Below are 144,179 nucleotides of genomic sequence, written 5' to 3' on the forward strand. Positions count from 1 at the left end.
ATTAGTATTGTTTTCTATTGTTTTCTATTTTTCTGAATATTGAGTTTGTTTCTATGCTTTCTCTTTTCATGGTTGCAAGAAGGCTCCATAGCTCCAGGCAGCATGTCTGTATTCAAAGTATAAAGGAGAAAGGGCTAGCTACAGCTAAATATGTCCCTTTTATCTGAAAACCAAAGTTTTCTGGGAAGCTTTCCAATTGGCTTTTCCTTAAGTCTCAATAACCAAGCTGGTCATGTGGCCAGGCCCATCTGTGAGGGAGCCCTGGAAGTGGCATCTGCCTTCCTGGTCTCTGCGAAAGAAGAGTGGAGGGAGGGTTTGCCATACCAAGAAGTCAATTACTTTCCATTTGAAAACCATAGCCCATAGTAATTCTTTGATTCACTCTGTGATTTCATTCTTAGTGGCAGCATTTCTTAAGGTTTGGCCCATAAACCACCTATATAGAAATCACCTTCTGTGATTTTGATCTTCTATGGGCCCTGAGCATTCCTGGACATTCTGGCTGGTTATGCCACAAATACAAAGCTCTGATCATTCTTTACTGGGGCATTTCTCAGGGTTGTGTTTACAGCAAGCAACTTTGAGGGATGAGGCAATGCCTTCTTCTGAATCAAAGAGCAGGTTGGTTCCTCTCTTGTGACAGAAGCCAGTGCACGTGTAGGCGTCCATCTGGGTCCTTCTGCATCACCCCTGTGGGACTTGGTGGGCAAGAGGAATTGACACCAAAATGATGCTCATGCTGTTTGCTGTGCAGTGTCTCTGACCCAGGCATCTCACGCCTCCTGCCAGCATCCATGAAGTAGTAACAGGTTAATGTACTAGTTTGTAAGTAGGGTAAAATCCCAGCCTGAAAGGGTAAACTCTACCACAGGTAAAGTTAATAAGGAAACTTGACTATCTCTGGCTGGGCTCTGGGGGGTTGGGGATGGGAAGCCCCTTGAAAAGTCAAAAACTTGGCCCTACATGGGTTTAGGGGCTGAATTTATGGTCTCTATGTAATAAAATTCTCAGGTCTAGTAATTGATTCCCATGCAGCTCATGGAACAAAACAAAACAATATTCGAGTCCTATTTCCACTACCCAGAATCCCCATGGGGTAAGATAATTGAACCTTCCTAAAGATGAAAGCATAGTTAAAAACACTAGGAAACAATCCATCATAAACAAGAGCCAGCAAATACAACAAACAGGATTAGAGCTCCCCAAACTTGAAATAATAGAACTACATGCTGAAAGGAAATATAAAATTAGTATAACTAAAGGCATAAAAGAAGGAATAAAAAGATACGAAACAGGACTCTGAGTAAAGAGTAGGCAGATTTGAAAAAGAACTAAATGGAGTTTGTAGATGGGAAAACAGTCCTTGAGGAAGAAAAAACTCAATGGACAGGTTAAACAGCAGATTAGACATGGCTGAAAAGAGAAGTTAGTAAAGTGAAAGATAGATCTGATGAAATTACCTAGAATGTAGCACACACACACACACAAAAAGAGTAGAAAAATATAAAAGGAAGGTAAAAAGACATGAAGGATAGAATGGAAATGTTTAATATGCATCTAACTGAACTTCTACAGGGAAAGAACAAATATGGAGAAGAAACAATATTTAAAGAGATTTTAGAAAAATTTCTGGAACACTTGAAAGACATGTAGCAGGGTCTTCCAGTTGTTCTTCAGTATCTTTTCTCCTGGCATCTAAAAGTTATGGTCCTCAAAGTGAGGTCCCAGAGCAGGCAGCATCAGCATCACCTGAGAACTTGTTAAAAATGCAAATTCTGGGCTTCCCTGGTGGTGCAGTGGTTGAGAATCCACCTGCCAATGCAGGGGACACGGGTTCGATCCCTGGCCCAGGAAGATCCCACATGCCGCGGAGCAACTAAGCCTGTGCACCACAACTACTGAGCCTGTGCTCTAGAGCCCGTGAGCCACAACTACTGAGCCCACATGCTGCAACTACTGAAGCCCGTGCACCTAGAGCCCATGCTGTGCAACAAGAGAAGCCACCACAGTGAGAAGCCCACACACTGCAACAAAGGGTAGCCCCTGCTCGCTGCAACTAGAGAAAGCCTGTGTGCAGCAACGAAGATCCAATGCAGCCAAAAATAAGTAAATTAAATAAATAAATTTATATTAAATAAATGCAAATTCTCCCCACCATCCAAGACATACTGAGTCAGAAACTCAGAGGTTTCTGAGCTCAGAAGAATTTGAGCCTCAGAAGGTGGTCAGCAATCTGTGTTTTAAGAAGCTCCCCAGTGATTCTGATGAATGCTACAGTTTGACAACCACTGTTCCATCATAATAGAATCCTGATTTTTAGTTGGACACGTCTACCTTGTATCTAGGTATGGCCATGTAACTAAGTTCTGTTCAATGGAATGGATATAGAAGGAAGTTCATGTAGCAGCTTATGAGAACCTTCCTTAAAGATACAGAATGCATGTGCCCTTCTCCCTTTCTTTTCACCGTCCTGTGTATTGCTGCTTAGCGTGGAGATACTACCATCTTGTATCATGAAGGTGAGGGTGTGAATGGCAGAGCAACAGGATAGTACCTTGACTTTTACACAAGAGAGAAATAAATTTTCGTATTGTTTAAGGTTACTTTTTGGGAGGTTTTCTGTTACAGCTAAATCTAATTCTAAATGATATAGGTATTCAGATTGAAATATACTGAGTTCCAAACAAGATAAACAAAAAATCCATATCTTGACATATTGTTACAAAACTGCAAAGTAACCAAGGAGAGGAGACAGATTATCTACAAAGGAACAGAAACTAAGCTAAGAGCAACAGCAACAAAAGAGACCAGAAGACCAAAAAATAAACAACAACTCTAAGTTTTGAGTTTGACCTGAAAATAACTGATACTCACAGATAACGAGCAATTCTCTTACAATCTTTATTATTTTATTTTATTTTATTTTATTTTTTGGTTGCGTTGGGTCTTTGTTGCTGCACACAGGCTTTCCCTAGTTGCGGTGAGCAGGGTCTACCGTTTGTTGCGGTGCACGGCCTTCTCATTGCAGTGGCTTCTCTTGTTGCGGAGCATGGCCTCTACAAGCATGGGCTTCAGTAGTTGCAGCACGCAGGCTCAGTAGTTGCGGCACACAGGACCTAGGGCGCGTGGGCTTCAGTAGTTGTGGTGTGTGGGCTCAGTAGTTGTGGTGCACAGACTTAGTTGCTCCATGGCATGTGGGATCTTCCCAGACCAGGGATCGAAACTGTGTCCCCTGCATTGGCAGGTGGATTCTTAACGACTGCGCCACCAGGGAAGTCCTACAATCTCTATGAAAAATGAAGAGGTATGAGAACAACTTAGACAACTAGGGGTCAGAAAACTATAGTCAATGGGCCAAATCTGTCCCACTGTTAAATAAAGTTTCATTAGAATTCAGCCATGTCCATTTATTTATGTGTTGTCTATGGCTGCTTTCATGATACGATGGCAAAGGTGAGTAGTTACAAGGGGACAAGACCAGATGACCTGCAAAACCTAAAATGTTTACTATCTGGCCCTTTACAGCAAAAAGTTTACCAATCCCTGACTTAGACAAATTATACGTCTCAGTGAGTGTGGATTCCCAGTTTCCCTTCTATTCCTCTTAGGGGATGCTCAGATGGCAGTAGCAATGGTCAACAGGCCCGAGGAGCTTCAATTTAAAGCTCCCAGTTTTAAATTCTACTCCTGCCAGAGCAGCCATATCAGCGCTTGGAAACAACTTAGGTTACGATAGCACATAGGGAAATAATTTTGCCACTCTGCAAGCCAGGTCACTTGGGTCCTGATTCTGGGTCCAGGTTCATGGTCCTGAAATTCTTAGTGTGTCCAAATCATGCAATCTCTCCTTGCCTGTGCTTTTACTTTTAACTTTTTTTTTTTTTTAACCCTCCCAGCACTTCTACGTATAACTTTTAAGTTTTGTCCAGCTAGGGGCTTTCCCGTAGCAGGCCTAGCCATGCTCCCCTCCCCCCATCCCATGGACCAATGGTAATTGACAAAGCAGAACATAAAAAGCTGAAACCAAAGTGCCTGAGAACCAGGGGAAAGGGGAAAAACTAATAAGAAGCAAGATGATTTACACCAAAGAACTTCAGAAAGAGGACTAGAGGCACCAGAAGAGGGGAAGGATAGAGCTGAAAATACAAATGTTGGTCAAAAGTGTATATGAGGAGCAGTTAGACACACAGATCTCCTCCCCAACTGCTCAAAGCAACCTGATGACTCCTTTCCACCAGGACTGTAAACAGGAGGTTAACTCTGGGGAAGCAGAGCCAGAGATGTTCTGGACTCAGGGTGAGGCAAAGAAAAAGCTAGAGTGAGGTGCTGTCTGAAAACAGAGAGAGTAACAGCAAGTCAACACATCAAATAGTGAGACTCTTAGCTCTTCTTTTTTCCCACATGACTCTCAGAATGCCAGCAGTTTATTTATACTCCTGGATAGTCAACTGGAAGATTCTTTAGGCGGGAGAAACTGACCTGCCCAAGAGAAAAAACAAAACAAAACAAATTTTAAAAACTCCCCAGGGACTTCCCTGGTGGCGAAGTGGTTAAGAATCCGCCTGCCAGTGCAGGGGACATGGGTTCATGCCCTGGTCTGGGAAGATCCCACATGCCACAGAGCAACCAAGCCCATGCACCACAGCTGCTGAGCCTGTGCTCTAGAGCCTGCAAGCCACAACTACTGAGCCCACATGCCACAACTACTGAAGCCCACGTGCCTGGAGTCCATGCTCTGCAACAAGAGAAGCCACCACAGTGAGAAGCCCGCACACTGCAATAAAGAGTGGCCCCCACTTGCCGCACCTAGAAAAAGCCCATGTACAGCAATGAAGACCCAAAGCAGCCAAAAATAAATAGATAAATATTTTTTTAAAAATAAAAATAATTGATATTTGTACCATCTTTCTTTTTTCTGATTTTACTAGTAATACACACTTGTCTTTAGAATTGCATATAATTTAGAAATGTGTAAAGTAGAAGGTAAGTTTCCCAGTAGTCCCAACATCCCCAAAGACAACTGTTGTTAACCATATCTTGATATGTTTACAAAACTTTTTCTATTTAAGTATAACAGGTACTGGTTTGGTTGCTGTAACAAAGACCAAAATAACAGGGCTTTAAACAAAACCAATGGTTATCTCTCAGTGATGTTATAGTCTAGAAGCAGTTTAGAGCTAACATTGTTGTTCCCCAGGGCTGGGAACCCAAGTGCCTTTGCTACCATCATTCTGTCATTCTCAACACATAGTTTTCATCTAATGGTCTAAGATAGCTGCCCTTGATCTAGTTACCACATCCATATTCCAGCCAGTGAGAAGAGGAAAAAGGCCATTCTCCTTTACATTTAAGGGCATGATCCCAAAGTTGCCTATATTTCTTCTGCTAACATCTGTTGGATGGAACACAGTCACATGACCATACCTAGTTGCAAGGGAGAATGGGAAATGTAGTCTTTAGCTGACTTTTGCTGGGCAGTGAAGCACCCAGCTAAAGCTCAGTATTTCTTTTAATAAAGGAAGGAGGGAAGAATGAATATTGGGAGACAATCAGCAATCTCTGCTACAGAATATATAAAAATATTTATTTAAAAACATTTTAATTTCCAGAAACAAGGAATCTATACATACTTAGTGTCTCTGTCTTAATTATGAATGGAGTCAGGATCACCAGAGGTTTGAGGAAAGCCTCTAGATGAAGACCAAAATGAACAAACTGAAAAATAAACTCAGACAAAACAGAGACAGACAATACAAGGAGTAGAAGAAAATGTAAAAACAGAAAAAATAACCTATAAACACCCATGAAATGAGTACAGGATGCTATTTTTTTTCATTTCAGAAATCAGGAAAGAGCATTCAGAAATTAAAAATACACTAACAGAAATAAAAGTTTAACAGAAGGGTTGAAAGACAAAGTTGAGCAAATTTATCAGGAAATAGAACAACAACAACGAAAGACAGAAATAGAAAATAGAGAAAAGATGAGAAAATTAGAAGAGCAATCTAGGAGATCCATTAACGGACCAACAGAATTTCCAGAAAGAAAGAACATAAAGAAAATTATCAAAAAGATAAGACAATTTCCCAGAACTAAAGGGCATGAGTGTCCAGGTTCCACACACATACCTAATGCCAGTGCAATGAACAACAAACAACAAAATCCTCACACCAAGGCACGGCATCATAAAATATCAGAACACGAAGGCTTCGGAGAATGGGGGGCGGGGGGAATGAAAATAAATAAACAATAACAGCCCTCAAAAAAAAAAAACCGAAACAAACAGGTCATCTACAAAGGAAAGGGAAACAGAATGTGAGTGGCCTTCCCAATAGCAACACTGGACATGAGAAAACAGTGAAGCAACGCATTCAAAGAACTAAATGAAAAGGATTTCCGATGAAGACTATTCTTAGCCAAAGTATCAATTAAGTCTGAGGGAAAAATAAAAACATCTGCATACACACAAATTCTCAAGGATTTTATCTTTTATGTATTCTTTCTTTCTCAGGAAACTATTGGAGAATGTCCTCCACTAACATAAAGCAGTACACGGAGCAAGAGGACAACTTGGGACGCAAGAGGCAGAGGTCAGAAGACAGGAGATGAAGGGAGCCCTCAGGATGATGGTGAGGTCAGCCAGCAGATAGCAGTGCAGCAGGCCTGGAGAGCAACCAGTCCAGGATGGAGCAGGAAGGCAAAGTGCTCTAGGAGAGAAGTTCCCCCCAAAACCGATCATTCATGGGTTCAGTAATGTCTTTCACAGTTCTGGGAACTGTTTAGAAAGAAGACCAGAGGCACCAGAAGAGGGGAGGGACAGGGCTGAAAATCCAAATACTATAAATCAGAGTTTGGGAAAGCATTTCTAATGAGTTGAGAGAAATCTAAGCAAATAAAAAACAAAGGCACTACTCAGAAAAGTTGTATAAAAATGGAACTATAGTACACTGTGTAAACACTTAATATTGACTTACCAAGAATTATCATATAACTACATTGAAAGAATGGGAGCAGGGAAAATCATATTTTTGTTGGGGGGCACAAAAGAGCCAAAGAATCCTTTCCCATAATAGAAAATGAATAGTCAACATCTAAAACTGAAAAATAATCACAAAACAGCAGGAAAAACTTATTACAGGGGGATTGGGCATTACTTCTTTTTAAAATTGTATGCCTTGTAAAACAATTGTTAAAAAAAATCCACATGGGGCTTCCCTGGTGGCGCAGTGGTTGAGAGTCCGCCTGCCGATGCAGGGGACATGGGTTCGTGTCCTGGTCCAGGAAGATCCCACATGCCGCGGAGCGGCTAGGCCCGTGAGCCATGGCCGCTGAGCCTGCGCGTCCGGAGCCTGTGCTCCGCAACGGGAGAGGCTGCAACAGTGAGAGGCCCGCCTACTGCAAAAAAAAAAAGAAAAAAGAAAAAAAAGAAAAATCCACATGTATTTATTTGATTAAAAAATTAAATAGAAAAAGATTAGATTAACCATAATAAGAATAGAAGTAGGATGACAATCTTCCAAATTAGATAACGGAAACATGGAAATAAAGAACAGTCATTCAGTGCAATAGAATTCGATATGATAGATCCTTGCATTGGTCAATTGGTGGATGAAAATGGAGGATTTAGCTCAACACCCATTCCAGTGTCCTCCTGTGCCTACCTATATCTCAGAAGCTGAAAGGCTACATTTCCTAGATGTTATTGCAGCTAGAATTCTGGATGCAGTTTTGGCACTTCCAAGCCAATTTTCTCTCTTATTGGATTTGTAAGGTGGCAGTGAAGCTGAGACTGTGTATGTGCTGTTTCTATTGGTGAGGACTGTCGGACTTTTCTACAGTGGCTTCTTCTCATATGGTTCAGGAGGTGGCAAGTGTAGTGACAGCTCTCCAATTCAGTAGGTGGCTTCCAGATTTTAGAAGAGGCAGTGGCTATTTTGGTGGCCTGGTTCTGCAGCATGTCTCTCAAGGTCATTTCTGAACCTTTCAACCTGGAGTCTGCTTCCTCAGCCCTCCAAACAAGTCCTTAAGCCATTTTATACCCTATACCCTTTTATACTTAAACTATCTAGAATGAATTCTGTTCTCTGAAACTGAACCCAGTGTAACAGGAAAGCAGAAAATAAAATATAAAGAAAAAGGATGGTAGATGGCACAAAATAAAACAGAAAAAATAAATCCAATTATGCTTAATAAAACAAGCTAACCTCTAGCTAATAGAGATATGTTCTCATATTAAATTTTCTTAAAAAAATCTGAGACATATGAAAACTACAATGAAATACTACACAGTAATTAAAACAAATGAATCAATGCAAATGAATTTCAAAAACAATAGTAAATGAAAAAGGTTGCAAAAGGTTATTCAGCATGATGTTGTTTTTGTAAATTTTAAAGCCAAATTTGGTATTTCATATGCAGTTGGTGGAGCCGTACATCGTATGTAGTAAAAGTGTAAAAACATGCATGTGAGTGGTACGTACCAACTTGAGCCCAGTGACAATCTCTAGGGAGGAAGGAGAAAGAATAATGGTCGGGTTTTACTTCTGTCTAATTTTCTATTTCTTTAATAAATACCAAGTAACTTAAGCAAAATATTTTGATACATTTAATCTTGATAGTGGAGGGAGTAGGTGTCGCTAACATCATTTTCTGCACTCTTCTGCGTGTCCCTAATAGTTCCTAATTTACAAAACGCAGACACACTCTCAGAGCCGTCCAGGACATCTTTACACACAGCCACATCTATACGGAGAGGAGCTCCTGGGCTGCAGGAGAGGGAGAAAACCGTTGAGGCTGAGAAGCTAGTTACAAACGGGGAGTCGACGTCTGACTGGAGCTGGAGTCTGCAGAGGCCACGGATGCTCAGAAAGAGCCTGGAAAAAGGGCCGGGGCCGAGGAGCGAGGAGGGTGCCCACGCTCAAGTTCGGGCAAGTCGGGAGATGGTTTTAGAAACTGAGATCCAGATTTAGTAACTTTTTTCTTGGGTGGGCCTGAGCGGACTGTCAACGACACAAATCGAGGGAGGAAGCGGGCTGCGAGGCGGAGGACGGAGGGCAGACCATAGGCCCCAGAGTGTGGGAACTGAGGGAGAGGATTGCTCAAGCGTAGGTCGCCCCGTTTTCACCCCCTGAAGGAAATCAGCATAACTGGAGGAAAGCCGGGAGAGAAGGATGTTAAAACTGTTCTAACGTTGTAACGTAAATCCAAAGGCCAGGACGTCCCTACGAGGGAGCGTTTTGGAAAAATGGTACCCTAGCTGCTCCCTCACGTCGGATGCGTTTTGCTCTGCTGACGGGGTTTCCTCAGTGTCTGCGTGGCGGGTCGCGAGCCCGGCTCGGGACACCGGGGAAAGCCCTCCGGTGGCGGGCGCCGAGCCGGGTCGGGGCCGGGCGGCGGGCGGGCCGCGCCGAGGGCGGGGCCGGGCGCGCGGGGGCGGACCTCGGCGCGCTCCCGGGCGCTCGCTGGCTGTGGGGCCGCGGCGGCTCCACTGCCGGGTCGCGCCGGAGGACGGGCTTCGGGCGGCGGCCGGGGCGGCCTGCGGACGGACGGGTGGGCCGAGGCGCAGGGCCCGCGCCCGCCGTCTCCCCCTCCTGCCTGCGCCGGGCCCGCGCCATGGCCGCCTCGCCGGGCTCGGGCAGCGCCAACCCGCGGAAGTTCAGTGAGAAGATCGCGCTGCACACGCAGCGGCAGGCCGAGGAGACGCGGGCCTTCGAGCAGCTCATGACCGACCTCACCCTGTCGCGGGTGAGGGCCCGGGCCGGCGCGGGCGGGCGGCCACAGCCGCGGGCGGGCCCCGCGCGGCGGGTGTGAGGTCGCGGGGCCGAGGCGATGGCGGGGCCGGGCGGGGTCGCGCCCGCGGAGTGGAACCCGGGAGCGGGGCCGGCGCGGCCGCGGCCTCGGCGCTTGCCTGCCTTCCGACACCCGCTGGAGGTTTGCTCTCGCCGCGGAGGTGGGAGGGTCGCGGGGCAGTGTGTACGGGGAGATGGGAAGGGGCCGAGCCCGGGAAGGCGGGCCGCCGAGTGAGGGCGGCCTAAGGGGGAGGGTGACCGGGAGCGCGGGGAGGAAATCACAAACAGCTCGGAGGCGGGCGGTGCGGCTTCTCACTGCTCCGAACATCCACCGCCCGCGAGTCCTCCCGGACTGCTCGGCGTGGAGGGCCCGAGGCACCCACCCGCTCCTTCGGGAGAGCTCCGCGCACCAGTGAATCCAGGATCGGCCCCGGGCTGGTTTGGGGTCTGTCTGGGTATCGAGATGTGATTCCATGTCGAGTGTGGGACTTCGCTACTCTTCCTCCATGGAGGTGCTGTATCGCTCCGGTTTACTGACTTCAGCCCCGATGGTTCATGAGAACTGGGAAGGTGTACAGCGTTGCTGGTGACGGAGGAGGGTCCAGGAGGAATAAGGCGCCAGCCTGGACAAACACTCGGCGAGGTTAGGTAACTGTCGAGGGAGGCAGTGGAGGATGGAGAGCCAACAGGAGTGTCCGCGCAGAACTGCAGAGAACGAGGGTCAGCGTGAGCGGGGCAGGCAGGCCTTGAGGATCCTGAATGCTGACCTTGAAGGACCATCAGGAGCATGGGGGAGGATGTACAGAAGCGGGGGCGGGGTGTGGGCAGCCTGAAGGAGAATTGAGAGCCGAGTCGCAAACTAGTGGTCCCTGGCTCGCTGAGCTGCAGACGCGATATTTTTTGGCCATTGGTGCTTGGGAAAACTGGAATCTGTCGCCAGAATTGGGAGATTTTTCATAGAAATCAAAGTTGGAGATTTTAATGTACAGTCAAAATTTCGTTCTTTATCTCTACTTTAAATATATATATTTATATACATTTAAAATTGGGAGACCCGATAACACTCATCCTGATTTCCCATGTGACAGCTAGCTGGCTGGAGCTGGGTGATGGCTGCCCCCTCAAATGGAGCATGTATTCTCTGGTTGGCCACAGTTCACCCCACAGCCTGTCATGTCCCCCACTCCTGAGGCTAGGTGTCACTTGCCATTTATCATATTTTTGATGGTGTTTTCTTTTAGCGAGGTTAAGGAGAAAGTGAAATATCTCTTGTACTTACATTTCTATCATGATGAGAAGAAATATATATAGATAGTGCTAAACCCTGTAGCTCAGATTCTCTTGAGTTTAGCAAGCCTGATCAGCTCTGCCCCATATGATAACTCAATTCAGCCACCACTTTTCTCTATTCTAATTGCTATAAAATTATGATGTCATTTTGTCCTTCACCTTGTACAGGGCATTATTTACATGTTAATTCTGCCTGTGTTCTTTTCTACTCTCTACCAATTGCAAGTAAAATAATAAATACTGCTTGGCTCCACTGTGTTCATACACACAAAGGCAAACGATAACACTGAATTTGCCTAGTAATCTTTGCTTATTTAAAATTTTAAGGGTAACTTTCATAATGAAATTATAAAACTGAAACCCTTCTTGTAGAGAACTCGTAGATCCCCAAGCATATGTTCCAAGGGTCCAAAGATCTCAGATGGAGAAGAATCTATCCAGTTCATTATTGATAATCAGATAGCAGACATACTGATTTTCCATTACTAGCCCATGGTGGGCATGCTTATAAATGGAACAGATATCGCTAATCAATCTAGGTACTCTTTCCTTTCTGAGTCTGTTGGGCTTCTACTTTTTCTCCATATAATCAGAGTCAGTCCTTCAGAGTTGGAGTTAAATCCTATTTGTTTAGTTGGTGGGATAGATTAGATTATAGAGAATTTTTCACTCTAGCTTTAGGGGTGCAGCCTTACCTGGAAGCAATGGAAAATTTTTGAGAAGAGAATGCTAGGAGGATCAGTTCAATGGTGGTACCTGGGATTATAAGGAGAGGGAAAAAAGTGGAGGCAGATATGCCTGGAAAGAGGCTGTTCCTTTGTTCATTCATTAATTTGTTGGTACTTGAGTCCCCAGTGGGGGTGTAGGGGTGGGGGGAGGTGAAGACGTGGTACCTTGCTTCAAAGATCTTATTAATTTGTTTAGCAAATACTTTTTGAGTCTCTGGTGTGTGCTGGGGCTTCGGATGGACACTGGGGATATAGTAGTGTCTTGTCATAGATTTTAGGGTTTAATGGGGAAGACATTCATTTGACAAGTCAGGACACATTTTGATGAATAGTACGAAAGGGGAACAGTTGGGAATGTATGATAGGGAGTCCTCACCTCTTCTAGTGGCGTAAAGGGTTAGTAGGAGTGGGGAAGGCATGTGAGGGTATATGCTCGTGTGTTGAGGGAGGGGAGAGTGTTTTAGGCACAGGGGACAGAGGTTCAGCAAGGGGATGAGGAGGGTAATTTGAGATGAGGCATTCATGGGGATTTGGGACTTGATCCTAAGGACAATGGAAAGTCATTGAAGGGGTTGAACCAGGGGAGATCTGCATTTTGAAAGAATGCCTCTAGCTCCAGAATATAGGATAGATCGGAGGAGGAGGTAGCAGGGAAATGCTTTGGAGTCTAGGAGATGTGATGGTGGCATTGGCAAGGGTGGTAGCAACAGGGAGGCAGAGAGGTGAACAGATTGATACTTAGGAAGTAGAAAGGACCAGACTTGGTGAATGGATGAGGGAGGTGAGGGAGAGGGAGGACTCAAGGATGATCCCCAGCTTTCGGACTTGAGCCATTTCAGGGTATCCTCCGCTAAGAGAGGGAGCGCTGGCAGGAGCAAGGCGGGAGCTGACTCAGTGTCAGGAGATGCTGAGTTTGAGGTGCCTGTGAAGCATTTAAGTAGAGATGGGCCAGCAGATAGTTGTATATATGGTCCTGGAGCTCAGGAGAGAAGTCTAGGCTAGTGGGAATCTTTGGTGTATAGCAGCAGGAGTAGATTCTGCTGCTTAGGAAGAATTTCTAGAAAAAATCTTAGAAATTGGTGGCCTAATTTGGCCCTCTGATTTTTTTTTTTCTTCAATTAGGGCCAACAGTGAATATTGTGATTTTACGTTAAAATCTGTACTCTGGCTTCTTTTGAAAAAAGAGATCATCTAACAACACTTACCCTACATTTCCGCATGGCAGCAATTGCCTGGAGTTGAATAGCTGCTGCCCCCCTTAGACAGGGCACGGTGTGTCCTTCAGTTTGCCACAGTCCCCGTCACTCCCTGTGGTTTCCTCACAGTGATTCTGGGCTGCTTCGCTTACTTATCTTCCATACTTGGCACCTGTAGGCTTTTGAGTTTGTAACCCCTGCTATACATAGAGTGAAACATGGAAAGGGCCTAGGAGAAGCCCAAGGAGCTCCACCATTTAAAGGGGAGGTAGAGGAGGAGGAGCCAGCAAAGAAGACTGAAGAGCAACCAGAGAGGTAGGAGGAGAGCCAGGAGGATTATGGTTAAGAGGAGGGGATGTGGACCAGCCGAACCCTGTGCTGCTGACTTGGTCTGATGTGATAAGGACTCGTTCTTTGGTCCAGTCATGTGGAGGTCATTGGTAACCTTGGTGGGAGCCACCGCGTCCACAGTGTGCTGGGTGGAAGGGAGGTTGTGAGGCACTGAGGCCTTGAATGGAGGAAGTGGGACAGGGTTGGGAACTTGTTCAAGAAGTTTGGCTTTGAAGGACCACTGGTAGTGTGGAGAAACCACACAATCAATAGCACATCAACCTGGAGTGTTAATTTTGCTGGGAGATTTGGGAAAAACTATTACTTTTATATTAAAACAAACAATAGATATGTTATGGCATAGTGAGGCCTCAGAGAGGAATAGAGGAGACTAGAAAGATTAGATTTGGGCTGAATATGGAGCATTATCTCTTTGCCAGCCACTGTGCTGATCACTTTACGTTCATTATCTCATGTAGTTCTCACAGTAACCCTGTGGACTGTGTATCTGGAGCGATCCTCATTTTGCAGGAGAGCAAACAGACTTGAGACATAAGGTTGCATGGCTGGTAAGAGGCAGAGCTGGGGTTTGATTATGGTTGTCACACTTAATGTCTATATGCTGAACTGCTTTTTCTCCCCCATTAGGATATCTAATTGTACCAGTGGCGTTTGTTGAAAATAGTTTTCTTTCTCCATTGAATTGCTCTGACACTTTTGTCAAAAATCAACTGGCCATGTATACATCCGTCTATTTTTGGACTCTCTCCTGTTCTATTGATCTGTTCATCTCTCTTTTGAACAACAGCACATTGCCTGGATTGCGATAGCTTTATAGTCAGTCTTGAAACAAGGTAACTTAAGTCTTCCACCTTTACTGTTCTTAAAAATTGCTTTGGCTACTCTAGGTCATTCGCACATCTACAGATTTTAGAATTATCAATTTCTGTGAAAAGGCCTGCTGGGATTGTGTTGACTACTACAACACTTTTTCAAAAAGGAATTAGTGAGACTTAGATCTCATTTCATATAGGCATTGGAGAAAATTCCACTAAAAGTGTGTGACTATAGGCTAAAAGTTGCTAACTCAAGGTACTGGGTGAGGCAGGTCAGGAAAATGAGTGGAGGGGCGCGGAATGAGATGGTAAATGGTAGCTGATCTTGGGCCATAGTGGTGGAGTAAACAGGGTACAGTGAGGACATGGGCAAACTGGAGAACCCAAGCCCTGTCTAAGGGGGCAGGCATTTCTCAGCCCCACGCACTGTTGCCATGAAGAATATGGGTTCAGTGTCATTAGATCTTTCAATCAAGACAAGATGGAAATCCAGATGTTTGTGGCTTCTTGCAATTTAAAAATTTAAAACATTGAGTGGGTCAGTAGCATGTGGGTCAGACAGAACTCTGTAGGCTAACCATGTCCTGTCGCCTGCCAGTCCATGACCTCTGCCTCAGGCTAATCAGGCTTTTGTCCTCATTTTCCTCATCAGTAAGCATGACGGTACTGAAGACAGTCTCTAAGTTTCTTTCTAGCTCAATGGCTCTAAATTTCAAAAGAGAAAAGTGTCAGAATTACTCAAGGGTTTAGGAGGTAGTTGAGGTTATCAACAATAATGATAATATTTTGAGCAGTTGTCCAGACCTGTACACTTTACACACCACTGTCATGTCTGTTCTCTGTTTTAATCCTTCCACCGTCTTTGTGAAGTAGGCCGCAGAATAATCTGTGCAACCACATGGGAGCTCCGGTTTACAATGTCAGGTCTTCCTGTTCCAAATCCAGTGCTCTTTTTACTGTAGCACAGCCGTCTCTGAAGACTCTGGAAATGGGCAGTTTGGTAGGGACAGCAGATATGGACGACCGCTAAGAGAGCCTCAAGCTCGGTTGAAGGCAAATCTCTAGCTAGATTTAGAACTTAGCTTGGTTGAAGTGTCAAGGCTTTTGGGTAAGAGTTGAAGCCTTTGTGAGAACTCCCTGCAGGTAGGAACTTTGGCACATATTCATCTTAGTAAGCTAGCGTCTGGCACAGTACCTGACACACAGTTAAAACGTTTTTATGTAAGTGACTAAGTGGATGGATTGATGCAAGAAGGAATCAAAGGCTTTAGATCAAGGGGGCTGAGAATTTTGTCAAGAGACTTTCAAGGATAGAGAGTCAAATGCTTCTGGTTGAGAATGTCAAGATCAAAAGCTGAGACTTTATAACTTAGCTGATAGATGGGAAAAGCTCATCATGGCTTCCTTCTCATATTTGGCTCTCAGATCTGGGTTTTGATTAATAGAGTTTTACTGTGCAGTATGTTTGAGAAATCAAGTACAGTGGGTATAAGGAAGTTAAGGCTGCCAAAGGGTTTTATATGCCTTTAAAACTTCCAAACAGATACAAGTCCTTATCTTTGGAGATGCATATTGAAATATGGAATGCTAGGATGCCTGGATTTCTTTCAGTGGAGTGCAGTGGGTGATGGAGGAGGTAAAGATGAATCAAGATTGGATGTAAGTTGATCATTGTTGGAGCTGGAAGATGAAGAGATGGGGTTTCATTTTACTTGTCTCTATTTTGTACGTATTTGAAATTTTTCATAATAAATGTAAAAACAAAAAATCAGAGCGCTTCTTAGGTGCAGCGATGCTTTTGGTCAACCAAACTTCACTTTTCTCTGAGCTTGTGAATAGTATGATCATTGAGGGAGAAATGGAACAAAGGAAAGGTACATGGGAGAAATAAGAATGTGGGTTTTGAGTTAGCCATAGTTAGCCTCCTCTAGCTGTGTGACCTTGGGCAGGTGTCTGAACTTCCCTGAGTCTGGGTCTCCACGTTCGTAAAAGCAGGATCATGTGGTCTCCCTTGGTGATTGCTGAGAGGGTTAGGGATAAAGTGGGCAGAGCGTCTGAGGACAGCATCTGGCTCATCTTAGGGGCTCATATCTGGTAGTTTTTATTATTATTAGACAAAGACAGAGAGTAATGAAAGGGTAAAAACCTGCCTCGGAGTTCCTATCTACCCTTTCTTCCCTACATGAATTACAAGTGCGAAGGGTTACCTAACCACAGAGGTAATTTATTATTTTAGAAGCAGAACTCTTAAAGACCAAATTGGACCACTCTGGGGTTTACAAGAACTGTAACCAGTTTACTGCCTTTTGAAAAATGAAGCAAGGAAGAGCTTACAGAAGAAAAGCATATTAAAACAGTGGGATACCGTTTTATACCTGTTCAGTTGACCTCCTTCTTTTCCCCAATTAATGATAATATCCAGTGTTAGTGAGTTTTTGGTCAAACTGTTTTCTCATATATACATTGGTATACCCTCTGGGAAAACATTTTGGCAGTGTGTATGGAGAGCCATCAAAAGGCCCAAACCCAGAGACTTAGTAATCACTCTTTGCAGTGTGTTCTAAGGAAATAATTCAGAAGAAGAAATGTCATATAGCCATTAAAAATGCTTATGTAATATCATAGAAAAGAGTTATGATGTAAGCATGCAAGATTGTACCTATGTTGTGATCACCACTGTGCAGCTATTACTCATATATGTAAAAGGCGACTGGAAAAGAGCATGGAGAAGGGAAGATAGTCAATGTGTTAGAGTCATGGACAGTGGCTTAGTTTATTTTAAGAAATTCTTTTGTTGCTGCGCCTCCACATACATACACTCAAAGACCGTGCAAGAGTACCTCACTGTCATGGCTGAGACATTTAGCACAGGGGTAAATTCTTTCCAAAAATAGACTAATCAAAACCCAGAAAGCACTGGAAACCTGAAGGTTTTAAGTAGAGAAGAAACTGAAGCCAAGACTTTCACTCTTGAACCATTTCGCTACACAACACCATACTTTGATGCTTCTTTCAGATCTTTGCTGTCATCTCTCAACAACTTTGAAATGTCTTTGTTCCCAGGTTCAATTTCAGAAGCTTCAGCAACTGCGCCTTACACAGTACCATGGAGGATCCTTACCCAATGTGAGCCAGCTGCGGAGCAGTGCCTCCGAGTTTCAGGTACCTGAGATACTTACTTTCTTTGAGCTGAGTGGAGTGTAAAAAGAGAAGCAAAGGGCTTCCCTGGTGGCGCAGTGGTTGAGAATCTGCCTGCCAATGCAGGGGACACGGGTTCGAGCCCGGTCTGGGAAGATCCCACATGCCGCGGAGCAACTGGGCCCGTGAGCCACAGCTACTGAGCCTGCGCGTCTGGAGCCTGTGCTCCGCAACAAGAGAGGCCGCAATAGTGAGAGGCCCGCGCACCGCGATGAAGAATGGCCCCCGCTTGCCACAACTGGAGAAAGCCCTCACACAGAAACGAAGACCCAACACAGCCATAAATAAATAAATAAATATTAAAAAAAAAAAAAAAAAAAAAAAAAAAAAAAAAAAAAAAAAAAAGAGAAGCAAAAAGTTTTCTTGAAAAGATTAGATCTTGGCTTCCCTGGTGGCACAGTGGTCGGGAGTCCGCCTGCCAGTGCAGGGGACATGGGTTCGAGCCCTGGTCCGGGAGGATCCCACATGCCACGGAGCAGCTGAGTCCATGCGCCACAGCTGCTGAGCCTGCGCTGTGGAGCCCACGAGCCACAACTACTGAAGCCCGCATGCTTAGAGCCTGTGCTCTGCGGCAAGAGAGGCCAGCACCATGAGGGGCCCAGTGCACTGCAGCAAAGAGGAGTCCCCACTCGCCACAGCTAGAGAAAAGCCTGCGTGTAGCAACGAAGACCCAACGCAGCCAAAAGTAAAAGAAAAAAAAAGATTAGATCTTGAAGATAAACTGGGCTTAGATACAGTTCAGTGTTCTTCTGGGAAGTCCATTGTTATTCTTTTTCCTGGTTACTGCAGCATACGAGTGTTATTTCACAAATGGTCTAAGGCAGCACTGTCCATTGGAAATATAATGTGCGTCACATATGTCATTTAAACACTTCTAGTAGCCACATTAAAGAAAAAGAAACCAGTATAATTAATTTTAATATTATTTAAATGATTTAAATAATTATTTGACCCAATCTATCCAAAATATTATTGTTTAAACATAGAATCAATATTAAAACACATTAATGAGATATTTCACATTCTTTTTTTTCTTTTTTTTAAATTAAGTCTTTGAAATCTGGTGTGTATTTTGCACTTAAAGCACATCTTAATTTGTACCAGCCATGTTTCACTACCTTCATGTGGCTAGTTTCTACCATGCTGGACAGGACAAATCTACAGCATAGATAAGTGGTCTATACTGCACTTATTTTTAAATTAAAAAAAAATTTTTTTTTGGCTGTGTTGGGTCTTCGTTGCTGCGCATGGGCTTTCTCTAGCTGCGGTGAGCAGGGGCTACTCTTTGTCAAGGTGCGTGGTCTTCTCATTGCAGCAGCTTCTCTTGTTGTGGAGCACAGGCTCTAGATGCATGGGCTTCAGTAGTTGCAGTATGTGGGCTCAGTAGTTGTGGTGTGTGGGCTCAGTAGTTGTGGCTTGCAGGCTCTAGAGCACAGGGTCAGTAGTTGTGGCGCACGGGCTTAGTTGCTCCGTGGCATGTGGGATCTTCCCAGACCAGGGATCGAACCCCTGTCCCCTACATTGGCAGGCGGATTCTTAACCATTGCACCACCAGGGAAGTCCCTATATTGCATTTAGATTAGTGCAGTGTCATAGGGTGCTTTAATCATTCATATTAGTGAAGAGCCTTGTTCAAAACAATGTGGAATTGGTGATTTAGACAGTGGTATATGGTACTGTTTTTAAGATCTGAATTAGATTTAGATATCCTAGTCTTTGAATAATTAGGAGGCTGACATTCTAATTATACAATTTAAGGTTCAGTGTTAAATTTCTTTGTTGTGAAATCTGGTTCACTTGTTTGATGATGTCCCGTAAAGCAGAAATATTATTTAAATGGATACTTCCATTTGGGAGTGCTAATAGGAACTCTTAAATGTAATGTGATTAGAAAAAGTACTATATGAACATATTTGTACCTTAGTACACTGGAATCTTCTCTTTAATGAGTTTGGAATCTCACTATAATACTGCCTATATTAGAAATCTACCTCTATAGATCAAACTATCTTACATGTTGGCCATTGGGTCATTAAGTATCCAAATAAAGTAGATTTCTGCTTTATGCTGGATTTCATGCTTCAGAAGATAGAACTTTGTCAAGATATGCTGTGTTTGAAATCCCGATTTTGTGGTACTTTCCTGTCAACTTTAGAGGAATATAGAATGTACTGTAGTGTCCTTTTCCTTGTGTATTGGGGGATGGGATGAAGTGACAGACCCAGGGCTTCCCGGGATTCTTTCTCTGAGTAATTTTTAAACTTTGAAACAATCACAAACTTACAGAAAAGTTGGATGTACAGTAAAAAATAACTGTATTTTTACCCTTGAGAATAAGTTGCTGACCTAATGCCCTATCAACCCAAAATACTTCACCGTGTATTTCCTACAAGCAAGGCTGTTGTTCTACATAACCTGAATAGAACCATCAAAATCAGGAAATTAACAGTGATGCATTATTACCATTTGATCCTGAGACCCCATTCAGGTTTCACCAGATATCCCATTAGTGTCCTGTACAGCAAAAGGATCCAGTTCAGAGCGCATACATTGTCTTTAGTCTCCTTCAGTCTAGAACAATTTTTCAATCTTTTATTTTTGACATTAAAGAAATTATTTTTGACTTTTGTGACCTTGCCACTTTTGAAGATCACAGGCCAGTTCTTTTTTAGAATATCTCTCTGTTGGGGTGTGTCTGATGTTTCTTCATGATTGGATTCAGATTACGCATCTTTGGCAGGAATAGCCAAAGGTGGTTCTGTTATCGTATCCCATTAAGTGGGTGATTTTTCATTTTCATGATGTTCACTTCTATCACGTAGTTAAGGTGGTGTCTGTCAGTCTTCTCCACTCTGAAGTTACTCTTCTCCTTTGTAATTAATAAGTATTTTGTGAGGAGATACTTTATCCTGATTCTCATCAAACTTTCAATTTATACATTTATTTATTTATTTCTATATTTGTGGTTTTGTGATTTCTTATTTTTTTCCATGGTTTATAATCTATAACTATTATTGTTATTTTGATCCTCACATTATCCCTGATTAGGCCAATAGGAGCTCCTTGCCAGGATTCTTGTCAAACAGAAAAAAAGGGAATCCCAGAAGCATAAATTTTTTTTAAGCAAACATTTTTGAAGTGTAATTTATATGCAATACAATTGACCTTCTTTAGATTTACAGGTTATGTTGTATAATTACCACCACAATCAAGATACAGAACAGTTTCATCATCCCCCAGAAGTTCCCTTAATATCCCTTTGTAATCTATTCCCATCCCCTACCTCCAGCCTCTGGAACCACTGATATGTAGTTTTGCCTTTTCCAATGTATCCTATAAACAGAATCAGAAGTAGAGTTCTTCTTTCACTTAGCAATTGCATTTGAGACTCATCCATGTTGTGGCATGTATGAGTTTCCTAGAGCTGCCATAACAAAGTACCACAAACTGGGTGGCTTACATTTTGAACAGCAGAAATTTATTCTCTCACAGTTCTGAGGCTGGAATTGTGAAATCAAGGTGTCCGTAGGGCCATGCTCTCTGGGGACTCTAGGGAAGAATCCTTCCTCGTCTCTTCCTAGCTTCTCTTGGTTGCCTCCAGTCCTTGGTGTCCCTTGGCTTGTAGCTCCATCATTCTGCTCTCTGCCTCCATTCCATATGACCTTCTTCCCTGTTTGTCTGTGTCCAAATCTCCCCCTTCCTTCTCTTATAAAGACCCCAGTCATTGGATTTAGGGCCCATCCTAATCCAGTATGACCTCATCTTAACTTGTTTACATCTGCAAAGATTCTCTTACCAAATAAAGTCACATTCATGGGTACTTGGGGTTAGGACTTGAACAAATCTTTTTTGGGGAACATGATTCAGCCCACTACGTTGCAGTTATCAGTAGCTGCCTCTTTTTATTGCTGAGTAGTATTCCATTGTATGGAGGTACTGTAATTGGTTTATCCATTCATCACTTGATGAGCATTTGGATTGTTTCCACCTTTTGACAATTGTGAGTAAAGATATTCACATTCAGTTTTTGTGTAAACACCTAGTAGTGGAACTGCTGGATCAAATGTAAGTGTATATTTAACTTTGTAAGAGACTGCCAAACTGTTTTACAAAGTGGCTATACCATTTCACATTCCAGCAATGTTCCAGTGACTCTGCATTCTCTCCAGCCCTTGGTATTTCATTTCTTTTTTTTAAAATTGTGGTTAAAAAAAACACAACATAAAATTTATCATCTTAACCATTTTTTTGACTTTTTATTTTATTTTATTTTTTTCACACACACACACACACACACACTGTATTTTATTTTTATAAGAGATAAATAAACTGACACCAAGCATTGTAAATGGATGACCACAACAAAAACAACAATGATTGCAATTACCAAACACGAAACACACTCATACTATGTCATAATATTGACATTCAGTCCAGTAATCCTCCACTGTAACGCGCCTTTATTTTGCAGTGAAAATTGATTTGTATATTTTTTGCCTCTGAGTCCTTGTGGGATTATTATTTTTTTTATTCAAACAGAAAGTCACAAATATTATAATCATCCTCATCAGTTCACTCAGTCCCATGTAATTAATTTTCTTTTTCATCTTGAACTTTTGTTAGCACTTTTATGAATTCATCAGTTTTCCATTAGAGTTCTGAAAATGCTTATTCATTCAGTTCAGCAATATAGTTAGTTACCAGAAACCTGTACTTGTCAGAGTCTTTTCCATGAATTCCTTGAAGATGAAACCCTTTTATAGAAACATTTTTGTGAAAGCTTCAGAGTACACCCAGAACTGTCTGTAAATGACAAAAGACTTAAAAATGACCACGGTTAAAAATTTGGTGAAAGTTCATAATAATGCAATTGACAAGGAAATTTAGTTATTTCTGAGATGTACATTTTAAAGTAATAACTAGAATTATGACTTATAACATTATACCAGAATATATAAGATTTTTAGAAATTTCATGTAATGTCTGAAACATTTACATTAACATATTTCCATATAAATAACCCAAAGAAAGTTTAGCATTAGTTGTTTTTTTTGTTTGTTTTTTAAGACTGCAGGTTCTTTTTAGTCATCAATTTTATACACATCAGTGTATACATGTCAATCCCAATCGCCCAATTCAGCACACCACCATCCCCACCCCACCGCGGTTTTCCCCCCTTGGTGTGCATACGTTTGTTCTCTACATCTGTGTCTCAACTTCTGCCCTGCAAACCGGTTCATCTGTACCATTTTTCTAGGTTCCACATACATGCGTTAATATACGATATTTGTTTTTCTCTTTCTGACTTACTTACTCCGTATGACAGTCTCTAGATCCATCCACATCTCAACAAATGACTCAATTTCGTTCCTTTTTATGGCTGAGTGATATTCCATTGTATAAATGTACCACATCTTCTTTATTCATTCATCTGTCGATGGGCATTTAGGTTGCTTCCATGACCTGGCTATTTTAAATAGTACTGCAATGAACATTGGGGTGCATGTTTCTTTCTGAATTATGGTTTTCTCTGGGTATATGCCCAGTAGTGGGATTGCTGGATCATATGGTAATTCTATTTTTAGTTTTTTAAGGAACCTCCATACTGTTCTCCATAGTAGCTGTATCAATTTACATTCCCACCAACAGTGCAAGAGGGTTCCCTTTTCTCCACACCCTCTCCAGCATTTGTTGTTTGTAGATTTTCTGATGATGCCCATTCTAACTGGTGTGAGGTGATACCTCATTGTAGTTTTGATTTGAATTTCTCTAATAATTAGTGATGTTGAGTGTCTTTTCATGTGTTTGTTGGCAATCTGTATATCTTCTTTGGAGAAATGTCTATTTAGGTCTTCTGCCCATTTTTGGATTGGGTTGTTTGTTTCTTTAATATTGAGCTACATGAGCTGTTTATATATTTTGGAGATTAATCCATTGTCCGTTGATTCGTTTGTGAATATTTTCTCCCATTCTGAGGGTTGTCTTTTCGTCTTATTTATGGTTTCCTTTGCTTTGCAAAAGATTTTAAGTTTCATTAGGTCCCATTTGTTTATTTTTGTTTTTATTTCCCTTACTCTAGGAGGTGGATCAAAAAAGATCGTGCTGTGATTTATGTCAAAGAGTGTTCTTCCTATGTTTTCCTCTAAGAGTTTTAGAGTGTCTGGTCTTACATTTAGGTCTCTAATCCATTTTGAGTTTATTTTTGTGTATGGTGTTAGGGAGTGTTCTAATTTCATTCTTTTACATGTAGCTGTCCAGTTTTCCCAGCACCACTTATTGAAAGGACTGTCTTTTCTCCATTGTATATCTTTGCCTCCTTTGTCATAGATTAGTTGACCATAGGTGTGTGGGTTTATCTCTGGGCTTTCTATCTTGTTCCATTGATCTATGTTTCTGTTTTTGTGCCAGTACCATATTGTCTTGATTACTGTAGCTTTGTAGTATAGTCTGAAGTCAGGGAGTCTGATTCCTCCTGCTCCGTTTTTTTCCCTCAAGACTGCTTTGGCTATTTGGGGTCTTTTGGGTGTCCATACAAATTTTAAGATGATTTGTTCTAGTTCTGTAAAAAATGCCATTGGTAATTTGATAGGGATTGCATTGAATCTGTAGATTGCTTTGGGTAGTATAGTCATTTTCACAATATTGAGTCTTCCAATCCAAGAACATGGTATATCTCTCTATCTGTTGGTATCATCTTTAATTTCTTTCATCAGTGTCTTATAGTTTTCTGCATACAGGTCTTTTGTTTCCCTAGGTAGGTTTATTCCTAGGTATTTTATTCTTTTTGTTGCAGTGGTAAATGGGAGTGTTTCCATAATTTCTCTTCAGATTTTTCATTATTAGTGTATAGGAATGCAAGAGATTTCTGTGCATTAATTTTGTATCCTGCAACTTTACCAAATTCATTGATTAGCTCTAGTAGTTTTCTGGTGGCATTTTTAGGATTCTCTATGTATAGTATCATGTCATCTGCAAACAGTGACAGTTTGACTTCTTCTTTTCCAATTTGTATTCCTTTTATTTCTTTTTCTTCTTTGATTGCTGTGACTAGGACTTCCAAAACTATGTTGAATAATAGTGGTGAGAGTGGACATCCTTGTGTCGTTCCTGATCTTAGAGGAAATGCTTTCAGTTTTTCACCATTGAGAATGATGTTTGCTGTGGGTTTGTCGTATATGGCCTTTATTAGGTTGAGGTAGTTTCCCTCTATGCCCACTTTCTGGAGAGTTTTTATCATAAATGGGTGTTGAATTTTGTCAAAAGCTTTTTCTGCATCTATTGAGATGATCATATGGTTTTTATTCTTCAATTTGTTAATATGGTGTATCACATTGATTGATTTGCATATATTGAAGAATCCTTGCATCCCTGGGGTAAATCCCACTTGATCATGGTGTATGATCCTTTTAATGTTTTGCTGGATTGTGTTTGCTAGTATTTTGTTGAGGATTTTTGCATCTATATTCATCAGTGATATTGGTCTGTAATTTTCTTTTTTTGTAGTATCTTTGTGTAGTTTTGGTATCAGGGTGATGGTGGCCTCATAGAATGAGTTTGGGAGTGTTCCTTCCTCTGCAATTTTTGGGAAGAGTTTGAGAAGGATGGATGTTAGCTCTTCTCTAAATGTTTGATAGAATTCACCTGTGAAGCCATCCGGTCCTGTGCTTTTGTTTGTTGGAAGATTTTTAATCACAGTTTCAATTTCATTACTTGTGATTGGTCTGTCCATATTTTCTGTTTCTTCCTGGTTCAGTCTTGGAAGGTTATACCTTTCTAAGAATTTGTCCATTTCTTCCAGGTTGTCCATTTTATTGGCATAGAGTTACTTGTGGTAGCCTCTTAGGATGCTTTGTATTTCTGTGGTATCTGTTGTAACTTCTCCTTTTTCATTTCTAATTTTATTGATTTTAGTCCTCTCCCTCTTTTTCTTGATGGGTCTGGCTAATGGTTTATCAATTTTGTTTATTTTCTCAAAGAACCAGCTTTTAGTTTTATTGATCTTTGCTATTGTTTTCTTTGTTTCTATTTCATTTCTTTCTGCTCTGATCTTTATGATTTCTTTCCTTCTGCTAACTTTGGGTTTTGTTTCTTCTTCTTTCTCTAGTTCCTTTAGGTGTAAGGTTAGATTGTTTACTTGAGATTTTTCTTGTTTCTTGAGGTAGGCTTGTAAACCTCCCTCTTAGAACTGATTTTGCTGCATCCCATAGGTTTTGTTTTTATTTTATTTTATTTTATTTATTTATTTTTTTTTTTGTGGTACACGGGCCTCTCACTGTTGTGGCCTCTCCCATTGCGGGGCACAGGCTCTGGACACGCAGGCTCAGCGGCCATGGCTCACGGGCCTAGCCACTCCGCGGCATGTGGGATCTTGCTGGACCGGGGCACGAACCTGTGTCCCCTGCATTGGCAGGCGAACTCTCAACCACTGCCCCATCAGGGAAGCCCAGAAGGCAGGTTCTTTACCACTGGACCACCAGGGAAGTCCCCTCCATAGATTTTTAGGCTCAGCTTTTTGACTTCTACGAAAAGTCGTGTTGGGATTTTAAGTGGGATTTCACTGAATCTGTAATCAGGTTGGGGAGAACTGATGTTTTAATACTGAGTTTTCTAATCCATGAACACGGAACAGAAGCAGAGATTTTTGATTCAAGTTAAGTTGCTTATAATTAGTTATTTAAACACAGTCCACTTCCTTTTATGTTTATAGATCATTTTGGAGTTTACAGAATGTTTTCACAACTCTTATTCTACTTGATCCTTAATACATTAGTTGGTAAGCATAGCACTATATTAATATTGGTTAAAGACCAATTTTCTATCCTAATGGAGGATCTAAAAGTACATTCTTTTCACCTAACCCATTGGGCCCTTATTCAGAGAACACAAACTTACCAGGTGAGTAAACCAAAGTAAGCTTTTCAGGCTAACTTCTGATAATCCTTAGCAACGGACAGGTCATTGGTCAGGGGTGGCTAAGGTTACAGCCCTCCTATTTCTAGGCAGGGCCTGGCGTGTGTACACTGAAGGCAGAGAGAGGAAGTGGGCATTATCTTCTTCTCTGAGGGCTAGGGCTGTCTATTCTGGTTAGGGGAGGGCCTGCCGTTCTCCAGTGCGTTGCAGCCTGCGTAACAGCAAGGGCGCCTGTTGGCTGTGCAGCCTGATTGTCAGGCAGCTACAGAGAGAGGGACACAGGGCATCTCTTTGTATAGTGCTATCTGGGTACAGTTGTAACCTTTCACATCCTTCACATAACCTCCCTAGTTCTTTCAAATTATATCACTAAAAACTAATCATACTTTTTTACATTTCTGACTACTACATTTTTTAAAAGTTGGGTCATCTTGTTTATAACTGAGAGTTTATAATTTAGGGAGCAATCTGGCGGCCAAAGGGAGAAAGCCCTATTGCAAGCAGAAGGGCTTGGCCAGATGCAAAATGGTGATTTTTCTGAGACCCACCACCAATACAAGTGGGTATAGTGAGGCCCAGAGTTTGCATAGCAAGTATTGTTGGAGAAGCAGAACTTAAAAATCGAGTCTTTGACTCCTAGTTCAATTTTAGTGGCTTTCCTTTGCTGAATTTCCTTTAAAAGTTTTATAAGATTCTTTAAAAAATGACTGGCAGGGAATTCCCTGATGGTCCAGTGGTTAGGACTCCACGCTTTCACTGCCGAGGGTGCGGGTTCTATCTCTGGTCAGGGAACTAAGATCCCGCAAGCTGCACAGTGCAGCCAAAAAAAAAAAAAAGATTGGCAAGGTACATTGGTTAAATTCAAACAAATGGAAAACAGAAGTAGCAGTATTAACCTCAAAATACTGCTGCTAATAATAGCCAACATTTGTTGAGTATGAGCTATGTGTCAGACACTGCATTAAGCTTGCTACATAGATTATTTAATTTTCACAAAAACCCATTGGGTATATGTATTTGGTAATTGTCATAGCATTATTTGAGTTGTATGTAATATAATAACATAGCAACAAATTGCAAAAAGCAAAAACTAGTAAAATTAGGAGAATTTGACAGCACAGTTGTAGATTTTTAATTCACTATAACAGTTGAGTCAGTACCCAAAATATAGAGTGATATCATTAGCAAATGAGGATTACTATATACAAAATGTCTTTTTGATAAAAGTCCCTTTTATTTTCTACTCAATATAAAATATGTAAAATCAGATATTATATCATTTCTTCAGCCTTCTGCCAGTGAAGCCCTGGTCCTTGAAATACTTTTTTATAATTTTTGTTGAAATATAGTTGATTTACAATGTTATGTTACTTTCAGGTATACAGCAAAGTGATTCATTTACCCATATATAAATAAATAAATATATATATATTCTGTTTTTACATTCTCTTCCCTTATAGGTTATTATAAGATATTGAGTATAGTTCCCTGTGCTCAAAAATTTATTCCTATAATTTTTTTCTCTAAAAAGGTAAGATAACCTTTTTTACATATTCATAGACAAATTTTAAAAACAACATTTTTTTTCCTGATTGTAAAAGTGATGCTTATTATAGAAAACAGGCAACATTCCTGTTCACATTTTGGCTGTTTTCTTTCAGTAGTTTTGTTGTGACTGTAAATATTTTTAAGAAAATCAACATCATACTGCATGTATAGTTTTGTATCTTTTTGATGTCATGAACACTTTATGTTTAAATGGTCTTCAAAAACATTATTTCTAGTGATTTATGATATTCTATCACATGGATGCACCACAATTTATTGAACTGCTCCCTTATTGTTGGACATTTGGGTTGTTTTCACTATTCATAGGATATGTGTGTGTGTGTGTGTGTGTGTGTGTGTGTGTTGTATGTATAAATCGATCATATACTAGGCCAAAGAATTTCTCAGTGAGTTAAAAAAATGTTCCACTGTGATAATCCCAAACTCCTCCAATTTCTGTAGTCGAAGTGCATCTCTCAGAGCTCCTCCAGGCCCTTGTCCTCCTCACTGTGGGCTATGGGGCCTGACAAGGGGGAAAGGGCAGCAGAAGCAGGTTTGGATGAAGGGTGGAGATCTGTGCACCCACCACACAGCACAGGGAGCACTCTGAACTTCGAGGAACTGAATTCCAAGGTGGTGAGAAGCTTATGTAGTGAAACAAGAGAGGCTGATTCTCACTGAATATCCTCGCAGATTGTGCAGGGCAGAAAGATGAGATGACAGGGATCTGTCCATCTTGTACTTCTTTTTTTCTGAAGGAAGAGCTGAGGTTCCTGGATGCTACCTTGTCAGCTTGGAGTTAAATGACCGGCGGGCCTGCAGCCCATCCTCCTCCTGAGCCTCCTCAGGCAAACCATGGAATTCTCTAAACCTCATCTGTGAATCATGATAATGACAGTCACTTGATGGGGTTGTTATGAGCATCTAGTGAATGCAGGATAAAATGCAGAAGAGCTTTGGAAACTGTCAAGTGTGAAACAACCATCAGTTATTAACACAAATAGTGCTCAGGAACAATTTGGAAGTCGGAAGTTTGTATTTATCACTTTCTACCTCTATTTTTCCTCTGCTCTTCTCATTCTCCCAACCCCACCGAAACCTGTGCTGTCCAGTATGGTAGTCACGAGCCAGATTTACATCTTTAATTAAGATGAAATAAAATTAGAGATTCAGTTTCTCACTCACACTAGCCACACTTCAGGTCTCAGTAGGCGCCATGTGGTAGGTGGCTGCTCCTGCGGTTGGCCCTCTTTATGCTGTGCCTGAGTCCCCATTTCAGCCCTGGGTTAAGGCTTCACCTGGCCCTAAAAACCCAGTGCTTTCAGATGATCTTCCCCTCCTTCCTTTCCTTCATCAGTCAGTGAGATTTTTGTGTCTTGGCTAAAGTGCTTGTTTGGATTACAAGAACAGTTTTCTGGGGGAATTCCCTGGCAGTCCAGTGGATAGGACTCGATGCTTTCACTGCTGAGGGCCCGGGTTCAATCCTTGGTCTGGGAACTAAGATCCTACGAGCCACGCAGTGCGGCCAAAAAAAAAAAAAAAGAAAGAAAAGTATTCTGATTAAATTTCATATAAAAAATTTAAGGATGGACCTAGAGATTATCATATTAAGTGAAGTAAGTCAGACGGAGAAAGAAAAATACCATATGATATCACTTACATGTAGAATCGAAACTATGATACAAATGAACCTATTTACAAAACAGAAACAGACTCACAGACTTAGAAAACAAACTTATGGTTACCAAAGGGGAGAGGGAGTGAGGAGAGATAAATTAGGAGTTTGGGATTAGCAGATACAAACTACTATATATAAAATACATAGGGACTTCCCTGGTGGCGCAGTGGTTAAGAATCCGCCTGCCAGTGTAGGGGACATGGGTTTGAGCCCTGGTCTGGGAAGATCCCACATGCCTCGGAGCAACTAAGCCCGTGTACCACAACTACTGAGCCTGTGCCCTAGAGCTTGTGAGCCACAACTACTGAGCCAACGTGCCACAACTAAGGAAGCCCGTGTGCCTGGAGCCCATGCTCCACAACAAGAGAAGCTGCTGCAACTAGAGAAAGCCCATGTGCAGCAACAAAGACCCAATGCAGCCAAAAATAAAAAGATAAATAAATAAATTTATTTTAAAAATAATAAATAAAATAAAATAGATAAACAACAAGGTCCTACTGTATAGCACAGGGAACTATATTCAGTATCCTGTAATAACCATAATGGAAAAGAATATGAAAAATATATATATGTGCACATATGTATAACTGAATCACTTTGCTGTATACCAGAAACTAACACAACATTGTAAATCACTATATTTCAATAAAAATAAAAAATTTTAGCTTCCACTTCACTACTCTGAAGCACATTTATCAATATTTCAAAAGAGGATGCTTGCAAAATCACATGTCTCCAGTTGGCAGAATTCCACACAATAAATCATGGAAGTTAATCTGAAAGGCTGTGAGGAAGGGCTTATCCTTAAATAACTGGATGCACACACACCACACACACACACACAAACACACGTGTGTGTGCACACGCAGGTGGACATCTGAAACAGCATACTGACCCTGGGAGGGCTTTGTGTTCTCCTGTTCCTTACTTCATCTAAGAGAGGATTAACTACTCTTCTTTTTCACTTCTCATTAATTGATAGATAATCAATAAATAAATTCAAAAATTTCTTGAGCACCTACTGTGGTGGCAGAAACATATTTCTGTATGAAGCAGAAGAAAGATGGAAATGAGTAAGTTGGCCCCTCCACAGAAGAAGATTGTGGTCCAGTTAGTCCTTGTTGAACACCCCTCAGCTGTGGTCCTGAAGTCTGGGCAGACTGCATTTGGCCACTGCCCCCATGGAAGTAGGGCTGCTCTGCCTTAAGCCAAGAGTGATCATCATGAAGAAAAAGAAATAAAAGGAATACAAATTGGAAAAGAAGAAGTCAAACTGTCACTTTTTGCAGATGACATGATACTATACATAGAGAATCCTAAAAATGCCACCAGAAAACTACTAGAGCTAATCAGTGAATTTGGTAAAGTTGCAGGATACAAAATTAATGCACAGAAATCTCTTGCATTCCTATGCACTAACAATGAAAGATCAGAAAGAGAAATTAAGGAAACACTCCCATTCACCACTGCAACAAAAAGAATAAAATACCTAGGAATAAACCTACCTAAGGAGGTAAAAGACCTGTACTCAGAAAACTATGAGACACTGATGAAAGAAATTAAAGATGATACAAACAGTTGGAGCAATATACCATGTTCTTGGATTGGAAGACTCAATATTGTGAAAATGACTATACTACCCAAAGCAATCTACAGATTCAGTGCAATCACTATCAAATTACCAGTGGCATTTTTTTACAGAACTAGAACAAAAATTCTTAAAGTTTGTATGGAGACACAAAAGACCCCAAATAACCAAAGCAGTATTGAGGGTAAAAAACAGAGCTGGAGGAATCAGACTCCCTGACTTCAGACTATACTACAAAGCTACAGTAATCAAGACAATATGGTACTGGCATGAAAACACAGATATAGATCAGTGGAATAGGATAGAAAATCCAGAGATAAACCCATGCACCTATGGTCAACTAATCTATGACAAAGGAGGCAAGGACATACAATGGAGAAAAGACAGTCTCTTCAATAAGTGGTGCTGGGAAAACTGGACAGCTACATGTAAAAGAATGAAATTAGAACACTCCCTAACACCATACACAAAAATAAACTCAAAATGGATTAGAGACCTAAATGTAAGACCAGACACTCTAAAACTCTTAGAGGAAAACATAGGAAGAACACTCTTTGACATAAATCACAGCAAGATCTTTTTTGACTCACCTCCTAGAGTAAGGGAAATTAAAACAAAAATAAACAAATGGGACCTAATGAAACTTAAAAGCTTTTGCAAAGCAAAGGAAACTACAATCAAGATGAAAAGACAACCCTCAGAATGGGGGAAAATATTTGCAAATGAATCAATGGACAAAGGATTAATCTCCAAAATATATAAACAGCTCATACAGTTCAATATTAAAAAAACAAGCAACCCAATCCCAAAATGGGCAGAAGACCTAAATAGACGTTTCTCCAAAGAAGACATACAGATGGCCAAGAAGCACATGTAAAGCTGCTCAACATCACTAATTATTGGAGAAATGCAAATCAAAACTACAATGAGGTATCACCTCACACCAGTTAGAATGGGCATCATCAGAAAATCTACAAACAACAAATGCTGGAGAGGGTGTGGAGGGAAGGGAACCCTCTTGCACTGTTGGTGGGAATGTAAACTGATACAGTCACTATGGAGAACAGTATGGAGGTTCCTTAAAAAAACTAAAAATAGAATTACCATATGATCCAGCAATCCCACTACTGAGCGTATACCCAGAGAAAACCATAATTCAGAAAGACACATGCACCCCAATGTTCATTGCAGCACTATTTACAATAACCAGGTCATGGAAGCAACCTAAATGCCCATCGACAGATGAACGGATAAAGAATATGTGGTACATATACACAATGGAATATTACTCAGCCATAAAAATAGAATGAAATTGGGTCATTTGTTGAGATGTGGATGGATCTAGAGACTGTCATACAGAGTGAAGTAAGTCAGAAAGAGAAAAACAAATATCGTATATTAACGCATATATGTGGAACCTAGAAAAATGGTACAGATGAACCAGTTTGCAGGGGAGAAATGGACACACAGATGTAGAGAACAGACATATGGACACCAAGGAGGGAAAGTGGGGTGGTGGTGGTGATGGGGTGAATTGGGAGATTGGAATTGATCTATACACACTAATATGTATAAAATAGATAACTAATAAGAACCTGCTGTATAAAAAATAAATAAAATTCAAAAATTCCAAAAAAAAAAAGAAAAAAAGAGTGATCCTGGAATCTCAGAGACCATCCCAAAATGGTTATGGCTTGGGTCACAGATGAAAGAGTCTCTGCAGAGACCTCAGAACAGCCTCTTGTGCCATCTATTGGTCTTCAGAAATTCCGTCTATCTCTACCATCAGCTCCTTCCCAGCTCCTCATATTTCCTGACCATCTCTCCTCTAGTTCTCTCTCCTGGAATTTTGGCAGTGACTTGCAAGGTGAACTTGCCCTAAGCCTCTGCTTCCTCTGGGTACCACGCAGGAGGAGGCTGTAGTGTGATGAGGAGTATGGCTTGGGTGTCCGGCTGACCTAGGCTTGAGTCCTGGCTCTATCACTCTTTTGATCTGTGATCCTGGGCTTTCCCTCAACCTCTCTAAGCGTTTTTTTGTTTGTTTTTTTGGTATATAAAATAGGGATAATAATAATTATCCATAAGATAAACTGAGATAATGGGAGGCATGGAAGCACTGACCAAGGGATTTGGGAGCTGGAGTGAGTTAAGAGAACTAGGGTGTAAAGATAACTGACTCCTTCCCAAGCCACTAACTAAATTCTGTTTATGTATGCTCCTTCATCAGAGTTTGTGGCTTTTGTGGCATAGTCATCTGCTCAAAACTTAAAAGTGAGAGGGAATTTTGTTCCCAAGGTCATAAATCTTAGCCAGCCCTGCTCTTTGATACAGCATGGTCTCTGTCAGCTCCAAAACAATACCCTTTTATCCAAATACTATTAGGTAAAATGAGATAGGGAAGTGACCTTGGGCTTCTGCGTGAGATGTGGAAGACCACATTTACTAGTTATTTTAGCGTACGTTATTTCCAGGAAAGATTTTCACTGATTACTAATATCTATTTTATGTTATGTCTTAGTTTCTTTTTCAGCGAATGTTATTTTTCTGAATTTGTCCCTAAACTCTATTTAGGAGTCTGTACCTCCCAAACTATGTGCACTTTACAACTGTGGTTTTTTTGTTTTTTTGTTTTTTACTATCTATCTCTGTGCTTGATTTGCTCCCTGGTTTACCTTTGGTTTTGACTTCCAATGAGATGTTCTTCTCTTCTGCCTAAGGAAACAGTGAGAAGCACAGAAGGTTAGGGGCTTACTTAATAGTTTTGGAATGTGCATCTGTCCCAAAATAGGAACTGTGACCAAGAATATGGTTGTCGTATTTTTAATACAGATTTGAGTAGTCCTTTTTTTCCCCCTTTTTATCTAACCATACGTGTTGAATAGAAAACTTAAGAATGAAAGAGTAGACAACTCATGAATCTCTAGTCATCCAGAATAAAGGCCTTTGATATTATATAAGGGGCAAGGGAACATTGGCTCCACACACTGAATTAGGAACATCTGCATCCATGAGAACTTGAACAAGAGACCTGGAATATTGCCACTTTCATTCTGCCTTTCACGTGCTCCTAAGTGTTCATGTAATGGAGGGTCAGAAATAGCGTGGATACTCCAAATAGTGCTTTAAAGACTGAACTGTATTACATCAATTTAAATTTTTTATGCCAGAAAAGTAGGAAAAGATGGGAATTTCTCCTGAAAAGTCCATCTATTGGATAAAATCAGAGGTCTGTTGGAAAAGAAATACCACGAGGACTGAAGTGCCAATGGACATTTTGCTTTAGAGTAAAAGCTTTAGCGCAACACAGAGGCTGCATGGTATGATGGCCAAAAGGTAGGACTCTGATTTCAAATCCAGCCTCTGCCACTTTCCAACCTGGTGACCTGCGACAAGTCACTGAACATCTCAGCCTCAGTTTCCTCACCTGTAAAGTGAGGATGGCAGTAATGCTGATATCAGAGTTTTGTCGTGAGGAATAAGTGAGTTAATATAGATAACACTCTTAGAGCAGTGTCTGGCACAAGGTGAGCACGTTGCACGTCTTTCCTCTTGTTAGTGGTTTTGTTCCTACCCCACCCCCATCAGGCCGCTACCACCACTCTAATTACTTCTACCAACTCGTCTATGGCTACCTCTACGGCCATACTACCTCTCGGGTTTTGGCATAGGCTTGGGTTGAGTTCTAGCTCTGACTATTTAAGTCTAAAAGTCTCCGTGTCTGCATTTGTAAAATAGCAGTGTTAAGAGTGTGCTTCCCAGGGTCCTGGTGAAGGTGACACCAGGATAGTGCGTGTGGGGCACTGTGCCCGTGCCTGGAGCCATCGGTGCTTGTTAATGTCTTATCGTTACTGCGGTGTCTCGCAGCAAAGGTGTCACCCACAGAGCACTGGGCTCCGTGGTGAGTTGTGTCAAAAGCAATTTGTTCTTATTAATAAGCTGTCAGGGGCTTCCCTGGTGGCGCAGTGGTTGAGAGTCCACCTGCCGATGCAGGGGACACGGGTTCGTGCCCCGGTCCGGGAAGATCCCACATGCCGCGGAGGGGCTGGGCCCGTGAGCCATGGCCACTGAGCCTGCGCGTCCGGAGCCTGTGCTCCGCAACGGGAGAGGCCACGGCAGTGAGAGGCCCGCGTAACACACACACACACAAAAAAAGGTAATTGGAACTAAGTCAAGGTTGTCCCCACATAGCATTGCTGTTGGCTTCTGTATTGAGAAGTGGGCAAGCGCTTGGAGGGTGGGAACACCCCGGGTATACCTGCTGGAACACGGGTCCTGCATTTGAAAGTTGAGTGCTTTGTGTGAGGCAGAAAGCAAGCGTGAGAACCGCTGGCCCCGGGGGTGCTGGCCTTTCTGCCATAGAGGGTACTGTTCACTGTCTTCCATGTTCATGGCAAACCTCTGTTCCTGTGCTTGTCAGACCAAAGCGCCACCCTCCCCAAACCCAACCATTTTTATCCTGTCCAAGCATATGTAGGTACCAAAGAAATACTTGTTTTTACTCTTAAAATCACTTTCCTTATACATTAAACAGCTACTGTGACTTGCCCTGACTTTACCCATTAATAAATATCTACTGAGTGCCTGTTAAGGGAAAGCTATTATTGGGCTTATGAAGATAACTCAGAGAATGTCCGTTTAAGAAGCTTATAATCAAGTTTTAGAGACAGGTTGTGTACACAGAACTGTAGCAGAAAAACATTGGTTCTAGTGTTCTTTTTCTTTTTTAGCTTCCATTTTTAAACTTTTACATTCAGGAAAAGTAATACATTGTTTATAGCTTGGTCCTTAATTCTTTGTCGTTCAGTGTAAAAGTAATACATACTCATTGTGTAAAATTTAGAAAATATATAAAAATGATAAAGGAACAGAAAACATTATCTATATTTCATCAACTAGAAATAACCATTTGAATGTTTTTAGTTATTTTTCATCTTTTATGTGGGTGAAATCATTATCTGTATTTATATCCTTTAAAAAACTTTAGCCATAATATAATCATTATTTCCCTAAGTTAAGATACTTTATAAGTATAATTTTAATAGTTTAATAATATTTCTTCACGTATGACTTATAATTCATAACCACTCTCACTATATGTTGGATATTTTGGTTGATTCTGATTTTTCTTTATTATACATAATATAGTAATAAACATCTTGGTGTGTGAGTCATCTGTATTTCTGAAACATAGATTCCCATAGGTAGAATTATTCAAAGAGTAGAAATATTTGTAATGTTATTAATACATGTGGCTTTGTTGCTTTTTGGCAAAGATATTTAACCTAACAAAAATTTTGACTCTGATTTGAATATTTATTGCCTTAGCCTGAATGTTTATTACCTTAGGTCCTTAGCCTTTGCAGATCTAACATCCCAAGTATTGACTATTCAAGAATGACTCCAAAGGAGGGGGGGGAATATACATATATATGTGTGTGTGTGTGTGTGTGTGTGTGTGTGTGTGTGTATCTGAATCACTTTGCTGTACACCAGAAACTAGCACAACATTGTAAATCAGCTATACTTTGGTTAAAAAAAAAAAAACTAAAAAAAAAAAGAATGACTCCAAAGTTCATGACATAAGTAGTTTGCATATTTACTGAAGCACAAAATTTAATCACAGGGGCCTTGAGGCTGGTGTACACAGTTGAGTCCCTTGACTAGTGAGTGACCAAGGCTGCCTAGCACATTTCACTGGGGCTTCATGGTTCTTTCTGCAATACCTCTCATATATTGCTTTAAAAATTAATTTTTTTAAACATAGAGAACTTCTGTGAACACTGAAAAAGCCATTAATTTATAGTATACAAACATGCATAGAAAATCTGTGACTGTCAGAGAAATGTGACTCAAGAAAAAACAAGTTTGTACAGATATTTTCATATTAGAAAATTGAAGATTTACTATCTAATTGTTTGATAGCTTGTATTAACCTGTCACTTCTAGAAAATAAATACAATTTCATTTTTAGTGCCAACTGAAGAAATTATTGTCTTTATAATAAGTCATGTGATGGTTATATATATTTTTATAATAAAATATGAAAATAAGTACATTAATGAAGTCATCAGACAATGAGCTGCAACAGATAGTTCCCCACTTGCATTAATTTTTTTTTTTTTTTTTTTCGGTACGCGGGCCTCTCACTGCTGTGGCCCCTCCCGTTGCGGAGCACAGGCTCCGGACGCGCAGGCTCAGCGGCCATGGCTCACGGCCCAGCCGGTCCGCAGCATGTGGGATCTTCCCGGACCGGGGCATGAACCCGTGTCCCCTGCATCGGCAGGCGGACTCTCAACTACTGCGCCACCAGGGAAGCACCCCACTTGCATTAATTTTAAAAGAAGCTCTTTGTATTTTGGTGGGAATGTCTTACTCTAGCTTGGAAGGAAAGTGTGTGGAAAACAGTTTAATCAGTGTCTAGGAAGGAGTCAGAGAACACACGAGACATTGCTTAGACCACTCACAAGTTAGTCTCTGCTTCATCTTGTACTTCTAAGTGGAACCACCCACCCTGCCAGCCCCCAGCATCACAGTCTAGAGCAGCCTCCCCGCCTACCCACTTTGTTTGAACTATTCCCCTTGAGGTTGCTTTTTCTTCTTTCGGTGACAGGGAGGTAGTGGTAGCTATAGTTGCTTCCTATCTGGCCCCCCAAATGTTTCTTGCTTTTATTTCACAGTCCCTTGGCAAACTGTCACCCCCAACTTTTCCGATCCTAGGACCTGCCTTTTCTTCCCTCCCCCAATAGGGTCTCAGACATATGCGAAATGGGGCCCCCTCTTTGTTGGGACTCATGTTTCTGCACCTTTCATATAGTGATCTGGCCTTGTGGCCCTGCACAGTATGTTAAAGGACTGGAATCAGTCTGTAACGTGCCGACATCTCCCTAATGATACAGCTGTGGACAGAGATGGAGTCACATCTGTCTGGTTTCTGGCTTCTGGTGTAGCCTTCTTCCCCAGGCTCTGGGGGCCACGTGACCTCTGGCTAGCCAGCCTCTTGCTGTCTCTAAGACCCAGCCGGAGCTGAGCAGAGGGACTGAGGCTGCCTCACACTCTGTAATTTGGCTTCAAGTCACCATTGTTGGCCTTGTGCCTCGGTTCTGATAACTGGACTCTTGTCTGGTTCCTGAGTGCCAGAATCCCATGGTAACCTGCCTTGTATCCCTGTGCCTTGTTTTTATCAGCCTCTCTCCCAGGGACTGAAGTCCTGCCCTGAAACAGTGACCGATGCACTTTCCTGGTGTCAGCCACCCATTCTGCCTTTCTGGTTGGATTCCAGAGCGCCCTAGATTTCTCATTGTTCTACAGTGCCTACAGTCAGGAAGCCTCTGTTCTGGACACTTATCTCAGCAAATGGCAACTGTGTTCTTCCAGTCACTCAGGCCAAAACCTTGGACTCATCCTTAGCTCCTCCCGTTCTCTCACATCCCACATCTGAACTGTCAGCAAATTCTTGGTTCTACATTAAAAATATAGCCAGACTCTGACTGCCCTGGTCTGAACCAGTGTCTTCTCTGCCCTGCATTCTTACAAAGAGCCTCCTGACTGGTGTGCTGGCTTCTGCCTGATCCCCTTTCAGTTATTCTCAACACTGCCATCTGAGTGATCCTTTAAAAAGATGAGCCAGACTATATCACTTGTCTTTTCAGAACCCTCCCGTGGCTTCCCATCTCACAGTGTAAAACCAAAGTGCAAAGTGCAGTCACTGCCCCATAAGGCCCATTACCTCTCTGCTCTTACCTGCTGCACATCTGTCCAGCACCCTTTCTCGTTTGCTCTGCTCTGGCCTTTTTCTCTGCTCCTTGGACCCTCCCTAGCATCTCGCTGCCAGGAATGCTCTCCCCCCAGAAATCTGAATGGCTTACTTCCTCACTTCTCTTAGCTCTTTATTCAAATATCTCCCTTCAGTGAGGCCTTCCCTCTTTAAAATCATAACCCCTCACCCTCTTTCCTGTTTTATTTTTTTCTCCTTCTCATTATCCAACATACTGTATATTTCTATTTATTTATCTTATTTGTATTCTGTTTCCTCCATTGGAATGTAAGCTCCATGAGGTCAAGGGCACTTTGGTTCACTGCTGTAATTCTAAAGTCTGGAACAGTGCCTGGCCACGGTATGAATTCATTAAATATTTACTGAATGAATGAATCAGGTAGTTGAATATTTGCCGTGTGTAAGCGCTGTTCCAAGCATTTAATAATCAGTATCTCATTGAATTCTCACAATAACCTTATGTGATGGTACTTTTGTGAATCCCATTTTGCTGATGAGAGAAGTGAGTCTAATTAGAGAGGTTAAGTGACTTGACCAAGAGGATGTGAGCACACACAAATAATTGGATAGGGCAGCATGTTAGAACAAACACAGACTTTTTTTACTAGACAAATCTGCATTCAAGTCCCAGCTCTGCCAATTATTGGTTGAGTTAAAACCTCTTCAAGCTTTTTTTCTCAGTTATAAGAAATGGACAATGATTCTACTTCTCAGGTAGAAGGACTGCATGAGATCATGGGTATATTATTTTCAAACATATTTTCTTGATTGCTGGTAAGGTTGACACTTTTTTCATATATTTATTGGCCATTCAGATGTCTTCTGGGAATTTCCTGTTTATAACCTTTGCCCAGTTTTCCTTCTTTTCCCCTTATCAAGTTGCAGGAGTTCTTTGAATATTAGATATACACATTGTCCTATGTGTTACAAATAATTTTGCTCACACTGTCATTTGTCTTTTGATAATGTTTTTGGAATACTCTTTTATTCATATATAGGAATATGTCAGAGATATTGCAGGTTCAGTTCCAGACCACTGCAATAAAGCAAATATTAATAAAGCACTCACACAAATTGTTTGGTTTCCCAGTGCGTATACAAGTTATGTTTACACTATATTGTAGCCTATTAAGTATAATAGCGTTATGTCTAAAAAAACAATGTACATGCCTTCATTAAAAATACTTTATTGCTAAAATATGCTAACCATCATCTGAGCCTTCAGCAAGTGGTGATCTTTTTTCTGGTGGAGGGTCTCTGTATTGATGGCTGCTGACTGATCAGGGTGGTGGCTGCTGAAGGCTGGGAGGCTGTGACAACTTCTAAGAGAAGACAGCAGTGAAGTTTGCTGCATCAGTTGACTATTCCTTTCCCGAATGATTTCTCTGTAGCAGGCAATGCTGTTTGATAGCGTTTTACCCACAGCAGAACTTTCAGAATTGGAGTCCATCCTCTCAAACTCTGCTGCTGTTTTATTAACTAAGTTTATGTAATATTCCAGATCCTTCATTGTCATTTCAATAATCTTCACAGCATCTTCACCAGGAGTAGATTCCACCTCAAGAAACCCCTTTTTTGCTCATCCATAAGAAGCAACTTATGTTAAAGTTTTATCATGAGGTTGCAGCAATTCAGTTACATCTTCAAGCTCCACTTCTAATTCTGGTTCTCGTGCTATTTCCACCATATCTGCAGTTACTTCCTCCACTGAAGTCTTGAATCTCTCAAAGGCATCCATGAGGGTTGGAATCAACTTCTTTTAACATTGATATTTTGACCTCTTCCCATGAATCGTAAATATTCTTAATGGCATCTAGAATAGTGAATCCTTTCCAAAAGGTTTTCAATTGACTTTTGTCCAGATCCATTAGAGGAATCACTGTCTATGGCAGCTATAGCCTTATGAAGTGTATTTCTTTCTTTTGGCCGCACCATGTGCACCACGCGAGATCTTAGTTCCCCAACCAGGGATTGAACCTGTGCCCCCTGCAGTGGAAGCATGGAGTCTTAACCACGGGACCACCAGGGAAGTCCCTGAAGTGTATTTCTTTTTTTTGTCCCTGAAGTGTATTTCTTTTTTTTTTTTTTTTTTTTTTTTTTTTTTGCGGTATGTGGGCCTCTCACTGTTGTGGCCTCTCCCGCTGCGGAGCATAGGCTCCGGACCCGCAGGCCCAACGGCCATGGCTCATGGGTCCAGCCGCTCCGCGGCACATGGAATCTTCCCGGACCGGGGCACAAACCCGTGTCCCCTGCATCGGCATGCGGACTCTCATCCACTGTGCCACCAGGGAAGCCCTGAAGTGTATTTTTTAAATAATAAGACTTGAAAGTTGAAATTCCTCCTTAATCTATGGGGTGCAGAATGGATGTTGTGTTAGCAGGTTCATACCTGCAAACATAACGTTAATCTCATTGTACATCTCCATCAGAGCTCTTGGGTGACCATTTACCTTGTCAGTGAGCAGTAATATTTTGAATGGAATCTTTTATTTTTTTTTTTCTGAGTAGTAGGTCTCAACAGTGGGCTTAAAATATTCAGCAAACATGTTGCCAACAGATGTGATGTCATCCAGGCTTTGTTGTTCCATTTATAGACCACAGGCAGAGTAAATTTAGCATAATTCTTAAGGGCCCTAGGATTTCGAAAATGGTAAATGGGCATTGGCTTCAACTTCAAGTCACCAGCAGCGTTAGCCCCTAACAAGAAAGTCAGCCTGTCCTTTGAAGCTTTGAAGCCAGGCATTGATTTCTCTCTAGCTATGAAAGACCTAGATGGCATCGTCTTCCAATAGAAGGCTGTTCCATCTACACTGAAGATCTGTTGTTTGGTGTAGCCACCTTCATTAATTATCTTAGCTTGATCTGGATAAGTTGCTGCAGCTTCTCCATCAACACTTGCTGGCTGCTTCACCTTGCACTTTTATGTTATGGAGGTGGCTTCTTTCCTTAAACCTCATGAACTAACCTCGGCTGGCTTCAAAAGTTTCTTCTGCAGCTTCCTTACCTCTCTCAGCCTTCATAGAATTGAAGAGAGTTAGGGCCTTGCTCTGGTTTAGGCTTTGGCCTAAGGGAATGTTGGGAATGGTTTGATATTCTGTCTAGACCACTGAAATTTTCTCCATATCACATAAGGCTATTTCGTTTTTTATCATCCATGTGTTCACAGAAGTCGCACCTTGAATTTCCTTCAAGAACTTTTCTTTTGCAGTCACAACTTGGCTAACTGGTACAAGAAACCAAGCTTTTTGCCTTTTCCGGCCTTCAACATGCCTTCCTCACTAAGCTTAAGCATTTCTAGCTCTTGATTTAAAGTGAGAGACATGAGACTCTTCCTTTCACTTGAACACTTAGAGGCCATTGTAGGGTTATTAATTGGCCTAATTTCAATGTTGCTGTGTATCAGGGAATGGGGAGGCTGAGGAGAGGGAGCGAGATGGGGGAACGGCTGGTCAGTGGAACAGCCAGAACACGCACAACGTTTACTGCTTCAGCTTACTGTCTTATATGTGCACGGTCCATGGTACCCCAAAACAATTGCAATAGTGACGTCAAAGATCACTGATCACAGATCACTGCAACCAATATAATCATAATGAAAAAGTTTGAAATTGCGAGAATTACCAAAATGTAACACACAGACACAAGCGAGCAAACGCTGTTGGAAAAATGGCACCAGTAGACTTGCTCAATGCAGGGTTGCCACAAACCTTCAATTTGTAAAAAATGCAGTATCCACGAAGCACAATAAAAGCACGGTGTACCTGTAGTTAGCGGTCAAGTGTTAGTGATTGATCAAGCTAACGAGAATACAGATTTATTCATTCAACAAGTGCTGACTGAGTGCTAGGACTTTGTGGGATTCAGTTAGGACGGCTCTAAATCCTGCCTTTCAATTTGTGTCACTGATGGTGGCTCTCAGCTCTGGTTTTAGCAGGTTCTTGAAAGAGAATGTGTTTTCTCAGAGTCAAGTAGACCCAAACATTTCCCAGACTTTGGCCACAGAATCAGAAATTTCAAGAGTCTTGAAATTTGTGGGTGTGGCTCCAAATGATCAGTTCTACACTGTCTTCTCCGTGGGCAGAGTCTTCTTTCCCCCTGCAACTCCGCGGCTTGAATAGAGCAGATAACGAGGACTTCAGACTTGCCCTGTGGGGTGAGCTCAGGGCAGCGTCAGAAACTAGATGCATAGTTCATATGGTCGAAACCTGGGAGGCTCTTCTGAAATCGTGTGACGTAGTATCAGGCCGCCAGCTCTGCAGGTCCTCGAAGGTCAGCATGGTGCAGCAGTGGGGACTGAGGGCAGCAGCCACATACCACCCACCCCAGCTGCAGGTCTAGGTACGTCTGAATAGTAAATGTCCCGTGAATGAGTCACCAATGCTCCTGGTTTCACCCTCCAGTCCAGGTTTAGTTTGTGGAGACGTCTCACACAAGAACTGTCTTGTGAGCCTCTTGAGGGTTAAACAAATGGGTCTCTCAGAAACCTTTAATAATACAAAAGTCCTTTTTTTGAAAAAAAGCATCTTCAGTAAATCTCTTCCATAAATCTCTACAACCTGCCATCCAGTGCATCAAAATAAACACAATTTTCACGCTCTGTCTTGGTATCTCAGCGTGCGGTCAAGAGTGCAGTCCTTGGAGTCAGTCTGGGAATCTGACTACCAGTTTCCCCACTAACTGTCACTGGGACTTTAGACAAGATCCCTAACCTCTCTGTGCCTCAGTTCACTAGTCTGAGATGTGGCTACTAAGTAGTACCTAAGGGACTTCCCTGGTAGCTCAGTGGTTCAGACTCCGCGCTCCCAGTGCAGGGGCCCAGGTTCGATCCCTGGTCAGGGAACTAGATCCCACGTGCATGCTGCAACTAAGGAGCTGGTAAGCCACAACTAAGGAGCACGGCTGCCGCAACTAAGGAGCCAGCCTGCTGCAACCAAGACCTGGCACAACCAAATAAATAAAATAAATATTAAAAAATAACAATAAAATAAAAAAATAGTACCTACTATAACGTCGTTTTGAGGATTAAATTAGTTAGTACACGTGTGTCTTTAGAACAATGCCCAACACATAGTTATTGCTCAAGAAATGTTGCAAAGTTCTTGGTACAAACTCTCCTGTTGAGTGAAATACTAGAAGCTAGGCATACCAGCCTTCTAATTTAACTTCAATAAATTGTTGGTATCATTTTTCCCTCTTTCATTGCAAGTACCCTTTCTAGGGCTAGAGAACTAAGAATTTTTGCTGTTTATACAAAGCTGCTTAAATTCTGGACAGGCTAGTTACGTCTTACTCGTTCTTCACTGACTAGATGAAAACACTTTTGTGGAAAGTCTTCATTGGCTTCTCGTGGGGTCAGCTAGGCTATGTGTTGATCCCCTGACCCAGTGCAGCTTCTAGGAAAGGTAGAGGGAGTATCCACGTAAAGAAGACAGACCTGGGTGGTGTCAGAGCCAGCACCAGGACAGAGCCCAGGTCTCTGGATTTCCTTGCATTTTGATTTCATGTTAAGTTCATACTGTATTAATATGAAATAATCCTCTTACCTTTGTCCTTGTTCCAGCCTCTGACTGCTGAATCATAAAAGAGAGTGAGAAGAGGCACTACATTTAGAGCAGTGATTGTCTCTAACTAAACTTAAATTCTCACACTTTTTGGCAGTAGAAACAACCAAAGTTTTGTTCTGATTTCCTGCAAAGTTTCACAATAGTCAGGAGTCAGAATTGGTCCCTATGTTATGAAACAGCCAGTTTTTATACTTTAGACTTTAAAAATGAAGCTTTAGTTGTTTATGATTACTTTGGATGTTTTCCGGGAGTCAGGATAACATCTGTAGAAGATTCTACACAGGCCTTGATGTCAGGTACCAAGGTGGTTTTCCCATTCAAAGGCAATAGTCTGTGCTTCAAGGAACTCCCTGGGTATAGAAATTGGCTGCCTCAGCAACAGCTAGCTAACTAACAGATTAGCCCTCTTCCGTCTTTACCCCCAGCCTCTTGGGGACGTGACCTCAGAAAGCTCTCCTCTATCCATGTTCTCCTGTAACCTTGGCAGAGACAGTCACCGTGGTAACTACCTTCTTTTATGCTAGTTTGCCTGAGTACAAGGGAAAACACTTCCCCACAGGCTTTAATTAGATAGAACTTTAGCGGTGGTGAGGAGAAGAGTACAGTTACTGAGTACCTGACTATGCTTTGTGAACCCCGTATCATTTAATCCTCTCATTAGCCCTCTGAGATAAGCATTATTATCCCCATCTTACTGACATTTAAACAGTAACCGTACCCAAGGTCACCAAAGTGTTAAGTGTTGGAGTCCGGACTCAAACCCAGGTTTATCTGTCTCAGGCTTTTGCTTTTATTTTGCAAATTAAACAAGTATGAACACACTAAATCAATCCATTTTCAGTTAGGAAAGTGTTTTTCTGTGTGTTTTTTTGCGGTACGCGGGCCTCTCACTGTTGTGGCCTCTCCCGTTGCGGAGCACAGGCTCCAGACGCACAGGCTCAGCGGCCGTGGCTCATGGGCCCAGCCGCTCCGCGGCACGTTGGATCTTCCCAGACTGGGGCACGAACCTGCGTCTGCTGCATCGGCAGGCGGACCCTCAACCACTGCGCCACCAGGGAAGCCCAGGAAAGTGTTTTATTCTTTCTTTTTCTCATCTGGGTAGATGCCTTTTTCTAGTCCCCAGGGGCCAACAGATGCCCATTTCAATGTGACTTTTGCTTGGTTCCTTCTCTTAGGTTATATCTGTTTGTTCACTTGTCAGCCACCTGAGAAGTCTTTTGGCTAGTTTAATCCTACTTTCCACCCTTCCCTTGACTATCTAGGAAATCTCTCATTGGGGTAGTCTTAAGTCTCCCCTGAACTGAGATTTTCATACTGGAACTTGGTCAGGAAAAGCTAGAACTGGGACGCTAGAGCCACAAAGAAAAAGGCGGCTCAGATAACAAAAAAAAAAACACAAGACCAAAGGCAAGCAGGGTCCGAAAGATCAGGGAGCTAGTGAGGAAGGGGGCAGGGGTGGTCAATAAAAGCAGATATGGCCACACAGGTCGTAACTCTTCCCCAGCTGCCGTGGCTGCCACATCTGCCAGGATGCCTGTGACCTAAAGAGCTCAGGGACTTGCTGTTGCATTAGAGGCTGTGTTTATCTCTTCTCAGTATCTCTCACCCACCATCTTGTAGTTCATGAAATTGCTCGACATGCTTTCTACCAGTCTGTGCCTGTTGGTCTCTAAGTAGTTTTCAGGGTTAATTTAGAATTAATTAATTTAGAACTATCACTTGAAAGGTTTGAAGCAGCTTATAAATTAAAATGTAACTCAAGGGGGCTTCCCTGGTGGCGCAGTGGTTGAGAGTCCGCCTGCCGATGCAGGGGACACAGGTTCATGCCCCGGTCCGGGAAGATCCCACATGCCGCGGAGCGGCTGGGCCCGTGAGCCATGGCCACTGAGCCTGCGCGTCCGGAGCCTGTGCCCCGCAATGGGAGAGGCCACAACGGTGAGAGGCCTGCGTACTGAAAAAAAAAAAAAAAATGTAACTCAAAATAAAGCAGAGAGAAGGACATTAAAAGGGAAACATTTATGGGAAGCAAAGCATAGCCTTGACTGGGCTTCTGCCAATAAAGGACGTCTCTAATTTGGAACAGAGATCTTTCCATATTGACTGCTTGCCCTGGCAGATGAAGCAGAATAGAACCAGAACAGACCGTGTAGCTCTTTTGATGCAACACTCTTATGTTATAGGTCAGAAACTTGAAAGCAAGAAAAAGTAGATGATTAGCTTAATGTTTCTCATCTAGTAGGTAGCTGATACCAGAATCAAATTCTTCTTACTTCGTCTAGAGTTTTTTAGCCACTCCATACCATTTGACCAGCACATTTACCCTTTATTTCTGAGTGCAGTGGAAAAGGACATTTACTTCTTACTTCTTCCCTCCTTCCCTCCCTGCCTTCCTTCCTTCCTTCCTTCCAAACAAGATTACTACTGTTAGTATTTTAGTGCTACCACTTCTACCACTGCCTCTCCTGGTGAAAATGTACCGAATTTGTACCAGGCATCAGGCACTATTGCTAAGTACTTTGCATACATTGTTTACTCTTCCCAATAACCCCGAAGGTAGGTTCTGTTACTGTCTCTATTTAAGCGGGGGACAGAGGAGGTTAAGAAGGATTACGAAGCTTCCCTAGATCTCACAGCCATAAACGGTAGCACCGGATTTCAAGTCCTGGCTGTTTGATTGTGGAGTTTGTGCTTGTAGCTACTAGCGATCCTTCCGGCAGTTTTTTTATTCTTTTGTTGAATTACTGAAACAGAACTGTTTTCTCTAAATGCAGAAGTTGAAACCTGTTGAGGAAATTCAACCAGAGTATTTTTTGAAGAAAAAAGAAACCATTTCCTGATTTCTTCATTTGTTAACCCTGTGACATCATTAGGGCTGGTACTAGCCGCCCTCTTGCCTTCACACACCAGAATGGAGTGAGATAGTTCTTTAGGAACTTCTGAGGCTGTTTGGAGGGCCAGAAGCTCGACCCGCCTCTTTGATTCTCTCTGCCCTACATCCGGCCCTTGAAGCCTTACCATCCCAGCCACTGAGGAAAGGCACATGGCAAAGGCCCCATGTCTAGTCCCTGCAGTAACTGTAGACAGTCTTCTCTTGATTCCGATCTGCTTTACTACAGACCCTGTCCTGCCCATTATCAAAACTTTGGCTCTGAAACCCTGACTTTTAAGCTACCTCTGACCCTTTGGACTTGTTTGTATTTGCCATGGATAGAAAAATCAGGAAATAGGAAATTCACCTAGCAAAGAGATCTTTGGGAGTGTGTTTGTCACTATAAGCAATGATACATAGATTAAAACAGTAATGAGATACCATGGGCAGGAGTGGTTTGGCATATGGACTCAGGCTTTAGACAGCTTCGGTTCAAAGCCTGCTTCCACCCTTGCTGAGCTTTGCACTCAAGAACATAAGCTTTCTAAGCCTCAGTTTCCTCATCCATAAGATGGGGATAACATTAGTACCATCTCAAAAGGTTGTTGTAAAATTAAATGAGATGATGTATATGAAGCATATAGCACTGTGCCTGGGACATTGTAAATGCCAATAAAGGTTAATTATTATCAAAGTAATAATTTAGCCTTTTTGTTCATTAAATTAGGAAAAAATTTGAGTTAATACTCAATGTTGGTGAGGGGTAATGAAATTTGTTCTTGTATATGTTATTACAGACATTGTAAATCGGTATACATCATTTTTTTAAAAATTTTATTTATTTCTGGCTGTGTTGGGTCTTCGTTGATGCGCGTGGGCTTTCTCTACTTGTGGTGAGCAGGGGCTACTCTTCGTTGCGGTGTGCAGGCTTCTCATTGCGGTGGCTTCTCTTGTTGCAGAGCACAGGGTCTAGGCGCGCAGGCTTCAGTAGTTGTGGCGCACGGGCTTAGTTGCTCCGTGGCATGTGGGATCTTCCCAGACCAGGGATCGAACCCTTGTCCCCTGCATTAGCAGGCAGATTCTTAATCACTGCACCACCAGGGAAGTCCCAGTATATATCTTTTTGAAAGCAGTTTAAGAATATGCATGAAGTGTTAACATATTCATATTCTTTCATGAATTCTACTTTTGGGACTCTAGCCTAAGAAAGTAATCCAAGGTGTGAAAAGAAAACTTTAGGTCTGATAATGCTGCAGTATTATTTGTCATAGTGAATAACTGACTTGAATAAAATATGATACATCTGCTCAGTATTAAAATTATGAGTTAAAGACTCTGCAGCTACATGGAAAAATACTTGTATTACTATATTAAAGGAACAATTTAAAAGGAGGTACAAAATTGTATGCACTGATGGTTGGAGGAGTATGTGAAGTTTCTACACAGCTGCTAGGACATAACTGGTTTTTCCCTAGGGACTTTTTGACACTCCCACTGAGACATTAGTTTTTCTTGTTTTTGTTTTTCTAATGTGGCAAAAAAAAAAAAAAAAAAAGTCAAGTAATGACCAAAACATAGAACAGAATCTCGTGTCTGAGTCTTCTCCCTGTTGCCAACCTCTAATCTCAGGCTGAGGGTAAACGATGGAGGATAGTGAAGGTTGAGGCAGGGCTCAGAGATGCTCTGAGAAGTCACTTGTGTCTTACATGGGCTTCTTCTCAGATTCTCAAACTTCTCTTTATAGACCTGGGGAGGGAGGTGGGGAGAGGGGTGTGTGGGCTTTAGTGTGATTTCTTATTCTTGACCTCACCACTGTCAGGGACATCCTCAGTGAAGTTCTTAACAGTTTCTTCAGCCACGCATACATTATATTGATGTTTTAACACTTGTTTATAGTGATTATTTGGGAGAAGGAGTACTAAATTTTAGAAGTTAACCAAGTAGGCTGTAAATAAATCATTGCTTTTTTTTAACTTTTATTTTTAATTTAATTTAATTAATTTATTTATTATATTTTTGGCTGCTCAGCAGCAGCAGCAGCATGTGGGATCCCAGTTCCCCGACCAGGGATCGAACCCACGCCCCCTGCACTGGAAGGGCAGAGTCTCAACCACTGGACTGCCAGAGAAATCCCAAATCACTGCTTTTTAAAAACTTAAAATAGTAATCCATCCTCATACAAGTTCAAACAATCCAGTAATTAATGGGGTAAAAAGTAAAAGTCCTGGCGAATGAGAGGTAGGTTAGTGATTAGAAGGAGTCTGGGTATCTGTGGTCTCTTGTGCACATTACTTGATTATAAAAGCAGCAATCTTTACTTTGGCTGTTAAAAGTCTCATGTTCCCACAGGATGTAGCAAAACGTTCCCTGACCAAAATGTCTCTGTCAGGAGGGTCTTGTCAAAATGTCCAGCTTGGGAATACAGCTATGAAAAAACATGCACAGGGAACAAAAACACTGAGTGGAAGCAGTGCTTGTGTTTGGGTGGTAGGATTATAATTCTACCTCCCCTCTTCTGTGTTCCTAATTTGTCTATAAAGTGGTTATAGTTCTTTTGTAATGAAAGTCCAACTTGACAGATATGTATCAAACACTATCTATGTGCCAGACATTGTGCTTGATGCCAGAGATAGGGCAGTGACCCAGACAGGCATGGTCACTGCTTGGAGAAACTTCAGTCCAGTGGGAAATTGCAAATGATTTTACAAGTCATTGTGAGACCATGTGATAAACCCAGGGCAGAGGGGTTTAGAGAGCGTCTGGAACACATCTGAGGGGTGCCTACCCCAGACTGGGGGTAGGGGGAGCTCCAGGGAAGATTTCCTGGAGGAAGAGATGTCTGAGCTGGGACTTGAGGGCCATGTGACTGAAGGTTGGAGTGGGGAGTGTTCCAAGCAAAAGAAACAGCATCTGGCAAAGCTTGGAGGCGAGAGAAAACGTGTCCTGTTTGAGGAACTGGAGGTTGGTGAGACTGGAGCATAGATTGCGTGTGAAGTGGGGGTGGCGAGAGGTGAGACTGGAGGGTAAAACAGGGACCAGATTGTGAAGGATTTTACTTTCTTTTTAAGGGATTTAGATTTTGTCCTAAGGGCAATGTAAAGATACTGGGGAAATATTTCTTTATTTGCTTGTCTGCTTGCTCACTTATTTATTCTTCCAAATTAATTTTTATGTAAAAGTAATACATGTTTGTTACAAAAACTCAAATAAAATAGAAGTATATAAAATGAAAAGTAAAAGTCTCCCTTTCTCTCCTTGACACTCTCCCCCAGTCTAATCCCCAGAGGTACTTATTGCCAAGGGTTCCTTTTGCACCCTTCCAGGAGTTTTCTGTGTATATGCAAGCATGTATTGTGTGTGTATGTGTGTATATATATATATATATATATATATATATACTTTCTCTTTACACAAATGGAACCATGCCATAATAAATAACTTCCACCTTGAAGGCAAAACTTGAATGTCTTGGACATCATATCCGTACATAATGATATGTATTATTTTCAATGGCTGCATGGTATACTTTCACATAGCTATCCCATCATTTACTTAACCAGTCTCTTATTGAGGTCTAGACACCTAGACTGTCTAGTTTTTCACTATTACAAAGCAAACTGCAGTGAACGTTCTTGTTATATGTATCTTTGGGTATTTATGTAAGGGTAATACCTGTAGGATATGTTCCTAGAAGTAAAATAGCTGGGTAAGAGGATGTGTACATTTACAATTAAGGTAGATATTACCGAAATAGTCTCTATAGAGGTAGTTACACTTTCTGCTCCCACCAGCATTTTGAGAGTGTCTGTTTCTTCATATTGTCTGTACCACAGAATATACCTACTTTAAAAAATTGTGGTAAAAAATAAAAAAAAAACCATAGCATAAAATTTACCATCTTTACCATTTTTAACCATAAGTTCAGTAATGTCAAGTATATTTGCACTGTTGTGCAATCAGTAGCCAGAACTGTTTCATCTTGCAAAATAGAAACACTATTCTCATTAAATAACAACTCCCCCATTTTCCTCTCCTCCCAGCCCCTAGTAACCACCATTCTACTTTCTCTCTGTGTGACTTTGACCACTCGAGGTCAAATTAGTGAAATCTTACAGTATTTGTCTTTTTGTGACTGGCTTATTTTATTTAGCATAATGTCCTCCAGGTTCATCCATGTTGTATCATGTGACAAGATCACCTCCTTTTTACAGGCTGAATAGTATTCCATTGTGTGTATATACCACATTTTGTTTACCCATTCATGCAGGGAAGGACACTTGGGTTGCTTCCCCATCTTGGCTATTGTGAATAATGCTGCTGGAAACGTAGGTGTGCAAATATCTCTTTGAAATCCTACTTTCAGTTCTTTCCAAAATACTCTTAGAAGTGGGATTGCTGGATCTTTTGGCAATTCTGTTTTATATTTTGGGGAACAGCCATATGGTTTTCCATACTGTCTATACCATTTTATATTCCCACCAACAGTGTACAGAGTTCTAATTTCTCCATATCCTCTCCAACACTTGTTACATTCTGTGGATTTCATAGTAGCCATCCTAATGTGTGTGAGATGATATCTCATTGTAGTTGATTTGCATTTCTCTAATGAAAAGTGATGTTAAGCATCTTTTCATGTACTTACTGGCCACTTGTATATTATCTTTGGAGAAACATCTATTCAAATTATATCCATCTTTCTAATCTTGGCTAATCTATTGGGTAAGAAATAGCATCTCATTGTTTCAATTGACATTTCTTTAATTATGAGTGAAATTTATTCATTCATTCAACAAATAAAAGAGCAGCCCCTACTTGTCTGGCACTGTTCTAAGGTGCTAAGGACAATAACACAAAAGGCAGGTTGAGCATCTCTATGTTTCTTTGACGGTTTGTATATCCTGTTCTGTAGACTATGTTTTTAAGTCTTTTGCCTGTTTTTCTGTTGAGTACTCTATCCTTTCATTGGTTTTTAAGACTTCTTTATTATGTATTAAGGAAATTGGCTTTTTGTGTATTGGGTTTCTGTTACTGTGTGACAAATTACCATGAGCTTCTGGCTCAAAACCACACGCATTTTATCATCTGGCAGTTTCTGTGGCTGAGAAGTCTGGTACGGGTTATCTCGTTTCTCTGCTTCAGCGTCTCACCAGTCTGCAGTGCAGATACTGGCTGAGTCTGTGGGCTCATCATAGGCTGAACCAAGAATGCGCTTCCCAGCTCCCTTGGGCAGAGTTTATTTCCTTGTGGTTGCAGGACTGAGGCACCAGTTTCTTGCCTGCGACTCCCCTCAGCTCCTACAGGCCACCCACACTTGCTTGGCACGTGGGCTTCTCCAGCATGGCCATTAATGTCATGGCAGCTTACTTTTTCCAGGCCAGTGAAGAGGAGTCTCTCCAACGCCTCTGCTAGCAAGACAGAGGCTTTCAAATATCAAAACGGAATCACTCCATTGCCATATCCTATTGGTGAGAAAAAAGTCACAGGTCCTGCCCACACTTAAGGGCAGGGAATTACACAAAGGCATGAACCAGGAGGTGGCAATCATCAGGAGACACCTTAGAGTCTGTCCACCACAATCTGCCATATATATTCCAAATATTTTCTCCATTTAGTAATTTTTTTTTTGTTTGGGAGTTTTCTGTTCTGATTTTCATGAGGCAAATGTATTGATCTTTTTGTGACTTCCGTGTTATAATCTGTATGTTTAGAATGGCCTTTATCATGTCAAGATTTCTCAAACACTCACCCAATTTTTTTAACCCATATTAATACTGATACTAGTATTCTAATACTGTTATTACTTTGGGATTTATTTTGTCTTGAGACAGAGATCCCACCCTTTTTCTTCTGTGTCCAACCTGTTGTCTCAGTTCTTGAATAATTCATTTTTTATATGATTCTTTCTGTTTTTTTAAATTAGTTAATTTTATTTATTATTTATTTTTGGCTGCACTGGGTCTTATTGCTGCGTGTGGGCTTTCTCTAGTTGTGGCGAGCGGGGGCTACCCTTCGTTGCGGTGCACAGGCTTCTCATTGTGGTGGCTTTTCTTGTTGCAAAGCATGGGCTCTAGGTGTGCGGGCTTCAGTAGTTGTGGTGCACGGACTTAGTTGCTCTGAGACGTGTGGGATCTTCCCAGACCAGGGATTGAACCTGTGTCCCCTGTGTTGGCAGGCAGATTCTTAACCACTGCGCCACCAGGGAAGTCCCTTTCTGTTTGTTTGGTTACATTGATATGGCTGCCCATTTCCTCTGTCCATTTCCATATCAGTGTAGTTACTGTAGCTTTGTAATATGCTCTTCAATTTTAATTTTAGTTGTTTTTTGAATATATATGTATTTATATTCATGTGGTTCAGAATTAAAAATAATCAAGAGTGTGCAGTGAAAATACCCCTTCCATCTCTGTCCTAGTCATCCAGTTCACTCCCTACAGGCAACCCCTGTTATCAAGTTTGTTTATTCTTTCAGGGATATTTTATGCAGTATTAGGAAATGTGAATATATAATTCACTTCACCCCACCCTTTTACCCAGAAGGTAGCTAACCATACACATTCCTGTACATTGCATTTTTCACTAATATATCTTAAAGATCTTTCTATATCAGCTCCCCAAGAGCATCCTTATTCTTATTTTGTTTTGGTTGGTTTGTTTCTGAGTGCACAGTATTCTATTGTATGGATTTACCATAATTTGTTCAATTAGTTCTCCAATGATGAACATTTAAGTTATTTAAAGACTTAAAAAAAAAATTACAAACTAAGTTTCAATGAACAACCTTATACACATATAATTTTATACACATGCAAATATAACTGCAAGAAAAATTTCTAGGAGTGGAATTGCTGGGGCAATGAGTATATGCATTTATAGCTTTGATAGGTGTGTCAGTTCATACTCCATAGAAGTTGCACCAATTTACATCCCTACCTGCCATGTATGAAAGTGCCTGTTTGCCCACATCCTCCCCAGCTCAGTGTTTTATCAACTGATCTTTGTCAATCTTATAGATGAAAAATCATGTCTCTGTGTTCTTTTAAGTTACATTTCTCTTACTATGAGTGAGGTACATTTTTTCTTATGTTTATGTATTACCTTTACTGTGAACAAGCTGTTCATTTCTTTTGCCCTTAATTCTTTAGGGTGGTTGATCTTTTTCTTATTGACTTTTTAGGAGGTCTTTATATATTAAAAAAGTAGACATTTATCTGTGTTATAAGTTGTAAATATTTTCCCAGTTTGCCGTTTGTCTTTTTTTGTGATGGGATTTTTTTTTTCCATGCAGACATTTACATTTTTTTATGTATCAAACTTTAATGTTTTTCAGTGGCTTCTAGGGCTTTGTAAAAAGTCTTCTTCTCTTTGTTTCTTTTAATGCTTTGTGCCTTCATCTTTAGATTTAAAATCTTTGATCCATCAGGAGCTTATGCTAACGTAGGGTATGCAATGTGAATCTGACTTAATTTTTTTTCAGTTTGCTAGCCAGTTGTCCCAACACTATTTATTGAATAATCATCTTTTCTCCACTAATTTGAAATGCCACTTTTATCATATACAAATTTCCCACATGTGTTTGCTTATATTTCGAGACTTCCCATTCTCTTTTATTGATTTATGTGTCTATTCATACACCAGAATCACAATGTTTTAACTGATTACTGTAGCTTTATATTACATTTTAAAATTCTAGTAGGATTAATTCACTCTCATGCTTCTTTTCAGTGATTTTTCCAAGCTATTCTTGCATAGTTATTTTTCCAGGTGAACTTTAAAATCGGCCTGTTAGGATCTATTTTTTAAAATCCTGTCATTAATGGGTTTTATGTAGCTGAATGATGTGATCAGATTTGTGTTTTAGGAAGATTACTCTGACTGCATTGTGAAAGCTAGATTGGAGGAAACAAGATTAGAGACAAAAAGACCAATTATAAGGCTGTTGCAGTAATTCCAGGGAATGGGTAGATGGGAAATTGAGGATAGTAGTAGGTTTGAGAAGTGTTTGGAAGGTCAGAGTGACCAGACATGGAGATGCCTGGGATGGGGAGGGGCTGGGAGGAAGTGCTCAAGGAGGACCCCAAACTTCCAGGGCTTGGCTGTGGGGTGGTGCCATTCCCAGACATTTGAAATACACGAGATAGAGCTGGTATGGGAGGAAGATGGCAGATTTGTTTCTAAACATGCTGGGTTTGAAATGCCTGCCAGGTAGTCCTAGAAGAGTTGTCCAGTGGGCTGTTGAACTACAAGTCTGAAGCTTTGGTGAGAGGTAAAGAGTTGAAGATAAAGAGTTATACGACAGAGTCCTGAAGAAGGCCAGCACTTAAAGGATGGTCGGGAAGTTCAGGAGTCAGCACAGAAGACTGGAAAGAAATACCACAGTGGTAGGAAGGAAACTGGAGAGCATGGAGTCACAGAAGCCAGAAGAACATTTTCAAAAGAGAGTGAATTGTCAGTAATTTCAGATGGTTCTGAGAGGTCAGGTAACTTAAGAGCTGAAAAACGTCCAGTTGCATTTAGTAACAAGGAAAGTCAATGGTTATCTTGGGGAGAGAAGTTTCAGTGGAGTAGAGGGGTCGGGGGCTGAGGGGTGAGTGGGAGTTGAGGAGGTAGTTGAGGCAACTCCTTCATCAGGAAAGTTAGCTGTGGAGAAGGGAAGAGACACAGGGGTGAGAGGAGAAGAACAGAGCATTAAGTTCTATTTCAAACACCACCCCCACCCCCCAGGGGAGAGGCTTGGCTGTGGCTAAATGGAGATGAGAGGGAGGCAGTGAAAGGGAAGAGGGTAGTGATCTTAGGCTTTGAGGACCAGGTAATCCTGAGATAGATATAAGGGCTTAGAGAAATTGGCCAAGATGAACTGTCTAGAAGGGAGTGATCCAGTTATAGCCTTGGTATATGTTCTCTGATGGTTTTACTTTTAATTTTGTTGAGTTTTCTAATATTTTTGTTTGGCTATTTTTTTAAAATTAATTAATTAATTAATTACTGTATTTATTTTTGGCTGCGTTGGGTCTTTGTTGCTGCGCGCGGACTTTCTCTAGTTGCGGCGAGCGGGGGCTACGCTTCGTTGCGGTGCGCAGGCTTCTCATTGCGGTGGCTTCTCATGTTGCAGAGCACAGGCTCTAGGTGCATGGGCTGCAGTAGTTGTGACACGCGGGCTCAGTAGTTGTGGCTCACGGGCTCTAGAGCGCAGGTCCAGTAGTTGTGGCCCACAGGATTAGTTGCTCCGTGGCATGTGGGATCTTCCCAGACCAGGGCTCGAACCCGTGTCTCCTGCATTGGCAGGTGGATTCTTAACCACTGCGCCACCAGGGGAAGTCCCTGTTTGGCTATTTTTATATCTTGAGAATTTAGAGAAAGAACTTCTAAGAAATTGGAATCAGGTTTAGAAATTTAATTGGCAATTAAGTTAAAAAGGTACAGAACAGTGTATTAGTGTGCTACCATTTGTGTAAAAAAGGGTGGGGGTAGAAATAATATGTATTTGCTGTACATGCATAATCAGTAGTTGGAAGGAGTCACAAGAAACTAATAATGTAATTACCCATTGGGAGGTGGGGACTGGAGAGAGGGGAACAAGGGGTGGAGGTTGTCTCTTCACTGTCCATCTTTTATTTAAGAATGTAAATATATTTCTTATTTAAATAATTTGATCTAAGTGGGTTGGTTGTCTTTAAAAGTAATGGTTCCAGCAGAGCCTGAATTTTCTTAGTTACTGATGGCTCTAAGTGGGGTCCATCTGTTCTTCCATATCTAAGAAACACCAAGAAGCGAGTTCTTGCTTTATGCCTGTGAGGTGTGGACCTTTGCCTTTTCTCTACTCTTCCCCACTGGAGAACAGCAGCGCTGGGGAAGTGGGCAGTCCTAGATTTTGGTTTAGGGAAAAGGACTGTGCCCTGGCCTGGCATGTCCTGGCCCTACTATCCATAGTTCGACTGAGTGGGCTATTAAGGGTTCTGCACCCAATTCCACCATGGGCAGAAGGGGGTTCCCGACACCAACAAGCAATTCTCCTACCATTCAACTCAATTCTGACACCATCTTCCCAGAGACAGCGTCAGCTGACGCAGGTTAAGGACTCAGTCCTATATAAGACTGCCCCGCCTCTACACTTCAGACACCAGTTACAAGTCTAGGTCCCCGAGTTACCTACAACTTCTGTCCAATTTGGCTGTAAATCGGAGGTTCCCATGACCTCCTCCTCCTTTGGATTCAATTAATTTAACAGAGCAGCTCATAGAATTCAGGGAAACATTTACTTACACTTACCAGTTTATTATAAAAGAATATGATAAAGGATACAGATGAACATCCAGATGTAAGAGATGTGTAGGGCAAGGTATGTGGGAAAGGGGCACAGAGCTTCTGTGCCCTCTCCAGGACACACCACTGTCTTCAAATCTCCATGTGTTCACCAACCCGGAAGTTCTGCAAACCCTGTCCTCTTGGGTTTTTATGGAGGCTTCATTACAGAAGCATGATTGATTACATCATTGGCCATTGGCGACTGCTTCAACTTCCAGTCCCTCTCCCCTCTCTGGTGGTGCTGAGGGGGACACTAAAAGTTTCAACCCTCTAATCACAGGGTTGGTTCTCCAGACAGCCAGTCCCTACCGTTAGGTGTGTTCCAAAAGTCACCTGATTAACATAACAAAAAACACCTTTGCTGCTCTCATCACTTAGGAAATTCCAAAGGAGCTCTGTGCCAGAAATGAGGAGGAAGACCAAATATATTTTTCTTATTAAAAGTCACAATCCCACAGCTGTAAAGCTGGTTTATAAGGAAGAGAAAGGAGAAAGTGGGCAGTCATTATCCTGACACAGGCAGAAGTCTCCCACTGGTTGTCCCCGTCCCAGCTGTGGCACATCCCACTGACAGTTAATCCTATGACTTGTCAGTCTCTCCATTACCATAAATTATTTCCAGAAACTCCAAAAATTTTCAAAACATGTCAAAAATTCCCTAAACACAAACAAGTAAAATACACAGAAAATGAAAAAAAAAATTTTTTTTTTAGCATTTCTCAATAAGTTTCTTGGTGGCTTTAGAGGAAACGTCTGAATTATTGCATTGATGAACCATTTTACTTTTAGTCTCTGTTTTATACTCCATGCAGATTGCACACCTCCACCGTTGGAGCATCAGATGAAATACAGTCACCTCAAAACTTTGAAATCCCACCAAAATAACCAAGTTCACTGATGATAATTTTCCTTATCCATTTTTTAGGGTACCAGGTAAAGTAGTTAGTTAGGGCTGTGTTAAAGGTGCCTAATCTGAGAAGCTGAACCATAACATTCTGGCAGTTTGAGGAAGCTGATTGATCACCATCCCCTTTTCTGGGTTCTCACTGGTGGGGAGCTGACTCAGGGAGCCGACGGAGGATCAGATCATTAGCTTTATTAGCTTTATTACTAGCTGCTGGGTACCTCCCAGAGCCCTTTTGGGCGGGGCTCTGGGATCAAAATGGGACATCCCTCCTCACGCCTCCCTCTTCCTGGAAGTGAGGCCACCTGCGCCTGCGTAGGCAGGGCTGACCAGGCTTACCTCACCAGTCACAGGCCAGAGCTGGAGAAAGGCCCACCTTCCTTGTAAGGGAGAGACCCTGCCCTACTGTTGGGAACCAAGAAGCTGTTGGTAGCACATTCACCCATCCAAAGGAGGGGCCCGGTTCAGGATGGCAGCTCTCACCAGCTCATGTCTGAGTGGTTGGATTTCTCTCCCCTGTCTGTAGGCAGAGGGGGGCACTTGCAGGTGAGACGAAAAGACTTCCTCCTTATGAGCCCTGCCAGTTTTTGTATTAGGTGACAAAAGGAATGCCAAACCCACTTAACTTGGAGTCTCCAAACGCACCCAGACTCATTTGCAGTTTGAACTCAAATTAAATGGAGAACCTGGTTCCACAGACAAATCCTCCTACTTTTGGTAACTTGGTTCCTCATGGAGAAGAATGACCTTATAATGATGAATTTTTAGAAACCTCTCATCTGGGCAGATTCCCCCAAGAGATTCCCCCAAGGATACTTTACAGCTCAGCCTAAGGGAAGATATACCAGAAGCAGGGCTGTATGAAAAAGGAGTGGCCTGCCTGGGAAAGTCATCGGGTCCCATCTCCTGTGGGGTCTAGTAGGGGCTGGATGTCCGCGCCGAGGGTGCTGCGTAGTGGGATTGACAGGCCTGTAAGGGCGTTCCTAACTCTTGTGACTGACTATGAATCCAGGAGGAACAGGACACTACGTGTGCCTCTTCATGAGCAAGTGGTCGGGTGAGGAAAAGTACCCAAGGCTCTTTTAAATCAAAAACAGGATGTACATTTCGTTGTCTTTTTTTAAAACTCAATATGCTTTGTTTAGAATTACCATGTGCTGTTATATCTAAATATTCCAGATTATTTTATTCCCTCTAGAAACATTTTCTTTTATGATATACCCTCCTAGTTCCTTTGTGAAATTATACACTTATTTTGTCCTTTAAAGTCATGTGAAGAAAAGTATTTTAGTAATAATTTTTGCAGGCCATATGGTAAAACACTTAGCTTTCATCTCTTTTTTTGCATGTCTGTAAGTTATTGGGTTAAAACTGAAAAAAATGACACACTTAATTTACTATAGTGTCACAATTTTAATTTTAAAAAATTAAACTTTTTATTTGAAAATGTAAAATATACCCTAAAGTAGAGAATAGAATAATGAACCCCCTTATACTCATCACCAGTCTTAATATTTTCCAGTTTTATTGAGGTATAATTGACATATAACCTTGTATTAGTTTAAGGTATACAACGTAATGATTTGCTCTGTGTATATATTGCAAAAAAATGATTACCACAATACACAGGGGAACAAGGTCATGAGGAAAGGAGGGCTTGGTGTGCTGCTGCCATTTCTGCCACCTTCAGTCTCTGCGCCTTTTGCCGAGCTTCCAACAGCACTGTGTTGGGACAGAGCATTCGGAGGTTCACAGCCTCAGTGGTCCATAGGAGCCGCTATGAGGAGGGTCCGGGGAAGAATTTAGCATTTTCAGTGGAAAACAAGTGGCGGATACTAGCTATGATGACTTTGTACTTTGGGTCTGGATTTACTGCACCTTTCTTTATAGTAAGACACCAACTGCTTAAAAAATAATCCATGAGACAGATATGAAGAGGAGCATTTTGAGATGTGCTGTCTCTTTGAAAAAAGGATCAAACTCTTGAACTCAGCATCCTAGATATGTTTGTAAATAAACTTATGGCATAAATCCTTAATATCTCTTCTCTGAAATATAGAACATGATAATTAAGCATGTGCTTACTTTTATTTGGGTAATATTGCATTATTAGTTTCTTAATTAAATATGTATGTGATGTTTTAAAAAATGATTACCACAATAAGTCTAGTTAACATCCATCACCACACACAGTTACACACTTTTTTTTCATTGATGGGAACTTTTAAGATCTACTATCTTAGCAACTTTCAAATATGTATTATGGTATTATTAGCTCTAGTCACCATGCCATACATTACATCCTCAGAACTTGTTTATCTTAAAACTGGAAGTTTGTGCCTTTTGACTGCCTCCACCCATTTCCCTCAATAATTTTCAACACTTTGTCAATTTTGTTGCATTTATCCCCCTTACTTTTTTTTTTTTAATTCCAAATTACAGATCTCTTTTAAACTCAGTGAAATATCTTACCAAGTTTAATCAGAGTGGTGTATCTGGCGTGGTTCAGGATGCAGCGAGACTGAAAGGAGAGGGAAGAAGGGCAGTCCGTGCCCACACATGACTCTTCCTCACCTCCGTCTCATACGGCAGGAAGAGGCAGGTGATGGGGTGAAGCCACGTTCAGGTGCTTTGACTCCTTTCCTACTGGACCTAAAATACCTATCTGACCCCTCTGGCCTCTGAGGACACCATTGGCCTTACTCTATTGGCCAGTTGCTTTCCTGTTTAACCTGCCTCTAGGCCAGGCACCTGCTGCCCTGCCCTGTCACTGCTCAAGTCTTAGCTCACAAAAACCAAGTTCCTCCCTTCCACAGTTCCTTTCCATCATTCCATCATCACATAAGAAGCAAGTCAGCTTCTTCTGGAGGAAATAAATGGGCAGACCCAATTTACCCAGAACTGATTTCTGTAGTCATGATCATATTAGGAGCCAAAGGGGAGCTGCACTCAACAGAAGGCCTCTCTTTCCACTGAAGACATTGCGCCAGGCAGGAAGGTGGGGATGGGAGTGGACAGTTTAAAACTTCTGCCTCTGTGGGTGCTTGTGTGGTATTTCCTGGAAAGACAGTAATATGCCTGCAGGGGCTTGGGGTCTGCATTAACCTCTGCCATGCCCATGCCCATCCCTGAGGATTTGAAGTGGAAATTCTTTTTATTATGGAAAATTTTAGCTATCCCCCAAAGTAGAAAGAATAGAATACTAAGCTCCCATATAGCCATCACCAGTTTCAATAATTCTCAACATTTTGTCATTTAAACTTTTTGATCATGCATCCTAGTAGTAAAAAAGAGTTTTGTATCCCCAATCTGGTTACGTTTTTGTTTGTTAGTTATATATACATACCCCTGTACTGTTATATTATTACACAAAAAAATAGAAAACTGAGTGGTGGAAACAGGGCTTCTAATATCTTCTCTACACCCTATATACATCACACACTCTGCTTTGGATCCCAATTATTTAGAAACATAATAATAATTCATCAAACGTGTGTTGGAACCCACTGTCACAGACACCATGTGGGGGCCGAGAGGGAAGGTGCTGGGGCAGAATAACAGGTCTCACCGCTTGCAGTCCGCTAGGTCAGCAGAATGTCACCCACCAACCTCTCCAGGTGAGATGCCTGTGCAAGCCCCACCTGGGATATTGACCTTCTCAACTGCCTCTAACAGGAACAAGAGCCCCGCTATGAACCCTAAACCCTGCACTCTGGGCATGTTTTATGCTTTGTTGTTATTTCTTATTTTTACAGATTATTCCTCCTGGTCCTCTGAGATAATTTTGACTGCTTTGATTTTTTTTTTTTTCTGTTTGGACCTTTGCTGCCTTAAAAAACAAACTGTTTTATCACTGTCATTTTTTAGAGTAATCTTTATCCTTAGTTTATCTTATTAACTTTTCTTCCCTTTTACCTTTCATTTAAAAGTAAGGACTAGGAAGGAGCAACACATGGGATACAGATATGGTGACAGGCCAGGTCACAGGTTAGAAAGTTTGGGTGCCAGCACCTTCTCTGCTCTGCTCTGCTCTTTGTAGCTTCTTTTCATCCTCACAGCAGGACTCATTTGTTCCTTGGGAGAAGATTGGATCCCAAATTCAGCTGGCAAAAAAGGCATGGTCTCAATGTTAAAAATAAAATAAAAACTACCCACTCAGGTGATTCAGGGGCTCTGAGAGTCAAAGTACCCTGTGAAACTGGACTAAGACCAGCCTGAAGATAGTGTAGCACTGGCCACCTGCTGGGAGAAAAGCCTGACCTTATTCCCAGAAGTTAGGAGCCTTACAGTTTTGTGAACTCAAGATCTAGCCCACTGGCATGGCTGAGCACCAGCTGCTGCCCAATTTTAACACTGCAGAGGGCAAAGGAAGAGGCTGGGGAGCTGAGGTCAGGGAGGGCTGGCAGAGCGCTGGCACGTCTGATCCTGGAGATTTGTAAAGTATTTTGAATTACATTTTAAGGTTGTTTTGTTTTGTTTTGATGGTGATATAATAGAGTCTCTAACCAAGCTATGAAATCCTTTTTATTCTGCTCGTTTTGTAAGGCAGAATTAAAATGCTCCATTTAACCCCCAGGGAGTGAATTAATAGCCTCTTCTTTGCAGTGGGCAGGTCTTCCTGACTCTCTCCCTCCCTTCATCATGAGAACCAAAGGAAGCTCTGGCTGTGGCTGGAATGATCTCCAGCTGGGTTCCCAAGAGAGGCACAGTTGTCCCTTTGTTAGACTCTTCTTTAAAAGAGGGGACCTATAATGTCGTCCATTAACTATAGCCTGCATATAAATAAGAAGCGCTGCAAACTCAGGGAATCTGCCTTCCTGCCCTTTTAAAGTCTCCAGTCTTTCCCTCCCCCCCCCCCCCCCCCCCCGAGAAATGTATTCAGAACCAGGGGTTAGTCTTTCATGAACGAAAGAAGAGCTAAACAGCATTGTGGGCAGGCTGGAGGTCCTGTAGAGCAAATTAGTGAGTGCGAGGGTGACCTCAGAGCCAAGCATTAACACACCATGTCTAGTAGTGCCTTTATGATCTGTTAAACTTCTACCCAGTCTCCTGTTCCACCTCTAGCTCTACTGGGGAGGAGGGAAACAGATGGGAGCTCAAATACAGAGAGTAATTTAGAAGGATTGAGGTAGCATTTTAATTCTATAGGAGGAAGCATGGGAAGGTCAATAAATAGCCTTGGGACTTGTAGCTAACCTTTATAAAATATTGTCGGACACTTACCCCAAATGAGACTGTTGGATCCAATATAAAAGGTAAGTATCCTGTTTATACTGCAAGATAGCCAGATACCCTAGCAGGGCTCTTACCCTTTAATTGAATCTTGGGCCATCAGTAGATTTATGAGAACATAATAAAATTTTGTCTGGAACATTTCTGGAAAAATATTTTTTATTTTTTCTGTATATGTCAGCAAAAATCCACTTAGAACCTCAAAAATAACCGATTTTATGTGGGCGACTGAGCAAAGGAGGCAAAATGGTGAGGTGAAGAGAACCCTGAAGGAGACTCAGAATCCTGAGTTCAAGTTGCCAGGCTGTGTGACGGTGAGAAAAAAATCACTTCATCTCTCTGGTTCCTGGTTTCTCATCTGTAGAAGGAAAGCACAGAACTGGATTCCATTATGATCAGCAGTCCTTTTGCTTATCACTCTGATAAGCCAGCAGCCCTGTTTCCTTGTGTTGCTCATCCCCACCTTATTTTCACCTGCTCTGGGCTGAAAAGCCAGGTGGTCCAGTTTATTAGGCTCAGGTAAGGTGTAATGGAGAACTTGAGGGGCTCCCTTCCAAGTGCTCTCCTGGAGGGTTCTGTTTTTGTTGCTTAGAGGCTCTCTTTGCTTCCTGGTTTGCTGCTGAGATGGGTGAAGTTGTCACATAAATGACCCGTGGTTCAGGCTAGCACATTGTCCTCATACCGTAAAATAACGGTATCATCACATCCAGTGCAACTCCTGTCAGTATGTATTTCTAGTATTGACAGTGGTATTCCAGAAAAATATCTGTTGCTCTGACAGGATTTTTTTTTTTTCTTGCGCTTTAGTTATCATAATGTCTACAAATGAAGCTACTGAGAGTTGTCTTATGTGGAATTGTTTCTGCTTGAGAATAGTGATTGGGCATCCCCTTGTAAAGATACTGAGGTTATGGTATTCTGGATCAAGACTTTTCAGAGGAACCATTAATATGCTTAATCTCTGTCTTCTCAAATGTTTTAAATATATTTTTAAAAACTCAGTAAAACTTCTTACAGTGCAGGAATGTACTTGGCCATCCTACTAGCATTTAGAAATCTATATTTCACTTGAGAGAAGTTGCAAATTTCATTTCTCCTTTTTTTAATAACATCGTATAGAAATACAGCTGTAAGTGAGAATTGATTTTGCTGCAAGAAAGAAGTGTGGCTTGGTCATTCACGTATAAAGAATATGCTATAGCATATATACCTTTAATAATGACAGTCTCCTTGAGTTGGCAATAAGCAGCTCTCCAATTCTCAAACTTCAGCTCATTCCATGACTAAACATGGGCTTAGTAGTAGGAATCTGCTTGTGGTTTGTTAGTCATGTAAGAAAGATCTGGGGTTTCTAATTAGCCACAAACTTAATGATCTGCCAGTGATGCGGTACGTCTGCTAAAAGAATCAATGCAAATGTAGGTCACATTGATAGATCAATAGTGTCTAATTAGAGGAAGTAATCTTCCTCCCAGGAAAGGTAAGGAAATCCAGCTGCCACGTTCAGCCATTCACCCCAGGCTGCAGCTTTCACAGGTGATGTGAGGTGACTGCATATGGTGCTGCATGTAAAGACACCTGCGTGAGGTCTCGGTCCTTGCGGGGAGTGCTCTGAGAGTGTGGTCCTGTCTGCTGTTGCCCTGCAAATCCACAACGCTGCTTCTTTTGGAGGATTCACGTGTCCTGTTTCATCTCGGAAAGAGTTCCGCTATCAGCATTAGCCATGTCGCCCCCGCCCGATCAGCCACCCTAATACCTGGAAACCTGAACCAATTTGCCATCCACGTAGAGGTATTTTCAGAAGCAATCAGGAGCATGCAATCCTGCAAAGTGGGGAGAGCCTGAAACGGGGGCTCTCTGCAAGTGGACATTCAATTCCCAGAAGTACCTTGAACCACTTTGAATTCGCCTCCTCCCCCCAAAGCCCAGCCACAGAAACTAAGTAAGAATTGCCTATGGCTAGCTACTTGCCAACTCAGGAAGCACCTGTACCCTCCCGCCCCGGCCTCATTGTCCTTCACTGTTGAGGTCCGTGGAAGCTTGGTGTTTGGTCTGTGCTCCACCTAGTCTACCCTCTCTCAGATTTGGGGACCTAAGCCCAGAATCCACCTTTCCCCTGCCTTGGGTTACCACTCCGTCATTCCTCTCCATGCTCAGGCCCTGGCAATTCAGTCACAATGTGAAACAGAATTCTCTGGCCACCGCTTCACTGCTCAGGTTCCTACTGAGAGCCTCCTGGTGCTAACCCTCACCCCTGCATTACCTCAGGCAGCCAGCAAGGACACTGCCACTCCCCATGTGCCATCCGCTTTCTAGTGCCTGGGGCCCTGCAGTAAGACCAATGCTGGCCCGGGCCTTGAAGCAGTTATTGGACCTCCCATCCCGATGTATTTCAGAATAAAAACTGTTAAGCCATCCAGAACAAACAAACAAAAAGATAAGGAAATCCAGCTAAATTCTGATTTTTCCCACACTGAATACTTTGAATGTTATTGGACAGTCTCTCAAATAGAGTCTTCCTCTTCTGTGTTGCCCTTTTCTTGCTTGTATCCTAAGAATGTGCTCGGTCTACCTATGGGTAGTCCAGCACTGGATCCCAGATATCAGTGTGGAGGAGCTTTTGTATACGGGTGTGCAGGAGTCCCGTCTTCTCTACTTAGTGTCTGGGTCCCACGTTTTCAGATAGGGTGGTGCTTGTCAGAACCTGAGCCTGAGGCCCTCCTTAAAACATGTAGGCACCAATTTGCAGGATCTTTTGACTTTACACTTCCCTTGTTGCTCTTCGTGAAAAGCAGGACTCTCCATCTCACTGCAGTCTCTCTGCCATCACTGCCATATCAGTCAGCTTTGCTACAGTACCAACCAATTCAAAAACTCTGGGACTTTCAGCAAACCTTTGTTTTTCACTCATATTCCCTGCTGTGCTCTCCTCCCTGTATCTTCCCCTTCTGCAACTGAGGTTGAAGCAGCATCCGCTCTTTGGGACATGGCATTCTCATGGCAGAAGGAAGGGTGTGAGAGTTTCTGTTTGGACAAGATGTATATCACGTGTGCTCATGATCCATTGATTAAAGCAAGTCACAAGGCCCTGCCAACATTCTTTTCAGGCATTCATCCCAGATTGCAGCTTTCAGAGGTGACATGGCATGGGCAGCAGATGGGTGTGGGAGGCTCAGAATGCTGGAGGATGCCCCTAACGATGATGTCACTCCTGCTGTCCACAGAAGGGCTCTGCAGGGTGGCCTCACCTTGAACAAGATGCTCTCCAGTGTCCCACCACCTGGCTATCCATCCTCCTTCTGATGCCCAGTGTATTGGCCTGCTTGACCTTCCCTAATAGAATACCACAGACTGGGTGGCTTAAACAACAGAAATTTATTTTTTCATAGTTCTGGAGGCTGCAAAGTTCAAAATCAAGGTGTTGGTAGTTTGGTTTCTATTGAGGACTCTCTTCCTGGCTTGCAGATGGCTGCTTTCTTGCTTTGTCCTCACATGGCCTTTCATCTGTGTGCGTGTCCTCCTGGTGTCTCTTCCTCTTCTTAAAAGGACACCAGTCCTAAAAAAAAAAAAAAAAAAAAGACACCAGTCCTATGGATTAGATCCTACCTTATGACCTCATTTAACCTTAATTACTTCCTTAAAGACCCCATCTCCAAATACAGTCACATTGGGGATTAGGGCTTTAATGCACAAATTCTGGGGGACACAATTCAGTCTGTAACACCCAGTTTCCTTGGGATAAGGCAGCTTTCACACACATAATCTAATTTCGTTTTCTCAACAAGCCTGTGAGGAAGTTATCAGATGATCATTTCCACTTTACAGTTAAGGAAGACTAACGAAGTAACTTGTTAGTAAGTGGAAGATTCTGGACTGAGACTGTTTTCTTTGATTCCAAACCACAAGTTCTTTGAACTGTATAATGGAGTTTTGGCCTTATGAATGTTGGAAGTGGAATACTGTACGCTTATTGAATTAATACCTGTAAGGATTACATAATATATGGAAGATTGTTTATAAAATGTTAAGTACGGAAAATAGATCACAAAAATAAATGTGCTATGGGTACCACCATGTAAAAACTATGGATAAAACTTGAAAAGGAACAGAAAAAATGAAGTACTTGACCTTCAGGGTGGTAGGGTTTTATTTCTTTTTTGTTTTAAAGTTAGCTTAAGAAATACATTTTTAAATAACAGAATTTTAGCTCTTATCAAGGATGAGATTGGAAGTTGGTGGGAACAGGAGAACTGTGTGTCTGTTTGTCCCTAGCTTTCTGGGATCCAGAGACTTAGGCCAACTACCAAACACCATAGTGTTTAACAGACTCCTTCACTGTGAAACCTCCTCCAGTTCCAGCTTCCTGGGCTGAACTGCTCTAATTCATCTGATGGGCAAGGCCCTGTGAATTGAAAGGACTAAAGTCAAATATAGTGTGGAGGAAGATCAACTCCTACAGGGGCAGAGAGTTGAACTTGTGCCACGGTGAGGAAGAGAAGAAAATTTCAAAGGTGGCCAGAGATTCCCCACCCCCCCACACACACACACTGAGTCCAAGTAATAATAGAGGATCTGGGCCACCAGGGGTTAAGGCAAAACAGGCAAGTGTAAATAGAAAATATATGTGTAGTAGGAAGTTCAGAAGACATTCCAAGAGCTTTCTGCTTTTTGGATCCCCCCCCCTTTTATTTTTAATTTTTAATTTTATTATTTTAGCCACGCCGTGCAGCATGCGGGATCTCAGTTCCCCTGCAGTGGAAGCACAGAGTCTTAACCACTGTACCGCCAGGGAAGTCCCCTTGGATCCCCTTCTAAAGACCCTCGGTGCCCCTTCTGTAGGCTGGCCTCTGGGAGCTCAGTCTGGCAGTAGTTGTGCTCTACGACTCCTAGAGGAAAATGTTATTTTCAAGTAGAGTTAACATTTGTGTGATTTTATTACCAGAGAGTCCTCCCTTTTCTTTTATCCTGGAACAAAGTAATCTGTCTCTTAAAAATTATGTCTACTGTGTAAGCAGGTCCTGATAAAGTGTGCCTTGGGTATTCATCCTCTTGATTAACAAAGGTGTTTCAATTTATCAATCCCTAGATTAGTGTGCTGTCTTGTCTGAGATCAACATCCATCTTACCTATCATAATGGATGTTTTTCTTCCAGTACCAGAGGTTGTTCCTCAGTAAGGTCTCTTTATTTTAGGAGTTCATAGATTTGGATTGTAAAACTAGAGAACTGAGACAGGCTGGGACCTGGGACCCTTTGCTGACAGAACTGTTCAACTAAACTAGTCCAGACATTTTATCAGTCCACTCGGGAGAAATAGGAGTCATTCCCAAATCCGATATAAGAAAATCTGTGTGTTTAACAAAGAAAAATTAGCGACCAATTCTTAACTAAAAGAAGCTCCCCCAGAAAGACATACTCCGTCAAAGGATTCCTTTCATAGTAAGCTAGGTATTTGACATATGATTCAATTTACGTAAAAGAAAATCTGTTTTCATGTATTTCACAAACATCTCTGGCATAATACTTTATACACATTGCCCCATTATGTGAGGTAGAATGGTCCAGCCTAGGATTTGGTTTTTGCTTGTGACCACCTAGAGGGGTGGGATAAAGAGGATGGGAGGGAGACGCAAGAGGAAGGGGATATGGGGATATACGTATGCATATAGCTGATTCACTTTGTAATACAGCAGAAACTAACACAGCACTGTAAAGCAATTATACTCCAACAAAGATGTTAAAAAAAAAAAAAAAGGTTGCCTTTTATCATGCCGAACTCAAAAATGTTAAGAATGTCACCCAAGCCTCCATTAATAAAAGATTTTGTATTTATTGACCATGGATTTATCTTGAATCTGTTTGTATTTTCATTTGTGCCATTTGGGGTATAATGAGTTGTGTGTTTCCCACTTGTATTCAGGTAGTATTCTTTTTTCTCGCCTTGACTCAGGGGTCACAAACTCAGATGTCTAACAGAAGAAGTCATTCGAGTGGTCCGGTGTCCCACCTGCAGAGAGCAGCTACTCTCAATTTCAGTCCCCATTACCAAGTGGGAATTTGGGACCAGTGTGGCCAAGACGTTCAGATTTTTCACTAGAAGCCCCAAACCTGAATTTTTAAACATTGTCGAGTCAATCAAAAATATAAAAAGACACCGTATAGAGCAAGTAGTCCCCAGTCCCCAGGAGGTATCCCATTTTATTTCTGGATGCCACATCTATGTTTCTGCACACTGCTTCTGTCTTAAGTATACCTCTTTTACATTTCATGCTTATCTCCTAATTCCTGGGATTTGATGTATGAGTCCATAGTCTCCAAATTGTGACAACTTTTAATATATCATTATTTCAGCTTTCATCTTCACACACTAAAGACTATTTTAAATTATTCTGTAATGATGTAGAAACAGCTCCATGTGCTGCATTTTATTTACCTTGACTCAAGGCACAGTCATAGACACCAGTAAAATTATAAAGTCAGCCTTGTCATCTGTTGTTGTGATCAGTTGGTGTTCTTGAGGGTGAGTGGCAATGTCACGGTCACAGGCCAACTCTCTTCCTTCTCTCCACAGCCGGCGTTCCACCCAGCTGACAGCGTGCGCGGAACCCGCCACCATGGGCTGGTGGAGAGGCCGTCCCGGACCCGCTTCCACCCCCTCCACCGACGGTCTGGGGACAAGCCAGGACGACAAATATCCTTTTTCATTGTCTGAGGAGAGGATAAGTTTTGAAAGGTTTTCAGAATGTATCTTCCCTGTCATTCCCCTTTGGCCTCAAAATCTTCATTTTATCTGATGAACAGAGGCAAGAAAAATAAGTGAGTTGGAAACCAGAAACATCTCCACAGGTGAAAATTGGAAGGATCATTGTAGATGTTTACTTTATGAAGTGTCAATAAAGTTCAGTTTAATGAAGTAACTGAACATAAACAACATGCAATTCAGCCCCATTGCAAGGCCTTCTCAGCATTTTCTTCAGAAATCAGCAGTCAGAATTCAACATGACTTTGAATCAGGTTAGATAGATTTAATCTGTCCAGCCAAAACAAAGAGATAGGTGATTTGTTTTTATTTCTGTTGACCCACTGACCTGCTGCTAGAACTTACAGAAGAAATTTTATATGATTTTCTATTTATGGAGTTTCAAACTCAATAGATGACAACTAAAATATAAAGCTGGTATTTAGGAAAATCTTACATAGTGATATTCACTCACACCAAATCCTATGCTATTAAGTAGGAAGAAAGAAAAGGAGATTGTGAATTCATCTGACAATTTTATTTATGAGGCCAGAATGGGGTGTGCTGCTCAGGGTCCAGCATTGTGCTCAGGGCTTTTGAGCTGGATTTTTGTGGGAGGAGGGCCTGCGTTCTCACTTCACTCTTCTCACCCACAGGGGTGGAGGAAGACGAGAAAGGCGGGGTAAGTCTTACTGCAGAGCTGGATTCCTGGCAGTGATGGTAGAGTTCGCTTCACCAGCCTAGAAACCAGGAAGTGGGGGGAGGATGCTTATGTTTACTGAGCACCTACCCATGCCAGACACTGTGCTGGGCAATTCATATGTCATTTAGTCCTCAATACTTACTGAGCAGTTTACTTTTTTTAACCCCCATTTTCCAATGAGGAAACTGAGTGTCAGAGTAACTTGCCCAAAATTCCACTGCTGAGGTTGGAAGGGCCCAGATTCAGCCCAGGTCAAGCTGACCCCCCCAGCCTGAGCCCCTCCCTCGCTATAGCACTCAGTGGTCCCCAGGACCACACTCAAGAGAGACCCCCTGGGAGGAGTTGCGGGGGGGGGCGGGGGGCGGGTTGCACAGAGGAAACCACTGCTTCTCTTGCCCTTGGGCTTCTTGCAGTTTTCTGTCAATGTGAGGCGAGGGTAATGATCCCAATGAATGTTTACTTCTCCTCTCTTCCACCCCCAGGGACGCACCACATTTGGTCCACTGAGATACCTTGACTTCTAATTTTGTGTATTATGTGACCATTGTCTGGGAAAATGAAGTTGATAACTGATTTTTCCAATTTCTTTCTGGGAGGCGAGAATTCTACCATTTAACCACCAATACCCCTCAAATTCCTTTCTGGAATGTGTAATAACTTTTACATAGAATGCAAAAGGAAAGGAGAATTCAGGCAGTACTTCAGCTAATTCACATGTGTGCTGGTAGAGTAGTACCTGGAACCATTGTCTAAATTGCTTGGAATTTTCAAGTAAAAGAGTGTTTCTTGATGTAACTAACATTGTATCTTTTTCTAATTTCTCAATTCCCTCTTTCCCTTGGAGGTGTTCTCTCTAAATATTATAATACATATAGATATACTTATAGCTATTTCAAATCTTTTTTGCAGCAAGTATAATCTAAATATATGCATATACTCACAGCTTTTTAAACTAGACGACTGTCTAGAAGAGGAGGAGATTGAAGAAAAGCAATGGAGAAAAATGTTCATTCACTTAACAGTTAGTGTTAGGCACCATTTAGACACTGTAGATATCATGGGAAACATAACATAGTGCCTGCCCTCAAGTTGCTTGTAGTTCAGTGGGAGAGGCAGCTGGGCAAGCGAACGGTGTCAGCAGTGTGGTGAGCTGCCGGTGATGCAGCTTAGGGGCTGTGCAAGCTCAGAGTAGCACAGCCTGCACCAGTCTCGGGGAGATGGAGAAGGCATCCCAGAGGAAAATCTGAGGCTTGAAGGATAGGTAACAAGTGAGGGGATAGCATGTTTATTTATTTAACAGGTATTCACAGAGCCCCTTCTCTGTACAAGGTACTATTCTAAGCACTGGGGACTCAGAGGTGTATGAGACAGATGTGTCCCTGCCTTCTTGAGTTTACAGTCCTGTGGGAGATGACAGACAGCAAACAGGTGAAAAAAAAAAAAAAGAAAAAATTATTAAAGGAAAATAACTTCAGGTGGTTGTGATATGCAGGGAGGAAGACAGCCGGGAGGAGATGTTTCAGGCGGAGCGAACAGCTTGTGCAAAGTGCCGGAGGGAAGACTTCACTGTGTGTTCAGGTGACTCTATCTCTTTTCGGGTAATAAGTCATAGGTTAGAACTTGACTGTGTATACAGGTCAACTCATGAGGGCAGCAGCAAAGCAATCAACTCTTAAGGGCGGGAGAGAATAAACATACAGATGAATTAAAATTGTTCATCAGACAGTGCAAGTCTGATTCACCGACCATGAGATGTCTCTCTGAAGCACCTAACGGGGGTCCTGGGACTGACATCTGCTGACTGAAAAGAGTTCTTTAGCGTAGGCCTGCCCATGAATAAACAGCGAGTCTCTTTTGAAGAATCAAGGGACCTTGAGCTCCTAGTAAAATATAAAAGTGGGATGATTTTATGTCGAAGATATGAATACATTCAGGAGAAGATGGGGAAGAGGGCTGCAATTCCATCTTTCCCTTCCTGGCCTGCATTCATTTGATTTTGCAATAATTTGCTTAAAATGGTTGCCTTTCTCACCGGTCTATTACTTCCTTAATGAAGTTTTATTATTCGGAAGTATTAACACCGGTTTGAATCTTTGCTAGAACAAAGAGAAGAAATGTATTCAGAATTTTCTTCTTCCAGCTGTTTCTTGGCTTGGGTGTTATTTTAGAACACGCACGCTGACTTAGAGAAGGGTTCAGTCCTATGATCTCAAATGAACATTGTTAACAGTGTGGGCACCACAAGCAGCGGAGATCTGGCACAAGGGCATTCCTCCCGCGGTGGGCAGTGGGCGGCCACCATAGCAGGGAAGGCTGGCACAGTGGGCTCTGGGCTCTGCTGTTGGCATGGGGGCCGCCACAAGCAGAGACCAGGGCACTGCCCACCTGAGATCTGGCCCAGGGCCGTACTCAGGGCAGCAGAGAGGCGCTGCCTGGTCCCCAGCTGGGGGCCTGGGCCTGAGAACTCAGAGGAGAGACTCTCCTACCTTCCTGCAGCTGCTCGTGTCTTCAGCAGCCCTTCTCACTCCTCAAAGGCAGCAAACATGTATCCCAAACACCATCCTGTTGAATTTCTGAGCTATTAACATAAATTTACAGCAAATATAATATTATCTCAGACCTGTGGATAATACATTGAAGAAAAGGGGGACACACTGAAGAATCATAAGAAACGCCTTCCTCTAAAAGAGATGTGTTTTTAGGAAGAAAGAAAAACAAATGTTTAGAAATTTTCTGATTTACATTCCCAACAAGGTTTGAGAGTATATTGTGTCCAGAAAACTAGGGTGAACAGTCACGAAGAGATGCCTTAAGACCTGCCAAAGTTAGGAATGGGTTTCCTCTTTGGAATAGGCCTTGCTTTGATTCTTTTCATACAATGAGATGAAAATTTTAGGATGTCAGTTTATAGAACACTGTTTCTTTGAAATGCACTGCCTATTATATTTGAGAAATGTCTGGTTCTCTGTATCTTCTTGAAGCTTCACAGTTTATATTAGGGGTCTGAGAAGCCTGGCAGTTAAGAGACTTCTTGTCTTTAATCCAGGGTTTCCAAAACTTAGTTGATCACAAAATCCAGTTTTTACCTGCCATCCATTAAGGATTTCCATCTCGGAGGATAAGGAAATGCTAGTTTTTAGAGTTTTAAGGGGAAAATAGTCAGACTTCAAAATCCCACATGCCGCCTATTTGTCACTCGCGTGCTGAGGTAAACAGGAGGACATTTTCATACACACAGGGACTCAAAAAAGATCTCACTCATGTACCTCCCTTCATGTTTGACTTTTAGATGTATTCTGGCAGGACATAGTTGGAGGTAAAAGGACAAGAGGAAGTTGAGCGATGGTGAAGCCATGGTTGAGAAATTAGGAAGGAACCAACTTGTGGTCAGTTTTATACGTTAAATCTGACCCTGGCACTTGTCTTGGTGGGTGGGTTCTATTAACCCACCAGACCTGGAGTTCACTTACCCCACCAGCTGCGTGGACCATCATGAACCTGCCCCACAAACTCTGTGCCTGGAGGAACACAGAGTTGCAGAGGGCAGGAGAGAACATGGTCGCCCCCAGGCTGCTCAAGAAGGCAGTTCGTGAGCCCTGCCCTGGGTGCCCTTACCTCATGGGAACAGGAAGCCAAAAGAAGAACCCGGCTGTGCTCACCAGCCACGAGCAGGCAGCACAAGAAAGAGACAGGGTCGGACTTGTTTGGAGCTTCTGAGGCTCAGTGACCCCACCCACGGGGAAATGGGCCAGCAGGTGTCCTGTCATATCAACAGAAGGGCTACTCCCCCTCCTTTGGGAAAGAGTGTGTGAGAACTTTCCCTCTGGCCCTCCCCGAGCTGAGAAGGAGCAGGAGTCCCCTTGTGATGGACTGAGGCAGGAACACGAGGGGAAGGATTCTCCGCTACAGAACTGCAGCGACTTGGGGAGAGAGAGCAGCCTGGGATGACTGGCATTTCCACCTGTAGCACCTGGGTGGATGGCACCCTCCATTACATACGATGGACTCCTAACAAGACGAGCAGGCGAGAGGCAAGATGATGAGTGGGATTTTAGGTAGAATTTGAGGTACTTTTGGTGGAGAAGCTGAGTAGGCAGTTGGAAATTTGAGCCTGAAGTTCATGAGAACTGTTGGGAGCTGGAGGTATGGATTTATGAGTTACTGGACTATGGATGATGGATGGAGCCAGAGGCATGGGTGGGACCGACCAAGGTGAGCATGGAAGGCAGGATACTCTTCCCAAAGTGGCTGTGCCCGGAGTCCCCAGCCTCTCGCCCTGCTCCTACTCTACATGGCACCCATGATACTGAGACCCTTCTCCCCATCCTGTCCTTTTAAGAGCAATGTAAGCAGATGTGGGCTGAGAGGCTGTGAGGCCACAGAAACTCTGGACCATCAGGGTTGAAGGCAGAAGAGGAGAAGCCAGAAGAGGAGTGCACAGGGGGATAAATAAAAAGGCCCATTATAATGTGGGATTGTTTGTTTTTGGATTTTATTTTTAATGTGGACCATTTTTAAAGTCTTCATTGAATTTGCTACAATACTGCCTCCATTCCATGCCTTGGCTCCTTGGCCGGGAGGCATGTGGGATCCCGGCTCCCCAACCAGGGATCGAACCTGCACCCCCTGTGCCGGAAGGCAAAGTCTCAACCAGTGGACCGCCAGGGAAGTTCCTGTGGGACTGGTTTTTGACTTAGGCTTAACTAACGTAGTGCTGGGTGAGGAGCTGATCTGGTTTGTTAAAAACCCTGTCACCTCTGCTTCTGTTTGTTTGCTGGCAAATAGCAAGCACTCTAGAAATGTTTATTGAATTAAATGGTAAATTCAAGTTTACAAATATGGGTATTTTTTCTGTCTTTAGGATGTTCTTTAGGACATATTAGTGTTGTAGAGTAATTAAAGCCACCTGAACAAAATTTTCTGAAATCTTCAGAAGAACAAATAAACCTTTTGTAGGTTTTCTTCTGTTGAATTTAGCTGTAAGCTATTGACATTAGTGGTTACTAACATTAGTGGTTCTCTTGGTGCCAACAATTGTTGGGTTTTCGAATATCCATTAAGTGAGATGTGAATGGTGAGAATTGGGAGAGCTCAGAGGTCGCATCTTTTAACTTTTGAAGCCTCAGCCTACTCATATTAAAATTTCAGGAATTTACTACATTTCCATGTTGTTAATACACATCAGAAAGGCTAAAATGCTGACTTATACCTCAACATTGAAATAATCGATGTTTGATCATTGCACTACTATTACACCACTGCATTCTAATTTGTATTACAGGTTCCAGATAAGTGGACTTAAGGACTTTAAGGGTGGCAGTGTCCTGAGGGAAGTGGTAAACTTCTGCTTCTGAAATTTATCTTTTCTGGACAGAGATTCATCAAACTCTGCAGGAAAGAGAAAGGCTCAATGCCTTCTCCCTAATGGCTCTGCCAACTGAGATACTGCTGTGCTTCCTCTCAGAGGGCCTTCTTATTTCTTTATCACCTTTTCCTCTTCTGTCTCCTTCTGCAGTCTGTTCTCATCTGTACTTTGCATACATTAAGCCTAATATTTGGTGTTGAAGAAATGTCTGGTCTCTCTTTTGAAAATAGCTCTGTTTTATTGCCTTGACTAAGATTCAGATTAAGAAAGAAGGTAACTAGACATGACAAAACTAATACACAGGAAGTGAACCTTGTGATCTTAATGCTTCTGGCAAAGGAAATATTTCATGAAGAATTCATTAGTGCCCATGTTTTACTAATGCCAGATTCTGCCTGTAGGATAGGGTCCTTCTCCATTGGTTCCCATTTCCTTCTGAACCCTAGCTCAGAAGCCCTGGCTTCTTTTATACAGAATCATTGAAGATTTTTTAGCAGGAGAATAATATGATTTAAAATGTTTTAAGAAGGCTATTCTATATGTATAATTAACTAAATTGACCAAAACGGCTCTACTGTGCTCAGCATGTATAGTGTAGCATCACATTTGTTTTTCCATATTTCCATTTCACCTGGAATATGTTCTAAGGCAGGCTAGACCCAGTGAAGAATACAGAAATTATAAAACGGGGCCCCTGACAACCCAAGAAAGTTCACATTTCTCCGCAAACCTAATGCCGCTCTCTTTTAGTTATAAGAAACAGAAACCCTCAACTTGGAAAAAAGGAAATTTATTGGCTTATGTCACTAGAAGCCCAAGGGGCTAGATCCAGGGGTTTGTACAATAGCATCAAGATTCAGCATCTGTGAGGTGCTACCTCTGAATTGACTTCCAGGGAGAGAAACCCAGGTCCATGTGGTCCTCGGGCTCACCACGTCAGCTGGGGGCACTCCTTTTCCCCCTTGTTTGTATCATGAGCCCATCCCTGAGCCAGTCACAGGGGGATAAGTTACCTTGACTGGAAATATTGGGTCTGTGTACATTTTGTAGGGCAGGCAGGCCCACACAGAATGACAGCCTTACCAGGTTTCGGGTCGGGGTGGAAGCAGTTCTTGAAAGTAAAAGATGTTGGGCAGGCAGGAAAAAAAAAAAGAAACACCCCATGTGAATCATGCAAAGATGGCACTGGTTAGCAGATAGAACAGATTTTTCCAGAGGAAGTTGATAAGACAAAGCATGGAGGAAGAGACGTCGGGTGTAGAGATAAAGATAAGAACCAAAAAAGTTGTTGAACTCCCCACGATTCCAGCCTCTTAGTTCTGCTTCAACTTTCCATTCATTATATTTTTCCTTTATTGAGAATTCTACTTTGATGGTAGTACATTTGGAGCTAATTACGCCTCGCAGCCCCTGGATGAGAGTTGGCCAAGGTAAGCAAGCCTTCTTTTCAAAGATAGGAGGGGCATGTGCTATTTTTGGATGGTTTCACTTTATTGTATCCACCTTGAATGTTGTTTTAGAAATTTCTAATCTAAAGCACAGACTCTTGTTTTCTCTTATAAAACTAAAGTCTTTCCATGTATAATCATAGACGTATATGAAAGTCTAAAATTAAGTTATTTAAATCAATCTAGATCTTCATTTTAAAGACCAAATAGAAACACATTTGGAATACAATTACCAACATAATACTCTGTTTTCTTATTCTTATATTTGAATATATAACGTGTCTTGGTAAGCTACTGAAAGAAACATAAGGCTTTAGTAAGCTCCTAAAACTAATTTGCATAGTGGATTTGACCTAGGGTCTCTCTGAGTATTTTTGTATATAGAGAATATATACCAAAAAGTTGAGTGTTTTTGAATACTGAGGGTGACAGAATATAAAATTAACTGAAAAGATTGTTACATCCGGTGGATGCATGGTATCATTTTCAGATCACCTAGTCAGATTTAAGAGGCATTTGAAATGTACGTATTGAGAAAATTTAGCTCTCTCGGTTGAGATCTATTCTCCATCCATTCTCGGGGCAAACACTGGCAGCACTTCCTGTGGATAATGTGGTCAGGACCTGGAAAAGGTCGATATGAAGATGGGTGACAGCTGGCCCCTACCTCAAGTAGGTTTTCAGCAGTGCTTAAGAATCTTGGGATCCATGGTTGTAGGACAAGCACAATATTTTATTTTAAATCATGAAAGGATACCCCCAAATTGAGATTCTAAAAATTTGTATTCAAGAAAAAATGTCTTAGGCTTTCCAGAGCGGGAGGATTAGTCAGATTCATAGTTTCACAAACTGGGCTACTGTAACAGTTATATTCCTCTTCATGGGAGTCTGTGTGGGGTTGCAGCATTTCTGCTTCCAGTCCGGCCAGGCACCCACATGCACACACTCCACACACTCGGGGTATGTGACAAGGGGTAGTTTTTCACACATCTGGAGTAAGACCTCACATCCCTAGAGAGGAACTGGTCATAGGTTTGAAACATTTCAAAAGGCATTCAAAGGTGCTTGTTTGACCTTTTAAAAAAAAACAAAAAAAACCCTTGTTATGTGCCCAGCTATCTCATTTGCTCCTGCTGATAGTTTTAATCATGGAAATCAGAAATCAAAGGAACTAGAGAGGTCAGCCTTGCAGCTGGGTTAATAGAGGAGCCAGTTCTCAAACCCAGGCCAGAGGTTCTCCTTTGCTCCCCGTGGATTGAACTTCTTTTTCTTTTTATGTTATTCTGGTTTTTAAAGGCAGCAGCCTCCTTGGAAGGAAGAGAAGCACCCTGGGTTCAGGCTAACATCTGCACTTAACAGGTACATGGCTTGTTTTCTAGTAGAAATAAACTTTAAGCCAGTCGCCTTGATTGTCCTGATGCTTTCTAATATATCATCCATTTGCCAGAGTATGTTTATATCAGTTGTGTTTATATGAAATGTTTAAAAAAAAAAAAGAGGAACCCAAATCTCCCACCAGGTCGTGAACGTCTGCTCAGGACACTGCAGCAGTGTGAGAACATGAGGTCTGAGTGGATAACAGGGTCTGCCTCTCTTAATCTGTGACCTTGAGCAAGTTATGTAGCTTCCCTATGCCTCAGTTTACTCATCTGGAAAAGGGAGATAACAGTGCCAATATCAAGGGGTGGTTGTGAGGATTAAATAAGATACATAAGGAACTTGGGAATCGTAAGTATTCAATATACATTAGCTATTAAATGATCACTTTGAGCTGGCCCCCAGTGGTAAGTGTTCTACATAGGTCATTTTTTTTGATCCTGATAACATTCTACAAGGATGAGTAGTATTTTCTGTTCTAAGAGGTTATAAATGACTTTTCCAAGGCCACTTAGCTAATATGTGATGGAACTGGGATTAAAAAAAAAAAATTAGTGCAAAATTTTTAACATATACAAAAAAGAGTTGGAAAGGAAAATAGTTATAAGAATTCCGTGTGCCCATCCTTCAGCTTCTATTTCTACCCCGCCGTCCCCCACACCCCCATCCCAGCACTGGCCAGATAAAGTATTTCACCTGTAAATATATCTAACAGTATAAGCCTGATAGGAACCTTTTTTAAAAAAACATAACCACAATGCCATTATTACACTTAACAAAATTAACAGTAATTTCTAACATTATTTAATACCCAGTCTGTACTCAGATTTTCCCAGTTGTCTCTCTGCATTTGATTGATATTCTCCTGAGTCTTTTTGAATCTGTAAAGGAGCTAGAATCTGAACCCAGGGCTCTCTGATCCCAGAGTCCACACTCTTCCTGTTTTTCATGTAGGTTCTGAACTGCCTCTCCCTTTGTCTGAACACAACACAGCCATGGTGCACAGTCAAGCCACATGGCTTGGTGGCCACAGGAGGCCATCACCTGGAACAGCCCACAAAGAAGCATTTTAGATTAATTTCGGGTCTCTCACAAGTTCGTTTTATGGCAGACAGTTTGACCCTTGGATGAGATAAGTAAATAATATCTCTTAGAGTCGAAGCTAAATATAAATTGGAGCTGTCTGGGAGAATTCCAGAAATTTGCTATAGTTCAACAGTTCCCAAAATGTTTGTCTTAAGACTCCTTTGCAATCTTAAAAGCCGTTGAGGCCCTCAGTGTTTGTTTGTGTGAGTGTATTTGTTTGTATTTCGCTATTGATATTGGAAATTAAATTGAGAGATTTATAGAAGATACTTATTAAATGCATTTAGAAATAAAATAACAATAATAAACTCATTACATGTCAATAAATATCTTTTTTTAAGAAGCACAGTTATATTTTCTGAAACAAAAAAAATTTACTGAGAAGAGTGACATTGTTGTACCTTTTACAGATCTCTTGAAGATAGCTCGATTCTCTGCTTGTGCATTCAGCCTGCGGTGACATCACAGGTCACAAGGCTGCTGGAAAACTACTGTGCTCATGAGAGAGCGAGAGTGAAAGGGCAAAGGACACATTAGGGTTATTTTGAAAGTTGTCTTGACCTTGCATTCTCCCTGGAAGGGTTTGAGAGTCACTGCTATTGGTGATCCTTCGTATAGGAGGAGTTATTCTCAGATGGGGAAAAGCTAGTGCAGCCACAGAGAATATACTGATCACAGCGATCTTCTGAGTTGCGAGGAAAACTGGGAAGTTTCTTAGAGGAAGCCGTGAATCCAGGGTCTGCCTTGTTAAACCAGATCATTATGCCATTAGCTTCAAAGGAAAAGATCATACAAGTACAAATTACAGCCTTTTGGGTGTGGGCCATCCTCAGAGGCTGTTACTGATCTAAGGGACTTCAGGTAGGTCCAGACCCCTCATTTTATGGATGATTGCAAATCTGTTATTCTTGCCTTCTTTCCTGTTGGTAATTTTCAGCAAAGAACATTGCATTTTCACTAAGGAAAAATGGATTTTCAGCCAGACTCTCTCCTCCCCCCATTAGGACCAATTCTGACTCTGCTCTTCACACGAGTGCTCTGAGCACCAAGCCCCAGGACCCCTATGGAGGAGGGGGCCAGTCGGCCTGGCCTGCCTCATACATGGGTAAGACATGCAGGCCCGATGCTAACAGCATCTGTGCCTTCTCATTCTGTCCTATGGGAACCGGGAGAGAGAAAAGCTTAAACCGCAAGTGCATTTCCCCAATTCGTGGTCCTCAGGGAAAAACTCCTGGCAGGGGAGATGTGTGTGTGCTCATGATGAAGTAAGAATGGAGCTTCTCTCCTGCCTCTTTCTCTGCAAATTCTCTCTTCTTGGCATCTCTTGACCCTCCAGCTTCCTCTACTCCACACTCTTCCATTTTCAGGCCCTCATCATTTTTATAGGGACTCATAACAACTTGCTAACTGGTCTCCTTATTTCCAGTCTTATGTCCTCCCAATCCAGTTTTATGTTGGGTTCTCTGAAAGTCCTTTTTTCCCATCCAGAATCTGGACAAACTGAGAAATAAAAGTAGAAGTGATGGGTGGAGGTAAATACCACCTTTCTTCCTGACAAGAGGAAGTGACTTCTCTCTGTGGGTCTGTGGCTGTTAAGACTGAACCCCAGAGGGAGACCGACTCCCCCAGTGGCCGGCAGCACTGGCCCAGGGCGCCCCCCGCAGGAGCACCGAGGAGGTCAGACTGCAGGGCAGGGCCGGCAGGGAGGCTGCTCTCCGAGGGAAGGCGCGCCCCTGGCCAGGAGAAGCGCAAGCCAGAGTGGAGCCGGCACCCCCCCGCTCACTTGTTCCCCTCTTTGCTGCAGGTCATCATTCCACCTCCCTGGGGCCAGAGTGAGTAAAGGGGTGGAGAGAGGCCAGCGGGGACCAGGAGTGGGGAAAAGATTCATGCTGTCTGCTTCCAGAATGAACCCACATCTGATCATATTCCTCTCCTGCTTAAAATCTCAGTGCCACCCCCTCACCTCCCAGAGAGAGTCCAAATCTCTCAGTTTGGAATGACGCAGACTCCAGGATCTGGCCCTTGCCCACCTCTCTCCCTTCTCTCCTCACTCACCAGCCCCTCCCCCCAAGTGGGTGGTGAACTACTTCGGTTTCTATTAATGTTCCATCCTCTTCCCATCTCTTCCTCTCTTAACTTACTCCTGGCTCACCTGATCAGGGCTCTCAGCTTTGTCCCCACATCTGTAGAGCCATCCTTGACCTTCCTCCCTTTGCCAGCCCAGAACTCCCCATGTCCTTCTAACATCCCAAAGCTCCTACCTATAGATGGCCATCTCGGCACCTGTGTCACTTGACTGCCTTTCTCGTGGATGTGCTTCTCTCCTTCTGCTCCCAGGAGGTTTCTTACAGTCAGCGTCTTATGGTCTTACCTTCTGCACAGTGCCTGGCACAGAGGAGTCCTCAGTGACGGAGAGTATGGAGAAATTACTCAGTGGCTTATGCGTACAGAGCACACTCTAGTTGCTGAATCTAACCTGCATGTGAACCAAGTCTGGTTCACTAAGACAAAGACCAAGCCTGCCTTTCTGGGGTTTATAATCTAGTAGGAACAGTGGTCCTGAACTATCCATTCCTAGGGCTGTGTGTTTGGTCTTGAAATGGGAATAAATAAATCTTTGGCCAAGATAATGCTAACTTTTCTAGTTTTATTTACTTTTTAGGTAGTTTGAACCCTAAATAGTCTCTTTTCCTTCTGAGGAGAATATTCCAGGTCTTATGTCCTTGCATATAGTAGGGATGGGATTTAATAATCCCTATATTGTTGTAATAATGCTGCATTTGTTCCCTTGGTGAAATTCAGAGATGCTACATTTACCCGAACAGTTTGTCAAGTATGAGCTCTTATAGAATTGGTTAGGACCGTCTAGCTGTTTCCACACATGGGGATATGAGAGTAAAGCTGGCAGTTATGTTGGAATTGGATATGGGTCCACTGCTTACCACTTAGAGAGGTAGGATATACGGGGAGATGGAGTAGTTTAGCTTCCAGATAGGTAGGGTTATAGGTAGACTATAGGCATGTATAGGCCTAAACAAGGTGCAGCAAGCGCTTAGTCTCCCCGGATTGGGAGGGAACCAGACTGATAGGCTTTAACCTGGAACCCCCCAAAAAGAGCTGCATTTCTGCTTCTGCCATTCCTTCATTCGTGTCACCCTCTGTTTAAAGTTTCCGCTTCTCTAGAAAGGGCCAAAGGCCTAGAGAGAACAAGGTAGCAAGATCTTGAGGCCTGCATGCAGAGAGAAAAAAAAAAAAAAAACTAAAGAAAGTGATTAATTGAGTGAAGTATTTATGCCAAGAGTGATGTAGCCTCTGAGGGAAGAGGTGAGAAATGTCAGAAGGTGTGAGTGAGGATGAATAAGAAAAGCAGAAGAATGTCAGTGTTGATCCTAGTAGATGGAGCAATACAAAGAGCAGGAAGAAAGAAATCCTGGAGCAGAATTCCTGGGTCACTCCTTTTCACATCAGCAGTTAGAAACCGTTGGGCCCCAATATCTCTCAACCGTGGAAGGTGGGCCGACCTCCAGCTTGAATGTCTGAACTGTGTGCCTCCTTCTGCAAAGTTGCCTTGCAAGTATAGCAGAACTCAGAAACACATCCAAATATGGATGTGTTTACATGGGAAAGCCAGTGTGTTTAAAATATTATTCAAGTCTCCAAGGATAGGAATTATTTCTGGAGAATTATATTTGTTGGTGGAAGCTATTTTAAATAGTTTCATGTACTTTTCCCCCTGTCATTCATTAAAGTTTTTCATTTTCTTTCCTTTTGGACTTTAAAAATATCGACTAGCTTTCCAAAAGGTATTTCTTATTATAGGACCAACCAAATAAAGTAAAGATTTAAAAAGTGATGGGAAAATATAATTGAAGCCCAGAATTAGGCTTCATAGCAGAAGCAATAACTGCTCTTTCCCTGGGAATCTTTCCTGAGCATAATGATGTAACCTCAGTTAATGTTCCCATTATTTATTTGCTTTTTTTTATGAGCAGATGATAAGGGAGCATCTGCTCACAGCTTAACTACATAAACAATAAACTATGATACATTCACGAGCAGAGGTTTGTGTCCCAAGAAAACAAAGCCATTAGACTGATACGTAGTTAGTAATTTTCATAATGGTTATTGAGTTGCACGGCAATTAGGCATCCATGGTAAGCAGTTGATGTAAATTCTAGAAATAAACTTTTATACATCCAAACAAGATTTTTATAATTTCTCTCTTCTTGTTTAATTATCCAGAATTTATAAAGAGAAATATTGATCATTTCCCTGGCAGCATGTGCCATTTAATTATCGTTTGACAGGCACACACCCACACCCCCCCCCACACCCCCAATGGGTAAGCATGAGGGCACTCTGTGACACTTGCCCCGTTGCCCTGTCCCATAGCCTAGGGACTGTCCGTATCTCCCCTCCACTCCTCACCAGCGAGTGGAGGAGGGGGCTGCGGTGGTCCCTGTCCTTTCAGGGGGCAGTCTAGAGCTACGGGCAGAAGAGGGCATGAGGGTTGTCGTCTTTGCACCCAGAGCGGTAGATGCTGAGTGTCACCAGCTTTGAGAACTACAGCCCTGAGCTCCTCCCCAGGAAAAGAGGCCTGCCTCCCACCTCAGTGACCTTGCCAGAGGCAACACCTTTGACCAGCGCAGTTAACTTTTTTTTTTTTAAACATCTTTATTGGAGTAGAATTGCTTTACAATGGTGTGTTAGTTTCTGCTTTATAACAAAGTGAATCAGTTATACATATACATATGTTACCATATCTCTTCCCTCTTGCATCTCCCTCCCTCCCACCCTCCCTATCCCACCCCTCTAGGTGGTCACAAAGCACTGAGCTGATCTCCTTGTGCTATGTGGCTGCTTCCCACTAGCTATCTATTTTACGTTTGGTAGTGTATATATGTCCATGCCACTCTCTCACTTTGTCCCAGCTTACCCTTCCCCCTCCCCGTATCCTCAAGTCCATTCTCTAATAAGTCTGTGTCTTTATTGCCGTCTTGCTCCTAGGTTCTTCATGACCTTTTTTTTTTTTTCTTAGATTCCATGTATATGTGTTAGCATACGGTATTTGTTTTTCTCTTTCTGACTTACTTCACTCTGTATGACAGACTCTAGGTCCATCCACCTCACTACAAATAATTCAATTTCATTTAACGTTTAAAATGCAACTAACCCTGAAAGAAGCTTGACTGCACGGATAGGAGGAAGAGGGGGATGGCAAAAGCATCCCAGATCTAAAGCGGGGCAAGAGTGTCACCCGGATGACAGGAGGGCCCAGAATGGGGAGGCTGAAGCCAGAGGCTTCTTAAAGGACACACCCTGGTTAAGGGATCTACCCCCTGCCTCTGCCTCTATTCAGCAAATCAAGGCTGTGCTAGGAGTTATTTTAGATTTGTCAGGCATGGGAGTAGGGAGAGGAAACATGGTCTCCGTTACACTGGGTCAGCCCTCAGTGGCTCTGAGACTTCGAGGTTTCTTGGAACACAGATGCAGCCTTGGTCATGGCTGTTCCATCCCCTGTGGAACTGATATGAGTTTCCTCTGTTTCTAGATATCCAGTCACAACTCGTTCCTTTTTATTTTTATCCCTTTATTTATAGTTGTATCATATATTTTTTATCCAGTAGTAAAAATCCAGCCGTGGATATTTTGGTTACACGTTAGCTTGATGCTGGCATATCAGTTATTGCCACCACCATCCTTCTAGTTACCTAAACTCTAAACCAGGAGTTAGTTGTCTTTAAATTACTCTCATTCCCATACCCCTCACACCCATTCAGTAGCCCGGTCGTGTTCCTTCTCCCTGCAGGGTAACTCAGGTCTGCCGCCTCTTTTCTGTCCTCACTGGCAATAAATACCCTACTTCTTTCCTTCTTGCCTGGACTATTACAGTGGTTTTTCCACTTGGTCTCCCTGCCTTTAGGCTTTCTCCTTTCAATCCATCTCACACTGCTGCAAGAACAATCTCTCTAAAGCTTAGCTATAATCATGTCACTTCTCTAACCAAAACCTTCTATTCCCTGCATCAAGCCAGATTACTCACAGACACCTTCAGTCCAGCCTCATCTCCCCTTCCTCGCATCCTGAGCTCCAGCGAGACTATACCATTCTCTGCCCCTGCTGTACCCTCCCCCTCTTCCTTCTCCTCCTGTCTTTACACTGGGGCATCCCCTTCATCCTCATTCCTGAGTGTCTAAACTCCTCCAGGTGAAGCAAGTTGGACATTCTGAAGGCACACAGGCCGGAGTTCTGCTTCAGACTTCCTAGCGTGTGATCTTGGGGGTGATAATAGCCCCTGCCTCATGGGGTTGCTGTGGGGATGACCTGAGACCATCCGTGTAAGTGCCTGGCACGTAATAAGAGAACAGTCACAGTGGCGCTTGTTATTATCATCCCTGTCATTGTCCTTCAGTGGCTAACTCAGGTGCCACCTCCTCCACGAGGCTTTCTTTCTGTCCCAGTCTGAGAGGACATTATGTGGGGTGTCTGCTCCCCACTCAGGCAGTTCCACAAGGTAGCCATCAGTTGAGTCTGTTCCAGGGACAGGTCAGACTTACTACTTAAATGGAAAACTGGCCTTATTTATTAAACCCAGAGTGATTGGTGCCTTAATGATAAAGAGATGCTTCAACATACTATACCAGATTGCTGTGTCAAACTTCGTTTTTTATCTGTAATAGAATTGTCACTTTTTAAGTGATCTAAGTGGTTAAGTTCCCAATATGAGGGTCCCAGAGAAACCAAACCAGGAATCAGAAGCTTCTCCCCCTCCTTCTGATGTGCTGATCGTACAGCCACACCTTCCGTCTCTCCGCACCTGTCTCCTAGTGTTCTGTTCACACTGCCTGTCTTTAGTAGGCGTGTTAGATCATGACTAAGCTACAGCCTAGTCCAAGTCTCTCTAAGAGACCATCTGCAGTAAAGTCCTCTGAGCTGATTGTTTAAAATGTAGATTCCCGGGCCCATTCTCACAGCTTCTGAACCAAAATCTGTGCAGTTTGGGCCCACGAACTTGCATTTTAGCAAGCTTACCCAAATAGTCTTTATGTGCACTAAACAGTTTTAAATCACTAACTTAGATTCTGTTCTGTGGGCCTGAGAGAAATGCTGTCTTTATGAGTGTTCTTAATTTTTAATTTTAGTGCTTCTGGGGATTCTCAGTATTGTCCAGCCCCAGGGTGCCACTAAAATTTTATATCTTCTGCCTGTGTTATAGAATTTGCTTCCGTGTTCTATCTTCTCACCTACACTGTATTGTCTGGCCACACCTAGCAGTCAGTGCAGGAACTTAATTATGTTCAGTGTATGGTTATTAGACATTTGGCTTAAGTTTTAAAGACTAATCAGGTTAACTTATAGGTTAAGCTTATTCAGAAACATATGTAAACCTGAAGTAAGTTATATTTAAAGGCTTAAAACTTAAAAATTTGTCCTGATCTTAACTGAAAACTCATATGGTATATTTGATTGCTCCACAGAGAATGCTAACGTATTACATTCTTGGCACGATTCTTTGGTTTTAGCTTAGAGCAATAGGATATACTCTACTGGTCATCTGCAATATATTTTATGGATCAGAATTCCTTACAAGTCAAATTTTTAAAACTTTGTGAATAGCTATCATATATACGAGTTAAATTGACTGAGACTCCAGATAAGTTTCTTTTTAAAAAATATTTATTTATTTAATTTTTGGCTGCATTGGGGTGTCTTAGTTGTGGCATGCGGGATCTTCGTTGTGTGTGGCACGTGGGCTTCAGAGCACATGGGCCCTGTAGTTTGCAGTCTCTAGTTCTGGCTCCCGTGCACAGTAGCTGCGGCGCTCGGGCTTAGCTGCCCTACGGCATGTGGGACCTTAGTTCCCCAACCAGGGATCAAACCTGCGTCCCCTACATTGGGAGGTGGATTCTTAACCACTGGACCACCAGGGAAGTCCCAAGTTTCTTTTTAAAATGACTGTTTGTAAGAAATATAAATAACAGTACACAGCATGGAACTTCCAGTTTGTTTCTCTAGACACGCATGGTGAGTGTGAAACAGTGATGTAGACTTTTTTAGTTACCTCCCCTTCCCCCTACAATAAAGCATTTGGAAGAGAGTTTCGATCTATATACTTCTTTTCTTTGTGATTTGGTTAGAGGTTCTCAGACTTTGTAAATTGTTCTTCTTTCAGGACAGAGGCAGTAAAAAATTTTAAGATGGAGATAATTTTAAATAAAAGTAGATAGGCACCAACTTTAGACTTAAATTAGCCATATCTATTTTAATTTTATTATAAATGCTAATGTACACTGATTTGACCATCAGTGTACCGAAATTGCCTTGGAATTTTCGAAATTCTATTTTGAATCAGAAAGACTTACTAATTCATGAATAAATAAAGGTGAAAGCACCACATAAAAGTGTTTTTTTTTCTTTCCCACTAGGTTTCTGTGATGGTGAGAACGACGTACATGGGGAAGGTATGAATTGATTTCACCTACCTGTGCTGAGTGAGATACTGACTTTAGTATTCATAACCTTCTTTCAACATCGGGACTAGTTAATACTCATGTTTTCAGGACTTCCCAAAATGCTGACAACTGCTGATGGGTTTAATTTTCTGAGATGCTCTATAAAATTAAGGCTAGCCATGATCAAGGCCACGAGAAAGGAAATGTGTAGTTAGGTTACAAGGCTCCTCATCATCTGAGTCCCACAGTCCCACAGTCACAAGGTTGTGCAGGGAAGCAAAAGTGGTAATCACGTGAAAATATTAATAAATTTTGGTCACTTAAGCCATTAGTTGTTCCAATATCCTTCCTTCCTCAGCTGTCTTTCTCTGCCTGTTTAGAAAGATTTGTGAGTCAGTAATCGACAGATATAAATAATGTGAGGAAAATGCAAACTGATTGCAGAATGAAATTGCAAATCTTGCAGAAGATAATGAGTTTCATAAAGCTGATTAAAGTAACGTTGGAGGGCTTCCCTGGTGCCGCAGTAGTTGGGAATCCGCCTGCCAATGCAGGGGACACGGGTTCAAGCCCTGGTCCAGGAAGATCCCACATGTCGCGGAGCAACTAAGCCTGTGCACCACAACTACTGAGCCTGCGCTCTAGAGCCCGCGAGCCACAACTACTGAGCCCACGTGCCACAACTACTGAAGCCTGCGTGCCTAGAGCCTGTGCTGCACAATGAGAGAGGCCACTGCAATGAGAAGCCCATGCATTGCAACAAAGAGTAGCCCCTGCTCGCCGCAGCTAGAGAAAGCCCACGTGCAGCAACGAAGACCCAATGCAGCCAAAAATAAATAAATAAAATAAATTTTTTAAAAAAGTAATATTGGAGATCTACTAAATGACTCTCGAAGCCATTGACAAATGAGGGTCTGACACAGTTCATTTATTCATTCAGTACCAGGCACTGTTTTCTCTTCCCTAAAATTTTATAATCTGGAATTTAGTTTTCATAATCTAGAAGTGAACAACTAAATTAGGTTTATGTATCGCAGCAGTCAGGACTCGTGGGGAATATGATAAATGAGGAGCATCTTGCACCAGAGGCACAATTCTTTTTCATCATCTTATATACTCGTTTCTGGGCAAGCCATTTTAGGCCATGAGTCAAACCATGAAAAGTTGAAACAGCAATAAATATCTAATCCACTAGGACAGAGATAAAGAAATGGCTTCAAGGTTCTTTGCATTCCCCCAGTGACTTCTCTGAAGAATTCCCAACCAATCTTGGATATGAAGAGACTAAAAACAATGAACTACTCTAAGGAAACAATCCCCTTTGCGGTGCTGGAATACACTCCAGCCATACTCCTGTGACCAAACTCTTACAAGAAGTAGCCTTGAGTCATGAAGCTACCTCACTCAGCCCTTGAAACTTTTCCTATCATCTAGCAGTACATTACAGAAACATTTTTTAATTCTTGAGTCATTGTATGGCTTTATAAAGGCTCTCAAACCTATTATTCCTGTCCTCCAGTTTGTTGAGAGAGGGCTGTAGGGCCAGTGTTTACCAGGTACTATTTTAAGCACTGCCCACCAGTGCATAAAATGAAGGCCCTGCCATCATGGAACTTACATTTCTGAAGCAGTTTACGTTGACAGTTAGACAAGTTAACAAGGAAGCCAAGAAAAGGAAGAAAACAAGAAGGTTGACAAAATAAGCTTTTCCAGAGAGAGTGGTTTGACGATCAGAATTAAGACACACCTGGGATCATTGATAAAGCCTGGAATATTTGAGCAGAAATGACTGCTGTTGTGATGGTGCTGAGTAGGTCACCTGTAAAGAGCATTGCCTCATTCTCAGAATTTACTCTGAAATTTCAGTCTGTTTGAAGTGGCTTCTCTCTGGGGTCTGTCATCCTGTGTGGGGCTAAGACAGGACAGTCATGACAGTCACCCTGGAGCTTACGTGGTCACCAGAACCTAACAGCACTCGTAGTTCTGAGCGTCACCCGTCTCTCTAATGAATCCCCTTCCTAACATCAGATCCCTTAATTCCTGAGGGTTGGCCCTTTGTCTTCTTGTCTCTCTCTGAGAACAAGAAGTTTTCCCTTTTTTATGGCTCAGCACTCCTGTTTCACCTGGCAGAAAGCCCTGGATTGGTCCCTTGATACAAAGCCAGGCTGTTTTACAGGCTTTAAGAGCCAGGAGAGGGCCCTTCAGCTGCCCAGCCTTAGTCCTCTGGGTTCTCAATTCCTCTTTATCCCCCACTCCCAGCCTATGACCAGGTAGCTTTACTGCCACCATGTCTTCCATGTAATATTCCTCTTCTCTCTTTGTTATCTTCCTCATTTCCTCTCTCCTGGATTTTTGTGGGTCTCTCCTCATCCCTTTTCTTCCGTCCTCTCCTCGCCAAGTTTGAGGGCCCTTCCTGATCTGGCCTCGGCCTTCCAACCCTTCTCCTTTACTTTCCCTACCCTCCAGTTGAAAAGAGCAGCTCTGCTCAGTAGTCGTCCACCACTTCCTCTCTCTCTAGGCGTTTGTTCTTATTCCTCCCTCTCTGGGGATGTTCATTTCCTGTGTCCCTAAAGGGCTCGCCTCAGTGCCGAGCCCCAGAGGCCAGCGTGGGCTCTTCCCGGTCTACCCTTGAGCAGCACTGAGCCTTCGCTCTTGTGGGCCTCCCCCGGCTTCTCCTTCCGGGCATGGGTATTCACATTTTGTCCTTTCCCCTGACTAGAGTATAAAGTCCTCAAGGGCTGAATCCATGTCTTACTCACCTATGCCACACCCATGGTAACGATCAAAACACCTTCCCTAGTAGACAGGCAATAAATATGTGTTAAATCAATCACTTTTACAAAGATAATTGGTTTGGCCAAAGGTGGGATGGCTTCCTTCTAACACAGTGAATGTGCTTCTTCTCCCTTTTAGTTGTGTCTTTCCCCAGCCCACTGAAGGAAGAGAATCTGCTAAACATTCCCAAGCCACTGCCAAAACAGCTGTGGGAGACCAAGGAGGTGGGTGGACAGCTATGTTTTTTGTCACTGAATATTTGTACTTCAGAGGTCATCGTCAAATTCTGCTGAGGAGAAAACAAGAGGAATTGGGGAAAAGGCAGCGCGGATGTCTGGGGACAGAGATAGGAAGAATGTACTAGGGAATGATGGTTCAAATGAAAATTATCGTTGTTGATGAGCTAGTACAGTGATCTCTTGCCTTCCTAATTTTCTGAATTTACTCATTCAGAAAAACCTGTTGGTCCTTCACATCTCATTTGTATTACAAGAAGCACTGAAACCTGGTTACAAGTCACAGGCAGATTTTTCTGTTTTGTAGCCAACAGTGCCTTCCAGTCACCAGCTTCTGTCCAGAATTGCTGGTTTACCAGATACTACTTTCTTTAATCAAGGCCATTTGACCCGAGTCCTCCAGAAGTCAGAAAGGAAGTGCTCTGTTAAATGGTTTCTAAGAGCCTTCGAGTACTTGTCCCTGTCTCCACCATGGCTCTCTCTGTAAACTCACCTGCTGTGGAAGAGAGGGAGGTCCCAGCAGTACCTGAGTTGGCCTTTCTTCCCATAGAGAAGCTGTTGCCTTTGAAAGAAAACAGTGTGTCTGCCCTGGCCCTGAGATGTGCTGTTGCAGTTGCTTGTATTGTCTCGTGCTTGACCATCGCCACCTGTTCAGGCTTCCTTTAGTCAGTTCCAGTTTCTTCTGCCAAGTCTACCAAAGTCATCATTAGCATTAGGGTGGGCTTGAATGGTCTTTTGTAAAAGCAAGATGTTTTGATGTTTAGTCTTTTGGGGAATAAAAGAGATTTAAAATTCACATACTTAAACACAGGAGAAGCAGCCCACTGTCTTTGGCTATGGAGGCCCAGGTGGTTTTGGAGGCTTTTATCGGAGGACAACTGTATCTTCCCCACAAAGTGGGCAATGGCATCCACTCTTCCCCAAGTACCAGGGAAGATGTGCTCTCTCTGGGAAGAGGTGTTCGTCTCCTCTTTTAGTTCTTTTTTTGCCACACCACACAGCTTGCAGGATCTTAATTCCCTGACCAGGGGTTGAACCCAGGACCACGGTAGTGAAAGCGCCGAGTCCTGACCACTGGACCGCCAGGGAATTCCCCTCATCTCTCTTAGTTCTTATGGATTTGCAGTTCTCCATAAATCATTTCTGGGCTAAGAGTTGAGTCAATAGGTTCATTCATTTTATATATATATATATATATATATATATATATATATATATATATATGGCACCTGTTGCCAGGCATCCTGGGTGCAGGCATACAGCAATAAACAAAATGAAAGTCGCCCCCATCCTGGAATTTAGATTCTAGTTGAAATATTTTTTTTCTTCTGACATTAATTTCCTCTTTCTTCATCCTGTTTTATTTTTCTCTTTTCTTCTTTTCCTCTCAGGCCAACTGGAAAATGAATGTTTATTTAAAAGCTCTGTATGAAAAACATTGGCCTTTTATAAGAAAATAATATTCATCTAGAAGATAAATTAAGAAAGCATCAAATTAAGAAAATTTGTTAATATTATGCCTCCGTTATGCCTGGAAAAGTCTAGTCAAAGCTTAAATGGCCGGCTTCCCTGGTGGCGCAGTGGTTGAGGGTCTGCCTGCCAATGCAGGGGACGCGAGTTCGTGCTCCCATCTGGGAAGAGCCCACACGCCGCGGAGTGGCTGGGCCCGTGAGCCATGGCCGCTGAGCCTGCGTGTCCGGATCCTGTGCTCCGCAACGGGATAGGCCACAACAGTGAGAGGCTCGCGTACTGGAAAAAAAAAAAAAAAAAAGCTTAAATGGCTGCCTTGTGGGGATGCTGTTTATATGTGCTGACTCTCATTTGCACTGACTAGAGTCCCAAGATACCTGCAAAGACGCTTTTTAAAAAGTTGAATTTGGCTTGACAGTAAGCCCAGATTTCTGTGTCTCTCCCCAGATCCAGTCCCTGTCAGGGCGCCCTCGATCCTGTGATGTCAGAGGTGGCAGGTAAGTAATGTTCTTTCAGTTCTTGGCTCGGAGGGCATCCTGAAGGTTTTCCCAAAAGGAAAGTCTTACTGCTTCATCAGAGAACTCTTGAGAAATTTCACTTGTTATATATAAGTTGAAAGTCAACTGAATTTTCACAAAACAACAGCTCCCTTTTGGTACTCATATATCATTTAAAGTAATTATATTACATAATTGCAATAACAAATAAAACCGCCATAAATACATTAGAGAATAGCACAGCTGACTCTCAGTAAACACACAACTCCACGGGTAGAAGCAGAAGCATGCCCGCGTTGGGAGGGCCCCACCAGCCTCGCACCTTTGGCAGCTGTGGGCCCCTGGCAACTTGCTGACACAGAAGTTAACTAAGAGAGTTTGTACAAATGTACTGAATGCCACAGAACCATACACTTAAAAGGGATAAATTTTATGTATGTATGTTTTACCACAATTTTTTTTAAATTAATGGAAGATGCATAAATAGGAAAATTTGCAATATAAAAAGAATTTCTATGGAACAATTAATTAACGTATTTAGGAGTATACAACTTTACTCCCTGAAAGATTTGAGACAGCTTTCAAAAATATGTGTAGTAGGGCTTCCCTGGTGGCGCAGTGGTTGAGAGTCCGCCTGCCGATGCAGGGGACACGGGTTCGTGCCCCGGTCCGGGAAGATCCCACATGCCGCGGAGCGGCTGGGCCCATGAGCCATGGCCGCTGAGCCTGTGTGTCCGGAGCCTGTGCTCCGCAACAGGAGAGGCCACAACAGTGAGAGGCCCACGTACCACAAAAAAAAAAAAAATAAAATAAAATAAAAAATATGTGTAGTACTAAAAGATTAAGATGTTCTTGAGGAAATTGGGACCAAGGAAGCACACGGAGACGACAGTTAAGGAAGCCCACACGTTGACAGACACTGTGAAGACGCAAAGACAGAGCCCATCAGTGCCATCACTTGAGTGACACAGACGCTGGGCGATTCTCGCGCGGGTCTTCGCAGAGAGGGCCGAGCCCTTGGGACGCACGGGCGGTGTCCGGAGAGCGCCAGGGGAGCCACCTGGGGCTGTTGACCACAGCATCCCTCAGGGCTGCCCCACGGGCTTGGAACCAAAACCCGCTCAGAAGCGGCAGCTCTTTCCGGGGCCAAGATCATGTGGCTCGAAATCAGGACCCTTGCCTGATCTAGCTGAGTACAAGCACGCATTTCAGAGGGTCTGCAGAGGAACTAAATCTACATCAGGCCATCCTATTTATCATTCTCCCCAGTAAAGCCTTTTCTGGGTATCTAACTGCAGTGAGTTCAGGGCACTCCATACTCGGTAGCTGGAGTGCAGGCATTCTTTTTGGCTAGTTAAATATAAACGCATGTAATTAACAGCCCGCTGAGCCGAGATGATTGGAAATTCAAAAAGCCAGCCAGGACACGTGACTGGAGAGAAGACCAGCACCCCTAGAGGTGTAGGATGTCCCCACAGATAGGGCTGAGATTCTTCTCAAGAGCTCATTTTGGCTCAATCCTCAGACAAAGGAGTGATGGAGGCCCCGAAGGCCTACATTTCAGAAGGGGGCTACGGTACTTTAAACCCCTTGTCCCCACCCCCCGAGAATCTTGAAGGAGCTGTTTCTTAGATAAGGAAAGTTGCTTTCTTGTTCTTATGTTAGAGATAGAATTCTATTCAGTGATTCCTATTCATTCAGGTATTGATTGACCCCCTAATTCTAGGCACTGGAGTAGAGCAGTGAACAAAACAGATCAAGTCTCTGCTTTCAAGAAGCTAATGCTCTAGTGGAGCGAAATAGGCAAAAACAATTAAGCAAATAAATATATGTCATGTGTTGGTAAATGCAGTGAAGAAAAAGCACAGTAAGGAGAGAGGCAATGAAGGGTGTCTGGGATAAGATGATATGTCACCAGAACCTGGATGAAGGGGAGGGAAGGGCAGAGGGGACAGCAAGACCCTGAGTGCAAAGACCCTGAGGCGGGAGCATGCCTGCAGAGTATGGAGGCTGGTGTAGCCTGACTCAGAGTAAGGTCAGAATCATCAGAGGGTTTTGAACAAGGGAGAACATAATCTGCCTTATATCAGATCCAAGAGATGACTCCAGCAGGTCGCAACTATATTTGGAAAGTTACAACTTGTATTCCTCTCAACTGGAGAGAAATTGCTTTGAATGTCACTGACGACCTGGGTCGTGTTTGTCACAGTTACCTTCTCCATCCTTGCTCTGTGCCGCCAGACGCTGTCCAGCCTTCCTCCCGCCTCCTTCTGCCTTCATTCCGACCTAAGCACCCGTGGAGCTTTCTTCTCTCTATCAGAGAGCCCATCTGCCCTCATAGCAAGCAGCTCTGGGTTTTCAAGTTTATTTCCTAGTCCTTGGCCTTAACACTGCAACCAGCCATCTGAGAGACAAAGTATCACATTCAGTTTTTCTACAACCAAAATCATCCTTCTTCCTCATCCATCAAATCGGACACCTTTCCTGCTTCCCCATTTCTTTTCAAACCTCCACAGTTATCCCAGTCCTACTTTTACTAGGAAAAGAGAGACCATCAGGAATGAATGCTCAGCTTCCCTCCCGCCCCTACTTCCCCCCTCGCCATCCATTTTTGTTTCTAGTCTTAGGGACACAGGTGTCCCTCTGTTCAAGACTGTTAGCCTCACCCTTGTCCTTGACCCTTCCTGAGGCCTCTCTCTCCTGCTTATCCTTCCCTCTTCTATGTTTTCAGCCTTTCCCTCTCTACAAGGTTTTCTCTCTGCATTTAAATATACTTAAGGACTCTGCACTAAAAAGTCCTTTCGTGACCCTGCATTCCCTTTTAGTTACTTCCTTCTCATTTCCAGAATTCTCAGCCACACTTTCTGAAAGAGTATTTACTCTCGAGGCCCCCTCACTGCTTGTCTATTCCTCAACCCACTGTGGCCGGGCTTCCACCCCCACTGTTCCGATGGAGCTGTCCTCAGGAGACATCCCATGACAGGTCCTCCCATATTACAGAAACTCAGTGTCTAAAGCAGAATTCGTTGTCTGACCCCACCACCTACCCTTATCCCCAGTCTACTGGTGTGCCTCCGTGTTCCCTGTCCTGGTAGGGGTGGTTCCACCGGTCCCCATGGCAGAAAATCGGGAGTCATTCTTGAGTACTTGCTTAAATATCTCCAGAAGCCCTCCCTGTCTCTCCATCTCCATGCCCTCATTATGTCTAGTCTGATTTTCAGCAGCAGCATAACTCACCTCTCTGCCTCCAGGCTCTGCTTCTCACACCCTGTCCTCCCTCCCCCAAGTCTGTCCTAAGAATGATGATGTCTTTTCCCTGCTCTCACCTTCCACTGGCTTCTTGTCATCAATGCATCAGTTTAAGCCTCATGTGCTTTCTGCCTCCTCCTCCAGGCCCATCTCCCATCATATCCACCCCTCCTAAACTTGACCTTCCTGCGGCAGCTAAGTTCCTAGGGCACACAATATAGTCACGTGCCTCTCTGCTTTGCCTGTGCTGGGAACTCTACCTGAAATGATTTCCCTGTTTAGAGCGTCTGAATTCTCGAGCCTTCCAACTCAGTTCAGACGTCCTCCAGGAAGCCCCCTCCAGCCTGCTGGTCATTCCCTCCATACCTTATACCATCAGGTTCTGTCACTGTACAGTAAGCCCCCTACACACGAACCTTCAAGTTGCAAGCTCTCAAAGATGTGAGCGTGCGTTCACATGTCCTGTCACGTAAGTTAGCTCATGTGTCTGGTGTACATGGTCACGTGTGTGTGTCCTCTACAAGTGGTTGTGCTTTTGTGTTCTTTACAGTACTGTAGAGAGTACAGTACTACAGTGTCTTTATTTCAAGCCCAGCATGTCCGGAAGCAAGCGTAAAAGCAGTGGAATATAGCCAGTTGTGGTAGTTGGGTATCTAGGCTAACTTTGTTGGACTTACAAACAAATTGGACTTATGAACGCGCTCTCAGGATGGAACTCGTTCGTACGTAGGGGACTTACTGCACTACTGAATGGTATTATGTTGCAAGTTGTTTTCTTTATGGCTCTTTCTCTCTGCTCTGTCCGAGTCTCTTGAGGCCCTAATGCCAGTGGCTGGCTCCCAGGAGGCGCTCTGCTGGTGTGTGCTGTATTGAGTCCGGTGTCCTCAATCGAATTCATAATCTCTCCCCGCCGCCCCATTCCTGGCTAACGGCACTTCCTCCAACCATTCTCCTCCTCTTCAGCCTCTTTGTTCTCTTCCTAGATCATACCTGAACCACACAGGCGCTTCTGACTGGTTCCCCGCACCTCTCTTTCTGCCCCCTTAAGCCATCCTCCACGCTGCAACCACAGTGGCGTTTCTAAAATGTGATTCTGATGCTCCAGCTTAATCCTGGGCTCCCTGTCTCCTGCCTTCCCTGACCCAGACTCTTCAGAGCATCATGTCATCATGCCCTTGTTTTCTCCCTTACCTGCCTCCCCCACCTCATCTCCTGTCCCCTGTTCCCCACTCTGCCCCGACACCTTGGCCATGCTGCGCTGCTTGCAGTTCCATGTGCACAGGGTCATGTGCTTGGTCAAGGCTTCCCTTCCCCACCCAACCTCACAACCCCAACTCCTGCTTCTGTGTTCCCAGCGTCACTTGTATCAGACCTGGCCAAGCGAGCTTCCTGCCGTACTGCAATCGCTTGCCTTACCGGTCTGTCTCTGGCCTGCCCGTGAGCTCTAAGAGCAGTGCCCCCTCAGCCTGGGCCACGCAGCCCCTCCCTGGGCCCACACTTCAGAGGTCTCTGCTCCCGTGGAGTAAGGAGTCCAAGGAGCCACAGGGGATGCGGAGCTTGGCCAGAGCTGGCCCCTAGGCTGGGATATCCATAAGCGTGCCCTGCGGTGCAGAACAGGGCTGGGGGGAGAGATGGTGGCGTGGACTGAGGGTCGGGGCTGCCTCTCTGCACGTTCTAGTGTGGAGCTCCAAGGAGTCGGAGAATTCTAAACTTGAATCTGGCCTTCCAGGCTATTACAAAGGTACAATTTGTCAAGACAGAAACATAGAACATAATTCATTTAAAGATTTACTGATTTGATTTATAACATTAAAAAATTTAAACTAGACGGTGTATTAGGCCTCCGTTTGTACTCTTGCTCCAGGCCTGCACACACCCTGCTCATTCATCATCCCACCTCCAGCACTTAGCCCAGTGCCTGGGCACAGAGTGACCACCCAACAGATTCTGACAAAGGAATGGTCACATCTCTTTCTCACTTTAAAGTTTATGAAAACTGTAATTGAAAAAATATATCTTGGAAGGCATCTGGTTGATACAGAGATACTTTTTTTGGTAGGAGAGATAAGTTAGCAATGTAGCAAAAAGGAACTGAATAAGTAGAAAGCAGTGCCTCACATTTTATATAGTGCTTTATAATTTTCAAAGTACTTTTGCATCAATAATCTACTCTTATCTCGGAAAATATTCCTGTAACGTGGGCATCCTTAGTCCAACATACCAGGTAAGCAAATCGCACTTCAGAGAGGTTAAGCCAAGGATGCAAGTTTTCAGAACAAGGAAGAGGCAGAGTCTACACAAGGACTTAGATCTTTGGTACCAACTGCTTTTATTGAACAAGGAAAAGTATCATACATGTCCTATTCCCCAGAGCAGCGGAATGCATTTTAGAAAGTAATACTTATCTTTCTTTTTTCAGCGCTTTTCCACACAGTGGTCAAAACATGGGCCTCTCACCCTTTCTGGGAACCCTGAACACTGGGGGGTCGTTGCCAGATCTAACCAACCTCCACTACTCGGTGCCCCTGCCCGCCTCCCTGGACACCAGTGACCACCTCTTTGGTAGTATGAGTGTGGGGAACAGTGTGGGCAACCTTCCCGCTGCCATGACTCACCTGGGCATAAGAAGCTCTTCTGGTAAGTATTCCCCACTCCATAAGGACCTTGTCTGTGTCCCCTGGTGGCTTAACCATAGGTGGTACCTGGCCAGGTGGTATACTGGACAGAGGCTTCCAGGGGCCCTGCGCGGAATTGGTTGTCCAGCCCTGGGGTCTGTTCCTTGGGTGGGAACAGAGTACACTGAACATTCACCTCTGCTGCCCCCACCCCGCTTACCTAGTCCTGCTCTCCCAGTGTGATTTACACAGTCTCCTTCCTGAGAAAAAGCCATTCTCATCTTGATGGCATCGTCCCTCTCAGTCTGAGTGTACCTTTTCTTTGCCGTTGGTACCATTTTCAGTAGGAGAGTTGCCCAGAGCTCCTTCTCATACAGAATCATCATCGAATACAAATACTAGGAAGTCGAGTTTTCTCTAATCTTTGGAAAACAGAAGATTTGGTCTGAAATTATGACAAGTAACTTGTGAATGTGTTGTCTTCTAGGTCTGCAGAGTTCTCGAAGCAACCCCTCCATCCAGGCCACGCTCAATAAGACAGCGCTTTCCTCTTCCCTAAACAGCCGCCCACAGGCATCTGCTCCCAACGCCTCTGCGCTTCACCCTTCGCTCCGTCTCTTCTCCCTTAGCAACCCGTCTCTTTCCACCACAAACCTGAGCGGCCCCTCTCGGCGTAGGCAGCCTCCCGTCAGCCCTCTCACGCTTTCTCCTGGCCCTGAAGCGCATCAGAGTTTCAGCCGACAGCTCTCTTCAACCAGCCCACTGAAGCCGTATCCTGCCTCGCAGGTAAAAGCAAACGAACAGCGAAACAGACTGAAGCAGTTAGGAACTGGATTAGGTCCTCACACCGAGCACTGTCTGGTGAGGTCTGAAATGCGGTCAGTTCTCACTTCTGTGCGAAATCAAATGATTCAGAGCGCACTAATGATTTTCCAACAGCAGATTTGTTGTGTTGATTGCTCTTAAGCAAACACTGAACAGTTTGCAGTACTCTGGTGAAGTTGGAGCTGGAGGGAAGGGTCGGGTGTAGAGGGCGCAATCCAGGCATGTCTGAAATAGCTAAGGGAAGCCAGGTTGGGATTTTAAATTTGGTATGGAAAATCAATAATTGACTCTAAGAGCACTTTGAGCCACAGAGGAAAGCCATGGAAGACATTTAAATACCTTCCTGAAGCTTTGATGTTGGATTAGACCTCTTCCCTAATTACAGCAACAGATTTCATCAACAATACTTCTATTGTTGATGAAATACTAGGTATAGTAGGATCATATCTCTGTAAAAGGACCCAAATAAATCTGTTTAGAAAGAGGCACATTTTGAAGTCACAAGCCTGTTACAGAAATTTAGGGTGGGAAGGTCATATTTTGACTTGTTGACTTTGTTTCTATTCTAAGTTCTTAGGGTGGCTCTTACTACCATCATGAATGAATATGTTTTTAACCTGTTGGTCACTCCCTAGATACATTATAACATCACTTACCACTTCACTATAAATGAGTAATGATTTAGCAAGAAAGAGTTGACAGAGCACAGCAGAAGGAGTTAGCAGGTCCAGTTATTAGTCACTCTTTACCACTTAGTAGCTACGGGATTTTTATTATATGAGTAATCCCTTTCGGGAGAGGGTAAGAGGGTATTTCATAATTGTTTTTTTAGTGCTTATTTTCATGTTATTGGATTGCCTTTAATTCTATTTTGCACGATTATTTTATAGGATATAAAAATATTACTCCTTCTTTCTAGTTACATTTTAAGGAGAGATAAAAAGCATCCTTTTAAAGATATTTTCATTTTTTGTTTGCTTAATATTTTAAAATATTTTTTAAAAAACCAGTGTTATTCGTGCACATAATTTAAAAAGTCAAATACTTCTAAAGGGCTTGTTGTGAAATTACAGTTGTCTTCCCCTCCCTCCCCGACTAGCCATATTTCTCACTGCCTGGAGATGGCTACTTTTGACCATTTTAGCTACTCTCTTTGGTATATCAGCATTATTTCATGCTTATTTTGTTCTAGATTTTTAGTGTTAGGTACTATCTAATGACATCCTACAGTGGAAGATTAGGGGTTAGTTCTCTTTCAACTCCCCCAATCCCCTCACTCCCCACTCCCCACACGTATTTCCTACTCACCCTCCTCATCTTCACAATGTGGTTTATTATAGTTTTGTTTAGAGCAATACTCAGTGTTTAGTGTTTTCATGGTTATAATAATGCAATCAGAGTTGAACCATAGTTTACTGTGAAATAACAAAATGAACATCTTTTTCTCCTGGGAGTTAATAAATGTCTTACTTTTTTCTCTGTATGTATTACTTATTCAATCCCAAACTCTCAGGGTTGGGTAGATCTCCTCTCAATACAGTTACAAATGAATCCTCTAGTAGCTTTACAAGAAAGAGTACATGTGACCTGGTGTGACTTCACCGTGTCTTCATTCTGCCCACCATTTAACTAATAATTGGTTAAGCATAGAATTCACATTTTAAATAATTTTCTCTTGAAATTTTGAAGGTATTAATCCATTGCCTTTTAGTTTCTAGAGCTGCTATTGAGAATTCCAATGACATTCTGATTCTTTTTTTTTTTTCCATTCTGATTTTTAATACTTTGAGTTAAATCTCCTTTTTTTCCCCCCTCGAGAGGCTTGTGGGATCTTCTTTTTGTCCCTAGTGTTCTGAAACTTGAAGATAATGTGGCTTGATATGAGTCTGGCTCTTTGGTGAGTTTCTTCAATCTGGAAACTCATTGCCTTCATTTCTGGGAAATTTTCCTTAATTATTTCTTCAACGATTTCTTCTCTTCAGTTTTCTCTGTTTTCTCTTGAATGTATAAATGTTGGATGTCCTGTACTTTTCCTCTAAACGTCTTATTTTTCTCTCCTCTTTTCTCTCTCTGTCTTTGTTCTCTTCTTTCTGGAACAGTTTCTCACCATTATTTTCCATGCTTATGTTGAGGTTTTCATGTCTGCTCTCATACTTTTAAATTGCCAAGAATTTTTTTGTTCTTCTTCTCTGAATGTTCCTTTTTTATAGCGTCATACTTATTCCATGGACGCCATATCATCTTTGATCTCTTTGAGGTTTTTAGTGGTAATTTTTATTCCGGTTTCTTTTATTTTTATTTTTTGTAATACCAATTTTCCAAATTGCATGGAAGTAGAGAACATAATATTATGAATCCTCTATACCCATCATCTAGCCTCAACAATCATCAGCACTTTTATAATCTTGTTTTATCTGTATCCCTACTTTTTTTTTATATGTATATATGTTTTGGCTGTGCCGCACGGCACGTGGAGTCTAAGTTCCCCGACCAGGGATCGAGCCCACGCCCCTTGCATTGGAAGTGTGGAGTCTTAACCACTGGACCACCAGGGAAGTCCTCCATATCCCTACTTTAAAAAAATGTATATAGAGGTACATATTACAAATAGTTTAATATGTATTTCTAACAGATAAGGATTTTTTAATAGCTCTAAATATTATAATGATAATGTTTTTCATGACTACTTCTTCCTACATAGACTTCTCCAAGTTTCTTTTCTCAGTTTGTCTGCTTGGGTCTCTGACTTTCATTCACATGCTTTCCTCATGGTCTGGTGATCCTTGGCGCCCTGCTCCTGTTTATGAACAGGACAGACACACACAAAAACTGATTGGAAGCTCTGTGTAGGTGGGTGGGCTTGTTGAGTATGGTCTTCATGGTAGAGTGATCTAGCTCAGCCATTTCCTTAGGGAACCTCTGGTGTCATAAGTTGGATTTTCTCCCAGTCTGGTCAGATCCCCAAAGGATGCTATCCCAATCTTGCTCCTGGCATGTGCCTGGATCCCAGCACTCTGAGAGCTGAGTTGGGAAAGAGAGGTGGAGGACTCAAGATGCGATAGTGGGCTTTCTCATAAGCCCTGTGTTTTCAGGAGTGCCTCGCCTTCTAGGGTCTGGTGCACCCCATCCAGAGACCCTGAGCTGTACTCTCTCCAGAGCACAGCCCTCAGTCTCCCGCTGCGCAAGGGTCCTGGAACCTAACTGCTGCCCACGGGCTCCTCCAGGTTTAGCTCCATCTTCACCCGCTGCTGCCTGCTGCCCCAGTTCCAGACCCCTTTAGGGATTCTGTGATGTAAACCAGAGTGTCTCTTGATTTGCCCCACTGCCAGCTTAGCATTTGGCTTTCTCAGCTCTGCTCAGCCTGCGACTCCTTGTCCATCTGCTTTTCATTTTCCAAATTTTGTTGCCATTTTCTTCTTTCTCATTATCTTTGTCCTCGTGTTGTTACTTATCCTTTCATGTTGTTTATGTTTTAGTGTTGTTTATTAATGTTTATGGTTGTTTAATGTTGTTTTAGGGGTTTTAGGAGAGTTTTGGGAGACAGCAGAGCTAAATGCTTTTTTCAGTCTTCCATTTTTAACCAGAAGTTTTGGCTGTGAAAAAACAAACACGATTTTCACTGAGAAAACTGAGATGAAACTGGTTAACTTGGCTGGGTTCTGTTTTGTTTGTTTTTTAAGACAATAGAAATTGTCGTTGAATGGAAAATGTTTTGTGGGGAAGTGAGATTTGAGATATACTTTGAAGGATACAGAACTGGGCTTCTCAGAGCATAGTATAGACTATCAGGGTGAGGAAAATCTCAGGGTTTTTCCTCACTTTGACATTTCCTAATCATAAAGGACTTACTGCTAGAAACTCAGAAGCTAAGTAGTTGGTGGCTTTGTTTTTCAGATGGTGTCCTCAGATCGAAGCCCGCTCTCCTTCCTGCCCACAGAAGCTCAAGCCCAAGTGTCACCCCCGCCTCCTTACCCCACGCCCCAGGACCTCCCCCAGCCTCTGCTGCAGCAGCCCCACGCCCAGGAGCCCGCTGCTCAGCAGCCCCAGGCAGCCCCATCGCTGCCCCAGTCAGACTTCCAGCTCCTCGCGGCCCAGGTGAGTCCCACCCGGAACACCAGGAGGAGGGAACGCTTAGGTCGCCCCGAGTTCCAAGCTAAATGGTCCCCTCCTTCTTTCCTGAAGGGCTCATCTTTGACCAGCTTCTTCCCAGATGTGAGCTTTGAGCAGCAGTCCATGAGGCCAGGCCCAGCCTTTACTCAGCAGGTCAGTGGTCGCCAGGGCCTGCCTCTTCCTCGGAGCAGGAACTGCCACAGTCAGGCCTCTTCCGTGCGTGGCACCCACACCAAACAGACTCGGTACTGCACTCCTCTGACCTCAGGTGTGCTCAGCGGCTAGGAGAGCCTGGCACCGCCCCAAGCCCTAGAGGCTGGTGCTGGCTGCCTTATTTAATTGTCAGGCCTCAGCAGAGGACCTGTTTGAACAAGTGGTAGAAGACTTGTGATGACACTCTAGCCACAGAATTGTAGAGTCATTGATGCTGGAAGGAACCGTAGCAATTCACAGATCTATCTATCGTGTTGAGGAGACTCAGACCCAGGGAGGGGCTTTCCCTCGGCCTGAGCTGCTGTGCCCTGCACAGTGTGTGGCCTCCTGGGAGCTCGTCCTGGCTGGGGCAGGGGTCAATCCTGAAGGTACTTTCATTCAGGCTTTTTCTTTTGCTTTTTAGTTTCTCCCTAACACAGACCATTTTTTAATATCCCTAGATTTTATAATATTCAATAATTATGGTTTGGGCTCCAGGATATATTATGGAGAGAAGGAAGAGCACTTTCCAGAACTTAATAACAGTAAAATAAATAAAGACAGATGTTTCCTGAATAGGCCATGGGGAAGCCTCGTGGTAAGAACCAATAGTCCCTGCCTCCCCGATTTCTAAAGAAGCCATTTGAGTCTAGGTGAGTCAATGTGTTTCTGAAAAAATGATGGAAACTCCTACTTTTGAAAGATTTTTTTAAATGGTTTAAAAATTAATTTCAGGAACAGCACCTAAAGTAGGCCCCAGAAACTGGGAACTTCATGGTGATCTGTACATATTGAAGTTTCTCTGGTACTCAAAGGTTATATAGTTAATAAGTTTTCATTAACAAAAAAATAAAGTAGGGGCCAGTTCTAACCCATCCTCATAGAGGCTTTCTCACAGAGAGGGGCTTGCCTGTGGTTCCTCCCTCTGAGTGAGAGAAGGAGAAGGTTCTGCTTTCTCATTTTTCTAGAAACCAGAGAGGAAAAGAGCCCATCACTTCCTAGGTTACAGACAGGGCCTTTGAAGGGCTCCACAGGTGGTAGTTTCCAGAGGCCTTTGTGTGCTGAGCAGGGGAGGTGGCTGAGACTAGAGGACCCGCAGAAACCATGGCCAGTGGTGTCTCCTGGGATGGCATAGAGGGCCAGGCAGCATGCAAACAGGGACAAGTGTGGCCCTCAGGGACCCCTCCTCTACCGCAGCATCCCCCTGCCTGAGCAGAATGTTCTGTGTAGGCTGTCACAGCGGCCAGGCACTCTGGGATCCTAGAGAGAAGGGACTGTAAGAGAGCGCTCACGTCTGGTTTTGCTCCGGGAGCACACTGCACTGTTCTGTCCTTGGAAACAGAGACCGTCCCTTACAACGTGACCTTTGTTGCTTCCAGGTGCCCCTGGTGCAACAGTGTCCCCGAGAACCACAGGACTCCTTTCATTTGAGACCAAACCTGTATTCCAACTGCGGGAATTTCCCAAACACCATCCTGACAGGTGAGTGCTGCTGTGTTTCTACAGATACCACTGTAAGATAGTTTAGACAACATAACATTATATGAAGCAGAAAATGAAACTTTACCTTTCTGAGATGCAGGTGTCCAGCCCCAGAGACTGTGAGGCAGTGGGGAAGGGGCCTGGTGACCCAAGTCTTTTCCGAAGTGCTTAACTTCCCGTGATTGACAACTGTTCCAAGGGAGAAAACCTGCAAAACTGGGAGTTGTGGGACTGACTGAAAAGAACATAGATTCCAGAGCAAAACCGTAGGCCCAGGAGTGGTTGGGACACAGGTGATGACTGTCCTGGTTGGGAAGATGACAGGAACGGCATTTTGGGGGTTGTCATCAGTTGTGTCCTCTTAGTGACCTGGGCCCTCACGCCTCCTAATCCGCATTGTTTTCCCCTCCCGCTGCCCTTTCCAGAAGACTCGAGCACCAGCCTGTTCAAAGACCTCGGCAGTGCTCTGGCAGGCATGCCCGAGGTCAACCTAAACGTGGACACTCCGTTTCCATTGGAAGAAGAGCTCCAGATCGAACCCCTGAGCCTGGACGGACTCAGCATGCTAAGTGATTCCAGCCTGGGCCTGCTCGACCCCTCTATTGAAGAGGCGCTTCGAGCTGACCGACTGTGAACAGAAGGGAACGGGGCGGGAGGGCTTGTTTCTGAGACAGAACGGAATAGGACGGAGCCAGCTGCAGCCCTGGGCGTTAGTTATCGCGGGCTCTGACACGGAAAGAACCAATTCCTTGGCTCCCAGCTCTCAGACGAGGTCCCATCTCAGACGCCGTGGCTCATTCTAGACCAGAGCTGGGTGCCGCCCCTCAGGCCTGCGGCACAGGTCCTGTTGCTGCGGGCAGGCTGCTCTGGGGCTTCCGATGAATTGGTCGTCACCACAACCGTTACATCTTTTACTGGCCATCTAATGGGTCAATGTGTAAAAATATAGCGAGAGGCCTCAGGAGCCTTGTGTAGTGCTCAGAACCACTGATCTCAATCAACACTGAAAAAAGGACCCGGAGTGGGGGGCAGTTAGGGGCCACAGGCCTTCGGAAGTTGGCTCAGCATCCAGCAACGGTACCACAGCCCCACGATGCCTTCTCTGATCCAGCCATCGTGCCTCAGCGGCGGCAGGATATTCCAGGGCAGAGCGGAGGGCCAGGGCTCTCTCAGAGGCCTCAATTCTAACATGAAGAAGGCTTTTTACCACAAGTCCAAGAACAGACTTGAGTTAAGCAAACTGAATTCTAATTTGTTCCCCACCCCCCCCAGTTTGTAATCTCTTTTCTGCTGCTTCAGAACCCCTTTTCCTATGGACAAGAGGAAAAGGAAGACTATTTTATTCAGTCACTGAAAAAAAAAAAATCCCCTGGTAATAGATGAGCCTGAAGAGAATGGTGCTTCTTCTTGGAGGCTGGGGAAGAGAGAAAGGGGGCTGCAGGTATCTCAGAGACACACGAAGTCCTCCAGACAAGTTCTGGACCGTACAGGCCTCCCTCTCTACAGACCAGCTGGAGGGAGTGGCTGGAGGTCTGGATCGGGCCCACCCGGCAGCTGCGCAGCAGCAAAGGGAAGCCGTTTCTCTGTGGAATGGGGGTGGTTCATATAACCCCACTAGACCGTAAGCTCCTTGAGGGCAGGGACTGTGCCTTAGTCATCATCGAACCCCTAGCACCTAACAAGTGCCTGGCGCTGGCTGGGCAGGTGCTGCAGAACCGTGCGTCGAATGCACACGTGAACGAGTGAATGAATGCACGAAAGAATGAATCTGCTTTGCTGTGAGGCAGCCTAATCTTTCACTGTTCCTGTTCCTTACCAAATCTTCTCAGAGCTTCAGCTCTTCTAACACTTGTGCCTGTGGTTAAGTTAAGCACGCACTTTAATATGCTTTTAACACTAGGTGACCAAATCCACGGTTAGACTGCACGCCCTGTTCTCCTCCAGATTATGCGGGTAGGTGGAAACTGTCTTCTGAGTGCATCCACAGTGGTTCAGCAAACTGAGGCCTCCCACCTGCCGGGACCTCGGGGGTCCTGGCCACCTCAAAAGATCTTCCCTCTCAGACCCAGGTTTTGCTCTCGATTGTGTTAGGAAGAGATTCATTCTCTGAGGTTGAAGAAATAGTCTATAGTAAAATGAAGGCCTAATTTATGAAACCATCATTAGTCATCAGTTTCTTAGCACAAAACAGTATTAACTATATTTCCACCACCACCTGCCCGCTCTGACTTAGTCCAGGCCAGCCCTTGACCAGAAACCTGATGGGTGGGATTGGAAGCCGTCCGGGGAGGAAGGTGGGCAACGGGGCCGAATGCGGGCATGGGTAGACAGCACAGAGAGGACAGACACACTGAAGGGGGATGAAGATGCCAGAGCCTTTGCCCAGACAGCCGGTGTCCTTCCAGGAGACACCAGGGGTGTTGCTGAAGGGTCCAGACTGCTCCCACCCAAAGAAGCAAGGCTGCACCTTGTGGGTCTGAATCTGACACGTGTGCCTGGTGGCCGGAGGGGTCTGTCACAGCGTCCTGGGCTGTTAACCTCTCTAGACCTTGTCCCATTTCCTTCTGTCTTCAGGGGGATCCCTTCCCTCCAGTCTTTCCAGTAACCTCGATCATGCACTGCTCCATCTTCACTGTGGAGCCCAAGTCTTCCCACCTCACGTTCACCCTGAACCCCTGCTACTGAATTAGGAAGTCAAACCAGAGTCCTCCCTGCCTGAGCTCTGGCTCAGGGAGAGGCAGTTGGCCTCTGCTTCGAAGCCGTATTTCCAGTTAAACTTCCCAATCTCAGAGGGCAGTGACTTTTTGTTAAAGTAAAAGGGACTTTCATCGTACCCAGCACCCCAGTGTGCCAAAAGAAGCCAGATCCTGGCTGCCTTTCCTGTGTCAGAGACCCCCAAATCCAATCTGGCCTTTCAGACAGGGAGGAGTGCTGATGTTATCAGAGGTTTTTTTTGAACAATGGAGGTTCCAGGATAATCTGCTCTTTACACAGTGCCTTACCCACGGGGATCACTAGTGTCAGGGTCCCAACTCTCTTGGCACAGCAGCCCAGTCTTACAGCTGGAGACCCCGAGACCTACAGGACGAAGTGTGCTCCCCCTGGGCATTCGCCAGGGACTCGTGGAAATGGAGGATCCTGGGAAAAGTGACTTGTTTGGGGTAGTATAATGATGACAGTGAGGTTTAGCACTGAATTCAATTTGTTCTGAGGTCCATCCATTCCATCTTTTCCTGTGAAAAGGTTTTGGGCGTTATATAACCCACGTTGCTTACATGGTGTCAAGGACGCCCATGGACAGGGGTCGCCCTGACCTTCTCACTGCTGCCTTTGCAACAAACCAGGCGTGGTCCTCGGCATCTGAAGTGGCTGCAGACTTCAGAGTAAACTATTTTTCAGTATTTAGTTTTTCACAAGAAATCGATGGTTGTACTACTCTCATTTACTAGCAGTTAAACAGCACAGCACTAAAAACCTATCTGTATTTTCTGTTTTTCCCTTCTGTACGTTTGTGGTTTTCAGGACATACAGTGTCAGGAGAAACTTTGATGATGTCAAGATCAACATGAATTCTCCATTGTCCTGTTTCATTTCTCCTAAGTCTACTGTATATTACCCGAGCTGAAATCTATATTCCAGTCCATTTGCATATTTGAAGACATTTCCAACTCCGCCTCTCATCGGCTCTTCTGATTCATGCACAGACGGTTCCGAGCGTGTGTCTTCCACTGCTCCGTGATGGAACCATCACAGCAACTAATCAGACTTCCCGCCAGTATCCTAGTTCCCAGGTCCCTTGTTAAACAATATTTAAAGATTGGAATTTGTACAAAGTAGCTTCCAAGTTTTATAATGCATCATTTTACATCTTTCATAATTAAAAGCAGCACAATAAGGTTGTATGTGCATTTGGTGTTTTTCTTCAGCCTCGGGTGAGGTGAACTGGCGGAGAGCCCTCCTCGCTCAGCTCAGCCTGCAGTTAGAGATTTCTGGTCCGTGGCCCGCTTCTCACGAGTTCTTAGTACTTGCTGTTGCGCCCAGTCCTGAGAGAAGTACAGAAGGAAGTGGAGGCACGCTGTTCCTTTGAAGCCACGTGGACCCAGGACAGAGACATCATTGTAGAGGCTCAGGATTCTGCTCCCGCTGCTGGTGCCCCTTCCAGACCCCCTGCCTGCCCTCCCCTAAAACCCCTCCCCTTCTGAGGTTCAGGCCACTGATGCTACTCTGCCTCACATACCGGGTCTTTAGCCCTTTCTCCCGTTTCACCAAAGACTTGGACTCTGTTTTCTACCCCCAGACCCCCTCCCCATGTCCCAGCAGGGCCCACAGCCCCGACCTATCCAACAGCAAACAGCCTCGGCTGCCTTCAGAGACCCACTTCCCCAGCCACATGCAGGGCTTGTCATAAAGGTGACTTCTGAAATCCTAGAAATCCCTTCTCTGACCCCAACTTCCTGAGTCACCATCTCTACTCTGGTCCACACACACCCTGTTATTTGACCCCACCGAGGATTCGGTTCCTTGTCCCTCCTCTCAGTCTGCCTGTCTTCTCCTGTCCCTTCCTTCCCCGGCCTAGCCCACTGGGTCAGAGGCCTTCATGACACCCTCACCAGCCCTCCTCTGCTCTGATCCTGAAAGTTTCTCTGCCAGGAGTCCCGCCAGAACCAACCACCACACACTGTCCCTTAACCCTGTCCCTCTCCTGCCATCCAGGGGCACTCCAGACCTCTCCTCTCCTCAAGGCCCTCATCAGGACCCTGCTCTCCTCATGACCAGGACCTCTAAGCCCTCAGGGGGCAGCTCCCTCCACGTCCCTGCTGCTCCCACCTGCTCCCCACTCCATTCTTTTTCCTGGTAAACTTGCCCAAATCTATACCCATCCTTCCCACCTTCCTCTCTGCCTTACCTGGTTCTCCTTTTTCATGTGTGATTGATCTGTGCTCCCTCCAAGGATTCCCTGCCCTCCGCCAGGCCTCCTTCTCATCCTCTCCAGTGGCTCTTTCCCCTCAGCCAGTAGATGGTCTCCTCCTTGCTAAAAACAAACAATGAAACAACACTCTCCTCCAACCACGGCCCTGCCTCCCTCCCTCCCTTCCTGGAAGAGTCACTCATGCTCAGCTCCCTTCTCAACTCCTCTGGCCTGTCCAGTCCCTCTCCTCCTTGGCCCTCCCCTGACATTTGAGCCCTGAGGCCGCTCCCTTTCCCCCCAGATCCTCTCTCCAGCTCTAGTAAATCCTTTTCCTCTTGTTCTCTCAGGGCATATCCATCTCCGATGTGTACCCTCCTCCCCTGCCATCTCTTCTCTCAGACCCACTGTCCCCAGGCCGTCACCTCCAAGCTGATGACCTCCCACATCCAGCCTCCTACCCCACGTGCCTGTCAGCACAGGCCCAGCCGCACTCCACCGTGTGCGGCCTGCTGCACCATCCTTCACAGATCTGTGGACACCGGCAAGCGTTCATCATCACCTGGGACACCGGCCTTCCCCACGGGGCTCTCAACTCTGCGAGGACAGGGGCCGTGTCTTCTACCTGAATTCTACAGCCACGGTGCCTGGCATGTAGTAGGTGCTCAATACAGTAAGTCCCCTACATACGAGCGAGTTCCTTTCCGAGAGCTCATTCACAAGTCCAACAAAGTTAACCTAGGTACACAACAAACACAATCAGCTATATTGTACTGGACTGTAATAGGTTTATCATACTTTTCACACAAGTAACACATAAAAAACAAAAAATAGAACTTTAAAAAAATATTTATTTTTGGCTGCCTTGGGTCTTTGTTGCTGCGCGCGGACTTTCTCTAGTTGCGGCGAGTGGGGGCTACTCTTCATTGCGGTGCACGGGGTGCGCGGGCTTCTCACTGCGGTGGCTTCTCTTGTGGTGCACGGGCTCTAGGTGCACGGGCTCAGTAGTTGTGGTTCGCGGGCTCAGTAGTTGTGGCTCACGGGCTCTAGAGCGCAGGCTTAGTAGTTGTGGCGCATGGGCTTAGTTGCTCCACGGCCTGTGGGGTCTTCCCAGACAAGGGCTGGAGCCTGTGCCCCCTGCATTGGCAGGCGGATTCTTAACCACTGCGCCACCAGGGAAGCCCAAAGAAAACATTTTAAATCTTACAGTACAGAACCTTGAGAAGTACAGTAGCACAGTACAACAGCTGGCATCCAGGGGCTGGCATCGAGTGAACAGGCAAGAAGAGTTACTGACTGGAGGAGGGAGAGGAGGTGGGAGGTGGTAGAACTGAAGGATCGTCGGCAATAGGAGTCGAAGGGCGAGCTGCAATTTCACTCACACCTGACGCTGATGGCACAGGTTCCTTGCTGCAACCAGATATATGTTCGCATCTTTGAAAGTTCGCAATTTGCAGGTTTGTATCTAGGGGACTTACTGTAAATATGTTCAAACTGCTAACTACTGTCCGCCCTCTCGGCTCACAGCCTCTAACTACCCTGATGCTCAAGCTGGAGAGCGAGCCCTTCCGCATAGCTCTCCTCCTCCCCTCAGATCCAGCCTGGGTCCCTAAGGGCTGTCTCAGCCCCCATTCTCCCTCTCCTGAACCTGGAAGTAGCTTCCCATTTGGCTCCCTCCTCCTCCCTGGCCCACTAGGCAGCCTCTGCCTCCCCTCAGAAATTAGCAGAGTGACAGGTTTTACTTTTACCTTTGTGTGCCCCAGGGTTCTTATCTTAAAGCGAAACAATAAGTACCTCCAACCCCACCCTGGTTTCACAGCTTTGTAGAGAGTGCAATGAACTCATAATGAAAGCACTTAGAATTGTGCCAAGCACATCGTAAACACTCAATAAATGTCAATTATTATAAATATCACTTGTTGCACGAGTTTGCTGTCCTTTCAAACAAAGGATGCACACATCTTTATAAGTGCTGAATTTGTATAATGCTTGCTTTGAAATACCAAACCTTTGTATGGGGAGGAGTGTTTTAAACTGGTCGTATTTAGGTCCTGTTTGCCTAATGAGCTCTTTACCATTTGCAAGTACGGAAATTTTACCCTAAGCCTGTGTGCATATGGGCCTGTGTCCCCATGTGGACACTAGATGGCGCTGCAGCATAGCGTGGCTGTTGGGACCTGGAAAAAGCCGGCAGTGCCAACTGACCCTCTCCTCTCCAATTTAACCTTTAGCCTGGGGTGGCGGCACCGTGGCTTAGAATCGAATCCTATGATGGCAGAGTGTATTAATGTCTCTCTAGTGACCGCTCCACTGTGGACACTCAGACCCTGCACATCACACATCCCTCACAGCAGCCTGGACGTGAGGCATGCCAAGGATGGCTTCTCGGGTTTCCGGATGAGGAAGCAGGTCCAGAGCAGCACAGAGTCACCCGGCGACACGTGGAGCACAGACCCTGCACGCGGCCGGGTCCCCAAGGTTCAAACGTGCTGGTGGAGCTGGGGAAGCGGCGCCGCCGGGCCTCCGGTGCCCGGGCCACGCACCCACGCCTCCCAGGGGCTGGACTTGCCCCCCTCACCCACCCGGGAACCAGACGGTCCGGCAGCACACGGAGGAAGCACGAGCCAGAAGGGAGCGCCCGATTTTCTCTTCTCCAGAAATGTATTTTCAGTTTTTAAATAAAAGGCTTTGCTTCTACAATAATAGTGAACGCACATTATAAGAAATTCAAGGGACTTCCCTGGTGGTCCAGTGGTTAAGACTCCCAATGCAGGGGTCCCGACTTCGATCCCTGGTGGGGGAACTAGATCCCACATGCTGCAACTAAAAGAGCCCTGCAACTAAAAGAGACCACATGCAGCAATTAAAAGATCCCGCGTGCTGCAACTAAGACCCAGCAGCAGCCAAATAAATAAATAAATAAATAGAAAGAACTTCCAGTAACACTGAAGAGCACAAAAAAGAAAATTTTCAAGTGCTCTGGAAGGCCAGCACCCCCAGAAGCATCGAGGGAGACATCTGTCTATGCACCTATTCAGAGAAAAGGACAGGTAGATTGATGGAAATTTTTACCAAAAAGTGTTCACACAGTATATGCTCTTTTTAGAAAAAGTGTTTAACAGAAAGGGGAAAAAAAAAAAAGAAGAAGAAGCCTAAATGTAACTAAAGAAATTGCCAAGCTGCAAATAATTAAAAAGGAAAGAAAAATACCCAGGGACTGAATTCATTCTTGAAATATGCTTCAACTGTAGATGGCATCTCCTGACAGCCTGCGGATTTAGGATGAGGAAATGAGCTCACCCACTTCCTATCTCTTCCCCCCTCCCAAATGTTGTGAGTTCTTATTTTTACATTGTCAAGGTTTGTAACTACCTGCATCCTGTCCTGTAACCATCCTTCCCACCATTGTTTGGCCCCTGTTCTGTGCGTGCGCGTGTCCCCTGCTCACTGCCAGTCCTTTTAGAGTGGGTTTCCCAGCCCTCCATTCTTGAGTTCTTGACTTTGATTCACCTCATGTTTGACTTGACTTGTCCCCAAGAAGTCTGTTCAGGGAGGGCTTTGGTGGTCACAGCCAAGAGGGGTGGCTGCTAGGAGCAAGGCTGGAGACCTCAATTCTGAAAAGGGGGTGGGCGGGCTATAAAACCGGCTGATTTATGCCCAGTGAAACTGGCATAAATCCCCAATGTAGGAACAAGCACTAATACTTTCCAGTGTGACTCCTTGCTGAAAAGAGTCTTCAACTTGTATTTGGTGGCACATAGTTGAAGTCTTAGAATTTGGAAATAAAGAAAATGACTAGGGTGGGGAACCCAGAGAGTATTGTTTTCTTTTTTTTGGCCGCACCATGCAGCATGTAGGATCTTAGTTCCCCAACCAGGGATCCAACCCATGCCCCCTGCATTGGGAGCACAGAGTCTTAACCACTGGACCACCGGGGAAGTGCCTTGTTTTCAAAGAAAGGACATGCCAGATTTCTGGCTCAGGGGGCCTCTGTGACCAGGCCACCACCACTACCCTAACAGCACCCGCCCCCAACACACACACACACACACACACACACACACACACACACACACACTTCATACCTTTGACAGCAGTGCCTAATCCCATATTCACCTGGAAAAACCCAACTTCTCCTTCAAGACCAAGGTCAAATGACACCTCCTCTGTGAAGCCTTTTGTATGTTCTGGATTATTGCTTGGCAAATATTTACTTCTCTGCCTTCCCACTTTGGCAGCGGTATACCTCCAGGCCCCTTTGCTCTTGGGCTCTGCTATGTGACTTGCTTTGGCCAATGAGATATTTGGAGACAAAACGTGGAGTACAGCCTTGGCATGAGCTGGTGGCAGAGCCCACCCACTCGTGTTTCTGCCATTGCCACAAGCACACCTTTCCCTGCATGGCCTAGTGGTTCCAGGAGAATGAGAGGCAGGGTAGACCTCCATGTAATCCATGCCCAGGAGCTAGTCTAACCGGGCCCAGCTGAAATTGTCAGGGCTGCCCCAGTCAGTGTGCAGACACATGAGCCAGAAATAAATGCTTGTAGCAGTAAGTTATTGAATTATGGAGTCATTTGTTATGCAGCATTGTTGTGACAATAGTTGACTGATACACGTTCTCTGTTCATTTCCTCTTTTGTGCTTGAGATGCACTTTGTGCCCACAGCTTTACTTATTAACTGTAGGGCTGATTTTGTAGCAGAGTCTGCCCTCCCTCTGGCCTGTGGACAGTTTGAAGAAAGGGCTGCATCTCATTCAATTCTGACTCCCCAGTACCCAGCTAGATGGCACCCAATATCATTCTTTCCATCAGCACTCTGTCCAGGATAGCCAAGTCCAAGTGGAGAGCCCAGGCCTCTGCTTCCAGGACTCACCTGCAAGTATGGACAAGAAGGTTCCAAAGCCCTAATCTTCGGTACCCACTGCTGGGGAAAACACTCAGGGCATAGCTGCTCTTACCTGGGAGCACCAGGGACCACAGTGGCTGCTTTCCTAGCCAGGTAGTGTATGAAAACAGGGAGAAGACCCTGGTAAGTAGATGTAGGGGGGTGGGAGAAAATTAAGCTCTTTGTCCAAATAGAAACAAAGAGCCTTGGGGTATGGAAATCCTGGAAGCCTTCCTTACAAAGTGCCTGAGTATCCAGGGGCAGTGAAGGCCATGTCACTAATATAATACAGACCCACCCTGGGAGAATGAGTACTGAGAGCCAGGGTTCCGGCACGAGAGCAGCTGTGGACTGGGTTTTCCAAACTCTGCCCGTCAGCATCTTGCGATGCTAATCCTGGTTCCACCTACCCTACTTTCCTTAAAATTGGTCATCCAAAGCAGAACACATTGGTGAGTGAAAGGAGACACTGTTAATAATTGTGCCAGGACAACCAGCATAAGCAAGGACATACGGTCAGCCTGTGTATCGGACCAAGACCTAGACGCAGTACTGCTCAGGGGCCAAGGGTGTAGGCTCCAGAGTTAAGAGACCTGGGTTCAAATGTGCCTCTTTGTGGCTCTGAAACCAGGGCGAGCGAGTGGCCTCTGTGTGATTCAGTTTCCTGATTTATAAAACAGAGATGATGGGGCTGTTCCTGCTCCTGGTAAGCACTTCCTAAATGTTAGCTATCCTTTTAACTGTTACTCTTTTCACTAAATGGGTCCTTTATTGCTAGATCTCAGAAACACAACGAAAGGATTTCTTGAGAAGAACAAGCCCACATTCTGAAAGGAGCCCTGAATCGTTTTCGCCACGCAGAGGGCTCCTGTGGTGCCTCCACCCTCCTCTCTAAGGAGCTGGTGTGACTGACACTGACCAGTCTGGCCAGGGCACCTGGAGCCAAATTTGGATCTTCTGGACGCACCAGCTTTCCTGATTCGGGAGCCTCAGGACTAACCTCAGATGTGCTTATTCCTCACCTGCTCAAAACCTGGCCTTGTAAGTACTGAATCTTCCTCAACTGCTTTCTGCAGGGCCTTGGTTTTCCTCCAACAAGCCTGGCACACTGCCAGGGGCCCATTTACTGGTTGCAGGAGGAGCCAGGCAAACTGGAGGCTGCTGGGCCCTCCCCTCCCAGAAGCCAGGCCAGCGCACACAGGGCCCCCTGGCATGTTTGTTTGATCCACTTGGCCGATCAGATGTTCCCTCCCAGGACTTTGAAGCTTGAATGGGAGATCCGGGTGGGGGTGGGGTGTCAGTGAAATTGAGCCACATTAATGGCAGTGCCTTGGAGAGGAGGTTCCCCAGGCCCCTGCGTGGCCGTTATTCTGCCATCGGGAGGCCTGGTTGTTCCGCAGTTCTCCCAGGCTGTGTGCTGCCCCACTAACTTTCTCATAAGTCCCCTGGAGCGAAGAGTTGCTTCAGTTCACCAGCTTGTGAGGCTGAACTTCCCAAGAAGCAGCCTGGGAATCTCTGCAGCTCTGTGTCTTCCCCAGCCCGGGGGGGGCTGGTCTGCCATCTGGGCTCCTGCTTCTGACTCTGCCTTCTCTTTCAGATCAGCCGGTAGCAGTGGGAGTTGGTAAAACGTGTCACTTCTGGCTCCAGGTTCTTTCTGAAGAAAGAACTCCCTGGGCATCCATGGTTACACCAGCACACACCTCTAGCCACTGCAAATAGCGCTGTTTAATCACTTCCCACCCCGGGGGGCCTGAGAACCAGCGCTCCCCATGGCAAGGCCTGGCAAATGCTAGTTCTGCAGAATGCTGATAAGGGGTGCACAGAGCAGTGCTCCTGCAGGCCTGGGGTACTGGCTGCTTAAGCCCAGTGAAAAGCTGTCTTCACTGAAGGACTTCGCAAGGGTCCCTCACATGCCAACCCACCTCCAAGAGGTTGACTAAGTCGGCATTGCTCAAATGTGTTCAACCCCTGGGTCCTTTTTGTCAGGACCATCTTGTGAATCTGATGTTCTGTGGAACACACTGGGAAAGGCATGGAGACAGGTAGAGATGGATGAGAACAGGAGAATCAGACTTTGAGAGGACCAAAGGAGAAGGGAAAGGATGGAGCACAGAAAAGAGCACAAGAAAAGGATGAGAGGGCACCCAATTTCCAACATGGAAGATCCAGTGGGCCCAGGCTCCGGGAAGCCTGAGAGATGCCTCTGACTAATTCAGGGATATTATTATTATATCCATTGATGGCCAATATTAATACAAATAAATGACTGCCCAAGAAGCCACACCTGAGACTTTAGGATTAACTGGAGAAGGGGCTGTGGCCTGTAAAGAGCACCCCCTGGCATTCTTCCACCTCCTTGTGGTCAGGGTTACCGGGCGCCCAGCCCAGGACGGGTTGATTGGCAGCCTCTGGTCTAGAAGCTGATTTCATTCATTCATTCACTCATTTATCAATTCAAAAACGTCTCTGTGGTCATCAGGTTTGTGTGAATGAGAGTGTGGCTTGACAATGCAAAGCTTGTTAAAATGTCTTGGGTAAAATAAACATTTTACCAAATGATTTTAGACCTGAAATCTTGGAAAATACAGTTTAAAACCCGAAGAAACAGACTTCCCAGGTGGTGCAGTGGTTAAGAATCCGCCTGCCAATGCAGAGGACACGGGTTCGATCCCTGGTCCGGGAAGATCCCACATGCCATGGAGCAACTAAGCCCGTGTACCACAAGTACTGAGCCTGCAGTCTAGAGCCCGCAAGCCACAACTACTGAGCCTGCGCACCACAACTACTGAAGCCCATGCTCCTAGAGCCCGTGCTCCGCAACAAGAGAAGCCAACGCAATGAGAAGCCTAAGCACCGCAACGAAGAGTAGCCTGCACTCACTGCAACTAGAGAAAGCCCGCGCGCAGCAACGAAGACCCAACACAGGCAAAAATTAATTAATTAATTAATTTTAAATATAAATATATATATATTTAAAATCTATCATGGGCTAGAAACTACAAAGGGATATCCTCATTATCAGAAATTATGAGGAATAAAGGATGCTGAAGAGTGAAAGGCAAATAGCTGGAATTGAGTTGAAGGTGAAAGTCTAGCCATAAATGTTCAGAAGAGGATTCTGTAAAGCGAGGGGCTGGCCTTTGGGGTGCACCAAGGGCAGGGCAGGTGGGCACAGGAAGCAGGAGAGGCCCAGCCGGCTGACAAGGTGACCAGGGGCGTGTGGCTCCTCCCCCACCCCACTGCACCAAGCAGCTGGCAACGGATGCTGCTAGCAGACAGCAGAGATATAAGGACAAACCAGGGGGACTTATTTAACACACGGGGCCGGACTGTTTCCTTAAGAAACAGTGAGCCCTTTATCAAAAGATAAAGACTGACAGCCAACAGAAAAACCAGGGTGAAGATGCCATCAGGCAGTTCACAGAAAAAGAAATACAAATAACTAATACTCATATGAAAAGATTCTGGATCTCACTGATAATTAAAGAAATGCTAATTAAAACAACAAGATACAAATTGTTCACCCCTGGCAAGGATTTGGAAAGATTGCGGATGCTCAGGGCTGGTGAGGGTGTGGGGAAGGGCTCATACACACGGCTGATGGGATGTAAACTGGTAAACCTTTCTGGAGAACAATTTGACATCAGCCATCAAACAGAATTATTAAGGCACTGGAAGAAAATATGATAAAATATTTTTTATATTCTTGGAGTGGGGAAAACTTTCCTAAGCAAGACAACATCTAGAAGCCCTAAAGGGAAAAGTGGACAGATTTGACCTCATAAAAATGTAAAACTTCTGTAGGGCTAGAGACCATATCAAAAACAAAAGGCAAATGATAGACATTAGGTACAACATGCATAATAACCTGAAATATGCAGAGTCCCTTCATATCAAAGGATGAAGCTTTATTTTCCAAGATATAAATGGTCAAAGAACAGGCAATTTGCAAGGGAAGAAATTCAAATGGCCACTAGCTGAGAAATGACATTTATGCTCACTAGGGATCAGAGAAATGCAAATTTTTAAAGTGATAATATCTAACGTGGGAAAGAAGAAAGGCATGCTCCTGTATAGCGTGGGCTTTTGGGCTGGTACAATCTTTTGAAGGACAATGGGGAGAACCCATCAGCATATGTAAAATGTGCAGATAACTTCCATGAATCTATTCCTTAGAAATACTTGCTCAACGGTTCATGGAAATGTGAACAAGGATGTGCATCACAGAACTATTTGTATTAGAGAAAAACCAAAGATAATCTAAATAATCAGAGAGTGGGAAGAGTAAGGGGAGTTCACTTTTTATATTTTTGTATTGTTTGAACTTTTTCTATTTAGTGTTTTTTAAATTAATGCCATGTGTCTGATTTTCAAGAAATTATTTAGAGTGAGCTGAAATTCCAGCACCTCCCTTCCCTAAATCCCATTTAAATGTCCTTGAAATCAACCCCAACAGGAGCCCGAGTGCCACGACTAAGGAGCCGGCGAGCCACAGCCAAGAAGCCCGCCTGCTGCAACTAAGACCACGCAACCAAATAGACAAATTTTTTTTTCTTTTTTTAAAGAGGAGCATAGCTCAGAATCTGAGTCCATATAATCCAGCCCCTCCTAATGGGAAGAGATGAAGAAATGGATTCCCTTCACACAGCCCCTCTGCCACCCGGCTGGGGAGGCTGACATGCGGTGAGTATGCGGTCATAACTGCGTGGAGGAAGCTGGCCGGTGGCCGGTGCCCATATCTGGACTGAGCGCTCTACTCGGCCCAAGAGAGGGAACCAGGACAACAGCCCCATCCTCCAGCCTCAGGTCTGAAATTGCTCGGAGTGGAATAAGGAAGAGAGCTCACCCGTCTCACCCAAAGTCGTGGGGCATTTACAGTGAGGACACAGACTTGGGAACCCAGGAGAACAACCCGGATGCAGGTCTTTGCTCTGTCCTCCCCCAAGTAGCACGAGTGACCCAGCCCTCCCCAGGGTGCTGCCCTTCTCTCTGCCTCCACCGCTTGGTCTCCTCTCACTAATGACTCTACCTCCTCTCTGTGTCATTACTCCTACTCAGGGCTAATAGTCAAGATACCTAACAACTACTAAAGCATGGGCATCTGCCAAGCAGAACAGACACCAGACATAAGAATGGGTAGAGGTAGCAAATTATCCCAAAACTCAGTGGCCTAGAACAACAAATATTCATGATCACACACACGTATGGGTCAAGAATTTGGAGCTGCTTACCTGGGTGGTTCTGGCTTAGGGTCTCTCGTGAAGTTGTGGTCAAGATGTCGGTTGGAGTTGTAGTCATTTGAAGGCTTGACCTGGCCGGGAGGATCTGCTTCCTAGGTGTCTCACTCACAAGGCTGTAGGCAGGAGGTCTCAGTGCATCACCAGTGAGCCTCTCCATCGGGCTGCTTGAGCATCCTCACAACATGGCAGCTGGCTTCCCCAGAGGGAGTGACTCAGGGAACAAGACAAAGTCACCATGTCTTTTTTTTTTTTTTTTTTAGTATTTATTTATTTATTTGGCTGCACCGGTCTTAGTTGCGGCACGAGGGATCTTCACTGCAGCGTGCAGGCTCCTTTAGTTGCAGCATGTGGGATATTTGGTTGTGGCATGCAGGATCTAGTTCCCTGACCAGGGATCAAACCCAGGCCCTCTGCATTGGGAGTGCAGAGTCTTAACCTCTGGACCACCAGGGAAGTCCCAAAGTCACAATGTCTTTTATGACCTAGCCTTGAAAGTCACATGCTTGTTTCTGCAGTATTCTAGGGTTACACTCATCAGCTGTATTCTGTGTGGGAGGGACTACACGAGCGTGTAGATACCAGGAGGTGAGGATCGATGGGAGCATTTTGGAGACTGGCTACCACAGTACCCTATCGCTCCCTGCTTAAAGCCTCTGATGGCTTCCCACCACCCTTAGAATCAAACACAAATGCCTGGCCATGGCCTGCAAAGCCTGGCATGAACTGGCCCCTACCTACTGTCCAATCTCATCATGTCCTTCTTTTCTTTTGGCTGTGCCATTTGGCCTGTGGCATCTTAGTTCCCCAACCAGGGATCGAACCTGTGCCCCCTGCAGTGGAAGCTCGAGTCTTAATGACTGGACCATCAGGGAAGTCCCTCATCATGTTCTTCTTTACCCACTAAACACACCAAACTTCCGTCTATCCCTCAGCTTCCCCAGTTCATCCTTTATATTTTCTGCTGCCTCTGCCTAGAATTCTCCTTACCCAGATCTTTGCATGGCTGGTTCCTTCTCATCTTTCAGGTCTCAGTTCAAATGTCACCTCCTCAGACAAGCTTCCCTGACCACCTTATCAAAAATAGCCCCTGCCCTAGCCTGTCACTCTCTTTCACATCACCTTGTGTTTTTGGTTGTTGTTCACTGTTACATGTGTGTAGATGCTACGTGAGTGATGACACATAATTTGCATTTTATGGTTTGCCACGCAGTCAGTTCCAATGTCATGATACGTTTCCTTAGGAGATGCCCATCCATATCACTGTGTGCCAACTTCTTCCTAGCACTGACCTCTATCTGAAATTATCTTGTTTATTGCTCTTCTCCCTTCATGTACCAGCAAGAGTTCTTGTTTACAAGCAACAGACTCCTTTCTAGCTGGTCTAAGCTGGAAAGGAATTTGTTAAAGGATATTAGGTACCTCATAAAATCTCCAGGAAAACAGAGAACCAGGCAAGGAGGCCATCTGTGTGGATAACCCCCATTGCACTCACACCGTCGTCTGCCCTGGGGGTGCACTTGATGATGGACACCACCATTGGGGTGCCTGCCCCTGCTGCCTCTGAGAGCCGGGTGGATCTGCTGTCATCCTCTCTAGAGAAGATGCCTTGGCCCCTGCTTCTCAGTGACACTTAGCCTCACGCAAGTGCATCAGATTGGTGGTGTCTTAAGTCACATGCTCTGCCCCATCTGCAGGTGAGGCTGGGAGACGATCTGGCTTCCGCCATGGGGAGGTGTGAGTTCATTGGGTGGGGAATTCTCAAAATATAGGAAGCGTGTTCCTTGGTTTTGAAGCCAAAGTGAGTTGATGACGTTTATCCTCCACAATCTAACCCCTTAGTTACTTAACCTCATCATCAACCCTTCTTCCATACTTAATCTTACAAGCAACAACAGAACCCAATAGAAAGCTGAGAGCTGTTTCTCAAAAAGAAAATAGTTACTTGCAGAGAAAATTCATGGCTTCACTCCAAAACTCAGGGCTTTCTGCTGTTCTCTGACCATCTTGCTCATGTACCTATTTCTTGCTTGCCTAGAGCAGCCCTCTGGGTAAGTGATATAAGAGCCGGGACCTTGTTCATCTCTATATCCTCACAACCTAGAACAGTGCCTGGCACATCACGGGTACCCATAAATGTTAAGCTAGTGAACTGTGTCCATGAAGTTCCCTCCCAGTGAACAGGGCTGACCTGTGTGACCAGTAGGGAACTGCAGAAGTGGCAGTGTGTGACTTTCAAGCCTCAGCTGCCATGGCTAGCAGCCTCCGTCTTTGGTGGTTCCAATTTCAGGTTTCAGAGAGGGAGAATCCGATTGGCTCATGTGGCCTATTTGTACCAAGCCATAGATTATCGGGGGGGCCTATAAATTGGGGTCTCTGAGGAGAGAAGTCTGCCCACTTTGGCCATCAGAAGGGGCTGTGGCATCCCAGACACTGCGGTTGAGACGTCTAGTACAATGGGGTCACATCTTACATGAGGATTGGATTCGAAAATCTCCATGTAAGACTTTATCCCATATAGTCAGAGTCACTCATGAAAACCCTTTAAATTACCCATAAATTTCTCTACTGTATAGTACCATCTATTGAAAATCCACTTCAGCCAGTTTTCCCTTCAGTTGGGAAGAGATAGCTGTTTCTTTGGTTGGGCAGATGAAGTAGTTGGTTTCCCTTATGGATCTTGTTTGAAAAACACATCGTTAGATATTAGAGTCATAATGAGATGCTCACATATAAGGGGCACGTGGGACCCTAGACCACGGAGAGAACCACAGGTTCCCATCACATCTCCGATCTCTGCTCATTGCGGGGCACGCGCTCTCTGAGTAGAAGGGGAGACCCTATTTAAATCATCCTGTCTTCTCCCCTCCCCTCCTCTCCTTCCCGATTTCCTCTCTCTCCTCCCTTTTGAACGAATATATATTACAAGGTTTAATGATTAAAAAAAAAAATCCACTTGCTCTCATTAGATCTACACATGGATTGCAAGGAAGTCTGAGTATAAGAGGAAGAAAACTAATCTGATGTCAGTGAGAAAGCCCGGAACACAGAAGTAAAAGAAGAAAGCAGTGAAATTGTATTGCTAATCCTATTCTCTGAAAAGGATGTCTCACGTGAAATGAAAGAAGATTTTAGAAAACAGCTATTACCAATTCTCAGGGTGATCAGACAAGGACAGTGCAGGGCAAGTGGGTGCCTGTCAGTCACATTAGCTTGTCACTGGAAGCTGTGATTAATAGGATTAGAGGAGATTGGATTATTAAAGGAGATAGGCAAGAGAAACCTCTGTGGCAAATGGGGGAAATTAATGGAGAGATGGAAGCAAAGCTCGGGGAAAATGCCGGACATTTAGGATAAAGTGTGAAGATTTAATATGGTGCGGGGGGGGGAAGTTCCTGAAGTTTATAAATAAATCAATGAAACGGGATCAGTAATCAAAACTTGTTTGTTTTCTCTCTTCCTATTTCCCTCTCCCTCCCTTCTACCCTCCCTCTAGCATGCTCCCTCCCTCTCTCTCTCTCTCTCTCTCTCTCTCTCTCACACACACACATACACACACACACACACACACACACACAGGTACACACACACAAGGGCAGAGAGTTTTTTCTGTTTTCTTCACAGCTGTCTCCCCAGAACTTAAAACAGTGCCTAGCACATAGTAAGCCCTTAACATTTGCTAAATTGTTACAATGAAGTAAGATGTACCATCTTGTACCAATTCAAATGAGAAGCCAACCCGACTCTAAGATATATTCTGGTGAAATTCCTAAACTTGATGGAAAAATAAAGGCTTCTCCCAACTTTCAAGCAGAGGAAACAAAGTCAGATGACTTTCAAAAATGTTGATAACCAGCACAGCTTTGAACTTCACGTGGCAACAGCCATTGCCTGAGACAATAAAGTGAAAACTACAGGATCCTTAGGGGACGAGGGCCCCCCAGGACTCCCGAAGCCAGGAAGAAAATTAAAGGAAATCTCGGACCCGGAAACTCAGGAAAATGGACTCGCCAGCCTTTGGTGAAATGCAGAGACTAAAGTACACCTGAAAAGGGAGAGCCCTTCGTTCTGCTTCTGATGCTTATGGAGCACCTTCTGTGGGCCACTGGGCCTTGGGTTCTCATGGGAGGAGGCAGTCAGTCAATGAACAAACGACTGAATCAACACTTGGGAGAGCAGCGCTGGCCTTGCTGCCTTAACTTGGCAGGGCTGGTGGGGCTGGCGGGGCTGGAGGGGGCAGCCTCAACCCTCCCCCTGGGACAGCTGGGGAGGCTGCAGCCCAGCCCACCACTGGCAACTGCAGCTCTGTGACACTTCAGGTCACCTGGGTGGTGACCAGAGGGGCAGTCTTCCCAGACCCTGTGATCCCTCTGCACAGCCGGGGTGGGCTTGGGCTGAGCACCCTCCCTTCCCTCCGGCCCCTGCAGAATTGAGGCAGGGACACAGGAAGAAATGGAGGGGGGGAGATGGCAGCGGCCTCATCGGAGCCCAGCCTAGCATGTTCGCTGTGATGAGAAAAGGGCAGCCCAGGTCCCTCTCTCAGATCCCTGTGGCTCCCACCCTCGTGAGCTCCACCCTGGAACCAGCTTTATTCCTCTGCCTTGAGCCAGACCGGAAGTGAGCCTGCTCGCTCCCACTTCCTCCTGAGCCTCCGCTGTCCCAGGGCAGGCATAACCCAGGACCCACCCTGACTCCATCCAGGCAGCGTCACAGCCAGCCCCACGGCAGGAAAGGGGCCACTGGGGCCCACCTGGAAATGGGGGAGACCCCTGAAGCCCAGGACCTCGGCCCCCTGTGCTCTCCTCCGCCCATTCCTGGGCCCTGGTTATACCCACGGGCACTTGTTTGTGTCCCTTGTCCATTCCAGGATTTATTGTCCATTCTAGGATTTATTGAGTACCTACTACACACTACAAGCTGGTGGACAGAACAGTCTCAAAACCTGCTGTTGCGGGGTTTTTACTCCACAGGGATGACAAAGGCAGAGCCCTACGTGGATCAACCGTTCCTGGCTCTCTGAAGCTGCAGAACAGTCTTGGACACCTCACCCAACCAGTGCACAGTAAGAAAGTAGGCAAGAGTTTTCTACCTTGGGGACAAAAATAAAAACCCAGTCACTTAAGTGTCACACCTACAGCAGCATTGACTTAATGACTGCAGTTAGAGAAAAAATACCGTTGTCTGAACAGAGGCATATTTAGCAAGTTTTGTTATACTGACTGTCATGCTTAATTCCCTTCCCTTTGAAGAAAAAACCAAAAAGCACTGAATGCCCCCTCCCCCGAAAAGGGTAAAAATAAATTATCGGAACAGACACAAAACCGAAGCCGAGCTCCCTTCAGTCCCAAGCACTGTCTGGTGACTGAATCACCCAGATTTCGGATTATTCTGAAAAGGACAGGAAAGTGGTGCTTTACCTCCTGGGCCGAGGAGCAGCCAGGCTGGGGGTGGAGGGACATGTGGGGAGCCACGGTGCCATCGCCCTGTCCCTTTGTTTTTCAGTCTATGACTCTGTCTCTCTTTTTTTCCTACTGGGTTCTGTGTCTTTGTCCATCACTCTGCTGCTTGGTCACTGTCTCCTGGCCTCTGTAGGTCTCTGCCCGATGACCTGTCTCTCTCAGAACACGAGATCTCTCATCTCTGCTTCCCAGTACATCTGCTTTTTCCCTTCTCTCTTTCTCTCTCACTCTGTCTCTCTCCCTGCAGACTGGCTTTCTCATCTCTGCTGAAACACAGCTGGTCTTTTCATGACCCTAAACTTTGGTGCCTATACTAACTGACCCGTCTCTAGGTGACCCAATTCCTAATCCCCAGGCCAGGGAGGGCAATTGGCTCAGCTGCCTCTGGAGTGCTTCCTCTGGGTTGGCCACCTCTCTGTTCTGTGGCTGTGTGTGTGTGTGTGTGTGTGTGTGTGTGTGTGTGTGTGTGTGTAGGGCAGGGCCCATTCTTGGGAATGGCCAGGGGTGTGAAAGTTCGCAGATGAAGAGGCAAACACTGGGGACACACCTCAAAAAATTCTTCTGTGGGCTTCCCTGGTGGCGCAGTGGTTGAGAGTCCGCCTGCCGATGCAGGGCACGCGGGTTTGTGCCCCGGTCCGGGAAGATCCCACATGCCGCGGAGCGGCTGGACCCATGAGCCATGGCCGCTGAGCCTGCGCGTCCGGAGCCTGTGCTCCGCAACGGGAGAGGCCACAACAGTGAGAGGCCCGCGTACCGCAAAAAAAAAAAAAAAAAAAAAAATTCTTCTGTGTTACAAACCCCACAGAAAGAGGTGTTCCTGGAAATCCTCAGGGCAGACCCCACGTGTAATGTTCTCTTTTGCAGATGTTATAAATATATAAATTCCTAATGCTTAAAAAAGACATATTTCGGGCTTCCCTGGTGGCGCAGTGGTTGAGAGTCTGCCTGCCAATGCAGGGGACGCGGGTTCGTGACCCGGTCCGGGAGGATCCCGCGTGCCGCGGAGTGGCTGGGCCCGTGAGCCATGCCGCTGGGCCTGCGCGTCCGGAGCCTGTGCTCTGCAACGGGAGAGGCCACAACAGTGAGAGGCCCGCGTACCACAAAAAAAAAAAAAAAAAAAAAAGACATATTTCACATGTGACTGTGAAATAAGATAGTGAAAAATACATCCCTGTTCTACGTGATTCAGGCTGAAAAGTTTTCTAAATGCAGTAGGTTATATTACCATCTTCATGCAGCCTCTTCCTAATTTGAAGATACTATAATTATATACCATGCATTGACATTGCTGGAAATCTATCTAAAAACTTGGCCCAGGAAGGACTTAACCAAAATATGCAGTTTCCTTGATTTAAACTGGCCGAGATTGTGTCTGAAAAATTCTACACATTGTCAGAGAGAGCTCTGGGAACAGGGCTTTTCCCTACCTGCTTTATCAAGACCTCCTCACATCTCTGTGAAGGACAAGAAAGGCCTTCAGCCTTCAGCCAGGAGTAGCAGCGGGACGGGGTGGGGGGGTGGGGGGAAGGGCTCTAGCTTCGGGGTGGGGGTGACTCTAGCTTCTTCTAGATTCTGTGTGCTGAATAAACTACAGAAAGGAGATGTCTGCATTAGCTTCTCTGTAGAAACTAAACACAGCAAAATTCTCTCATCCTGAATCACAGAGAGATTAATTGTTGTTTAAGTGGCTGTTTCTCATCCAAGGCATTTGGCGGTTCTCTCTTGTTTCCTGGGAATTTTTTGAAACCATGGTTTGTCTAGTTTCGAATTATGCTGTGAGAGTGCCAGGGATGGGCTGGAGCCGAGTTCTGCCGTCCTAGCCCAAGCAGAGAGGCTCTGGTTTGACCTGTTTTACTTATCTTCCTAATTTAATTTTTATTTGGTCAGTTGTACAATAAATATTGGTTAAATAGCAATAGTCTCGTAATCCAGCCCTGCAAAGTTCAAACTCTTAAGCCAGTTCTTTTGGTATTTACCTCCCTAATTCTCAATCATATGCTTATATGATTACTGACTGATTTTTTTTTCACTTTGAACTATCATCTGCTGATTTCCAACCTCCTATTCTAGAAGATGAAGATGAAGCTGTCTTATCACACACCTCTCCGCCTGCACGCTCCCGCACCCACACATCCTACACTTTCCTTTTCCTTCCTTATCTTCTCAAGACAGTTCATCACAATTTTAACTAATTCAATAGTGTTTATATTATTATGACTGCAGAAGAGGCTATTTTTAAAACATCTTTATTAGAGTATAATTGCTTTACAATGGTGTGTTAGTTTCTGCTTTATAACAAAGTGAATCAGTTATACATATACATATGTTCCCATATCTCTTCCCTCTTGCATCTCCCTCCCTCCCACCCTCCCTATCCCACCCCTCCTAGGTGGTCACAAAGCACGGAGCTGATCTCTCTGTGCTATGCGGCTGCTTCCCAATAGCTATCTATTTTACGTTTGGTAGTGTATATATGTCCATGCCACTCTCTCACTTTGACCCAGCTTACCTTTCCCCCTCCCCGTATCCTCAAGTCCATTCTCTAGTAGGTCTACATCTTTATTCCCGTCTTGCCCCTAGGTTCTTCTGACCATTTTTTTTTCTTTTTTCTTTTTTTTTTTTTAGATTCCATATATATGTGTTAGTATACGGTATTTGTTTTTCTCTTTCTAACTTACTTCGCTCTGTATGACAGTCTCTATGTCCATCCACCTCACTACAAATAACTTAGTTTCGTTCCATTTTATGGCTGAGTAATATTCCATTGTATATATGTGCCACATCTTCTTTATCCATTCATCTGTTGATGGACACTTAAGTTGCTTCCATGTCCTGGCTATTGTAAATAGAGCTGCAATGAACGTTCTGGTACATGACTCTTTTTGAATTATGGTTTTCTCAGGGTACATGCCCAGTAGTGGGATTGCTGGGTCATATGGTGGTTCTATTTTTAGTTTTGTTTTTGGTTTTTTTGTGGTACGTGGGCCTCTCACTGCTATGGCCTCTCCCGTTGCGGAGCACAGGCTCCGGACGCGCAGGCTCAGCAGCCATGGCTCACGGGCCCAGCCACTCTGAGGCATGTGGGATCTTCCCGGACCGGGGCACGAACCCGTGTCCCCTGCATCGGCAGGTGGACTCTCAACCACTGTGCCACCAGGGAAGCCCTGAGGGCTTGTTTTAGAAGGTGAAACACCCACTCCCTCCCTGGAGGGCCTGGGTATCAGTAGATCTCAAGATTCAAAGGAGGGGGAGATGCTTCAGATGACGGGGAGGTAGGTTTCGCAGGTGCCATGGCAAAATGAAAGGTAAAGGGGAGGAGAAGCTGATGGCAAGAAAGCAAGATGGCGGGAGGCCAGGCAAGGCTAACGTGACCCCTGACTTGGTACAACACCCCCACCGGACCCTTTGGCAAAGCCCAAGGACCCCACAGTGTGGTGTGATTAAATGTCGGGGAACCAGAGAAGCAGCCAGAATGCTGAGGACTGAAGGGGTTCCAGCAATGGAGTGACAAGGGAGGTGGGGAGGCCCCAGGGAGCGCTATCTCAGTGGGGGCTGAGGCCCGGCAGAACAGAGGCGGAGGGACCAGGAGACGAGAAAGTAAAGCACATAGGTAGATGATGCTTTCCAGAATCTTGGCTTCAAAGAGGCTCCAGGAGCCCCATGGTTAAATTCTCTTCCAAAGGCCTGAAAACCCTGTAATACCACCATTGAGCTATATTGCTTTCTTCTCTTTCTGGAAAAAAAGATAAACAAAGCATATTGTGACGGTTTATGATTCAAAGTCTCACCAAACTCTGTGTTCCCCTTTCGCACGAAGACATATTTTACATCATTGGTACAAAACGAATATGCAGCGTTTTCAAAAGTTCCGAGGGAAATTCTCGTCCCAAAATTGTGCCAATGACTGAACAGAGAGGGGCCTGCCTCGAGGAGGAAATGGAGCTTTGATCGGAAGGTGACCTCCCCCTTCCCTTTGAAACAGGTTGATTGGTTGTGGACACTCTGGGGCAGCTCCCCTAAAAGCTAGGGGATCCAATTCTCCCCGGATTATTTTTTAAATACACCAAGAAGAAGACGGAAACCAGTGTGGTCACAACCAAACCTACATGATGTTGTTTAGAGAGAAAAGGGAATGTAGAATAAACCTTCTGGACGGGTCTCTAGGTTTCTTGGTGTCTAGATATTTTCACCTCATTTCTCATTTTAACAGAACTAAAAATTAGGCTGAGCATAGACAAGGGGGGTCCTTCTTGTTTATGTGGAAGGGGAGCAGAGTGACTGGAAGTAGCCGGATGGGGAAGGGGAGGCAAGGGGGAGACTTCGATGGGAAGGACTTGAGCTTGTTTAAAGGCTGATGAGAAGCACACAGTTGAGAGGAAAGAGGCTGAAGACAATGAAAGGTTCTGAGGTTTTAGAACCAATGGGAGGGGCTGGATTGAGAGCTCGGGAGGTCTGGCCTTAGACAGAGAGAAAAAGGTGGGCGTGGGCGTAGCGAAGTTTGGTGAGGGGTGGGGGGAAGGAGAGCAGGAGGTTGAAATAAGTCCCGTCGGAGGCAGGCGTGCTCTCTGCTCCGTGCAGCAGGCAGGGAGGGTGTGTGTTCAGAGCCACCGCGGGGAGATGGGGGTGGAGGTGGAGGTGGAGTTTGGAAAAGCCGATGTGGGCAAAGGGAGAAAAGAGCTGACCAGGGAGATAGGTTGGGGTGTCAGGATAGGAAGTTGGGGGCCCCCCAGCAACCATTCCCCCTTCTTTCACCGTGGTAGAAGATTTAATGGTCACCCTAGGGCCAGAAACAAGGGTTGGGATTTTGTTTCTGTGTGTTTGCTTGTTTGTTTTTTCTCTAGCCCGACCATGTCCACCACGCACCTCCTTTCCAGATCCTGGAGTAGCCCCAAAACACATTCCGAGAGAGACTGGTGTCTGCAGCCCGAGCAGTGCGTATCAGATACCGATCCAGGCTTTCCGGGGACCCTGCACCCACTTGCACAGGGGTTCCAGCACCATCAACAGCCCAGCCTGCGAGGCGCCACTAGGGGCTCGGCTGGGAGGGAAGGAGGCCGCTCAGCTCCGTTGGGCGAGTTTTGCTCCGCACGCTGTTAGTAATATTCACGTATGCCGACCTTACTGTGTGTTAATCTTTTTTACACAGCTTTCCTGAAACAGGACATACAACAAGGCATAAAAATACAAAACACCCACGGCCCTATTACCCGGCGTAAGGAGAACAACACAAACATACTAACAAGATGGGCGGGGGGCCGAGGGAGCGCGCGGCGGCTGCGGAGCGAGCGAGCGAGCGGGCGGGCTGGGTCCGGAGTGCGGGGGACGCGGGCGGCCGGGCGGCGGGCGCGCTGGGCTGCCGGGCCTGGCCGGGCCGGGGCGTGGGCAGCGGTCCCTCCTCCTCGGGCTGCAGGTAAGGGCGGCCACGGGGAGCGTCCGAGGGGAACGGCTGGCCCCGGGGTCTCGGGGCCCCGGGCGGGGGGAACCGCCGGAGCGTCCCCCACTTTGGAACACCCCTAAACGTTATTGACCCCCAGAATTTAGAGGGGAGTACCCCAGAACCCATGGTCTAGAGAAAGGGAATGCCCTCCGAGAGGGGGACAGGCCCTCGCCCGCCCCTTCGTACCAGTTGGAGAGAGCTCCCACCCGGGGAGTCTCCCTCTAGGCTGCTCGGCGGCTCCACTGGCGCCTTCACAGACTCAGGCCTCCCGAAAGAGGCCAACGGAGGATTCGCACTGCCTCTCTCCTAAGGCCGGCGTCTACCTCAGAAGCTTAGGCCCTGCCCCGTTACTCTGAGCGAGGTGGAAGACCCACGTTCCGGAGAGAAACTGTTCTGGGAAACCTGAGCCTGTGGGGTCCCAACTGGCTCTCTGGCCTCTGTGCTGTGTTGCGCGTCAGGGTCACAGGCGGTGGGATTCTAGGCACTCCGGGGCAGGTGGTGTGCGGCTGCCGCCCTCAAGAAGTCAGCAAATTCCGGCAGCTTTTTCTGTGCCATGAATTGGGCCAAGGACATGGCGGTGACCAACACCAGGCCCTTGCCTTCCTAGAGCCCGGAGTGTGTCAGGGGAGACAGCCAGGTAACCCCACAAATATAAACCAGATTTACTTTGGGGTAGCGAAGCCCAGGAGATGTGAGAGCTCAGGGGAGATGCAGCTGAATGTGAGGTTTGGGGGAGGCTCCCCTGACTCCTGAAAGCCAAGTAGGAGCCAGACAGAGAAGAGGTAAGAAAGTGGATGTATATCCTTAGTGCCTTTTCCACCTTTCAGTCTGGCAGAGACTAAACAGACTTTCCCCCGTCTGCAGAAATAGATGAATCTCTCTGTGTTATCCCTCCTTAAATGCGCTTCACGGGGTGCCAGTTGCTGCAGAGACTTTACGGTATTTGAGCTATAAAGAGAATCATGGGAAAAGGAGATTGCGTGTCAGGTTTGATTTCAGAGAGATCTCCATTGGAATCCACGTCTTTCCTTGTGTTTGAATTTGTTTTCATGATTATTATCAAAGATCGTGTTCCCTTTCAGAGCTGAGAACCAGCCTTGCTCCTGGATTAACAAGATCATTCAACAAATACCGCATACCTACTACCATTTACCAGACATGGTTTTAGATGGCAAGGATACACCAGTAAACACTCTTCACTGGGGTCACTGTTCTCATAGAGCAGGGAAGACAGAAATAAACAAATCAAATAAATGAGATAATTTCATTAAAAAATAAAAAGTACTAACAGAGGTGAATTCCCCAGTGTCCCTCTCTGACTGCATCCCCTCCCCCTGCCTCGAGGCACCCGCTACCTCAAGTTTGGTGTGTATCCTTCCCTTGCTCCCCACGATGGGAGCCCAGAGAGGACAGCTGTCTGCGGTGGGTCACATTGCAGGTGGGTGAAGGGGCTGCATTGCAGCGTTGCCATAACAAATAGGAAGAGAAATTATGGAAGCAACAGAACTCTCCTTTAGAGATAAAAATAGAGCAGTTTCAGAGGCAGAGACCACAAGCTCTCTGTCACTGATACAAAAGCTCTGACACAAGGAGTGACAGGTTTAGTGAGTGGCCATCTTAGGACACAGAAGCCTATGAGGGGACAACCCACAGGGCAATGACAAAGTGAGGGAGCTTGGACCAGGACTGACCCCTCCCAGCTGCTCCTGGCCAAGGGTTCCCCGATATCCAGGTGAGGAGTAGTGACCGTTTAATGGCAGAAGGAAGTGGCAGCACAGAGGTGGTCCAGGATGATCTGGCTGCTAAGTTGCGCTGAGTCCATTCTCTGCTGAGGGGTTAGTTTTTCCTGTTAAGTCAATGCTCAGATGGTTCTACCCACCAGGCTCACATTTGGATCAGGAAAATAAAATGGATTGTTAGGCCGTCTTGGAGCACTTCCTAAGGGACAGATGAACGAGAGGCTGTTGGTTGACATTTAACTGTAGTTCCAAATTTGTCAACGTCTCCTTGCAATATGTCCACATCAGCCTGGAACTAGAGTGGACTTGGAGGCCCGAGGGGCTGCCTGTTTTCCAGGCTGTACTGCCAGCACTCTCCCCCTCAACCCTGTTGCATGCTGGGCACAGGCCGCCTGCTTGCATTGTAGGGTCAACTGCCCAAGCTCCTACCAAGGGTAGTTTTCTTTTCAAAACTTCTTTCTCCTCTCTTCATTCTTGGTATAGGTCACATGGTATGGCAGCTTGAGCTGCCATGACAAAATGCTATAGACTGGGTGCCTTAAACAACAGAAACTTCTTTTTCACAGTTCTGGAGGCTAGAAGTCCAAGATCCAGATTCCAACAAGGTAGGTTTCATTCTAAGGCCTCTTTTCTTGGCTTATAGATGGCCACCACGTCCCTGGGTACTCACATGATCTCTTCTTTATGTGTGCAGGGGAGGGGGAGGAGGAAGAGAGAGCTCTGCTGTCTCTTCTTCTTATAAGGACACCAATTCTATCAGATTAGGGCCCCACCCTATGACTTCATTTAACCTTAATTACATTTTAAAGACCCCATCTCCAAATATATACATTGGAGGTTAGGACTTCAACATATGGATTATGGGAGAGCACGATTCAGTTCATAGCACATGGACACCCAACCAACTGCTCATAATCTGATCTGCGACTCCACAGAGAGTAGAAAAAGTAAACCTTCTATAAGCATTGGAAATGTTCTGTGTCTGGGTGGTAGTTATATAAAGGTGTGTGTGTGTGTGTAAAAATTCTTTGATGTATATACGTAAGATTTGTGTACTTGACTGTGTTATGCCTCAGTAAAAACAGTTTTTGTTTAATGAGCACACACACAAAAAAGAGAATCCAATTAAGGCTCTGAGGCCTTTGGGAATGAAGAAGGTAGCCTCTGATGTCTTTAGGCTAAGTGACACCAAGGACTTAACCTGTAGGAAGGGAAGGAACTTAACTTTTATTGAGCATTTTGGTTAGTCAGGGTGGTTCTGGATATAAGAAACAGAAGTTCACTCATGTGTCAAGTATAAAGTGTCCTATATGAATCCCAAAGAATCTGAAGAGCTAGGCGTCACAAGGGACAGAAACTTGGGGCATTCCCTCATTACTAGCTCTCTCTCTCTCTCTCTCTCTCTCTCTCTCTCTCACTCACTCTCTTTCTCTCTCTCTCTCTCTCTCTCTTGCAGTGTCTGCCTGTGCCTATGCATCTGCCCCATTCCACTCTTTGGATCCATTTCCTCTCCTTTTTCCTCATCGTTCTAATATGGCTGCCACAGCTGCTTAGTCAATATGAGTCTCCATCCTCAGCTTCCACCATGAACTATTCCTTCCCTTTGTGTCTCTTAGGTCAGCCTCCTGAGAAGGGCATTTGGTTGGGTTCCAGCACACCTCTTTAAGCCAGTCTCCAGGTGCCAGTTAAATGGCTAACCTTGGGTCCAAACATCTGGAACCAGGAAGAAGGAGGCCATAGTACAGTTCAAGGTCATTTAAGAGCTAGGTCCTGAGTTAGGATAACTTCTTTTCAAAAGAGCTGTGGAGGGGCAGGCAACAAGTGATGAATATCTCAGGAATGGGTGTCTATTCAGTAGATGTTGGGATTTTCAGGATTTTTATATATTTTCTTGTAGTGTCTTTGGTTTTGGGATTGTGGTAATGCTGGTCTCAAACAATGATCTGGGAAGTATTCCCTCCTCTTCAATTTTCTGGAAGAGTTTGTATAGAAGTGGCATTGTTTCTTCCTTAAATGTTTGGTAGAGTTCACCAGTAAAGCCATCTGGGCCTGGAGTATTCTTTGTGAGAAGGTTTTTTTAGCTGCAAATTCAATTTCTTTGATAAATATAGGGCTATTCAAGTCATCTATTTCTTATTGAGTGAGCTTTAATAGTTTGAGTCTTTCAAGGAAATTATCCATATCATCTAAGTTATAGAATTTCTTGATATAAAGTTGTTCAAATATTCCCTTATTATCCTTTTAATAGCTATACAATCTGTAGTGATGTCCCCTCTCTCATTCTTGACATTGGTAATTTGTGTTTCCTCTACTTTTTTCCTGGTCACTCTGGCTAGAGGTTTATCAGTTTTATTCATTTTCTCAAAGAACCAGCTTTTGGTTACATTGATTTCCTCTGCTGTTCTGCTGTTTTCTCTTCATTGATTTCCTCTTTGATCTTTGTTATTTCCTTTTATTTCCTTACTTTGGACTTAATTTATTCATCTTTTTCTAGTTTGTTAGAGTAGAAGCTTGAGATCAGTGATGTGAGATCTTCCTTCTTTTCTAATATAAGCATTTAGTGCTATGAGAGCACAGGTCCTTGATGACATTCCTGTTCAAGCGTCATTTGAGGCGAGCCTAAATCCAGACCACCTGTTCTCAACTCTCTCAACATTAGAACCACCTGGAGGGCTTCTAAAAATACCTATGCCTCGACCCCACCCTAGGCCAATTAAATCAAAATCTCTGGGAATGAGCTCCAGTATGACTAGTTGTCAAAACTCACCAGGTGAGTCTAAGGAGTAGCCAGGATTTTCAATCACCACACTAGGGCAGTGTTTCTCAAACTGATAAAGGCAGTTTGGTTTATCATTTCCAGTTTTATATTTCTATTATCCCATTGACTGTAACATTTTGTAAAATACAGTGAAAATGAACCATATGTTTTCTAGAAGTTTCCCTTATGAAAAGTGGTGTTTCCATTGCCTCATAAACTCAGGTGTTCTCATTATTCTTTATCATTATCAACAGTGGAGGAAAGGAAGTTTGTAGAAAGATGACGTAGGGTCAGGCCTTTCAAGATGGCTGTTCTCTTGCTCTCTGTACATCCCCTGCTTGACCAGTCCCTCCTTCACCTACACCCTACTCACACGACTGTCCAATCCTCTTAATCATAGGGCTTTAATAGTAACTGCCTACGTGCTTGCCCCCACCCGCCCCAGCCGCTGGTTTCCCTGGTAACTGATGAGCCAACCTGATGTCAATTCCCCCTATAACTGGTAACGTCCTTCTCCCTGTAGAGTTGCGAAGACTGCCGCTGTGTCCTGCTTGCCGTCTGCTGTACACGGTGGGGTGTCACTCCAGGACGTTGCTTCGGACATGTAAGATCCCCTGTCCAACCTATCACCGATGTCTCTGTCACTGTCTCTGGGGTCTTTCTTCAGTCTTGCAGCTGTCCAATTACAAGACTTTCAGGCCTGTGGGGTGCAGCCAAACAGATGATCATGCATGTAGTTGCTTCAGCAGTGTAGTTCTGTCTCACTGTGGACCATTCAAGTTTTTGGATGATGTTGTATTTTAGCGATGTTGCACTGTCTAGATCTCTTGCGTATGCGTCAATAACTTCTTTTTATTGTTTAAACCTACTTGAGTTGGGTTTTCGGTTATAAGAGGATGATTCCAACTGAAGCACCCTGCCATAGATGTATCCATCCATTCTGCAATCACTTGTTGACACATTATCCTCTCTTTCTCACTCTCTTTCCCACACAAAAGCTGCAACCATCCCAGGCAAGGGCCATGGTTTGTTTGATGATGACTGTGTGATCACTCTGTACTCTCACTGTGGCTCCCTTTACTACAGGACCTTAACCAAGATGATACAAACTTCCTTTCCTCCGTTGCTGATAACGCTCAAGAAAAATGAGAACACCTAGGTTTAATAAGCAATGGAAATACCATTTTTTAAATAAAGAAAACCTCTAAAAGCTACACAACTGCCGATATGAATTTTTGCATATTTGCATTGTTCTTTTTGATGTTCGAATCAACCCATATCTGACCACAGGGAGCCTCTTCAGGTCGGCTCCTGTGTCCTTTTAATCTGACCCCATGGACTTTGATACCTTCCTTGTTCATCTGTCCCAGCCCTGGAAAGGCCGTTTCTCAGGAGCCCTGGTTCCCTTTAGCAGAGAATGATATTTAGAGAGTAAGATCTAGGCAAGATAGATACACTTTTTAAACACAGAAATTACATGAGTTTTCAAAAGATCTGTTTTTACCATAACTAGTGGCCTTTTCATTACGTCAGTTAATGACCTGAAATCATTGGAATTTAGGGTGGTTTTGGATTAAAGCAGTTTCTCAACCTCAGCACTATTGACATATGGGGATGGGAAATGCTTTGTTGTGGAGACTGCCCTGCGCCTTGTAGGGTGTTTAGCAGCATCCCTCGCCTCTACACACTAGATGCCAGTAGTACCCTCCCAGCTGTGACAACCAAAAATGTCTCCAGACGTTGCCGAATGCCCCTTGGGGTGGCAAAATCATCCCCCATTAAGAACCACTGGATGGCCTGTGGCTTCTGTGGAAAACATCCTGGAACAAACCAGAGAGACTCTGGCCCTGTTGCAACATCCTTAACAGTTTCCTGCCTCTATTTCCCTGTGTGTCTATTGGGACAATGGCTACAGGATAAAACAGCACATTGTGGGAAGCAGTTTGACCTGCAAAGACTCATCGGCGTGAAAGTGAGGAGCAGACATTACACCACAGGCAGCACCACACTGAAGCCACATGTCGGTTTTTGCAAACTCTGCTGAGATGGTACAGCTTCTGATTGAACTGACTCAAGTCCTGAAGATTACTCAAACTCTTGTGTTCCCACCAGGCCTCTTTTTAGTGTCAGCCTTATATAAGAGCTTTCATTTTACTGTCACCAAGAGAAAGTCCCATTCAATTCATACCAGATGCTGAGTCGTCGTGAATCAATACAACATCATCCAAAAACCACCAAAATGAATCATAAGGATAAACAGGACTTTTTCTCCCAGCAAAACAGTGACTAAAATAGTGTTTTGCCCTTTTAGAAAAAAAAAAGTTACAAGGTTAATAAGACAAGGCTTCAGGCCCTGCTGGTGTAACACACGTGTCTGTGGGCATGAAGTGGTTAAATTGCGTGTCCTCAGCAAGACAGTGTATGAGGCCTGCAGCTGAGCCAGACAGAGGCTGGCGAGAGGAGGTGAGACTTGGACATCAGGGGCCCTAGACTGGGAGTCCAGGGATGACCTGAAACTGTTATGCAATCCTCCTCCATGCGAGTGGCAAGGGTATCTGAGACTCAGAGTTTAGGAATCTCTACCGTGGAGGAGAGGCTCTTGGGAACTGTGGAGGCTCTTCCAGGAAATGAGCATCCAGAATCTTCTCCCGATAGAGCCGGGGAGATCCCCAAGACTTGTTTCTCAGTCCTGCCTCTGCTCCCTGGATGCTGGGAATAGCACTCCGATTACCTATGGAAGTGAGAAATGGTGTATGTCCTCCCTGGGGTGGGAGGGAGTGGGCCCACCTAGGCACTGTCTCCTGGCCTCTGACCCTTGAATGGAGGGAAGCAAAAGCAGAGAAGAGATGGCGGCTGACACATCCCCGTAGTGGCTGGATGAGTCTCTCAGTTGGTTCCTGCTTCTGGGTCCCCAAGGCTTCCCAGTTTCCTGTCCTTTGCAGACTAGGTTCTTCCAGTTTCCCCTTTATTGTGTGAGGGACTCCCTATCCTTCCAATGGATTTCCTTTGCGACAAGGTCAGTGTCTGTTTTCCCACCGCAGCACCAAGTCATTGCTGTCAGAGGCACTGAGAGCTGTGTGTCCCATTCCATACCCCACAGACTACTGCAGGAGCCCGGGAACACGGGCTGCAGAGCCCTGCTCGATGATATTCACAAGGTACGAGTCAGAAGGTCTCCCCTCAGTAAAGGCAAAATGGGAGCAGTGGAGGCCGAGAGCTCCCCGCAGTTACTGTGTCAACACTGATCAAGGAACTGAATCATCATATGATATCACTTATATGTGGAAACTAAAATATGGCACAAGGACTTCCCTGGTGACGCAGTGGTTAAGAATCTGCCTGCCAATGCAGGGGACAGGGGTTCGAGCCCTGGTCCAGGAAGATCCCACATGCTGCAGAGCAACTAAGCCCATGCGCCACAACTACTGAAGCCCATGCGCCTAGAACCCGTGCTCTGCAACAAGAGAAGCCACCGCAATGAGAAGTCCGCACACTGCAACAAGGAGTAGCTCCCACTTGCGGCAACTAGAGAAAGCCCATGCGCAGCAACAAAGACCCAGCACGGCCAAAGATAGATAAATTAATAAATTAATTAATTTTAAAATGCTTTAAAAAATAAAGATAAAAGATGGCACAAATGAACCTATCTACAAAACAGAAACAGACTCATAGACATAGAGAACAGACTTGTGGTTGCCAAGGTGGGGAGGGGAGGGAGAGGGATGGACTGGGAGTTTGGGGTTGGTAGATGCAAACTATTACATATAGAATGGATAAACAGCAGGGTCCTAATGTATCACACAGGGAACTATATTCAATATCCTGTGATAAACCGTAATGAAAAAGAATATTTAAAAAGAATGTCTGTATGTGTATAACTGAGTCACTCTGCTGTACAGCAGAGAATGGTACAACATTGTAAATCAACTTACTTCAATAAGATAAATAAATAAAAATTTAAAAATATTTGTCAAGATTTTTCTACCTTAAAAAAAGCGGCGGGGGGGGGGGCTTCCCTGGTGGCGCAGTGGTTGAGAGTCCGCCTGCCAATGCAGGGCACACGGGTTCGTGCCCCGGTCCGGGAGGATCCCACATGCCACGGAGCGGCTAGGCCCATGAGCCATGGCCGCTGAGCCTGCGCGTCTGGAGCCTGTGCTCCGCAATGGGAGAGGCCACAACAGTGAGAGCCCGCATACCAAAAAAAAAAAAAGGGGGGTTCCCTGGTGGTGCAGTGGTTGAGAATCTGCCTGCTAATGCAGGGGACACGGGTTCAAGCCCTGGTCTGGGAGGATCCCACATGCCGCGGAGCAACTAGGCCCGTGTGCCACAACTACTGAGCCTGCGCGTCTGGAGCCCGTGCTCCGCAACAAGAGAGGCCGCGATAGTGAGAGGCCCGCGCACTGCGATGAAGAGTGGCCCCCGCTTGCCACAACTAGAGAAAGCCCTCGCACAGAAACGAACACCCAACACAGCAAAAATAAATTAATTAATTAATAAACTCCTACCAACAGCATCTTAAAAAAAAAAAAAGGAACTGAATCATCAATGTGGATCCAGTGAGGGATGCTGAATTTGGACTAATGGACAGCTAAGCCCTACGGCACCAAAAGAAGATGGAGCTGTTAACAGAGAGACCCTCGGTGCTACTCCAGTTTTCAGCAGTGCTCTGTGGAGGGGCCTGGGCATGCAGGCTCTGCTGTGGGACCCCTGGGTGGCCCCCAGGAATCTGTCTGGGCTGTGCCTCTGGACCCCTCCATTCTCTTACATGTTGTGTGGCCTAGCTTCCCCCACTCCTACAATGACTATTTCAATTCTTCATTCTTTCAAATCTCCACGGCCCTCCCATCCCCCTCACTCCCAGCAGAAGGTGAATTTCTTATGCCACAGAAAAAAGTTCAGACCATCATATGGGGACCCCTTCAACTTCCCAACACCAAACCTACACCATCCTGCCCTCTAGCCTGCCCCAACCTAGGCACTGTAGGATGTGTAGCAGCATCCCTGGCCTCTGTCCACTAGATGAACCCCGCTAGTAATGCCCCCTAGACGTGATAATCAAACATGTCTCTAGACATTGCCAAATGTCCCTCGGGGTATAAAGTCACCAGTGAGAACTCTTTTTAATTTAATTTAATTTTATTTTATTTATTTGGCTATGCGGGTCGTAGTTGTGGCACGTGGGATCTTTAGTTGCGGCGTATGGAATCTAGTTCCCTGACCAGGGATCAAATCCAGGCCCCCTGCATTGGGAGCACAGAGTCTTAACCACTGGACCATGAGGGAAGTCCCTACCGGTGAGAACTCTTGACCCAGACCAACCTCTGGCCGCTCTGTCTCAAACTTGTAGCCCACATGTGATCCATGGGAAGTGCACACATGGGACCAACCTTCACCTACCTCTCAAATAGAGCACTTTGTGAAAGCGCAGCCACTGCCAGACAGCCACGCCTCCCCTGTAGATTTCCTCCCCTGGCTCTAGGGACCACCCTTTGAGTTCCCTATTTGGCCCCCCTAGTTGATTTGAGAAAATAGGAAGCACACCCCATGCCCCTTCTTTCCATGGTACAAGCCTCTCTTCCAGAAATCTCCTTTATAGTTTCTGGTCCTCTCTTGGGCTTTCCATCCATCCTCTTTATAAGCTGGAGGTGGGCGGTCAATACAATGACTCAGAACTAGTTCTCAGGCATTTCCCTTCCCAGTCCTGCTTAGGTGGTCTAGCATCCCACGTTGGAATCGGGGAGCGGCTGCCTCTCTTGGCGGGGGCCTCAGCCAACTGTGAGGAAGAAAGAACTTGTATTCACATCCGTGTGCCCCTTAGAACTGCCTTCTCTCTTCCTCTCAGGATCCTTTCTCAATTCAATTTAGTCAACCTCTCCTTCCCAACTGAAGCTTTCCCACTGACATTTAAGCATGTTTAAATCGCTCCCATTTAAATAAATAAATAAAATAAAATAAAACTGCTTTGACCACAGAGCTCCTCACAGCTACCACTCTAATTCTCTCCTCCCCTTCAAAGCCAAACTAGTGAGAAAGCTCTCTACACCCACCGTCTCCCTTTCCTCACCTCCCACTCTTTCCAGTCTGGCGTCCACCCTTATCAGTCCCCCTAAACAGCTCTCACTGACATGGTCAGCGATCTCTGCAGAGCTGAGCTGAGGCTGGAGGGCAGGAGGCTGGCCTGACCCCACTCAGGACGCTGGCCACGGGAGCAGCGGCAGGGATGGTGACAGCTGGCGTTACCCAGAGTTGTGTGTGGGAACCGCAGATGATAGAATGGAATTTCTGAGCTGTATCAGAAAGAACATCTGGCCTTGAGTCCTGGGAATGTGCCCCCACCTCCTTGCCCTCATTCATTCAGTCAGTCTTGATTGAGTACAGCTTGAGCCGGGCCCGGAGGTGGACACTTGTGTTACACTTTGAAGGACCCAGGCGTGGTCTCTGCCCTCATGGAGCTACCCATCTACTTGGGGAAGTAGGAATTAGTCAAAGAGCCGTGAAAGTACCCAATGACAATCTAGATGTTTTATAGAGGAAAAGTACACAGTGTGTGATGGTGGGATCTGATCTCACTGGAAGGTCTGAAAAGAGATTTTTGAGGCTGACGTCTGATTGATGGGTAGGAATTAGCTAGTCCAGGAGGAAGGAGGAAGAAGAAGGGAATAAAAGCATTGGGGGAAAGGAGTAAGGGCAGTGTTCCCCTCAGAGACCAGGCATTCCAGAAGTGGAAGGGACTGGGAGGGGTTGGGGGGAGAGGGGTGAGACGTGCTGAATAAAAATTAGATTTTTATCTCTGCCTCGTAGTCTTTGTGCCGTGACCTTCTCCTGCCGCTTTCTGAGGGACTTCGGCACCCTCGGCCACCCTGTATGGTTAACCGCTTTTATTTCCTTTTCTCCCAGGGCTGTGTGCTTCATGGCCTAGCTCCTGCCTGTCCCTCCTGTAACCTGAATGGCAGCGTTCCACAGAGTTCTACCCAGGCCTTACTCTCTTCCCCACCCACTTCTTCTTTGACATCGGCTCCCAGTTTTATGGCCTCCCACTTCCAACAGATCTCCAGTCCCAGAACTCTCTCCCGACACCCAGGTTTATAGTTCCATTTGCCCAATGGTCATCTCCATGCAGACACCCTGCCACCATCTCAAACACGGCAGATTGTAGTTTAAAAATGTAAGTCTCTGGACTTCCCTGGTGGCACAGTGGTTAAGAGTCTGCCTGCCAATGCAGGGGACAAGGGTTCGAGCCCTGGTCCGGGAGCATCCCACATACCACAGAGCAACTAAGCCCGTGCACCGCAACTACTGAGCCTGCACTCTAGAGCCCGCGAGCCACAAGTACTGAGCCCGCGTGCCACAACTATCAAAACCTGTGCACCAAGAGCCTGTGCTCCGCAACGAGAGAAGCCA

The 144,179-nt window shown here is 44.4% G+C and overlaps 3 protein-coding genes across 10 annotated transcripts; all 3 read left to right on the forward strand.

Moving 5' to 3' along the window:
* The first annotated feature begins 9,462 nt into the window (after positions 1-9,462).
* Positions 9,463-110,256, forward strand: CRTC3 (CREB regulated transcription coactivator 3). 8 transcript variants are annotated; one of them, XM_032623448.1, is made up of 15 exons: positions 9,463-9,744; positions 17,232-17,330; positions 70,306-70,425; positions 77,910-77,971; positions 79,286-79,348; positions 81,457-81,557; positions 88,879-88,914; positions 91,819-91,904; positions 93,834-93,883; positions 99,552-99,769; positions 100,235-100,533; positions 104,467-104,667; positions 104,755-104,835; positions 106,254-106,356; positions 106,785-110,256. In XM_032623448.1, the coding sequence occupies exons 1-15, from the start codon at positions 9,613-9,615 to the stop codon at positions 106,988-106,990; spliced, it is 1,857 nt and encodes a 618-aa protein (XP_032479339.1). In that variant the 5' UTR covers positions 9,463-9,612; the 3' UTR covers positions 106,991-110,256. The 8 variants fall into 8 exon arrangements, with proteins under 8 accessions (XP_032479339.1, XP_032479338.1, XP_032479341.1 ...); XM_032623447.1 differs by having other exon boundaries at positions 9,464-9,744; positions 106,782-110,256; XM_032623449.1 differs by lacking the exon at positions 9,463-9,744 and adding an exon at positions 9,814-9,930 and having other exon boundaries at positions 106,782-110,256.
* LOC116749803 (cytochrome c oxidase subunit 7C, mitochondrial-like) lies at positions 59,506-60,519 on the forward strand. The gene is made up of 2 exons (XM_032624567.1): positions 59,506-59,560; positions 60,133-60,519. Exons 1-2 carry the CDS (start codon positions 59,506-59,508, stop codon positions 60,417-60,419), a joined length of 342 nt encoding a protein of 113 aa, XP_032480458.1. The 3' UTR covers positions 60,420-60,519.
* Positions 110,257-110,365: 109 nt separating the features above from the next.
* On the forward strand, positions 110,366-115,032 carry LOC116749258. Its single transcript, XM_032623455.1, has 2 exons — positions 110,366-111,935; positions 113,562-115,032. Exons 1-2 carry the CDS (start codon positions 111,629-111,631, stop codon positions 113,942-113,944), a joined length of 690 nt encoding a protein of 229 aa, XP_032479346.1. The 5' UTR covers positions 110,366-111,628; the 3' UTR covers positions 113,945-115,032.
* Positions 115,033-144,179: the final 29,147 nt, after the last annotated feature.

This window comes from Phocoena sinus, chromosome 2, assembly GCF_008692025.1.
Source record: "Phocoena sinus isolate mPhoSin1 chromosome 2, mPhoSin1.pri, whole genome shotgun sequence".
Classification (NCBI taxonomy): Eukaryota; Metazoa; Chordata; class Mammalia; order Artiodactyla; family Phocoenidae; genus Phocoena; species Phocoena sinus.

Excerpts from the sequence above, each read along its gene's own strand:
- CRTC3 (XM_032623447.1), top strand. The coding sequence starts at position 9,613 with ATGGCCGCCTCGCCGGGCTCGGGCAGCGCCAACCCGCGGAAGTTCAGT. Across the intron at positions 9,745-17,231 it reads CCGACCTCACCCTGTCGCGG|GTTCAATTTCAGAAGCTTCA; the intron begins GTGAGGGCCCGG and ends CTTTGTTCCCAG. Across the intron at positions 93,884-99,551 it reads TGTGATGTCAGAGGTGGCAG|CGCTTTTCCACACAGTGGTC; the intron begins GTAAGTAATGTT and ends TTCTTTTTTCAG.
- LOC116749803 (XM_032624567.1), top strand. The coding sequence starts at position 59,506 with ATGAATCCAGGAGGAACAGGACACTACGTGTGCCTCTTCATGAGCAAG. Across the intron at positions 59,561-60,132 it reads CTTCATGAGCAAGTGGTCGG|GGGAACAAGGTCATGAGGAA; the intron begins GTGAGGAAAAGT and ends CACAATACACAG.
- LOC116749258 (XM_032623455.1), top strand. The coding sequence starts at position 111,629 with ATGTGTACCCTCCTCCCCTGCCATCTCTTCTCTCAGACCCACTGTCCC. Across the intron at positions 111,936-113,561 it reads TGTAGTAGGTGCTCAATACA|TGACCGCTCCACTGTGGACA; the intron begins GTAAGTCCCCTA and ends ATGTCTCTCTAG.